Source organism: Lolium rigidum, chromosome 4, assembly GCF_022539505.1.
Source record: "Lolium rigidum isolate FL_2022 chromosome 4, APGP_CSIRO_Lrig_0.1, whole genome shotgun sequence".
NCBI classification, from domain to species: Eukaryota; Viridiplantae; Streptophyta; class Magnoliopsida; order Poales; family Poaceae; genus Lolium; species Lolium rigidum.
Genome location: NC_061511.1, coordinates 210983062 through 211126230, shown reverse-complemented (window position 1 = coordinate 211126230; position 143169 = coordinate 210983062). Strand labels below are relative to the sequence as shown.

The following is a 143169-nucleotide window of genomic DNA, read 5'->3' as shown; positions in this document are numbered from 1 at the left end:
GTGATGGAATAAAAATATAGTTTCACTAGAAGAAACCTGATAAGTTGTCGATGAAGAAGGGGATGCCTTGGGCATCCCCAAGCTTAGATGCTTGAGTCTTCTTAAAATATGCAGGGATGAACCACCGGGGCATCCCCAAGCTTAGACCTTTCACTCTTCTCGATCACATTATATCACCCTCTTCTATTGACCCTTGAAAACTTCCTTCACACCAAACTTCGAGCAAACTCATTAGAGGGTTAGTGCACAATCAAAAATTCACATGTTCAGAGGTGACACAATCATTCTTAACACTTCTGGACATTGCACAAAACTTCTGAAAGTTAATGGAACAAAGAAACTCATTCAACTTAACAAAAGCGGCAATGCGAAATAAAAGGCAGAATCTGTCAAAAACAGAACAGTCCGTAAAGACGAATTTTAAGATGGCACCAGACTTGCTCAAATGGAAAAACTCAAAACTAATGAAAGTTGCGTACATATCTGAGGATCACGCTCGTAAATTGGCAGATTTTTTCGAATTTTCTACAGAGAACTGTGCCCAGATTCGTGACAGACAGCAATGCTGTTTCTGCGCAGCGATCCCAAATATAACATCAACTTTGACATAGAAACTTTACTTGGCACAAAAACATGATAAGGAGAGGTTGCTACAGTAGTAAACAACTTCCAAGACTCAACAAAACAAAAATTGCTGTAGTAAAATAAACACATGGGTTATCTCCCAAGAAGTTCTTTCTTTATAGCCATTAAGATGGGCTCAGCAGTTTTAATGATGCACTCGCAAGAAATAGTATTTGAAGCAAAAGAGAGCATCAAGAGGCAAATTCAAAACACATTTAAGTCTAACATGCTTCCTATGCAAAGGAATCTTGTAAATAAACAAGTTCATGAAGAGCAAAGTAACAAGCATAGGAAGATAAAACAAGTGTAGCTTCAAAAATTTCAGCACATAGAGAGGTGTTTTAGTAACATGAAAATTTCTACAACCATATTTTCCTCTCTCATAATAACTTTCAGTAGCAACATGAGCAAACTCAACAATATAACTATCACATAAAGCATTCTTATCATGAGTCTCATGCATAAAATAATTACTACTCCCAACATAAGCATAGTCATTCTTATTAATTGTAGTGGGAGCAAATTCAACAAAGTAGCTATCAAATACAGGAGGTATATTGTAATCATAATCAAATTTATCCTCCATAACAGGTGGTAACAAAAGACTACTATCATTATAATCATCATAAATGGGAGGCAAAGTATCATCAAAGTAAATTTTCTCCTCAATGCTTGGGGGACTAAAAATATCATGCTCATCAAAGCCAGCTTCCCCAAGCTTAGAATTTTCCATAGCATTAGCAACAATGGTGTTCAAAGCATTCATAGTAACAACATTCCCATTAGCATGCATATAAAGTTCCATGGGTTTCTTAATTCTTTCTTCAAACACATCATGTCCTAATTCAAGATAAAGTTCATAAAGATCTCTCATATTTTTGTTGTTTTCCATTATGCCTAACTAGTGTAAACAAGAAACCAAATGTCGCAATTGCAGAGTCTAAAGGAAATAGCTTCGAGTACTTACAATGGCGCCGGGAAAATAGCTTAGTAGCCGAGATCCGGAGTGTGAGTACCTTTTACCTTTCCTCCCCGACAACGGCGCCGGAAAAGTGCTTGATGTCTACGTTCCCCCTCCTTTCCTGTAGACGGTGTTGGGCCTCCAAGTGCGAGAGGTTTGTAGAACAGCAGCAAGTTTCCCTTAAGTGGATCACCCAAGGTTTATCGAACTCGGGGAGGAAGAGGTCAAAGATATCCCTCTCATGCAACCCCGCAACCACAAAGCAAGAAGTCTCTTGTGTCCCCAACACACCAAATAGGTGCACTAGTTCGGCGAAGAGATAGTGAAATACGAGTGGTATGAATATATATGAGCGATAGCAACTGTGCCGGAAAATAGCTTGTCAGGCGTGTAGTTGATGGTGGTAGTATTGCAGCGAGTAGTAGCGCGATAGAAACGAGTAAACAAGCGAGTAGTAACTCAGCAGTATTTAGGAACAAGGCCTAGGGATTACACTTTCACTAGTGGACACTCTCAACATTGATCACATAACAGAATAGATAAATGCATACTCTACACTCTTGTTGGATGATGAACACATTGCGTAGGATTACACGAACCCTCAATGCCGGAGTTAACAAGCTCCACAATAATGCTCATGTTTAGGTAACCTTAAGTGTAAGATAGATCAAAAGACTAAACCAAGTACTAGCATAGCATGCACACTCTGTCACCTTCATGCATATGTAGGAGGAATAGATCACATCAATATTATCATAGCAATAGTTAACTTCGCAATCTACAAGAGATCATGATCATAGCATAAACCAAGTACTAACACGGTGCACGCACCGTCACCTTTGCACACATGCAGGAGGAATAAAACTACTTTAATAACACATCACTAGAGTAGCACATAGATGAATAGTGATACAAAACTCATATGAATCTCAATCATGTAAGGCAGCTCATGAGATCATTGTATTGAAGTACATAGTAGAGAGATTAACCACATAGCTACCGGTACAGCCCCGAGCCTCAATGGAGAACTACTCCCTCCTCATGGGAGCAGCAGCGGTGATGAAGATGGCGGTGGAGATGGCAGCGGTGTCGATGGAGAAGCCTTCCGGGGGCACTTCCCCGCTCCGGCAGGGTGCCGGAACAGAGACTCCTGTCCCCCAGATCTTGGCTTCGCGACGGCGGCGGCTCTGGAACTTTTCTCGTATCGTGGCTTCCTCTGTAAGGGTTTTTGATGCAGGGGCTTTATATAGGCGAAGAGGCGGCGCAGGAGGGTCAACGAGGCGACGACACCATAGGGTGGCGCGGCCAGGCCTCGGGCCGCGCCACCATGTCATCTCGGGCCCACCGGGGCCCCCTCCGGCGGCTCTCGGGTGTTCGGATGCTTCCGGGCAAAATAGGAACCCGGGCGTTGATTTCGTCCAATTCCGAGAATATTTCGTTACTAGGATTTCGAAACCAAAAACAGCAGAAAACAGGAACGGGCACTTCGGCATCTTGTTAATAGGTTAGTTCCATAAAATGCGTAAATACGACATAAAATGTGCATAAAACATGTAGGTATCATCAATAAAGTGGCATGGAACATAAGAAATTATCGATACGTTGGAGACGTATCAGTGATCATGTCGTAGAACTCCTGCATGGCGGGGACCTCCTGCATGGCCTTGGTGTCCTTGATCTGCGCCATGACACTCTTCTCGCTGAGGACGTCCTTGAGGCTGTGCGGGTACCCGGAGGGCGCGCGCGCGAGCACGATGCGCGCCTTGTTCTCGGTGACGGCGCACATGTCGCCCCGCCCACGCATGGCCTGCAGGAGCATGTAGTCGCGGAACTGGTCCTTGGTGAAGCCCGGGCTGGCGATGACGCCACACTGGACGAGGCCGAAGTCGACGTGGCTGAGGAAGGCGTCAAGGATGCGGGTGAAGAAGTCGCGGACCGCGTTTGTCGTAGGCGGCCATGGCGCAGCCGTGCTTCCTGGGGATGGGAACCTCGACGCGCGCCCTGGTGGTCGTGACGCTCCGCTGTCGAGGGTACTCCTCGGCAATGCCCTCTGATTGGGGCTTAGGGTTGACGGAATCCTGCAAGCTGACACGAGACATCGGTTCACAGACAAGCGGGGAGAGCGATTTACCCAGGTTCGGGGCCCTCGATGAGGTAAAACCCTTACGTCCTGCTTGTATGTTCTTGATTATGAAGATATTGGGTTACAATGGGGAGCCGAATAGTTCGGCTGAGATCTCGCCGAGATGCTAAGTGCTGCTGCGACCTAGCTCCGGACTTTTTGGTGGCTAAGATTGCTAAGATTGATTCTGTCCCTCGGCAGCCCCTCTCCTGGCCTTTATATAGGAGGCCAGGTATCAAGAGGTCTAACCGAGTACGACTAGGTTTACAGTAGTTTTAAATCTAATCGTTCCTTGTTCAGCCGCTTCTTTGTCTTGCCCGTCAAGGAATCTTCTGGTGCGCCATCCAAGTGGCCCGTCTTGCCTCCAAGTGCCTTCATGGGCCTCCAACTAAACAATACGGGATAGGGAAATGTCGGTTACCCAAAGGGTAATGCCCACGTCAGTAGCCCCCGAGTCTAGGTACGGATGCTTGCAATCCGTGCGTAGACTCAAGTTGTACCACTCGAACATTTTGCTCTGTCGAAGTTTTTCTGCAAGCGTTCATAGGTCATCCGATATATTTTCCGCATGCCAGGGATAATGAGTAACGTGCCCAACTTTTGTTGGTTAACTACCGATGGCAAAACAACGTTACTCTACACATAATCAAGTCCCCGGGCATGATCCTGGAGTGCAAAAAAGTTCTGTCGGGTGCGCGTCACGCGCTCCCGATGGGAGTATCCCCCGAGTCTGAGCGCGGGTGCTTGCAACCGAGTGCAGACTCGAGCTGATTAGCCAATTTTTCTTCAATCCTTTTTTCCTTCGACTCCTCATTCGGTCGGCTGCGCATCAGCGCTCCCGATGGGAGTAGCCCCCGAGTCTAAGTGCAGATGCTTCGCAATCTGTGCATAGACTCAAGTTCACCATCCGATACCTTTTTATTCCTTCGAATTCTTCGAGCATTCTTCACGACGTCATTGATGACGTTTTACTGACATCTTGATTTTGACTGATAAGACGCGACCCGCTGGGCCCATCCTTTCTCTGTCTGGCCCTATTTTTAAGCAATATCCGCCCTTCTTGTACGGTTACCAAGGCGCCCCCTCGATTCCCGCAGCCATCAATGGAAAAAGATCTCCTTAATGAACTGGTAGCAATGACACGTGCCTACACAGCCCTCGAGTTCTCCCTTTCCTAAAATCTCCAAAAGACGAAAATCTCTAATCTTCTCCACACTTGCCATAGCATCTCCTCGCCCTTCTTCTTCTTCCTTCCTTTGCAACTCGCTGCGCCGCCACCACCGCTTTTCCGATCTTCCCCAGATCTCGCAATGGTGAAGAAGAAGAGCCTCACTGCCGCCGCCAGTTCTACTAGCGGTGGCGCCGCCGCCAAATCCTCCTCGAATCTTCCGAAGAGGAGTGCTCCAGATGCTCCTCCTCCAGCTCCGGCGCTGCCAGCGCCGCTAGGCTCGATAGACAAACCTGGGGATTGGCTAGCATCCTCCATCACGAAGCGTGATGAGAAGAGGGCCCGAAGCCTTGGGTTAGTCTCCTCCGACGAGGGGAACGTGATTCTTCTAGGTGCGATTTCTCGGCCCAATCCCCCTGCTGGTTTTTCCGTGGTGTTCCTGTCATTCCTGTATCTGGGTCTCTCGCTTCATGCCCATGAATTTCTTCACCATCTTCTGCGGACTTAGGAAATCCAACTGTGGCAACTCACCCCTAACTCAATCCTTCACGTTGTTGTGTTCATCACCCTCTGTGAGGCGTTCTTGGGCATTGAGCCCCATTTTGGGTTGTGGAAAAAGATCATTTATGTTAAGAGGTACAACAGTAGTAATGGATCCTTTGTCATCGGAGGAGTGGGGTTTGTGGCTCATTCAGAGGTTAACTATTTCAGTTTCCCAATGAGAGAATCCGTGCAAGGATGGAGACTGAAATGGTTTTATGTCAAGGACTCTTCAACAACCGAGTCCCAGCTTCCTTGCTTTGTCGATGTCCTTGAAGCCAAGCCGAAGGATTCTTGGAAGAACATTCTCTCTCCCGACGAAAAGACAGCGGCCGACGAATTATTCGCCAAATTCCTTCGGATCAAAGAGGTCGATGGTCAAACTATGATCGGTACAGAGGTAGCAGCGGTGTTCTTGAAGCGTCGAGTCCAACCAGTCATGGCTAGAATCCGCCCGATGTGGTTGTATTCGGGTGCAAAGGATGAAACCAGGATAAATATCGCTGAATTGTCGGAAAAGGAGCTGCTTGACGAAGTCCGTCGCCTTACTCTCTTTAGTCAGGAAGACTCGATTCCGTTGATATCTTCTTATACTCCCCTTGATGCCGATCATCCACCATCAGAGGTATCTTTCCTTCTCATATCCTTATTACGCTGCTTCCGCTTAGTCAACATAATTACTATTATTCTTATTTGTTCTTCTCTTCGACAGATCCCCATAGTCTCTGGAAACTTGCATGATTCGCCGAATGATACTTCTGAGGGAAGAGGCTCCTCAGTCCCTGTTGATTTTCACACTGTCGAGCACACAGGCCCAGAGAGCGAACACGATGATCCGATAGATTCTGAAGCTGTTCACACCGATCTTCCTTCCTCAGCCGATGACGCTTGCGACACAGAGGGATCAGTACGTGATGATGACGCTGATCGTGATGCCTTTGTTAATGCAGCTGTGGAGGAGACCAGGGCTTCACCCGTGAAGAGATCAACCAGCGGCTTTGCCGATGAAGACGATCTCTTCGATATGTAAGCACCTTCTTCCCTGAAGCCATATTTTGTCCTTTTATTTCTCGCATTCTTTTCATAACTTCTGTCAATCATTTCCTTTTGCAGTGACGAAGGTTTCATTGAGCCTCCGTCTAAGAAAGCCAAATCTGGCGCTGCTCCACCGGACGTTGTGGCTTCCGAAGCTTCGTCTCCTAAGGCAGCCCCCGCGGCTCAGGTATCGACATCTTCCTCCCTTTGTAAGGGGAAAGATGTTTCTTCAACTGCCGCCGCCGTGACTCCTCCTTCTGTAAGTCCTTTTTTGATTACAACGCGAATTTTCCTGGTGCGTACCTTGTTTAATGATTCTTCATCAAATATCCTCTTTCCTTTAGAACCTGCGGGGTGTTATCTCCTCTTTGGAGGCCTTCGCCTCCCAATTCACTTCTCTGGAGGTAGACAAGGCTCGGCTGCAAAAGGAAGTTAAATCTTCCTCCTCGAAGTTGGATGGCGCGGTAAGGATAGCTGCCGAAGCTCGCCAAGAAGTCGACTCACTGAAGGAGGAACTGGGAAAGCTAAAGGAGAAGCTAAAAGAAGAGGAGGCATCCAGGCTGACTGCCGAGGCTCGGGCAGCTGAAAAGGACGAACTCCTTCGTCAGTCTTTCTTGGCTTTACTTGGTAATATCTTTTGTACACCTCTGTCGATTATTGCACTTATGGATTCGATCCTTTGTCAGCGACCTTTTCCATTTCATTCTCTTGCAGAAGCCGCCAACATCCCTGCCGATGCCTTGGACAAAGTTCCAAACAACTCTCCGGCAAATGGTGTGTCGATGACTCTCGCCTCCCACCAGCTTACGCGGGAGCTTCTTGAAAAGGGAAAAGGTGCCATGGCGCGGATGCACTCGATGATCTTCCCCAAGATCAATCAAGACAAAACTCTGGGGCAATTGATTGACGCCTTCGCGGTTGACACCAAGGAGGTTATCGAGGTATTCAAACGCACTTCGCGTACCTATGGTGCCCTCCTTGCCTTCCAACTTATGATGGGTTACGGCTTTAAGGCTGACATCGAAGAAATGTCTAAGGAGCTGCCGAAAGAGCAGGATGGGCGGTTTGTTGATTTAAGCATCTTCAAGACATCGGCTCTTAAGTGTGCACGCCAGCTCCTCGAGCTGGTGTCATCAAGGAAGACATCGGCCGACCCTAGTTTATCGACTCAGACCCAAGCCCTTTAATTTTTGTAGCAAACTTTTCTTTGAGCTGATGTGAAACAATGTTCTGTCGGATAACTTCTATTTGTAATAAACTTTGTGCTAGCAATGTTGCTAGCACACTCTTTGTTATGATATTTTCACTTGCATTCTCCCGATGGGAGTACCTTCTGACGTTGAGGTGAATCGATCTGTCATGCCTTTGACGCCTTTCCTTACAGGTGTTCCCAGTGCCTGCATTTGTTGACGATTCTTCGGGTGCTCTTTCTGAAGATGATCGAGTGCAATGTATGAAGGATCGGATCACACAGTTAGAAAAGGATCTGCGCAGCACCTACGCCTTGGCAGCCATTATCAAGAAGAAGGGCGAGATTGCAGCCGACGTAGAGCGCTATGCTCTTACTGAACTGCATAAGGCCACTGAAAGTTTAAACTGTAAGTTCCCTGGTCTTTGAGTTCATTACTCTTTTGTTGAAAACGCATTGCCTGATCTTCTATTGATTTCTCTGCCAGTCATAGCTTTGAACCGTGCGGAAGAGAACAAGCGGATTCACGAGCGTGTGCACGCATTGACCCAGCTGTCATCAGCCGAAGAAATGTTTTGGCGGGAACACTCGAAGGCTTCGGCTGTCGCACAATTTCAGGATCGGGTCCAACAAGTCCACCATTTCTTCGACAAGTGCTACAAAGCCCTGAGGGTAATTTGGAGGACTATGTTCCCTTTGAACGCGGTCCCTCCTACGTTGTTGACTCTGATGTCTGAGTTTGGGAATACCAAGAAGATTCGAGACTTGGTGCGAGCTAAGGTTTTTGCAGGGGCCAGGTTTACACTTGCCCTTGTCCTTGCACGTTACCCCTTAGCAAATCTGCTCTCTATCGCCAACGCGGTTGGTGACTTGGAGACTCTGTATCCGAAGGTATTGCTGCCCGCCAATATAATTATCGACAAGCTTGAGAAGGATTCAAAGGTACCCGAGGAAAGAGAAACTCCGCAAGGGCGATTTCAGGGATTAAGGTTGTTTTGTAAATAAGTTATTTTGGCTACTTCATCCAAGTGTTAGGATTGTTTAGCCGAGACTTTTTATTCGGTAGATACATGTATATGTACTTTTACCGTGTTAATGCCGTTGGCAAATTTTGAGGGAGCAAATCTTAATTGCCCGTTTAGATGTATGTGTACTCGTTGGTCAACAAATCATTTGAGTGATCAGCTCGTGTTGCAGGTTTTACTAAACCTGTTGTATGCGCAACTTTGCTTTCAACCGATGTATGTTTCGACGTACCACTCCCGAATATTTCGGGTGCAATGATTCTGCCGATGAGCCCGTTGTTCTTTGATATTTCCATAAGTAAAATATCGAACGTGGGTTGTGTTTATATGTATTTCCGAACTATTGCTATTTACGGCACTCGTAGATGCATCTATAGCAGAGGGAAGGATTAATGTCCTTGTTTATTTTGCATCCTGTAGCGCTCATAGAGGCTTTTTTCAGAGCAGATCTTTTGCCGCGCGCTCTGCTGCACCGTTGTTTGCCAGGGTGGCGTAAACAGTGTGTTCGGTGATGCGGTGTAGGTGCTCCGATTTACTGCAATGCTTTTCAAGGAATCGAAACTTAAGTTCTCATTAATAAAAAACACGGGACTAAAGGGCGAAAAAGGGAGAGCCCTGTTTAAAAAGAGAGGGAAAATTAAACACTAGTAGATTGCTTAGGCATGGAAAGGGTTCTTCTCATCTTCTGGCTTGTTCACCGTGTTGGTGTTTTTCGAAGCGTCGTTGATTTCACCAGAGGTCTGGGCGGTGATTGTCAGTGTTTTGCTATCTCCTATGTCTTCTGCACCATCAGCTGCCGAAACTTTTGCTGCCGAAGCTTGGGCTGCAGAAGTTTGTGCTGCCGAAGCTTCAAGGGCGAGGTCGGCTGGCTTCTTCTTTGCTCCTCTGACGCGTTCTTCTTCCTTATTATATCGTGACGATGACTTTGAAGGAAGGTGAGTAATTTCCTGCCGCAGTCCAAACTTTGCAGCAATCCTCTGAAAGTCTCGATCACAATTGTCCGAGCGTGAGAAACTTCCATAGACTGTAATGTTTGTCCCGTTGCTCCCAGGCATTTTCAGCTTGAGGTATGCATAGTGCGGTACAGCCATGAACTTGGCATAAGCTGGCCTCCCGAGTATAGCGTGATACTGCGACTCCCAGTTCACGACTTCGAACTCGATCTTTTCCTTCCCGAAGTTGTCGGGTTTGCCAAAGATGACGTTCGGTAAACTTTGCCAAGAGAGTACGCCGGTGAAGTGGGGAGAATCCCATGAAAGCGGGTGTCCGATTCTTCTAGCATTCTCATGGTGATCCCCATACTCTTGATCGTGTCGAGAAATATCAGGTTTAGTCCACTTCCACCATCCATGAAGACTTTGCTCATCTTGAATCCCCCGACCCGCGCCTCGACTACTAAGGCAGCGTTTCCCGGTTTCGGTATGGTCATCGGGTGATCTCGCTCGACTGAATGTAATATTCCGAGATGACCACTCGACATATTCGGGGATGTTCGCCATGATGCTTTCTCGCTGTGTTGATTTCTCGAGTGAGCTTCTTCATTTCTCTTCTTGAAACACCTGTCCTGTGGATCATGCTCATCTGCCCGCGTGGTGGTGGAAATGCCTCGTTGGGTTGATGAGGTTGAGCCTGCTGGACTTGATGCTGCGGTGGAGGTGGTGGTGGTGGTGGTGGTGGCGGTTGCTGGCCTCGCCCGCCGGATGAGTTTGTGCATGTCAATGAACTGCCGACAGTCCCTGAGCAAGTGGCTTGACTTCGTTTTGCCGTCCTTAGAATCGACATACGAGTGCAAGTAACAGGGAGCGTTGATCTGCTCAACGTAGGGCAGTTCGGGAGTCCTCTGCTGCTGTGGTTTATAATTGCCACGGTTCCCAGAGTTGTTCCGATTACCGTCCTGTCGATCGTCTCTTCTATTGTCATATCGATCGTCCTGCCGATCGGAGTACCCTGCGGCTACCAGGTTGTTGTCGTCATAGCTGCGGTTCTTCCTTCTCTTGTGACGATCCCTTCGACCACCCGAGTCGTGCTTCGGCTGGTCGTCGTCTTCGTCGTCACTGCGCTGTCGCGGCTTTCGCACGTTGTCCTCGCCATCAGCCCAGCTGTTGGCGATTTCCATTAACTTGGTTATGGTTTTTGGCTTTTTGCGCCCGAGTTCTTCTATGTAGCTTTCACGTCGGATGCCATCGCGGAAGGCGTCGATTGCTCTGTCGACAGATACGTCTTCGGCAGCGTTTAGGAGTTTGGTGAATCTCCCGATGTATGAGCGCATCGATTCCTTCTGCTTTTGCTGGCAATGCCGTAACTCTTCAATCCCGACGGGCCTTTTGTACGTTGCTTGGAAATTGGCAACGAAAGCATCTACTAGGTCGTCCCATGATTTGATGGAACCCTTCGGTAGACCCCTTAACCAGTGCTCGCGCTGAATCCTTTAGGTAAAGCCGCAAGCACCGCATTGCTGCTATCCGGTTCCCCTTATGCGGAATCACAGCCGCAGATAGTCGTCTATCCAGGACCTTGGCTCCCGCTGCCCATCGTATTTGGCAGCGCGGTAGGGGTGGGTTTGAACTTTCTGGGTGGCATCGCCTCACGGATTTTGTAGCTTAAACAATCGGCTCCCCTGAGCTCGCCGTCGTTCTCCTGACTCTCATCCGAAGAATCACTGTCATACTCCTCCCTAGCGGCGCGTCGTCGCCTTGCTTTGTCGATCCTGTTCTGAGTGATTTCATCCCGAGCATCTCTCGCATAATGCTTTGAGCCACTAGCCTGCAACGTGGTCTTTTCCTTTCGCGGAACTAGATGATCTCCCAATATCGCAAGACTTTCTAGGGCACCTCGGTGGGCTTGAGCCATGGAACCTTCAGGGCGCTGATTGATGAGGTATGCAGCGAGGTTGGCGGTTGCTCCCGCGACGGTTTTTGGCCGTGGCATACCCGCGGTGTCCGTGGTCATAAAGGATTTGGTCAGATTCGACGTTATTTCTCTAGCGTCATCTTCCGAAAGCCTGGATAGTCTTGATCGGTGCTTGCCTGCCCCCTGAGTACTTCGAGAGGCGCTTCCTTGCGAGCCTCTTCGTCGTTCGCCGGATCGGTCCGCCGCAGTATAGGCGTCTCTCGAGGGTGGCTTGTTCTTTGGATAGTCGTTCCCGGTTTTTCTCCAATATGGAGCGGTAAGCGTTGAGGGTGCCAACCGTGGTTCCTGCCGGGAGCGGCGTGTTGTTAAGCACGGCTGCCTTGGCTGCTGCCCGCTCCTCCTCTGCGATAGTGTGGTCGCTTTTGTTGTTGCTGGCGCTGTTCTCAAAACTAGCTCGCCTGCTGGAACGGGGGTGCGATCTCCGTCTCCCCGTTAGCAACATAAACTTGGTGGTGCGCCGCTCCTCGGTGACACCTTGGACGATGCTGTCGACACCTGTCCTCTCCCGATGAATACCGGGCATTGCGGATGAACGAGTGTGTCGCTCGATCCCAGCCCATGCCTCGGTGTTGCGGTTCAGCGATGAGTACAAGGTTAACTCCGAAGATGCGGGATTGTCGGATCCTACCGACATGGAAGACGCTGAACGGGGAGTCGAGGGCGCGGGCGAACTCGCCGAGCCTGTCAGACCAGCCGAAAGGTCGAGTGATGATGACGCGCTTGGACTCGTCGATCTGGAAGTGGGCGATTCCAGCAGCCGAAGGATTCCTTCTGAGTTGACGTTGCAGTGGACGCTCCCGAAGGTCACCTCCATGTTGCCTTGCAGATCGGAGAAGGTCGAGCGAGACGATTCGCTCTGCGGGGTGAATTCATAGGGGCCGAAGCGAATCGGGCTTCCCAGTTTTGGCGATGATGGTGTTGATGAAGTCGCTGATGACATGACGGGCTCTGCCGATGTCCGATCTTGTGCCGACAGGGTTCCCACAGACGGCGCCAATTGTCGAGGGTACTCTCGGCAATGCCCTCCGATTGGGGCTTAGGGTTGACGGAATCCCGCAAGCCGACACGAGACATCGGTTCACGCGACAAGCGGGGAGAGCGATTTACCCAGGTTCGGGGCCCTCGATGAGGTAAAACCCTTACGTCCTGCCTGTCTGTTCTTGATTATGAAGATATTGGGTTACAATGGGGAGCCGAATAGTTCGGCTGAGATCTCGTCGAGATGCTAAGTGCTGCTGCGACCTAGCTCTGGACTTTTTGGTGGCTAAGATTGCTAAGATTGATTCTGTCCCTCGGCAGCCCCTCTCCTCGCCTTTATATAGGAGGCCAGGTATCAAGAGGTCTAACCGAGTACGACTAGGTTTACAGTAGTTTTAAATCTAATCTTTCCTTGTTCAGCCGCTTCTTTGTCTTGCCCGTCAAGGAATCTTCTGGTGCGCCATCCAAGTGGCCCGTCTTGCCTCCAAGTGCCTTCATGGGCCTCCAACTAAACAATACGAGATAGGGCAATGTCGGTTACCCGAAGGGTAATGCCCACGTCATCCGCCCCACGAGGAAGAGGTGGGCGAGCCCCTCATGAATGAGGAGCACCGCCAGGTCGGCGTTGGCCGCCGTGTTGTCGCACGGCTGCTGGATCCTGTCGAGCACCGGCCAGTTCCAGACCTCCTTGCGGAGGATGAAGGACCGCTTGAGCTCCAACTCCAGGGTGTGGTACTGCCCGATCTGAACGTACTCGTTCTTGGTCTGGTTCTTGTCGCGCGCGCACGCGCATCAGCAAGTCCTCCACGCGTGGCGTACTCCACCGTCTGCACCGCGATCTCCAGCGCCAGCTTCACGCGCTCCGCCGTGTCGCGGCCCCCGATCTTCCGCACCGTCACTGCCTCCACCGTGTCTCCGGCGGCGATCAGGTTGTACGCGTCCCACAGGTCGTCGTCAACCTGCAGCATGAGCTTCACGGAGCCGGGCCCGTTGGGGACGAGGTTTCGTGTGACGAGCTTCATCGTCGTCCGGGATCAGAATGCGCCGCGGTCTCGTTCTCGAGATCGTCCGGAGACCTGTCTCCACTACGGCTGCAGCGGCGGCGAGGGTTGGATGCGATTCAGAAAATGGAAGCATATGCGAATCTATCCCGATGAAGATTCTTTTGGCAAGGGTATAATAAAAAGAAAAAATAGCGGTTAACTAAATGGAGTGTGGTTTGCCGTCCAAAAGATCAAGGTGGACTTGGAGTTCATGATCTTGAAGTTAAAAATAGGACCTTGCTAGGAAAATGGCTGGCCAGGTTGTTAACGGAGGATGGTCGATGGCAACAACTGTTACGAAAAAAGTATGTTGGCTCGAAAGCAATATCTCAGGTTATATGGAAACCCGGAGATTCTCACTTTTGGGCTGGCATTATGGAAACTAAAAAGCACTTTTTCCCATTCGGTTCCTTCTCCATTCGAAATGGGTCTGAGATAAGGTTCTGGGAAGACAAATGGTTGGGTACAACCTCTCTTCGAGAACAATATCCAGCTTTGTATAATATTGTTCAACATAAGGGAGATACCTTACAGAAGGTAATGGAAACCTCTCCACCCTCTGTGTCGTTCAGGCGTAATCTCATTGGTCCCAGGCTAGCTTCTTGGAATGATTTGCTAACGAGATTAGCTTCAGTTCAATTGGTTCAGGGGAGCGATAAATTTCGTTGGAATCTTACCAAGAATGGTAAATTCTCGGTCAATTCCATGTATCAAGCCTTATGCATACCTAGTTAACCGATTGTTAATAACAAATCCATCTGGAAGATGAAGATACCATTGAAAACAAAGGTCTTTGCATGGTATCTTCGCCGGGGTGTGATTCTCACTAAAGATAACCTTGCCAAACGCAATTGGCTTGGCCGTACGAAATGTGTTTTTTGTCATGAACAAGAGACAATAAAACGTCTTTTCTTCAGCTGTCGAGTTGCTAGGTCTATATGGTCAATCATTCAGATAGATTCTACCTTATATCCTCCCCGTAGCGTTGCAAACATTTTCGGCAATTAGCTAAATTGGGTTGACGCTAGGTATAAAACGCTTATCAAGATGGGTGCGATTGGTGTTGTATGGTCGCTTTGGCTATGCAGAAATGACAAGGTTTTTAATGACAATTTTTTTCTCTTTTACAGGTTGTTTACCGCGCTACAACTTTGCTCCGTTCATGGTCGCCACTCCAACATTTGGAGGATCGCGACCTCTCTACGAAGGTGTCTACACGCTTGGAGAACACGGTGAAGGAGTTTATTTTCCAACATGAGTGGCAGCATAATAGACGTCTTGAGGCTAATTAGGCTGTCTGGGGCTATTTAGTGATTTACTTTTTTCGACTTGAAACATTCTCGTTTTTATCCTTTTATTTCTTTGAACAGCTGTGTGTATCTTAGTTATGCATAAACTGGGTGTAATGCTTAAAATTCTTTGAGTAATGAAGCGCCTTTTATCGAAAAAAAATCTGGCCCTTGTGGTTGTTGTTGTGATGAGTTGCGAGCTGTATCGATGGACGGAGGGATGGTGCTATTTAAGATGGACCGCACGTCCGCACGTCAGGTTTTTGCTAGGAGATCGATCGGTGTTCGAGTCCGTACGGGTTACAAGTCGAAGAACTCCGACTCGATCGATGGGATCATCCCTGTGTACAAGAACTCATATATATGCCCGCGCTCCTGGATCGAAACGAAACCCAGACAACAACACAAGACTCGAACTCGATCGATTAGAAGAACCAAGAAGAAAATTAATCGATATCAACGTGAACGGCGCGCTATGGCGGCGGCAGTGCTGGGGCACACGGCGAGGAGGCTGGGCGGCGGCGTGCTGCGGCAGGAGTCGGCGGCGTCGCGTCTCGTCTCGTCGGCCGTGGAACGGCGGCTCGCCCACACGGAGGTCCAGCATCCTTGCAGCTGCGGGAAATTCGACAAGGACGCCGTCCTGAACGGGATCCAGAAGCAGAAGGAGGAGCTGTACGACGCCATGGCCGCGGCGAGCAAGAAGTACGGGAAGGATACGGACCGCGCCATCCTGGAGAACGATCGACTCGTTGCTCCGCGAACTCTCGAAGCAAGTCAAGCCTCGCTCCGGCGACCCCACATGGTACGATCCTCGCTCGGCCGATCAAATTAACAAACAATCTCAGAGTTTTCCTTCTTTCTTATCCGTATGTATTTTAAGCTCTCTACTACGATGGTGTCATCACGTGTAGGGAACGGGCTGCGAGACAAAAATCGAGTCACGACAGGCTAAAAGTGGCTGGTGCTCTTTCGCTGCTCACCGGCGGGTTTTATCTACAAGCTAAAGCCACTTTTTGGGTGTTAGATCGGCTCAATTAAGGGCCGAGAAGACAAGTGATCACTAGCTAGGAAACCCATGTCTCGTATCAATATCTCACGTTCTCAACATGGCTTTCCCTTTATAGCAACGTTTTGTAATTTATTCCACTTATTACTAGCAAAATTGCCCGTGCATGTGTTGCATCGGGAGAAACAAAATCTCTAAATTCCAGTGAATTATCCATGATGACACTGCTCCTCGGGTCCATCATCGACATCGATAATCACATTTTCTCCTATTTATAAATTGCATTATTAACTCCTATATAAACTTTGTGAGAAACTCAAACATCATCGACATACTATAATAAGTAACATTATTAGTCCATATAATATGAGATTGTGAGGCTATCACTGCACCGACTTATACGTAAACTTGTAATGATTGTTGTTGCCAACCTTATGTAACGAGGATAAAACAAAGGCTAACAAGGTGTGCAGCTATCCTGCACCACGGCGATAGAAAAAAAAACCTGTACCAACCTCTCTTTCTTTGCATGCTGTCACAAAGAAGTCATTCCACGGCGGCGAACTCATGTTTGTCTTCGTGCCACTTCCTCACGGTGTCGTCCAGCTTCGGAAATCGCCTTATTTACAGTGAAACAGATAGGCGCTCCAGGAGACTCGATCTATCACAAAGAAGTCATTCTATGGCGGCGAACTCATGTTTGTCTTCGTGTCACTTCCTCAAGGTGTCGTCCAACTCCGGAAATCGCCTTATTTACAGTGAAACAGATAGGCGCTCCAGGAGACTCGACCTGTCACAAAGAAGTCATTCTAGGGCGGCGAACTCATGTTTGTCTTCGTGCCACTTCCTCTCGATGTCGTCCAGCTCCGGAAATCATCTTATTTACAGTGAAACAGATATGCGCTCTAGGAGACTCGCGTCTGGTTTGCATTCATAGCCTCTGGGCACCGACAGCGCACTATACTATGCACTAGGACCGGGCTATAGTTTCAAAGAGTCAGCGTACAGAATTATGTCTGAACACATGGATGCATACATGAGGATACTTTGGGCCCATCAGCATAGACAACAAGCAAAGGCCCAACCAAAAGCATACCTAGCTAGCTGGAGATAATACATCGGTAGCCAGGAAGACCAACTCTTTAGTCCCACCCCGCTAAGCTGAAGAAGTTTTGAGCAATTTATAAGGGGAGCTGCAAAACGTGTTTTTCGTGACCTGCATTCGCGTATACGCAGCGGAGTAATGATGCTCTTATAAAAGTATATGTTGATGACACTTTACTCTTTGCGGATCATTATCTACAAAGGGCCGCAAATCTCAGACTAGTGATTTGCGCTTTTGAGCAATTGATCGGTTTGTTGAATCTTAACTTTAGTGGGTTGTTCTGCTTTGAGGAAGCCAGCAAACAGAAACACAATAGTGCTCAGCATGGCTAACGCTGGACCAAACACCAACGGCAGCCAATTTTTCATCTGCACTGTACGCGTCCGTGGCCACAGGGAAATACCAGTCGATGTCGGACGCCGAGTTCTTGGGCGACTCGATCGATCAAGTTGCCAGGCCACGCGCGCAAGAGGGTTATTGGACTCGTAACCCTTACGGACTCGAACACGATCTCCCAGCAAAAACCTGACGTGCGGTTCATGTTAAATAGTAGCACCCTCCGTCCAGTCGGTCCATCGATACAGCTCGCAACTCATCACAACGACAAACAACCACAAGCGCAGATTCGTAGATGCTTCTGTTTCCTGAATCGCATCCAGCCCTCGCCGCCGCTGCAGCCGCCGTCGGCACAGGTCTCCTCCGGCTGATCTCGAGAACGAGACCGCAGCGCACTGTGATCCCGGACGACGATGAAGCTCGTCACGCGAAACCTCGTCCCCAACGGGCCCGGCTCCGTCAAGCTGCTGCCGCAGATTGAGGACGACCTGTGGGACGCGTACAACCTCATCGCCGTCGGCGACACCGTGGAGGCCGTGACGGTGCGGAAGATCGGGGGCCGCGACACGGAGCGCGTTAAGCTGACGCTGGAGATCGCGGTGCAGTCGGTGGAGTACGCCACGGAGGACTCGCTGATGCGCGTGCGCGGCAAGAACCAGACCAAGAACGAGTACGTCCAGATCGGGCAGTACCACACGCTGGAGCTGGAGATCAAGCGTCCCTTCATCCTGCGCAAGGAGGTGTGGGACTGGCCGGCGCTCGACAGGATCCAGCAGTCGTGCGACGAGACGGCCGCCAACGCCGACCTGGCGGTGCTCCTCATGCAGGAGGGGCTCGCCCACCTCTTCCTCGTGGGGCGGAGCGTCACGGCCACCAGAGCCCGCATCGAGGTCCCCATCCCCAGGAAGCACGGCTGCGCCATGGCCGCCTACGACACGGCGCTCAACGACTTCTTCGGCCGCGTGCTCGACGCCTTCCTCAACCACGTCGACTTCGGGCTCGTCCAGTGCGTCGTCATCGCCAGCCCCGGATTCACCAAGGACCAGTTCCGCGACTACATGCTCCTGCAGGCCACGCGGCGGGGCGACATGCGCGCCGTCACCGAGAACAAGGCGCGCATCGTGCTCGCCAGGGCGCCCTCGGGGTACCCGCACAGCCTCAAGGACGTCCTGGGCGAGAAGAGCGTCATGGCGCAGATCAAGGACACCAAGGCCGCGCAGGAGGTCCCGGCCATGCAGGAGTTCTACGACATGATCACCAAGGACTCGGACCGGGCCTGCTACGGCCCCAAACACGTGGAGCTTGCGAATGAGCGGCTGGCCATCAAGACTCTGCTGCTCACGGATACTTGGTTCAGGAGCCCCGATGTTGCCGCCAGACGCAAGTATGTCGACCTCGCCGAGTCCGTCAAGAAGCTCGGCGGCACCGTGCGGGTCTTTTCGTCCATGAATGTCTCCGGCCATCAGCTCGAGCAGGTCACGGGAATAGCTGCCGTACTTCGTTTCCCCCTTCCCGATTTGGACCACATCGAGATGTGATGTAATTTTGTATTACCATTGTTGTGTACGGTAGGATTATCTATGTCGTCAGAGTGCTTATTTTTTTACACAAAGTTGGCTTACCCAATAAAGTTGGGGTCGCTGGGTCTGGGCTCGATGTGTCCGGGGAGGCGCTGGAACAGCTTCTTGTCCCGTACTTGTGGCGCGCCTCGGTCCTCCTTGGTCTTGTGGATCCGCTTCAGCAGGACGCCCTCGCTATCGGCGCGCGGTTTCTGATTCAGGAGCGTGTACGGTGCGTTGATGCATACACCTCCTTAATTAATTAATTATTTGGCTGCTGCCACGTACGCACGTACGGACTGAACAAGCCAACCAACCATGCATTCCTTCCTCGCGAGGGCAGAGCGACGCGAACGCGAGGCCATCTCCATCGATCGAGGCCACGTAGACTCCGGCCAGCTGGGAATTAGCTGGGACCCGACGAGCCTCCTCGCCGCGGACCGGTTCCTCGATCAGCAGCTGCAGGGACCCACGCGGGGCGGGCGCGAGACCCGCATGTATGTACACGTGTATGTATCTCAAGACCAAGACGCGTGCGCGCGTGACCAACACGGATCTACCTAGCTTCAGCCGGCCGGTCCGATCGATTGGAATTTAATTTGCCTTTCCGTTGTTTTGGCGTCTTACCTAGCTTTTTGACGCGAATCATATATGCTCCATCACCTCCAACTTTTTTTATCGGCAGCTAGCACTACGTACGTGTGACAGTCTCCTCAATATAATTACCTTAATTATTCAGTGCATCCGTAGTCTAGCTACTACCCTCGTACTGCTTCCCAAATCAAAACCACCTCCATGTATACGATCGAGTACGTACGTACGTACATACGCGGGTACGTGTCGCCGCCCGGCCGGGAAATCCAAACCTAGTACGTACTACTACTAGTACCTTGATGGATTACTACTAATTACCGATGATGAATCAATCCTGGTCCACTCGCGCGCCGGTTACTCACGCGCGCGTTTCTAATTCTCCCTACCTCCTACTGTACCTTTTTTCTTCTTCTTCTTCTTCTTCTTCTTCATGAATCCTAGCTACGTAGTACTCTACTAGTAATTCTCCCTCCTATCTACTAGTACTAGTAGGATATATGCATGATTAATTTCCAGCTAGCTAGCCGGCCAAGTTCTACAAAATTTAATTTATCCCACCCAGTACGTCCTTGCTTCTGCTCCAACTCAAATAACTCAAATCTAAGCTCCCTTTTACGTGCGCATGCTATAGCCCTATGCGGCGAGTCCAGTGAACTGGACCTAGGGTTTCCCCCGATACTCGGGGTTAGGTGGTACATGGGATCTACGATGCCCTACAATAAGGAATGGAAACACCCGCAGGCGCTGCCGCATCGGTGTCCGACGAGCCGGAAAGGATTTCTCCCAAACCCCACTACCACCAACGCCCCGAGATCCGTCGCCTAGGAGCCCCATGAGGTCCATACGCAAAGGAGGAAGGGTACGCCAGCTGCTGAACGCAGTACAAGACAGACGCAGAACGGCCTATAAAGCAATGGCCAGTTCTAGGCCCGCCTGGCCCGGATCTAGCCCGCAAGCTCGCTGCAACCTCCGCCTTCCCCTCGTCCGGCAACCCACACCATCCCACCCCAACGCAGGGAACTCTTCACCACTAGCCTCCCACCCACCAGCCCGCGTCGCCCCAGAATTGAGCCACCATCGCCGCCTCTCCGTGGCCAGCACCACCCGGAGGACACCATCGCGCCGCCGCCCGGTAGATGCAGGCTCGCCTAACCCACATCCAGCCCACCGCAAGAACAACACAGCAGCGCCTCGCGCTGCCGACCTCCCAGCGAACCAGCTCACCATCGACCCATCCACCCTTCCTCTATAGAGGTTAGCTGACCACCTACCACAACGGTGCAGTCTCGACCCGCTACTGCCGGAGCGCTAAAGGAGAAGCCACCTTCTCGAGACGGTTCTGACGGCTGGTCACTTGCCCGATTCGGAGATCGTATCTGACGGATACGGCATCGCCAAAGTGGTACGGACACATAAAATCTTGGGACAAAGAACAAGGGCGCCAAGACCCATCAAGTATGTAGGTGCTGGAATTTGGGTGGGAAAACACTGCCGGTACGGTAAACTAGGCGGGAGAAGCCGCCAGTACGTGCATTTGGGCGGGAAAATCACCGGAACCTAATGGAGGCGCCGTAAGGCCCGTGCCGCCCAGAGACACCGACGTCGTCGACATCCAGGATGATCCACCACCACGCCACTGCCCGCCGCGTCGAAGCAGCGGTACAAGCCCGCACTCCGGACCATGACCCGGAGGCTGCTCCCCGCGCCCACCCTCGCGAGCAGGGAACGAGAGTGACTTGCCGCCGCCGACCAGGCTTTGCCCGGCTACGTCCCTAGGCGGTGGCGAGGGAGTAGGGGGAGGAGAGGAGAAGGTCGGCGGCGGAGGGGACTAGGGTTTCCCCTGGTCGCCACGCGGGGGCGACACGTGCGTGAGGGAGGGTGCGCAGAAAACCAGCCTTCTCACACGATTTTCCGTAGGTCAATGGTTGCTTTATGTGAGAAGTGCATAGTATCTGCGATTGTTCTGCTACACTTAGATGGCTCTCATGGAGTTTGGTTTTCTATGACTTGTACTTTACTCGCAATCTAGCCGAATGATATAGCACACAAACTTTTTGAGTTCTTCCATTGTAGGTTTTTGACCGGTGATCACCTAGTTTGTGAACATGAAATATCAAGTTTTCCATCACGCATGAAACTTTTTAAGTTTCTCAACACACATGAAATATCGAGGCCTACATGAATGGCAATGACCAAAAATGCACATGAAATGACAGGAACACTACCAAAGGAACCGTGCCATATAATAATAGGGTTTCCACACTTATCATGTTCGTTGTAAAAGCCAACCTCCCTCCCTATCTTTAATTACACTATTCTCTTGGTTTTCTCATGCATCTTCCTATATAGTATTTTCTTGCGCTTTTCGATGATCTCTATCACGCCGCTGCCTCTAGCGCGGTGGTGTTGATGGGTTGTACATTTACACCAATTAAGTGCGCAACAGCCTTGACATGCATGGGTCACCATCTCCATCTCCCGCGCTCGACTGTTAGTGGGTTGGCAAGGCCATGGCATCTCATTTTCATTGGAGGAGTGTATACATGTACACCAATTAAGTGCGCAAGATCGAGTGTTGGGGAAGAACTCATGGCCGGCCTTATGTCATAAAACTACAATGGGATCAGACGCAATTAAGCATGCGGACGTGGCATTCAAGAGCTAGCTAGCTAGCTAGCATGCATACGCACATGCAAAAACAACAACTGAGCACTGCCATATATAGATAGAAGGAAAAGAAACGTACAAAACCGGGAAAACCATGTACAGTTTCATATGCGACTGCAATGTCGCGGTTGGTGCGGTCCCGTGAAATCAGATGTGCCAGGAGATTTGGAGCGGGTGGTCATCAGAGTCTTAACACTACGGCACAAACAGGCTTTGCCGTGCGGCCATTTTGCACGGCAAAGGGCATATCTTACACGGCAAAGTCTTTGCCGTGCACAGCCGCACGGCAAAGAGCGGACGGCAAAGTCTGCCTCGGCAAAGACCCGCCGCGTGCGACGACTACATTTTGCACGGCAAAGGCCTCGCTGCCGTGCAGTATTCTTTGCCGAGCGTCTTCTCTGGATGCCGTGCGTCCACGCATTGCCGAGCGCTTCATACCTCGCTGATGTGCATCTTCCTTTGCCGTGCACAAGTTACTAGCACACGGCAAACAAATCCTCTACAAATAAAAAAAATGCCGTCGTCACCGCCGCCGGTGAGTGCAGCTGGCCGGGAGGAGGTCGCGCTGCTGGCCGCGCCCACGTCGAGGAGGTTGCCCGCGGTCGCTGCTGTCGAGCCGTCGCTGCTGTGGAGCCGTCGCCGCATGCTCGCCGCCGCCCGTTCGTCGCCGTCTGCTCGCCGCCGCGTGCTCGTCGCTGCTGCCACGCACGCTCGCCAACACCCGCTCGCCGCCGCGACCATGCCTGCTCGCCGCCGCGGCAAGCTTGTTCGTAGCTGCACGCTCGCCAACACCCGCTCGCCGCCGCGACCACGCCTGCTCGCCGCCGCGGCAAGCCTGTTCGTAGCTGCACACTCGCCATGGCCACGCCGGCTCACCGCTGCGCGCTCGCCGCTGCGAGCGGCCGCGGCTCCGCCTGTGCCTTGCGCTCGCCGCTGCGAGGTCGCCCGCCGCGTCCAGGCCCGTGCCGCGCGCTTGCTTGGGCGCGAGCTTGCTTGGCCGCAAGCTTGCTCCCCCGACGTATGCTGCGAGCTTGATGTGGAGAGATGAAGGAGAGAGACAGGAGTGTGTGTGCTGTGTGTGGGGCTGAGAGAAATAAAGGAGAGATAGAGGAGTGGTGGTGGGGGGAGTCCGTGGTGGGGTTAGGTGGGTGGAGTATGCCATGTCATCAATCCATGTCTCAGTGAATCACAACCATCCAATATCTACGTGATCGAGCGGTTTGTATTCATTCTAGCCTTTCACGTGCGAGCTGCTAACGCGCACGGCAAAGAAATTTCTTTGCCGTGCGCTTTTCTTTGCCGTGCGTTTTTCCTTTTTTTTGCCGTGCGCATTTCTTTGCCGTGCGTTTTTTGTGATTTGCCGTGCGGTATTTTCTTTGCCGTGCGTTTTTTGTTATTTGCCGTGTGATATTTCTTTGCCGTGCGTTTTTTGTGAAGCATGCACGGCATATATTTCTTTGCCGTGTGTTGACGCACGGCAAAACTTCCGCGCACGGCAACGTCAATTTTTCCGGTAGTGTAAATGAGAATGCTGATTGGTCAACAAATTATAAAATAACTGTTGTTAGCCTGCTAGGCTCTTGGATTCAGATCATGGTGTAAGCAGAGACGTGGGAAGAAATGTATTCATCTAACTAAGAATTAACTTTGATATATCAGTAGGTAACCTTACACATGGGTGAATTGAGACGAAAACATCAAATGTAGCCCGGGCTACATGTGGTCTGGTTTTGTTTTTTCCTTTTTCAAATTTTAATTTTTAGATTTCGAATTTTCAAACAAATTTGGAAAACATATGTAGACGTAGAGAATGTTGAAATCTATTGGTGTGTAAATTTTCAGATTGAAATACATCATATATTGCCCTCAGTAAAAATAACAAAATCTCACAAAATGACGAAATCTAGATTTTTGTGTAATTTCCATTATTGTTCACCTATCCTGAAATCAAGATTAGTTATTTTTACTGAGCCAAAATGCAACATATTTCAATCTGAAAATTTACACACCAATAGATTTCAACAATCTCTATGTTAATATATTTTTTCAAATTTTTTAAACATGTTTAAAATGAAATTTTTTTAGGTTCAAAAAGTGGCCTTTTTGTTGGCCAGACCTACAAAAGTCCATTCTCTGAGCTGAGACTAATAATACTCATACTAGAAACGAACACATACTCTAAATGCCTGGAACTAGGCGATGCTTTATTATTTCTCTGCAGGCTGCTTTAGTTCATGTGGATCAGAATGAGCATGGTGGCAATCAGGTTCAGGTAGCACATTTTGTTCTCGATAAAGGAAGCTTTACTACTCAATAGTTTTAAGCATTACACAAGATCTCTGTATAACTCGGATGCACATAGCCGTCCAACGGTTCAACGATGAAAAACAAATAAAAGACTCGATACAATAAATCATGCTGATGTATTGACTCCTGTAAGTGATGGTGGAGGAGGATGCCACCGAGCTGACGGAGGAGGCCATCTCCTTAGCGGGGAGCGCGCCAAATGACCCCTCCTTGACGAGGTCATCTAGACCTCCCAGGAGAACATGGCGGCGATGATGCCACCGCCTGGACCGCATTACCTTCCGCCCCCTTCTCCGGCGGCCAATGTGTGACTGCAGCCGCAGGTCTTCATTGACCTCGACGATGAGGATTAGGTGGCGGCCAGCTAGCATCCTCGTAGTGGGACTGTTTTATTATTTTTTTTCTTTTTTGATGGTGATAAATTGGGGGCTTTTGGGCCCCAAATATACGTTAATTATGTTACATGGATTTAGCACCCTATCTTTTTTTTTTTTTGAGGTTTTGACCCGTTGTAGCCAACTCCGGCCACAAAACCGAGACCAATTTAGTATCCGTGGGTTGCCATATTCGGATCCAAACAAATCAAAAAACAAACTATTATATGCAGCAGATAGCCTAAAAGCTAGCAGGAAGAAAACGAAGTGGGCAGGGGCCGGTCTAGAGTCGCCACGACGCGTGGTGCGATGATGTATTCCTTGCTCGGTTTACTGTGCTATATATGCAACGACATACCTACCCCTTCTGACGCTACAGGGTACGTTTTAAAATTGAAGACACGTTACCTGGGCACAATTCTTGTCCATGTGCTACCACATTAAATGCACCATTGCAGGAAGTACATCAATGTTGGTCATATAGTGCATTTTTACACTAATGAATCTGTCTTTGTGCTTCAAGTATACGGACAAATGGATGACTTGATTGAGAGAAGGAATGGCTTAGAATAGCTCGAGCTGGCAGGACCACTTGTGCTCATGTGCCATTACCACTTTTCGCAAAACTTGCATTTTTGTTAAGAGGGGAAAGCAAGGATAAACCTCACATGCACACATGTATGTATGTAGCATCTGAATTGATTTCCCGATTGACTACCCTCCATGTGTTTTCCTTGGTTTCCTTCCTAGCCATGTGTATTAATTAGAACGAGGCGCAAAATGTGTCGGTCCAAATAAATGTATATTTTTCCTTGCATAAAAGAAATAAGAATGCTTATCAATCGAACAAAAAGAAAACTCCCAACATCGTGGGGTGTGCCGCCGATGTCGGAGAAGAAACATAATTCTCACGCCTAGGGGGCGGCTAACCAGTTGTGGTTACTGGTAATCATGTGGTTAGGTCGGTGGAGGTATATATTCAGGAAAAAATCTAAGATTTCTATGGATTGTCCAATTCAATTATTTTTCTGACGTTAGATATGACCATTGAGCACCAAAGATTTTATGTTGATTTATTTCCAAGATGGATGCACAAGCTAGCTAGTAGTACTCAGGGTAAAAATCATCGAAATTTCTACCAAAATTCACAAAACTAGTTGACGGATAGCGACTAGGGGCTAGAATATGTAATCTCGATCAAAAATATCGTTCGAATTTGAATTCATCCGTGAGATTATAGACCAATAAGAAAGAGGGCATGTTTCTAGCATGTAATTCATTTCTCTAAGCTACTTGGTTGAAGGCATATGTACTTTTTTATTAGGTTATGATGAGTTCGATTCTTCGCCACATCATTTTAGTTTTAGAAAATATTTTGAATGGCATATATACTTTAAATCTTCCCATAATATTTTAAAAATGTCTACAAATTTCATTAATTTTTTGAAATTCACGAATCTCCGTGAGGTGCGAAAAAGATAGAAAATCGAAATTTTAAACCCTGGTAGTACTTGCATGAATTGAGACACTATTTTATGTCTGCTTCCTGGACGAATACAACTACTAATCAACGATATGAGGGCAACTCCAATGGTCCGACGCGCGTCCATTTGTGACCACCCGGTCGAAAAATGCGCCTGTACACTAACCCAGCGGCCCGACGCATAGTGTCCGACCCGTTTGCCTCAACGCAAACGCGCCAAAAATGATCCACGAATACGTCTGGGCGGACGCTACGCGGTCGTCCATGTGCTCCTCGCACGAGCCCACCTGGCAGTGGCACATGTGTCGCACACCCTCCAACTCTTAGTGCGATCCACCGAAGAAGATACAGATCCACCGAAGAAGATACCGTCGCGGCGGCGACCAACCTTTCAAACAACAGGGACAACATGGTGCCCAACGGAGGTGAGCCTTAAATTAATTGGTGTCCGCTGGGACACCCTTATTTCCCTGCCACATACGGTATGGACTGGAAAGAGTCGCACCTTGTCATATTTCTGAACCAACGATTCCAATCTGGTTTCTGCAGCACGATTCCATCGCCCGGGAGAAACATAGAAGATGGTGCACATTCGCTCGCCGGGGCTAAAGGCGACGGCCGGCAGCGACCAAGAATCACCAGAGAGTTTCCTGAACCAGGGCGCACTCCTGCACAAAAAAACAGAGATGAAGGAGGAGTTGGAATGAGACAACGGTGGAAAGCATCGTAGCGCTTCTCCTGGCCAGCCTCCTTTCTTTTCCTCGCCGGAGCCACGCGAATCGGGGCGGCAACCGACGTACGGCACATCGAGACGAGGCGAACCGAAGCTCGATCGGTTTCTCTCCTCTCGCCTCAGCACGCGCACGAGGTCGACTCCTCGCGACAGACCCGGGGGCGACTTGGGCCTCGACCTTTTTGTAAGTTGAAGACATACACGTGAGGAATAAGATGTACATGGAGCTCCACTGCCGACCTCGCCGAAGACGGGGACGACGCGGCCATGATGTTGACGGCGAAGGCACGGAAAGGACCTCACCAAAGACGGGGACGACACGGCTGGCCGCGGCGTCGCCGGCGTAGGCGAGGAATGGACCTCGCCGTAGACGGGAACAACGCAGCTGGCCACGGTGTCGCCAACGGAGGCGAGGAATGGTACTTAGGGTTTCTAGTGCGGGGGTCTTAGGGTTCAGGTGCAGGACTCGTCGGAGTTGGGGTAGGTGGGCTAGTTTACAGGAAGGTCCGGGTGGTGGCAGACTGGCGGTGGGCGACAGATGGAGGAGGGCGGTGCGGCCGTGGGTGGAAGGAGTGGGGCCGGTCGTGGGTGACGGCAGCAGGCGATCTGGCCGGCGATGGTGGCGGGGGCTGAATAAATTGCGGTCAAGGTGAGAGGTCGGAGGAGGAAAAAGCAATCACATGAGGAAGAAGAACTTGTTAGGCCAGGGCCCATCTTGACCTCTATGCGGGTGTCGGTACCCATAGAAATGCTGAATAATCCCCCCCCCCCCCTCCCGTATTTAGCCAGCTCCTAACACATCAACAACGGCAATCGAAATGGATTTCAAAATGGCGTCCATGCTTTCCAAAAAAACACATTGTACTTCCAAGTGAGTTTCAGTGACGCCCTGCTTATTTATTTTCTCATGTAGAGTTTACCTCGTACTCTTACACATAATGAAGAACACTTCCATTAATACGTCATGTAATTTTTGGTCTCCACTCCTCCGTTCTCTCTGACCGACAACGGGACAAAAAATATGGGAGATGATCAGCATCGATGCAATAACAAAAGGCACATGTGTACGCAAAACAATTAATTCTCAATCTAGAAGCCCATATATATGCATAGTGTGTCGAACAAGGGGACACATGAAATCACACAGGGAAGGGCCAGAAAAGCTCCCCTTTTGCATGGGGTTCTAATACATGAATATAATTGTAGTGTAAAGAGGTTCACATGCACTGCATTTATTTTGACATGATATGCATGATATTTTACTTTATTTGTTATTATATTATGCAAAAAGAATCTATTATTTTATGTCATTTTCGTTTCTGAATTTTTACTATTTTGGTTTTAAACCCATAGCATACCATTGTTGGTCAGGATTATTTTATGTGCATAATAACAAGTTTACTTCCATCATGTGCTTCCTCCTAGTCACCACCGATAAGCAGTGATCTGGTGCATATGTCCTGCTATCTGCAAAATTTACCAACTCCAACCCGTATCTTTCCTATTCAACCTTCCACTCCTCTCTCTCCTATCTACTCGAGAACTCTCTCGTTGTCGATGTGACCTCACATCACCTCACACACGCCCTCACAATTCTCACCATCTCATAGCATGAAATAAAGACCCCGGATACGTGCTCTAGCATGACAGAGTTATACCACCGGCATTGGTCATCACCCAACTCAATCGTCCCTCGTGAGTGTGAAATATACTCCAATATTTTTAGTTTTAAATGCTACCATTGTACCGAAAAACATAAAATTTGAGCCGCATATCACCTATATGTTGGTCCCACCTTGCCTAGCCCGTTGATCTACAAACTCTACATCACATGATGAACATGATTCCATGTATGTTGTGATGCAAGGCTTCCTGGTTGTCCAAATATTTCATTTTTATTTGTCGGCCGAAGGTTTGAGAGTTTTCCCGCCTTTTTCCATCATTAGGTGTTTTCGGAGTTTTCCTAATTGTTTTTGTAAATCAACTTTCAGGTTTTGCCCCTCCACACCACTGCTCATCTTCCTAGTAACTCCCAAATCGCCGCTCCGGCATTTTCCCGCCCAAACTTTTGCATTGGCGTAATCGTTGTGTGCTCACGACCAACTTTCTTGTCTGGAGATTTCATGGCTCAATAGGGTTCTGGGAAAAGTGTAGCTATTTCATACAGGGTCCAACGGAGGTGAATAAGATGTCGTTGGAAAGCTCATGAATAGTTGGGGTTTCCACCACTTCCACACATGCATCATGTAGAAAACCAGCGTGCCCTTTCCTCTACCAATTCGAAGACTTCTTTCACTATTGGTTTAGCATTTGGGTAGCCACACATGCGATAACAGACATACTTGGAGACTGGAGGCAATGATGGTGTTGGTCGCAGCCCTGTGCTCTTGCTTCAGGGGCGTAATCAATGGCATGTCGACACATCTTCATCAGCATCTTCCCCGAGTCTGTCGAGACCATATGCCTCCTTCTCGTCGCTTCCTCTAGGCACATGAGGGGAAGTATGTTGGTCTGGTCATCTAATTTGTAGAGGGTACGTTGTTTACAACTTGGCATTGTACGGTGACGCAGAGTTGTAGTCTTCTTAGAATTGTAACCATCTTACCCTTTCTTCTACATGTGCATGTGCACAGTTCACCAGTGCATCAGCGGTACAGCCGGCCGGCGCCATGTCCATTTGGAGCAATGAGTATACTGTATTCCAGTAGCTAATAGTAAAATAAGTTGACTCTACATGATCAATCGATCCACTTCAGTAGTTAGTAAGAGCATGTCTAACAGGCCCCGTATATTTTCGCCCCTTAAAACGCCAATAGAGGGCCCTGTATTCACTTTTCTCCGGCCGAAAACTCAGACGAGCTAGCAGACCCCGTATGCCTAAACTGTAAAAGAGAATATTCCCAAAATATGCCAAATTAGATATTTTTTTCCTCTTCTTCCTCCTCTCCTTCTTCCTCCTCTAGCTCCAGCCACTGCCCAGCCCCTGCCCCGCCCCTGCCCCGGCCGCCCGCCGCCGCCGCGCCTGCCCGCCCGCCGCCGCCCGCCGCCGCCGGCCCACGGCCGCCCGCCCCCGCCCGCACCCGCCCGCTCGCCAAGGCCGCCCGGCCCCGCCCCCCACGCGCGAGCCACGGCCGGCCGCCGCCCGCCACGGCCGCGCGCGAGCCAAGGCCGGTCGCGCCCGCTCCGGCCGCCGCCGGACCTGGCCGCGTCCGCTCCGGCCGTCCCCACGCCGGCCTCGCCCGCTCCCGCTCCGAACGCCCGCCATGGCCACACCTGGCCGCCCGCTCCGGCCCACGCGCTGCCCTGCCGCGCTGCCGCTGCCCTAGTCTCGGGCGCCGCCATCCCTAGCCCTCGTGCCGCCACCCTCGACCGCAGCTCGCTGGAATTTGGCCGGATTCCGGCGAGGTCATGCGCAGGAGCAGTTGCTATCTGCTGAAATTTCAGCCCGCCACGGGTGAGGGGTTGGCCCTGTATTCCCCCTCCCACCCCTCACAAGTAAGGGGCGAAAAGCGACCCCGTAGCCAAAACTGTAAAAATTCGAGACGGGGGCCTATTTTACGGGGTCTGCTAGACGGCCGGGTAGAGCTCTACCCCGTATATCGACAGTTATTTTACGGGGTTGAGCCTTTTAAGGGGTCTGTTAGACATGCTCTAATAGTGGTACTAGTGGATGACGAGATGCGCATGCTACTAGAGAAGACACAATAAGCCACTAAGGTCATGATTTATTGTCTGGAACATTTCTAAATCATATGCAAATATGCACACCGATAGATGCCACTGGCGTGGTGTTGGGAACGGAGGTTCCATAGCATTCAGTCGGCATCTAGCTTGCTATATTTTGATTCAATTGCGGGGGTTGCTTCCCATGCTTATCTAATCGATCCTACACACGTATCCGACGAAGAAAAAAAAATCGAGGCTAGGTAGCTAGTACTCCCTCTATTCACAAATAAGTGTACTTCTAGCTTTTGTACTAAGTCAAACATTTTAAGTTTTGACCAACCGTGGAAAAAAAAAGTAGCAACATATATGATGAGATTTTGGTATAATTTGAAACTACATTTCAAAACGAATATTGGGATACTAAATTAGTGTCATAAATGCTGCTACTTTTCCCTATATATTTGGTCAAAGTTTAAAGAGTTTGACTAAACACAAAACCTAGATGTACACTTATTCGCCGACGGAGGGAGTATGTGCGTCTAGGCTCAACTAGAAAATTTGGATTTGCCGCTATAATTTCAAAAACATGAAAAATACCATTTTACTCTGATTTATTTCAAGAAATATCTTTCTATAATTTTTTACATCTGGAAACATCTAAAAATATGTAGATGTGATACTTTGAAGGGAAGCATGTCGGTAGCGTATTTCTGTCATGCGTCGGGTAAACAAAACGACATGCAGGGGGTGCCAGTTTGCTATATATAGTATAAAAGAAAAAAGTGTGTATTTTATTAATCTATTTTGGAAAAAAATATAAATTTCCAAATACAAAGCGTTCCATAGCGTATTAGCGCGGCTAACCTACCTGTGGTGATTGCCATCTCCTAAAGACACCAGGTTAATCAGCACTACACACTTCTTTCCGAACGATAGTCAGTTGCATTTCCAAATGAGATGCATGCAGTTGGAGACGCCTGTCAGGCGAGCTGCGATTGTCTATGCAGTGGAGATGAAACTATACACCGGACTGAGTCGCACCTGCCGCCATCCTACTCCGGCCGGCGTTGAAAAGCCAGGGCCGAGCTCATGGCCATGGTATGCCGGCCGAGGCCGGTGACCGACTTGCCCCGCTAGTCCCCCTGCCCCGGTGAGTCGAGCTTGACAAGCCCCCACCGTCTGCGGCTTGAGATGCGCGCTCTGGTCCAGCCTGTACAGCAGCCCGGACGCGAGCTGCTCCTTTTAGACGTAGTTGGCGATGTCGGCGATGAGGCCGGGAGCAGCGCCTCGCAGGAGAGAAGAACGGCCACGGAGTGGCGATGCTAACGAATACGGTTTCGCGGAGGAACGCAGAGCTCGAGGTTCTTATTGGCGAAGTCGTCGGTCTTCTGCAGGCAGTGCGCGGCGCACAGGAGCATGGCGACGTTGGCGACCGTGACATCAACATGGACGCCGTAGCAGAACTTGGCGGCAAGATCCAACGCCGGGGTGCCCCGGAACACGAACACGCCGTCGAACAATCTGACATGCTCGGGCTCGTTTTCGCTGCCTCTCCTGTCGTGGCTCGCCTTGCCATAGGACGAAGGAGTACTGCGCCCGACTCCAGCGCTGCATGGCCGCGTCCAGTGTCCTTGTGCCACGGCGACACCTGCAGCCGCACGGACACCCGCTTCGGTGATCTGGACGCCTTCCTCGGTGCCGCTAAGGTGCGCTGTCCCTACAGGGAGTTCGGGTGCGAGCGCTACATCGTCTACCACGGCGCCGTGGAGCACCAGCACGTGCGCCCTGCTGCTGCCCGGATGCTAGCTGCGCCTTCGTTGGCTTCCGATCTAGCGCTCCTCGACCACTTCTGCCCAATGCCCACTCGCGCCTCACCGCCACGGTCCGCTACGGCCGGTCGTGGAACCTCAGCCTGCCCCTGTAGCAGCGCTGGCACGCCGTCATTGGTGATGGAGTTCGGGAGCTGGTATTGCCAGGGCCGATCTGGTGGGACATGGAGCTGGCGGCACCGGCGTCGATGCGGCGCGACATGGAGCCGGCGGCGTCGAGGTGCTGGTGGATGGACATGGCGAGTGCCTGGTGATGCAGCATCTCCTCCTCCGCTGGCGTCAGCTTGGCCGCCCCGCCTCGGGGAGCCCGCGCACTCCCCATCCGCTTGCTACGTGACGTCATGGTCGCGCCCCGGTGATGCTTGCCCGGCATGCACGATGCGAACGCGTTGCCCATCGGAGAGGAATGACGAGAGAAAAGACGCTACTATTAAATCGGCAGAGAAAAAGGGTGGGTCGGAAGCAATCGGCAGAGATGAGAAACAACCGACATGAGCTGATTAAATCGATTTCTACTCCACCGGTGTGGGATTCCCTTGGGTTGGGAGTGGACTCACATGGAATGAAGTCAAGACGAACAACAAACTACCAACCAAAAATTCAGCCTTCTCCAGGGGCAATGAACTGAATAAGGAGAACGGTTTTTACTCTCGGAACTCAAGCTCGGTGAGCGGGAGCAGCTACCTTGTCCTCGAGGGGAGAAGTTGCATCTCCTGGAGACAGAGAAATTTCAGAGAAGAGAGAGAGAGAGAGAGAGAGAGAGAAAGAGAGAGAGAGAGAGAGAGAGAGAGAGAGAGAGAGAGAGAGAGGAGAAGGATGAACCGTGGCCCGCCGACTTCGAAATTTCCCCGCCGCCGGTGCCATTTCTGAGGTCTTAATCTGCCGCTGTCACTCGCTTGCCATGGATCAGGCCGCGAGTAAGCTGCTGGCTCAGATCGATAAAATCCAGTTCACATTCATGTTCCACATGGAGACTATCGGCCCACCCATGGTTGAAAAACAAGACATAGTTTGGGCCCAACCAAAAAAAAATACATACCTGCCAGAAAGTAGCACGCCGGTGGCCGTGAAACCTCGAGACCAACTTTTTAGTCCCACACGGGTAAGGTGAAGAGGTTTGGATCAACTTATAAGGAAGGCTGTTGTAGACATGTAAAATGCTAGAAACACACATAGGATTGCATAGCGCGTGCGCTCGCGTGAACTTAAGACTTGGCGACGGCGCAGATAGCGGACTAAATAATATATTTTTATTTACCTTTTCACATAATATATTTTTATTTCGTGAATACATTTTAGGCGGTGCATTTTTCTACGCTGCCTATTATCAGTTCACGGACAAAATCTGCACGATGTGCAGCTTCTAATCGTTGTTCTTCAGTCAGATAGTTTGTCTTCCCATCATTCTGGGTACCAGGAGAAGGTTCAGCTGGTTTTCTGCTAGGATGCTTTGTCATGAAAATTCCATCTGGCCAGAGTATCTGCAGAGTTAAAACAGGGAAGAATACAGCCTAATTAGGGGCAGAATCAAGACTCGATGAGAAATTTGTCTAATTGGCTAACTGAATTAAACAACTCCTACATTGTTGGCTGTTGACACCTGCTTTTCTAGGTCTGCAACCATAGACTTACCTGTTCAACACGCTTGACTGCAAAAGCAATTATCCTCCCCTTTCTCAAGGCACATGGTGGCAGCAGGGGTACGGCCTGCAGACTGGCCGTGAGCTCGGAGCTGGCTGTTCAACGGCGCCTCGACCTTCAGGGCTTGCTGCGAGGTCGCGCCCCACGGCTTGCTCGCCGGCCTTGGCTCGGTCGATCGACGTCGTATATGACGACTAGCTGTTCACAAGGCCGCGGAGGAGTGGTATCAAAGCGTCATCTCGTGGGAGAAGCGTGCTACCCCAGTCGGCCGGCGCCTGTTGATCACCGTATATGGCACTGATGATGGTGCAGGATCACCGTATATGGTCGACCACATACTTTGCCCATGCATGTTCATGTGGGCTTGAGAAAGAATGAACATCGTACACACGTATATATAGCCCATGCATGTACATCCTTTGCTTGCTGCTATTCGTGTGGCCACATTCTGAAATCTACCAGCCGAGCTGCGATCGTCCGTGGACGCGGAATGGAGCTGAAACTATACGTCAGCCTGAGTCGCACCTGTCCGCTGGGCTGTATGTGCATGTGGGTTGGTGCTAAGCATATATGCCGAGTTGGTGTCTCTGCGGCATCGACTCCAGCCTCCAGGCACGGAATGACCGAGTTGCCCCACTAGTCCCACCGGCCCCGGCGAGTCGAGCTCAATCGACAAGCCCCACCGTCTGCGGCTTGAGAGGTTTGAGATGCGCGCTCTGGTCCAGCCTGTACAGCAGCCCGGACGCGAGCTGCTCCTTTCAGACGTAGTTGGCAATGTCGGCGAGGAGGTTGACATCCTAGGAGGCCGGGAGCAGCGCCTCGCAGGTGAGAAGAACGGCCCCGGATCTGGCGATGCTAACGAATATGGTTTCACGGAGGAACACACAGAGTTCGAGGTTCTTATCGGCGAAGTCGTCGGTCTTCTGCAGGTAGCACGTGGCGCACTGGAGCATGGCGACGTTGGCGACCGTGACATCAACGTGGAGGCTGTAGCAGAACTTGGCGGCAAGCTCGAACACCGGGGCGCTCCGGAACACGAACACGCCGTCGAACAGTCTGACATGCTCAGGCTCGTCTTCGCTGCCTCGCTGCCTCTCCTGTAGTGGCTCACCTGGCCATGCATAGGACCAAGGAGTACTGCGCCCGACTCCAGCGATGCTTGAGTCACCGACGAACAGGGGCATGGCCGTGTCCAGTGTCCTTGTGCCACGGCGACACCTGCGTCCATGTGAGAAGAATGAGGATGCGAACTCGGTGTTGCTTATCTCGTGTTCACAAGACGGAGTCAGCTTCGCTTGCTGCGCGACGTCGTGGCCGCGCCCCGGTGCTTCTTGCCCGGCATGCACGACGCGAACGCGTTGCCCATCGGAGAGGAATGTCGAGAGCAAAGAGGCTACTACTGGCCTAGTGGAGAAAAAGGGTGGGTCGGAACAAATCGGCATAGATGAGAAACAACTGACATGAGCTGATTAAATCGATTTTTGCTCCACCGGTGTGGGATTCCCTTGGGTTGGGAGTGGACTCAGACGGAACAAAGTCAAGACGAACAACAAACTCCCAACCAAAATTTCAGCCTTTTCCAGGGGCAATGAACTGAATAAGAAGAACAGTTTTTTTCTCTTGGAACTCGAGCAGCTGCCCTGTCCTGGAGGGGAGAACTTGCTTATCCTGGAGTTCCTTCCAGTTGCTAAAGCGAGAACAGCACAGAGAAATTTCAGAAAAGAGAGAGAGAGAGAGAGGAGAAGGATGAACCGTGGCCCGCCGACTTCGAAATTTCCCCGCCGTCGTTGCCATTTCTGCGGTCTTAATCTGCCGCCATCCCTCGCTTGCCGTAGACTGTAGCTTAGGCTGCGCGTAAGATGATGGCTCAGATCGATAAAATCCAGTTCACATTCATGTGGTGTGAGTAGATTCTTTAATTCACTGACGGAAATGACTGGAGACAGGTGCCGTAGCAAATGTCCAACATGGAGACTATCGGCCCACCCCATGGTTGGAAAGCAAGACATAGCTAAGGCCCAACCAAGAGCATATGCATGCCTACCAGAAAGTAGCACGCCCGGTGGCAGGGAACCCACGAGACCAATTGTTTAGTCCCACACGGCTAAGGTGGAAAGGTTTGGAGCAACTTATAAGGGATGTTGTTGTAGACATGTAAAATGCTAAAAACACACATAGGGATGCATAGCGCGTGCGCTCGCGTGAATATTCGCGACTTAAGACTTTGGACGCTTGGCGACGGCGCGGATAGCGGACTAACAAATAAAATCCATTTTTTTTTAATTTCCACATAAAAATCTTATGCTAAGGTGGAAGAAATTTATTTACAATTTGAAGTTAAGGTGGCGGCACATGGTTAGCGAAGTGAGGTCCTGCAGCAGCAGCAGTGTAGGGAGACGCCTTGATTTAACCTTACTTAAATATGCCTTTTCATTTATTTTAAATATAAATAATATATCAAAATGCTCAAAAAAAACTCTATTCAATAAAAATGTGTTTGTAGTCGTCGCTAGGTGGTACGAGTACCAATTTGTAATTTCTTTACTTTTTGGACTATTTGTACTACCGTTGATGATTATTAATAGATCGGTGGATTTCTCGCAAAAATAAAAATACGTGTGCACACATGGGTCCTAGCGCTGCATACCATTGCTTCATAAAAAGGGCACACGATACGGAATACGCGGAATGCTAGATTTAGAAGAGTTCTAAAATATTGTGACGGATTCTACAAAAGAAGGCAGAATATGTCATTGTTTTGACAATGATTGAGGATGTTAAGTCAAGAAGTTCTTTGTGAACTTGGTGTAGTTCCGATAGTGTCAGATTTTTGAAGCTATATTGTGTATGACAATATTAGTGACATATTTCAGACCGCGGAATTAAGGTTCCACCAGAAGACCAAACATATTTAATGCCGACTCATTTGAAAAATGAGTGATGCATGAAGACGCTAATGAATTGCAAAATACATACGTTTCTGAGTGTGTCAGAATCGTTGACTAAAACCTCTCCCGTGAGCAAAACATGATAAAGCACCAGAAGGCCAAGGTGTTATATCTTTACAAATGTAAACTAGATTATTGACTCTAGTGCAAGTGGGAGACTGTTGGAGATATGCCCAAGAGGCAATAATAAAATGGTTATTATAATATATCTTTGTGTTACTGCAAATGTGGATTTCACTGTAGTGTGACTGGTATGCCGCTTTTGTGGTTACACCCATCGTACGTTTACCTTGTCATGGTGTTGATCCAGTTATTTCATGTGTTGCAGGCAGCCGACCTTCAGTCCAAAGTTACAAACAAGGTGTACTTCGACATAAGCATCGGGAACCCCGTGGGGTCGAACGTTGGGAGGATTGTCATCGGGCTGTATGGGGACGATGTTCCACAGACCGTCGAGAACTTCCGCGCTCTTTGCACTGGTACGAGGGGCACACCGGAGCCCTCTTCTGTTATGCGTTCTGTTTCGTCGGGCGCTTGACATGGTTCTCCTTTTTTGGCAGGGGAGAAAGGGTTTGGCTACAAGGGGTCGAGTTTCCACCGTGTCATCAAGGACTTCATGATTCAGGGTGGAGACTTTGACAAGGGCAACGTATGTTCCAACTGCAGTTTATTTTAGTTTGTTACACAAGCATCTTTATGCTGTGCAGATTACCATGCGAATACCTTTGCTCAAAAGATTAACATGCAAATACCCTAGAAAGCACGGATATGGCGATACGCGGATACGGATACGGGGACACGGGATATAGCAATTTTTAGAAACAGCAATACGACGATACAGCCAGTATACATATAAAAATTAATAAAATGGCTTGTGATAAAGATAAAGAATATGGAATGCTGATCAAAATACTGCCGTATTTGTTGCCCCCATGCTGATAAAAATTAATAAAATGGCTTGGGATAAAGATAAAGAATATTTTTCAAGTCCTCAATGGCCAAATGGTCATCTCATCAAATTTCTCTATCATTATACTGCCCCATTCAGCGATACTTGCAAAATAAATTGATGACATCCCTGGCTGCTAGGGTTAGTAGTCGGCTTCGACTGGGCTTCCCATGTCCCTGCCGTGTCGATGACATCCCAGACGGCGTATTGGCATTTTTTCGTTCTTTTTATTTTTAAAAGGGAAAAGATGATACTCCTGGGATACGTGTATTGCCCACGTATCGGGGTATCGGAGTATCGGTGGAGAGTGGCATACGGGGACATGCCGGAGTTTGAAGTATTGGTGCTTTGTAGCAAATACCTCTGTGTCATCCGAGAGAATTAATGACTGTATCACTTGCTACCATGCAAATACCTTTGCTCACAAAATTGAACATATTTTTTTATTATTATTATGCACAATCTGTTTCAGCTCATTCTTTATTGTGCTAAGTGTTTCACTTTTTTTGTTGCATTGTAGTTTACTTTCTGCTGTACAGAGAGAGAAGCTGTCTTGTACAACTGTACAAGTGTTTTAGATCGTTGTACTAGCTTTGCTCACGTACCAACATTTGAAAAAAATTCAATAGTGCATTTTGGCCTTGGATTTGCATCCTTTTTTGTTTGTCATCCTTGTACACACACATTTCATTCTTATTTAATTTGCGATCAGTAGCTTCCTGGTTAGATTACAAGGACATTGGCTTTGAGCACTCCTTTTCCGTGTTGACACATACATGATTCTGTGCTCGATCTGCATTTTTACTGACATATAGGTTGCATAGTCCACCTTTTGATGCCCACTTCAACACTTTCAACAATTGCGTCTAAATGAACGGAAACTAATAATTTCAGGGTACTTGCATATTAGACTAAGAGGAGTTTGGGACCATATCACTTGCTACTATGCAAATACCTTTGCTCACAAGAGTGAATTGATTCATTTATCACAACTTTACCTGTTTCAGTTCGTTCATTATTGGGGCAAAAAAAATTGAATCGTAGTATAGCAATTTGATTAGTTTGTGGTTTGTGATGCATTTATTTTATGGATAGAGAAAAAAGTAGCATGCACAGATATTTAGATCAGTGTCCTAGTACTTAACATTTCACATTCTTGTCATAGTGCATTTGGCCTTGGAACATTGCTTTTTGTTTGTCATTAATCACTTGCAGGAGTGCATTTACATCCTTATATTTGTTTTGTGGTCTGTGGCTTCGCAGTTAGATTACCATGAGATTGACATTGAGTCTTTGTTCTCCATATTGATGCATACATAATTTTTGTGTTTGATCTGCATTTTCACTGAAATAGATAGAAGTTGCACTGTCCACCTTTTGATGCTCACTAGCTTATTCATGGGCAAAGTACTTCTGCAGTTGACCCTTGAGATAGTTTAGAAACGTGCAGATTTCAACAGTCGCATGTGAATTAATTGAAAATAAATTATTTCAGGGTACTGGAGGGAAAAGCATCTACGGCCGCACCTTCAAGGATGAGAACTTCAAATGTACGTGTTACACTAAACAAGCCTGTATCATGTTATTTGTGCTTCAAGCTCTATGCTGACTGATGATTGCATATGAATTACTGTTGGTAGTGGTTCATACTGGACCTGGAGTGCTTAGCATGGCTAACGCTGGACCAAACACCAACGGCAGCCAATTCTTCATCTGCACTGTCAAGGTTGTGTAGTCATACCCTTTTTCTTACTGCTGCTTCAGTTTTTATGGATTGTGAAGTTTATGTTTGTTGACTATTCCCAAACTGGCGTGGCTGCTATGCTACTTTGGTTGCAGACATCATGGCTGGACGGGAGACACGTTGTCTTTGGCCAGGTTCTCGAAGGCATGGACATCGTGAGACTGGTAGAGTCGTCGGAGACTGACAGAGGTGACCGTCCGAAGAAGAAGGTGACCATCAGCGAGTGCGGGGAGCTTCCAGTGGTCTAAGCTTTAGACAGATCTCTGTATCGTCTCCCATCCCGGCCTCTAAATTTTGCCATGAACTCGTCTCGTTGGGCTTTATCCAAATAGTTATGGATCATGCTGAGTTGGAATTAATATCTCTAAGCAGCGAGTAATTATTGGCGTAACTAGTGTTACAGCTATCAAGTTCTCATGCCTATGAGTGGATCAGGTTTGGATGCAGTTTTGATCAGGGAGAGTCGCAGTGAATAATTTGTAACGCTGATGGACAGTTTGTTCAGACTATGTTACTTTTTTATTAGATTACAAGATCTGGAGCAAATAATACATATGTATGCGACTTCAGATATACGTCTAGTAACTCTCTTTTGCAAGCAGCAATCGATTTCAGAGCTCCGCACAGTTCGCATGGGATACTGCTAATTTGTATTCCTGCCTAAACTTTCTGCTTACTGAAACATACGTAATTAGTGGATGGACACTCCTTAGATAAGTTTTGCTAACTTCAAGCTCTGAATTACAGTTAAATTATCACTCTGAGTAATTGGTGTGTGACATGATCGCTGCAACCTGCATAATTCACCTGTGGATTGATACGCCAAAACTCTGCTCCCCACCTCGGGTCAGAACAAATTGTTCCCATACCAGCGGCTAACGTTGACCACTTGAGCTAAAACCTGAAACAAACACTGCTAATTACTACTACTGTTAATTAGCTGACCAGCCATGTGCTCCTCTGTTTTCTTGTCTCAGTTACCAACAATCAGAATTCCAAGAAATATTACAGATCTACCTCCAGAACGGGTAGATAAGTACCATCGAGAGCATCAGTGTGCTGAGAACGCATCCTTGAGACTTGAGAGCGATTTCATTGGACAGAACTGCAACTGAGAGTCAGAGTCAATTTAAGAAGCAGCATCGCGTTTGCACACACAAGAGATAAAGATCCAGGGGAAGGATCAACGGCAACATTTGGTATCCAAGCGATTCAGACGACTGATTGAGACAATGCCGAGCTAAATCAATAGAAAATTAGGCAAAAGGACTGCACCTAAAGCATCGCATAGACACACACGTCAAAGATCCATTAAAGGACCAACAGCAATATGGACATCCAAGCGATTCAGACGAATGATTGAACACACAAAGTGCAGACTGAAAGGATAAATCGATTCAGTTATCAGCTTCAATGAACTAAAGAACAAAAACAAACAGGTATTGTATAGTGACCCCGAAATACATAACAGACCTTCAGATCTAACTGCAAAGCATCGCATAGGCAACCAGATCCAGAGACAAGATTTGGCACAAGGAATTCGATTCAATTTTCAGATTTTCATTGGGAAGAACACACACGGGCGCTGTCCTGTGACCCAGCAATACATTACACAAGAACTTCAGATCTAACAACTAAACAACATGAGTAAGGCAACACGACACGTTGGCTTCCTCCATCACTACGCGGTGCAGGCTAGGCCTTCTTGGGGGCAGCCTTCTTCTTGGGCGACTTGGGCGACTTCTCGGCGGAGGCGGCCTTCTCGGCGGCCTTCTTGGGGAGCAGGACGGAGTTGATGTTGGGTAGCACGCCGCCGTGTGCGATGGTGACGCCGGCGAGCAGCTTGCCGAGCTCCTGGTCGTTGCGGACGGCGAGCAGCAGGTGGCGCGGCACGATGCGGGACTTCTTGTTGTCCTTGGCCGCGTTGCCGGCCAGCTCCAGGACCTGGGAATCAGGGGAGAAGAATGAACAAACCGTCAGAACACCACCAAATCCGAGAATCGAGGTAGAGGAACAAGAACCACAGCGGGAGGGAGGGAGGGCTGGGTTGCTGGTTACCTCGGCGGCGAGGTACTCGAGGACGGCGGCGAGGTAGACGGGTGCGCCGGAGCCGACGCGCTGCGCGTAGCGGCCCTTCTTGAGGAACCGGCCGATGCGGCCGACGGGGAACTGGAGCCCGGCCTTGACGGACCGCGTCACCGCCTTCTTCCTGTCGCCGCCCTTCCTTCCGGCCATCTCCGGCGGACTGCTTGCTGCTCTGGATGTGGAGATTTGCCGAAATGGAGCGCGCGCTGCCTGATGATGCTTTGAATTGTGAATTTGATCTGCGGCGAGGGCGCGGGTTTTATGGGTCCGGAGAGCTTCGCCGGAGAGGGGCTCGATCCGTGGGAGGGCCGCTTGGACCAATCAGGACGCTTGATTTTCGTTCGAGGGGGGCTCGATCCGTGGGAGCGTCGGATCGACCAATCACGGCGCAGGAGCTGCAGGCGCGTGAAACGAAATTCTAAAATTGGGAGGCGCCGGGAGAGGCATTTTATCATGCTCCCTCCATCTCAAAAAAATATGCCCCCCCCTCCTAAAATATGTTGGGTATAAAATTTAGCCGAACTTAAACTTTATGAAGTTAGGGCATCTTTGGCGGGTCTTTGCATCCGTTTGAGACCACGCGGGTAAAAAATGGGTCTGCACACCACCTCAGCGGTCCGACGCATATTGATCGGGTTGTTCGCGAGAACGCAAACAAGACCCAAATTTGCGCCGCTAATGCGTCTGCGCAGACGTGGGACGGTTAGCTTGCGTGTCCACCTAGCTGGTATTCGGGCCCATCGAGCAGTGACTCGGTTAAGCAAAGAGTTTTTCATTGATATTGGTTGGACAAAAATACCATCTTTATAGAGATGGTCAGGATTACTCACAATCGCGTGGTCTGCTAGACCTTTCTGACGGCTCGATGCCATCGGAGAGGGCCATGTAGGGGCGAATGGCGGCGAACGCATCCTCCTGCCGACAGCGTGCATGCCCCTCTGCCAGACCGTCGTCCCAGCGGCCTCTACACGGCGTTGCCTCCGCCATTCTCACCATGTCGATGTGGGCCTGGTAGAGGGCCATGTCCATCGCCACCATGGACTCCGCCTCGAATGCAGCCAAGGCGGGATCCTCCAGCTCCCGGTTCACCTAGTCCACCCGCGACTGCTCCTGTCGCCTTGCCGCCGCCACCTCCTCTCGGACTACGCGGTGGACCGCCGCCAGGACCGACATCTCGTATGCCCGCCTCATGGTGATCTCTTCGGAGCGTGCTTGCTCCTCCGTCGCTAGGGCCTGATGATGATCGGTGTCCCGCGGGACGTCCTCGAACGATGCAAGTAGCGCTCGCTGCTCGTCTGTCGCGCTGATGGCCTCGTCGTCGCCGAAGTCCTCAAGGTTTTCATCGTCACGGAGTCCAATTGTTTAGTCCCATACCGCTAAGGTGAAGAGATTTGTAGCAATTTATAAGGGAAGCTGTTGTAGACATTTAAAATGCTAGAAACACACATAGGGATGTACTACACGTATCGCGTGCGCTCACGTGAATATTCACGGATAACGGACTACCAAATAAAATCCATCTTTTTTTATATTTCGAGGCTTTAGTCTATCCGCACATCATCAGACTATATTGAAGTAACTATTGTAACTATTGTAAATTATCTAGCATCTTACGAGACAGATAAAAACTCTAGGCGACCATCGTTGCAAAAACCGTCGCCTGTATCAACTTGTGCTGTTTGAGCCGAATTCCTACGCGAACGTGATGAGATGGGAATAAGGAGATCATCACTACAAGAAAAGTTGCCATCTCTGTTGAGATGAGAACACCTGGATCAGCCATTGACTGTCAGCCAACTGTTGCATTTCATATTGCTGTACCTCAAAGTTGAGGCCGCGCCGCCGGCAGCCATTGACTGTTAGCCGGAATTGCCCCGCGGCCGAGTTGTACGCGCGCGCCGCCAGCTCCGGCGGCGTCGTCCGTACTGAGAATGAGGCGGAAGCCGTCGGCGCGAAGCTTCACGTAGAACCTGCTGTTAGGCCGCGCTTGAACGCCGCGAAAACCGGATGACCCGCGCTGGCGCGGTAGCATCCCGGCGATGAAGGTATCCCACAAACGTTCAAAAAATCAATTTCAAATACTTAATATTTTGAGCTACACAAAAATGATAAAATTGTAGATCTGAGTAGTCATTTTCAAATCTTCAAAACATATGAGATTTTGTCATTTTTATCTAGCCCAAAATAAAAAAGAACTTCGGATTGGGATTTTGCATAATTGTGGAATGTATCAATGACAGTCTTCAGAATTATTTTCATGATTTTTATAACTTGTAAAAATATTTTTAAATTTTTCTTAACATAGCGAGCGCACTGGAGATCGGGAGCTAAAAACACTTTTCGAAGGATGATAGCATTTTCTTTAGTGGAAGGATGATAGCAGAGTATTTAGCTAGGCTTGAATATTACAAGAGGAAAGGCAGAGCCGAACCATTACCCGCGTGAAGCAAGGTCGCTGTTACAAAGGATCGTACGGGTATTAGACTTTTGGCACGGCGAGCGTGACGGGGAACTTGTTCCTTCATTAATTCCTTGCTGAAAAAGAAAAGGGGAGAAAAAGGGTGCACGTACGATATCCTAAAGACACAACATTACACCCGCACTACCAGGAGTAGCTAGGCGACGTACGTACCATCCAAGGAAATTAGAGCTAGATCGGCAAATGGCGGCGGCGTTCCGACACGCGGCGAGGAGGCTGTATGGTAGCGGCGCGCCGCGGCAGACGCAGGAGGCCGTCTCTCGGCTCTCTCCGGCGGCCGAGCAGCTCGCGCATCGCCGGCTCTCGCCGCCTTACATTAGCTGCGGGAAGCCGGACAAGGACGGCACGCTGAAGCTGATCGAGAAGAAGAAGGATGAGCTGTACGATCTGATGGCCGAGGCGCACAAGACGTACGGGACGGACCAGAGCTCCAGGGCATCCCTCATGAACCAGCAGCTGTTGCAGTATCTCTCTGGACACGTCGAGCCCAGACCCTACGACCGCACTTGGTAATCTCGTATGCATATGCACTTGTTTTTTTTCTCCCTAGCTCCCTTTTTACATGATGCTGACGGACGGAACCCTACGACCGCTCTTCCTGGCAGGAGGTGGTATCGAGAGTCGAAAGCAATAGGCGACTACGTAGAGAAGATTGGTGTGATGACATTATGCGCTGTGTGGATGGATATCATGTGGATGGCGTTGGTCCGGCCTCTAGTGTAGCTACAAAGTGATCCAAGTTTCATAATTATTTGGCTGCTGCCACGTACGTAGGCACGCACGTACGGACTGAACCAAGCAACCAGCCAATGGTGCGACGCGCGCGTGACCAAGACGGATCTAGCTCTTGTTCAAAAAAAAAAAGACGGATCTAGCTTGCTGCAGCCCCTTCCGGTCCGATCGTTTGGAAATTAATTTGCGTTTCATTTGTTGATGCTCACGATCCGGCCTCTCTACCCTTTTTGACGCGAATTCTTTTTTTTTTCTTGCGACTGATGCGCATTCATTCATGCTCGATCAGCTCCAACTTTATTATCGGCAGCACTACGTGTCAGAGTCTCCATAATTACCTTAACGAAGTAGTGCATCCGTATATATAGTCGACTAGACTAAATCAAATCAAAATCCTGCTAACTGCTTCCCAAATCAAATCAAAAATAGCACACCTCCATGGATCCTACTTGCTATGCTGCCTACGTGTCGCCGGCCTGCCGGAAAATCCAACGAACCTACGCGTACGTACTATAGCTACTACCTCTTGATGAACTATTAATCTTTACTGATGATGAATCAATCTTGGTCCACTCGCGCTGATTACTCACGCGTTTTTCTTTTCACACCACCACTAATTCTCCCTCCTACTGTAGCCTTTTCTTCTTCTTCTTCTTCATGAATCCTAGCTAGCTACGTAGTAATTCTCCCTCTTAGCTAGTACAACTACTAAGATGCATGGTTAATTTCCACCTAGCTAAATGGCCTAGTTGTACAAAATTTAATTTAGCCCACCCAGTCCTTGCTTCTCCTCCAAATCAAGTCACTCAAAATAACACGTGCGCCTGCTAAAGCTAGCCCCTGCGGCGAGACCAGCTCCGGCTTAATATCCAGCGCCCTCGAAAGTCTAGCCGTCACAGGCCATGGACACGTGTTTGGCCTGCCTGGTTGACGCGCCTAGATGACCGGTCATTTAATACGCTCACCGCTGACTTCCAAGCGAGCCCGAGGGATCCCATCCGACATGGCGCGGGCACGCCTGTCCGGCCCCATCTGCAAAGGGGCCGGTGTGAGCCCAAAAGGTGACCGACATCCCAATAAGGCAATTGGCGCTGCCGGTGGAGATACTCTAACCCTCGGCATCATTTTGGTAGATTTTCCCGTTGTTCCTGTCCTTCTCGACATGCACATGGTAACCAAGACTTCCTTTTGGCATTTTCCAGCCGAAATGATCGGGGCTACAACATAGTCCTTCCTACCGGAATAAAGCAGCCACACCATACAAGAGTTGAAACAAATAAAAGTGTTGGGGCAACAACATAAACATGCCCAACTGAAAAGAAAGATACAAGCGAAGCTAATGGCAGATCGACTAAACAATGGCAGTACGCAACTGTCGACGCCCTCCGAAGTTGTCCCACCACGCTACAAGCACCACATATCACCAAGTACCAAGGAAGCACTTTCAAGCAGGGATGTGACATCAACACGATGCTGCTGCCCAGACCGGCGAACTGGACCTAGGGTTTCCCCCGATACTCGGGGTTAGGTGGTACAAGGGATCTACGATGCCCTCCAAGAAGGACGGCGAAACCCGCAGGCGCTGTCGCATCGATGTCGGACGAGTCGGCAAGGATTTCTCCCGAACCCCACTACCACCAACGCCCCGAGATCCGTGGCCTAGGAGCCCCAAGAGGTCCATACGCAAAGGCGGAAGGATACACCAGCCGCTGGACGCAGTACAAGATAGACGTAGAAAGGCCTGTAAAGCAATGGCCAGTTCTAGGCCCGCCTAGCCTGGATCCAGCCCGCAAGCTCGCTGTATCCACCACTCCGCCTTCCCCTCGTCCGGCAACCCACACCATCCCCCCCCGACGCAGGGAACTCTTCACCACCAACCTGCCACCTACCAGCACGCGTCCCACCAGAATTGAGCCACCATCGCCGCCTCTCTGTGGCCAGCACCACCCGGAGGACACCGTCACTCCGCCACCGGCAGATCCAGGCTCGCATGGCCCAGATCCGGCCCGCAACGACCACAACACAGCAACGCCTCGCGTCGCCGGCCTCCCAGCGAACCAGCCCGCCATCAAGCCCCCCTCCTTCCTCTGCAGAGGTTAGCCGACCACCTACCACCACGGCACCGCCTCCACCCGCTACTGCAAAGTCCGGTGCGCTCGAGGAGAAGCCACCTTCTCGAGACGGTTCTGACGGCTGGTCACACGCCCGATTCGGAGCTCGTATGCGACGGATACGGCATCGCCAAAGTGGTACAGGCACATAAAATCTTGGGACAAAGAACTAGGGCGCCAAGACCCATCGAGTACGTAGGTGCTGGAATTTGGGCGGGAAAACACTGCCGGTACGTAAAATGGGCGGGCAAAGCCGCCAGTACGTGCATTTGGGCGGGAAAATCACCGGAACCTAATGGTAGCGTCGTAGCCTCCCAAAGCGGAGATCTGTGGCCTAGGAGCCCCAGGAGGTCCATACGCAAAGGAGGAAGGGTACGCCAGCCGCTGGACGCAGTACACGACAGATGCAGAACGGCCCGTAAAGCAATGGCCAGTTCTAGGCCTGCCTGGCCCGGATCTAGCCCGCAAGCTCTCCGTAGCCTCCACCTCCGCCTTCCCCTTGTCCGGCAAACCGCATGCCCCACCCCGATGCAGGGAACTCGTCACCACCTGCCTGCCGCCCACCAGCCCGCGTTGTCCCAGAACTGAGCCACCATCGCCGCCTCTCTATGGCCAGCACCACCCGGAGGACACCATCGCTCCGCCGCCGATAGATCCAAGCCTTCCTGGCCCAGATCCGGCCTGCAGAAAGCACAACACAGCAGCGCCTCGCGCCGCCGGCCTCCCAGCGAACCACTTCTCCTTAGCGACTTAGCATAGGGGAGGCATCTCCATCAATACCATCATCATCATCATCTCCATCTCTAACATCCACAAATTCGACATGATTAACCATCGGATAGGGTTGTAGGGAGACAACCCGCCTAAGGCTTCAAAAGTAAAAAAATAAAAAATTACAACAAAACAAATTTGCTAAACAAAATGACAACTAACTTAACAATTTTTGCCTAGGAAACGGGCCGGATCAGGTGCCGCTAGCTCAGAAGCCCTAATCAGCATACACGCACGCTACATGCCACCTAGAAAAATAAGTTAATTACAAAACACAGCTAAAGAAGAAGTAGGTATCGTCTCCTTGACAAAAGTACTAGATATTATTATTGTCTCCAGATCCCCTCGAAAAAAAAACATTGTCTCCACAACAACGAGACCCCAGCGCACTCTGATCCCGGGCGACAATGAAATCCCCGTAATAGTCTACTCCCCAAAAAGCTTCAAGCCACTTTGATGTGCGAAAATGCATGTCTACATATATGTGGGCGTCACCTTCTTATCACATGCCATTCACTTAGTCTTGTTTGCATCAAGATGCGTGCCTTTGTTTTGTAGAAAGCACCTCCCACAAAAACATCATATCATGGCATAATCCCTGCTAGTTATGCATACCAAACCTCTAATTTCTGAACTCATTCTTTTCCAAACCCCCGACTTCTTTTGTTCCAGAATTTAGTACAATATTGATTTAATCAGTATGGTATTAGGGACAATTTAGTTTGCAACCAGGAAGTATTAGGAATCTAGTCCTCAAATCCATCATGTTTCATCAATGGAACGTGGAACCAAATAAGATCTTCAAACATGGAAGGAAATCTAATCTTCGAACATGTAAGGAGATCAAAACGTACGAACGGTTTTCAGATCGGGAAAAATCCATATATTTCCATCGGAAAAATCAACATGGAAGGAAATATGATCTTAAAAATTATATATTTCCAACAGAAAAAATCAACATACAGATCTAAAAATATTCCATACGTAATCCTAGCAAATGGTTTTCAGATATGGGAACATGCACCAAAGAGTAGGATATGGGATTCACAAATATTCAAAGAAAAATCCAGAAGGAACATCATCCAACATGAATAAACTGATCAAACTAGCATCCATGCCAGTGGAGAAAATCTGATCGGGAACAAAACACATCACATAAAAAATTATGGAATTGCATTCTAAGTCGTTGCGTCAGTTCCTGCCGCTGGCCTCCATCTCTCTTCTGGATGCCGACGCCGACAAGCCGCAGCCCTCCTTCCTCGCCTGCGGCACCGGAGAGAGGGCACAGAGGAGCAGGACTCCGACCTCACGTCCGGCTCGAGGAATGCCTGGACGGGGTCGTACGTGCACGCGGAGAAGGAGGGGCCTCTAGCCAGAAGCTCATCAAGCGGCGGCCGGATCTGGTCGGCTCGAGCTGGGGACGGCCACGGGGAGGACGCTGGCACCATATCTGACCATGTGTCCGGGCCGGGCCAAGGAAAGCCCGACGCAAGAAAATCAGGCCCAAGCCCGGCCCGGCCCGACCAAATACCCATGAAGCCCGTCGGGCCACGGGCCATAGTGTTAAATACGTTTTTCGGGCTACCCAGGCCCAGGCCCGAGTTTTTCGGGCCGAGCTTCGGGCCGAGCCTCGGGCCGGGCTGCCCATGGCCAGGTCTAGGTGGCACCATGAGAGGATAAGGTAGGGAGAGAGGTTGAGAGAGAATATTTTGTTTTGACATGGGTTGAGAGAGAATGGGGGGAAGCAGGCGAGTTGTACATGTCCACCTTCTCATCTATATTGTGTAAGGTATAGGTTGAAAATGCAAAATAGCTAGCACCACGAATCTTAACAAACTGTTGGCCGTTGGATAAGCCTGGGACACCCACACCTACGTAGAATCACCGCGTTGATGCTTTGATGTGGGATTAACCGAACACGGCCTCTAGCATCTTACGATAGAGATAACAACCCCCAGCGACCATCGTTACAAAACCCGTAGCTTTGAGCAACTTCTGCTTGATCTGTGCTGTTTGAGCCGATTCCCTACACGAACGCGATGAGAATATATAATGAGATCATCGTCCAAATACGTACACACTTGCAAAAAAAAAAGCTTAATTTGGGCTAGCTAATAAAATCTTACCAGGTGGGGTCGGAGGTGCGGTTGACGTGGTCGGAGAGCTCTCGGAGCAGCGCCCCGTTCTTCACGGACGGGTACGTCTTGTTCGCCGCGGTGACGGCGTCGTACAGATCCTCCTTGTGCTTCTGGAGCTGGTTCATGACGGCGTCCCTCTCGAATTTCCCGCAGGTGCAAGGATGCTGAACCTCCGTGTGGGCGAACCGCCGTTTGACGGCCGACGAGACGGCCGACTCCTGCGTCTGCCGCAGTACGAGGGTCCCAGCGACGCGAACGCGAACGCGAGGCCATCTGGATCGATCGGTTCCTCAGCACGTACGCGCGCGCGACCACGTAGACTCCGGCCAGCTGGGAATTAGCTGGGACCCAACGCGCGCGGATCGGTTCCTCAGCAGCTGGGACCCACGCGCGCGGCCGATAGCTAGGTTTAATTTCGTGCCCGGCCCGCATGTACACGTGTATCTCAAGACGCGTGCGTGACCAAGACGGATCTAGCTACCTAGCTGCAGCCGGCCGGTCCGATCGATTGGAATTTAATTTGCCCTTCTTCCCTTCCCTTTTTGACGCGAATCATGCTCCATCACCTCCAACTTTTTTTATCGGCAGCTAGCACTACGTGTGAGAGTCTCCTCCATTATACCTTAATTATTGAGTGCATCCGTAGTCCACTAGACTAGCTTGTACGTACTGCTTCCCAAATCAAAAGCACGTACCTCCATGTATACGAGTACGTACGCGTGTACGTGTCGCCGCCCTGCCGGGAAATCCAAACCTACGTACGCGTACGTACTACTACTAGTACCTTGATGGATTACTACTAATTACCGATGATGAATCAATCCTGGTCCACTCGCGCGCCGGTTACTCACACGCGCGCGTTTCTAATTCTCCCTACCTCCTACTGTACCTTTCTTCTTCTTCTTCTTCATGAATCCTAGCTACGTCGTTGTACTAGTAGTAATTCTCCCTCCTATCTACTACTACTAGTAGTATAGGATGCATGATTAATTTCCAGCTAGCTAGCCGGCCGGCCAAGTTCTACAAAATTTGTTACTACTACTAGTTTTTAGATCGTTGTACTAGCTTTGCTCACGTACCAACATTTATAAAATTTCTAATACTGCATTTTGGCCTTGGATTTGCATCTTTTTTTGTTTGTCATTAGTCACTTGTACACACACATTTACATTCTTATTTAATTTGCGATCAGTAGCTTCTTGGTTAGATTATAAGGACATTAGCTTTGAGCACTCCTTTTCCGTGTTGACACATACATATGATTCTGTGTTTGATCGGGATTTCTACTGAAATACAAGTTGCATAGTCCACCTTTTGACACCCACTAAACTTATGCATGGGCAAAGTACTTCTGCAGTGGAACCTTACAATAGCCTAAGTTGAAACTTGAAACATGCAGCTTTCGATTAAACTTAATGCGATAGCCAACGCAACCAAAAATTTCGAACTGATGGAAAGGGTTGGGCCACATATACACTTCAACACCCCCTCTCACATCTGACGTGGAAAGTCAACATGTGAATAGACTCGAAGGTATGGCTCAAGAGGCCTATACGTGGACACCGTGGGGGTAACCTAAATTTTTCGATAAATTTCGAAAGCCATGGCTCCAACTCGAGACCTTAGGCTCGATACCATATTAAGGCTGCATGCACTAGCCAACACAACCAAAAGTCCAAACTGATTGAAATGGCTAGGTAATTCAGATATACACTTCAACACCCTGGTCCACATATACACTTCAACACTTTCAACAAATGGGTCTGAATGAACGAAAACTTATAATTTCAGGGTACTTGCATATTAGACTAAGAGAAGTTTGGGACCATATCACTTGCTACTATGCAAATACCTTTGCTCAAAAGATTGAATTGATTCATTTAGCACAACTCTACCTGTTTCAGTTCGTTCATTATTGGGGCAAAAAAAAAAGAATTGTATTATAGCAATTTGATTAGTTTGTGGTTTGTGATGCATTTATGGATAGAGAAAAAAGTAGCATGTACAGATGTTTAGGTCCCTGTCACTTGCAGGAGTGCATTTACATCCTTATATTTGTTTTGTGGTCTGTGGCTTTCACAGTTAGATTATAATGAGATTAGCATCAAGTCTTTTTTCTCCATATTGATGCATATATAATTTTGTGTTTGATCTGCATTTTCACTAGAATGGATAGAAGTTGCACTGTCCACCTTTTGATGCTCACTAGCCTATTCATGGGCAAAGTACTTCTGCAGTTGACCCTTGTGATAGCTTAGAAATGTGCAGATTTCAACAGTCGCATGTGAATTAATTGAAAATCAATTATTTCAGGGTACTGGAGGGAAAAGCATCTACGGCCGCACCTTCAAGGATGAGAACTTCAAATGTACGTGTTACACTAAACAAGCCTGTATCATGTTATTTGTGCTTCAAGCTCTATGCTGACTGATGATTGCATATGAATTACTGTTGGTAGTGGTTCATACTGGACCTGGAGTGCTCAGCATGGCTAACGCTGGACCAAACACCAACGGCAGCCAATTCTTCATCTGCACTGTCAAGGTTGTGTAGTCATACCCTTTTTCTTACTGCTGCTTCAGTTTTTATGGATTGTGAAGTTCATGTTTGTTGACTATTCTCAAACTGGCGTGGCTGCTATGCTACTTTGGTTGCAGACATCATGGCTGGACGGGAGACACGTTGTCTTTGGCCAGGTTCTCGAAGGCATGGACATCGTTCGTCTGGTAGAGTCGTCGGAGACTGACAGAGGTGACCGTCCGAAGAAGAAGGTGACCATCAGCGAGTGCGGGGAGCTTCCAGTGGTCTAAGCTTTAGACAGATCTCTGTATCGTCTCCCATTCCGGCCTCTAAATTTTGCCATGAACTCGTCTCGTTGGGCTACCCTTATCCAAATAGTTATGGATCATGCTGAGTTGGAATTAATATCTCTAAGCAGCGAGTAATTATTGGCGTAACTAGTGTTACAGCTATCAAGTTCTCATGCCTATGAGTGGATCAGGTTTGGATGCAGTTTTGATCAGGGAGAGTCGCAGTGAATAATTTGCAACGCTGATGGACAGTTTGTTAAGACTATGTGACTTTTTTTTATTAGATTACAAGATCTGGATCAAATAATACATATGTATGCGACTTCGCATATATGTCTAGTAACTCTCTTTTGCATGCAGCAATCGATTTCAGAGCTCTGCACAGTTCGAATTGGGATACTGCTAATTTGTATTCCTGCCTAAACTTTCTGCTTACTGAAACATACGTAATTCGTGGATGGACACTCCTTAGATAAGTTTCGCTAACTTCAAGCTCTGAATTACAGTTCCATTATCACTCTAGTTGGTGTGTGAGTGTGTGACATGATCGCTGCAACATGCATAATTCACCTGTGGATTGATACGCCAAAACTCTGTTCCCCACCTCGGGTCAGAACAAATTGTTCCCATACCAGCGGCTAACGTTGACCACTTGAGCTAAACCTGAAACAAACACTGCTAATTACTACTACTGTTACTTAGCTGACCAGCCATGTGCTCCTCTGTTTTCTTGTCTCAGTTACCAACAATCAGAATTCCAATAAATATTACAGATCTACCTCCAGAATGGGTAGATAAGAGCATCTCCACGCGTCCCCCAAACCGCGCCGGATTGAGCGTTTGGGGGACGTGTTTCGTTCGTGCCGTGTTTGGGGGACGTCGCTCCAAGAGCGACGTCCAAACCAAATTTCGCAAATTTTAAACTTAAGCGAGATTCATCCAAACTTGCCATATATTACATAGATTCGAACGAAATTTGACTCAATTTAAACTAAACCTAATCTAGAAGTACTTGCGGCGGTCGGAGGCGTCGTAGTACTGGTGGAAGTTGTACATGTCGTCGGTGACGACCTCCTGCTTGACGCGCTCGTCGACGGGCTCGTCCTTCACCAAGCCGCTTGGTCCTGCCTCGCCGTCGTCGGTGAGGTCCACCGGCCGGCTTGCCGGAGTCGCGGATGGACATGGCGATCGCCGCGTCGAGGTCGCCCCTCCGGGCGTCCTTGTCGTTCATGGACGCCAAGAACGCCGCCCGCAGCCCCAGGCGGTCCTCGGGGTCGTCGGCTGCCGGCGATGAGCCGGCTGCTGCCGCTCGTACTCCGCCGGCCAGCCGCCGCTGCGACGATTCCTCCTTCACCTCCGGCTCGGGATGAGGAGGGCGCCGCCGCGCCTCCCTTGCTGCCGCCGGCTGCCGCTGCCGCCACGCCTCGTGTTGACGGGCGTCGCCGGCTCCTCCTTGACCTCCCGTTTGGGGACGGTGTAGGGCGCCGACCGGTACGACGAAGACGACATCGATCGCGCCGGTCCTAAGGAAGAAGAGTGCGAGGAGGACGAGTACGTCGTCCTCCTCGGATGCCATTGAGGAGACGGCGGCGGTGACGACGGCATCTCCAACCTTGGAGCGCCGTTGCGGATGCCGCGGATGACGTTCTCGAGGGTGCGCCCCGGAACGCCCCGCAACGGGCGCGGCCGTCCTTGTTCCAGCTATTGGGGCCGCCGACGAGGTTGTCGGTGCTGTACATCTCGATGTCGTACTTCGCCTTGAAGTACGTCGTCCACCAGGCATCGTTGTTGTTGACCGCCCACGTCGGCGGTGAGTTGAGCCCGCCGGGCCTTGATGGCGTCACTCCATTGCTCCGTGCCCGGCTTCGGCGGCGGCGGGACGCCAATGCCGTTCACGGCCATCTTCCGGCCCGCCGCCGCTGGCGGCCGCATGTCCGGCGGGACCGGATACGGGCGTGGTACAGCGCCCACGCCCCCGGCACGGTGAGGCTGCCGCGGCCGAAGCCGTTCGCCGCGGCGATCTTGCGGGAGGACGAGCTCGACATTTTTGGAGCGGCGAGGAGAAGATCTGGGAGGGGGGAGGCGGCGACGACGAGAAGGTTTGTGAGCGGTAAGAACTGCAGGACGTCTTAAAACAGCGGTGGCAGCGGGTGGTTGCACGCAATAACGCCGGCGCGGACGGCCACGCGGCCATGCACGACGAGACGCGTCCCTGCGTCGCCTGGGAAAACAGGGACGCCATTAACGTCGCTTGACCAAAGGTAGGCGACGGGGTTTTAGCCTTCCGAGCCGCTGACGGGTCGGCCCCGCCACTCCCCGCCTCGCTTTTCGTTGTGTCCGGCGTGCCCGGAGCGTCCCCTGTCGGACGGGGACGGGCTCGGGGCGCCGGACACCGTATCGGGGCGCGCCGGACAAAAATGGGCTTTGGGGAACGCGGCTGAAACGCATTTTTGGTCCGGCGCGCCCCAAATCCCTTTGGGGGACGCTTTGGGGGACGCGGCTGGAGATGCTCTACCTTGGGGGATGTCTGACACTCAACCTCTCTAGTCTCACGCTCCAAAGGCCGCTTCGGTCCGGACATGCCCTAAATATTGTTCGGCGTCCCTAGTCCATCCCATGTGTATAGAGGCTTTGTCAGGGATGCCGGACACGATTTTTACACTTGCTTTTTGTTTAGAGGTCACGTTTGGGAGACATGGCTAGGAAAGAGACCTTCTCCAAACACGAATTTGGTCCGGACGTCCCCCGAACGATTAATCCGGCGCTTTTGCCAACATCGTTTGGGGATGCGACTGGAGATGCTCTAAGTACCATCGAGAGCATCACTGTGCTGAGAACGCATTCTTGAGACTTGAGAGCGATTTCAGTGGACAGAACTGCAACTCAGAGAGTCAGAGTCCATTTAAGAAGCAGCATCGCGTTTGCACACACAAGAGATAAAGATCCAGGGGAAGGATCAACGGCAACATTTGGTATCCAAGCGATTCAGACGACTGATTGAATGTGTTGCGACCCAGCAAAACAAATTGAACCCAAGCCAGCCCTAAAGCTGATCTAAAAACCAAAACAAACACTGCTAATAATATCATGTCGCGATGGAAGAAAAATAGCTGACCCTGTCATCTGCTCCTCAGTTTTTGAGGCAATGCCGAGCTAAATCAATAGAAAATTAGGCAAAAGGGCTGCACCTAAAGCATCGCATAGGCACACACGTCAAAGATCCATTAAAGGACCAACAGCAATATGGACATCGAAGCGATTCAGACGAATGATTGAACACACAAAGTGCAGACTGAAAGGATAAATCGATTCAGTTATCAGCTTCAATGAACTAAAGAACAAAAACAAACAGGTATTGTATAGTGACCCCGAAATACATAACAGACCTTCAGATCTAACCGCTAAGCATCGCATAGGCAACCAGATCCAGAGACAAGATTTGGCACAAGGAATTCGATTCAATTTTCAGATTTCCATTGGGAAGAACACACACGGGCGCTGTCTTGTGACCCAGCAATACATCACACAAGAACTTCAGATCTAACAACTAAACAACATGAGTAAGGCAACACGACACGTTGGCTTCCTCCATCACTACGCGGTGCAGGCTAGGCCTTCTTGGGGGCGGCCTTCTTCTTGGGTGACTTGGGCGACTTCTCGGCGGAGGCGGCCTTCTCGGCGGCCTTCTTGGGGAGCAGGACGGAGTTGATGTTGGGTAGCACGCCGCCGTGTGCGATGGTGACGCCGGCGAGCAGCTTGCCGAGCTCCTGGTCGTTGCGGACGGCGAGCAGCAGGTGGCGGGGCACGATGCGGGACTTCTTGTTGTCCTTGGCCGCGTTGCCGGCCAGCTCCAGGACCTGGGAATCAGGGGAGAAGAATGAACAAACCGTCAGAACACCACCAAATCCGAGAATCGAGGTAGAGGAACAAGAACCACAGCGGGAGGGAGGGAGGGCTGGGTTGCTGGTTACCTCGGCGGCGAGGTACTCGAGGACGGCGGCGAGGTAGACGGGGGCGCCGGAGCCGACGCGCTGCGCGTAGCGGCCCTTCTTGAGGAAGCGGCCGATGCGGCCGACGGGGAACTGGAGCCCGGCCTTGACGGACCGCGTCACCGCCTTCTTCCTGTCGCCGCCCTTCCTTCCGGCCATCTCCGGCGAACTGCTTGCTGCTCGATCTGGATGTGGAGTTTGCCGAAATGGAGCGAGCGCGCGCTGCCTGATGATGATTTGAATTGTGAATTTGATCTGCGGCGAGGGCGCGGGTTTTATGGGGACCGGGAAGCTTCGCCGGAGAGGGGCTCGATCCGTGGGAGGGCCGCTTGGACCAATCAGGACGGTTGGTTTTCGTTCGAGGGGGGCTCGATCCGTGGGAGCGTCGGATCGACCAATCACGGCGCAGGAGCTGCAGGCGCATGAAACGAAATTCCAAAATTTGCGTCGCTAATGCGTCTGCGCAGACGCGCGCGGTTAGCTCGTGTGTCCACCTAGCTGGTATTCCGCGCATCGAGAAGTGACTCGGTTAAGCAAAGAGTTTTTCATTGATATTGGTTGGACAAAAATACCATCTTTACAGAGATGGTCAGGATTACTCACAATCGCGTGGCCTGCTGGACCTCTCTGACGGCTCGATGCCATCGGAGAGGGCCATGTAGGGGCGAATGGCGGCGAACGCATCCTCCTGCCGACAGCGTGCATGCCCCTCTGCCAGACCGTCGTCCCAGTGGCCTCTACACGACGTTGCCTCCGCCATTCTCACCACGTCGATGTCGGCCTGGTAGAGGGCCATGTCCATCGCCACCATGGACTCCGCCTCGAATGCAGCCAAGGCGGGATCCTCCAGCTCCCGGTTCACCTAGTCCACCCGCGACTGCTCCTGTCGCCTTGCCGCCACCACCTCCTCTCGGGCTACGCGGTGGACCGCCGCCAGGACCGACATCTCGTATGCCTGCCTCATGGCGATCTCTTCGGAGCGTGCTTGCTCCTCCGTCGCTAGGGCCTGATGATGATCGGTGTCCCGCGGGAGGGCCTCAAACGATGCGAGTAGCGCTCGCTGCTCGTCTGTCACGCTGATGGCCTCGTCGTCGCCGAAGTCATCAAGGTTTTCATCGTCATGGATTCCAATTGTTTAGTCCCATACCGCTAAGGTGAAGAGATTTGTAGCAATTTATAAGGGAAGCTGTTGTAGACATATAAAATGCTAGAAAAACACATAGGAATGTACTACACGTATCGCGTGCGCTCACGTGAATATTCACGGATCCATGTATTTTTATATTTCGAGGCTTTAGTCTATCCGCACGTCGTAAGACTATATTGACGTTTTTATTAGATTAAAAGATCTGGAGCAAAATAACACATATGTATGCGACTTCGGATATACGTCTAGTAACTAGTGTAAGTTATCTAGCATCTTACGAGACATATAAAAACTCCAGGCGACCATCGTTGCAAAACCCGTCGCCTGTATCAACTTGTGTGCTTGACTTGTGCTGTTTGAGCCGAATTCCTACACGAACGTGATGAGATGAGAATAAGGAGATCATCACTACAATAAAAGTTGCCATCTCTGTTGAGATGAGAACACCTGGATCAGCCATTGACTGTCAGCCAACTGTTGCATTTCATATTGCTGTACAGGCAGAGTCCAACCATTACCCGCGTGAAGCAAGGTCGCTGCTACAAAGGATCGTACATTCGTACGGGTATCAGTCTTTTGGCACGGCGAGCGTGACGGGGAACTTGTTCCTTCATTAATTCCTTGCTGAAAAAGAAAAGGGGAGAAAAAGGGTGCACGCGCGATATCCTAAAGACACAACATTACACCCGCACTACCAGGAGTAGCTAGGCGACGTACCATCCAAGGAAATTAGAGCTAGATCGGCAAATGGCGGCGGCGTTCCGACACGCGGCGAGGAGGCTGTATGGTAGCGTCGCGCCGCGGCAGACGCAGGAGGCCGTCTCTCGGCTCTCTCCGGCGGCCGAGCAGCTCGCGCATCGCCGGCTCTCGCCGCCTTACATTAGCTGCGGGAAGCCGGAGCAGGACGGCACGCTGAAGCTGATCGAGAAGAAGAAGGATGAGCTGTACAATCTGATGGCCGAGGCGCACAAGACGTACGGGACGGACCAGAACTCCAGGGCATCCCTGATGAACCAGCAGCTGCTGCAGTATCTCTCCGGACACGTCGAGCCCAGACCCTACGACCGCACTTGGTAATTTTCATATGCATATGCACTCCCTAGCTCCCTTTTTACGTGATGCTGACGGCCGGAACCCCTTAATTTCCTCTTCCTGCCAGGAGGTGGTATCGAGAGTCGAAAGCAATAGGCGACTACGTAGAGAAGATTGGTGTGGTGACATTATGCGCTGTGTGGATGGATATCATGTGGATGGCGTTGGTCCGGCCTCTAGTGTAGCTACAAAGATCCAAGTTTCTTAATTATTTGGCTGCTGCCACGTACGCACGCACGCACGTACGGACTGAACCAAGCAACCAAGAATTGGTGCGACGCGCGCATTCCTTGCTGGCGAATCGATTGGCGCGCGCGCGAGGGATGGAAACGTGCCCCTCCTCTGTTTTCCTCGCAGACGCAGAGCGACGCGTCGACCGCGGCCCCTCCTTTGTTTTGGTCGCAGAAACTGAGAGCGACGCGAGGCCATCTCCACGTACACGCGCGATCCTCCGCGGCCATCTCCAGCTGGACCCGACGAGCCTCCTCGCCGCGGACCCGCGGATCGGTTCCTCAGCAGCTGGGACCCACGCGCGCGGCCCGCCCGCATGTATCTGAAGACGCGTGCGTGACCAAGACGGATCTAGCTCTTGTTCAAAAAAAAAAAAGACGGATCTAGCTTGCTGCAGCCCCTTCCGGTCCGATCGTTTGGAAATTAATTTGCGTTTCATTTGTTGATGCTCACGATCCGGCCTCTCTACCCTTTTTTACGCGAATTCATTTTTCCTTTTTTTTTCTTGCGACTGATGCGCATTCATTCATGCTCGATCAGCTCCAACTTTATTATCGGCAGCACTACGTGTCAGAGTCTCCATAATTACCTTAACGAAGTAGTGCATCCGTATATATAGTCGACTAGACTAAATCAAATCAAAATCCTGCTAACTGCTTCCCAAATCTCTACTACTTAAAAAGACTCAATTGGTTCCTTATTCTGCCAATACGTTTGGTCGACCAAGATCGTCGTCGTCCTTCGATGCCCACCCGCCTGGGCCAGGCGTTAACATGGGCCGACCACATCCCATCGCCTCGCCAGGTATGTAATCTCGCATGGAATCTCGCATGGAATCAGGAAATAAATCAAGAACGAATCAGGAAATAAATCACGCATGAATCAGGAACGACCCATGTAATCTCGCCATGAATCAGGAAATAAATCACGCATGTAATCTCGCCATGAATCAGGAACGACCCATGAATCAGGTATGTAATCTCGCCAGGTATGTAATCTCAAGAACGACCCATGAATCACGCATGGATGGAATCTAATCAAGAACGACCCATGAATCAGGAAATCTCGCATGGAAATAAATCAAGAACGACCCATGAATTATGGTATGTAATCTCCCCAGTAATCCTTCCCAGTAATCACGCATGAATCCTTCCCAGTAATCGTGCGCCTGTAATGACGAAATCTCATTAAAGGACGCAGGTTAAAAGCAGGACCTGCCTGGGCAACTTAGCCTCGACCAGAATCCTGGGCAACTTAGCCTCGACCAATTACATTAAAATCTGGACCGACAAAGGAATGAACCATCTTACCATAGCTCCAGGCTAAGGTCATCTTCATCTCAGTCGAGTTCATCCATCTTCATCTCGGTCCGGCTGATCCATCTTCGGTCGCCATGCTGAGTCAATACCTTCTCGGTCGCCACGCCTCCAAGAGGGTAATGGCACCAAGGTAAGTTCCAGCATCACGTTTTACTCATGTTCTTAGCATCACGTTTTACTCATGTTTCTCCGTTTATAATGCAATCATGTTACATTCTGCAATGTGGAACAATTGCATACCTACAACAGATCCTGGGAGGCAACTGCGAAACTTATTTCTGGTCGAATAAAAAACAATAGAGGAGGTGATCTAATCTACCATGCTATCCTCGTCGACGAAAATGTAAGTATTCCAACAATTATGATATGTGTAAGAGGTGAATAATGAGTTGGCACCAAATTTAGGGAACTACCCGTCAACTCCAAATACCTAGCCCTTTATTTCCATTGAATTATTTCAACAGAGGGCACTCGGTTCACCTATAACTCCATGGATACCTTAATGTCTCATGTCTCCGGTAGCTTTAGGTGAACTTGAGCATCACAGTGAATTAATTAATCTAGAGCAGCTCAAGTCCATCTCTCGATTCAGGGGCAGCTTAGCTTAGCATGTGATATATAATTCGATTAAAGTGTTATAGTGCAAAACAAAATTCAGTTAAGCTTCTGTGTTATGACTACTTCCAAGTGTTATGACTACAAATAGCTAATCCTTGCCACGACAAAACTTTTCTAGGCAAGCACACATCAGATGTGAGAAACATCAGAAAGTGCAAGCATGCCAAATGTAAAAAACAATAGAGGAGGTGATCTAATCTACCATGCTATCCTCGTCGACGAAAATGTAAGTATTCCAACAATTATGATATGTGTAAGAGGTGAATAATGAGTTGGCACCAAATTTAGGGAACTACCCATCAACTCCAAATACCTAGCCCTTTATTTCCATTGAATTATTTCAACAGAGGGCACTCAGTTCACCTATAACTCCATGGATACCTTAATGTCTCATGTCTCCAGTAGCTTTAGGTGAACTTGAGCATCACAGTGAATTAATTAATCTAGAGCAGCTCAAGTCCATCTCTGATTCAGGGGCAGCTTAGCTTAGCATGTGATATATAATTCAGTTAAAGTGTTATAGTGCAAAACAAAATTTAGTTAAGCTTCTGTGTTATGACTACTTCCAAGTGTTATGACTACAAATAGCTAATCCTTGCCACGACAAAACTTTTCTAGGCAAGCACACATCAGATGTGAGAAACATCAGAAAGTGCAAGCATGCCAAATGCAACCTGCTCAACATACTTAAACTGAAATTTCTACACAGCACCATGCTATTTGTCTTAGAGAACCCTTGAGCTGGTTATTAGTGCATATTCAGGAATTTTAAAAAATCTGCAAGCATGCCAAATGCAACCTGTTCAACATAATTAACCTGAAATTTCTACACAACACCATGCTATTTGTCTTAGAGAACCTGAAATTAAATACACCATTTGATGTTTCATGGTCCTGAACAAATAAATAGTTTGATGCAGACCATGGATTAACACACACATGAGAACTCAACACTACAGGATAGATAAATGCATACCTTAAAAAATGTGGTTCATACTAACCCTTCTACAGTGGAAGGTGAGGAAGACATCCTGCACACAAAGAGCCAATGTTTCAGATAGTCTCCTATAGCGGAGTGTATAGTTAAGTCACGATTTGGAGTGGTAAAATCAGAAACAATAGTAATCCGTAAACACACAATAACCCTCAAATATTTCAGAGATCTCTTAAAGGTAAGCCGATGTTCTCGGATGCCGATGCGAGTTCTCCTTAGCCTGACATAGAGTGCGGAAAAGTTCTAAAAAAACAGAAAATAAGATCAAGAAAATCCCACCCGAGTCTCTAACTCTGTATTACATGGGCATGCACATGTGCACACACACAGACTAGCATACAAAGGCTCAGAAGATTACCTTGTGAGCTTTCTGAAGTGCATTGCCACCTTTGATAAGAACACCTAGAGAAGCACCTTTTCCGGTGGCAACCATAATAGCAGTAGAATCCATTGCTGAGGGTAGAGGTGAAGTTGCCCATTTATGAACCAGCCAAGCCATGTAACAAATGCAGCCACCACAACCTTGAAATAAGATGAAACAATGTGAGGTGGAAAAGGTTTTTCCAAAGAGCTACCCTGACAGCAAGAACACACTGGAATATTTGCAGGTATCAGTAAGGAACAGTTTTACTGCTGGAAAACTAATAAGATCAGTAAGGAACAGTGTTAAATTTGATTCTCACAAGTTCATCAAACAGGAGTATACAGTAGAAGCTAGGTTAGACGGTAGTTCCGTACAAAGTTCCCAGCTGAATCCTGAATGCTGGCTGAGTCTGCGCTGACTACTCTTATTTCAAAAACACCTAGAGAAGCACCTTTTCCGGTGGCAACCATAACAATTAGAAACCCCTTGGGTAGGTAGGATCTAACAAAGTTCTGATTCTGATTATGCAAAGGCTGGTGCAGATATAAAATAGCAGGGGGAATTTGAATTATAAAGTAACAGATACTTACAGTTGGAACAGAAAAACCGTGAAATTTTGTCTGCCAACCTTTGCACTGGAGCTCTTGCAAGTTGAGCGGCTTCAACTAGCTGTACTATCTGTGACAGAGCTGTTTCTGATCCAACATGAGTGGCCTTAACAATTATGAAACCATTATCGTTTACAGTACCACCAATAACCTTTAAAACAGAGCAACTGAAGTGTCAGAACACTGGGTAAAAATAAAGACAATCATCACCATGGACTCCTCCTCGAATGCAGCCAAGGCGGGATCCTCCAGCTCCCGGTTCACCTAGTCCACCCGCGACTGCTCCTGTCGTCTTGCTGATGACCCACAAGTATAGGGGATCGCAGCAGTCTTCGCGGGTAGTAAAACCCAATTTATTGATTCGACACAAGGGGAGACAAAGAATACTTTAAAGCCTTAACAGCGGAGTTGTTAATTCAGCTGCACCTGGAAACAGACTTGCTCGCAAGAGTTTATCGATAGTAACAATTTTATAGCAGATAGCGGTAGTGAAATAACAACGAGCGAGTAACGAGACGAGCGGTAGTGATTATAGTAAACAGCGGGATTAAAATACCGTAGGCACGGGGACGGATAACGGGCGTTGCATGGATGAGAGAAACTCATGTAACAATCAAGCGAGGCATTTGCGGATAATAATAAAACGGTGTCTAAGTACAAAGCAATCAATAGGCATGTGTTCCAATTATAGTCGTACGTGCTCGCAATGAGAAACTTGCACAACATCTTTTGTCCTACCAGCCGGTGGCAGCCGGGCCTCAAGGGAATCTCTTGGATATTAAGGCACTCCTTTTAATAGAGTACCGGAGCAAAGCATTAACACTCCGTGAACACATGTGATCCTCACATCACTACCATCCCCTCCGGTTGTCCCGATTTCGTCACTTCGGGGTCATTGGTTCCGGACGGCGACATGTGTATACAACTTGCGGGTAAGACCATAAACAATGAAAATCATGATGAAATAATAACATGTTCGGATCTGAGATCATGGCACTCGGGCCCTAGTGACAAGCATTAAGCATAACAAGTTGCAACAATACCATCAAAGTACCAATTACGGACACTAGGCACTATGCCCTAACAATCTTACACTATTACATGACCAATCTCATCCAATCCCTACCATCCCCTTCGGCCTACGGCGGGGAATTACTCACACATGGATGGGGGAAACATGGCTGGTCGATGGAGAGGCGTCGGTGGTGATGATGGCGATGATCTCCTCCAATTCCCGTCCGGTGGAGTGCCAGAACGGAGACTTCTGGCTCCCGAGACGGAGTTTCGCGATGTGGCGGCGTTCTGGAGGGTTTCTGGCGACTTCGTCAATTGGTACTGCGTTTTTAGGTCGAAAGGGCTTAAATAGGCGAAGAGGCGGCGCAGGAGGGGCGACAGGGTGGCCCCACACCAGGCCGGCGCGGCCAGGGTGTGGCCCGCGCGGCCCACCTGTGTGGTGGCCCCCGGCTCTCCTCCGACTCTCCTTCGGTGTTCCGGATGCTTCCGGGAAAAATAGGATGTTTGGCGTTGATTTCGTCCAATTCCGAGAATATTGCCCGAACGACCTTTCCGGAACCAAAAACAGCGAGAAAACGAGAACTGCACTTGTGGTATCTTGTTAATAGGTTAGTTCCGGAAAACGCATAAAAACATTATAAAGTGAAATCAAAACATGTAAGTATTGTCATAAAACAAGCATGGAATATTAGAAATTATGGATACGTTGGAGACGTATCACTTGCCGCCGCCACCTCCTCTCGGGCTACGCGGTGGACCGCCGCCAGGACCGACATCTCGTATGCCCGCCTCATGGCGATCTCTTCAGAGCGTACTTGCTCCTCCGTCGCTAGGGCCTGATGATGATCCGTGTCCCGCGGGACGGCCTCGAACGATGCGACTGCCGAGCTTATCAAGCAGCGGTTGGAAGCCGATGCGCCGCGGATGGCGGAAACTGAGCGGCAGGCCCAGGTACCGACAAGGGACATCACCAAGTGCCTCCCCCAATGGAGAAGACTAAAAATAATGTATTGTACATCATGTTTTATTAACATATGTAGATTACGAAGAACCTTGACGATAAAGAACTTTGTTTTGGATAAGTGCACCGGAAATGTTATACTACTGGGTAAATCAATATTGTAGACAATATTGATAGAAGGATAAAATCATATCTCGGGGAGAGGAAAACGAAGCACGGCAGCTATTCCCGTCACCTGGTCGAGCTGATGGCCAGAGACATTCATGGAGGAAAAGACACGCACGGTGCCACCGAGCTTCTTGACGGATTCGGCGAGGTCGACATACTTGCGTCTAGCAGCAACGTCGGGGCTCCTGAACCAAGTATCCGTGAGCAGGAGAGTCTTGATGGCCAGCCGCTCATTTAAAACACAAGGCTATTCAAAAATCTATTTGGGCCAGCTATTGATGCTGGTGTCAGACTGAGAGATAATATATGGGACAGAGAGGAAAAATTAGAAGATGAAGACAGGACAAATCTTGATAGGAACTTTACTGAGGAAGAAATTCATGATATTATCTATCAGATGGAGAAAAATAAGGCTGCTCGCCCTGATGGAATCCCTGTGGAATTCTACCAACATAGTTGGGATATTATCAAACTAGATATGTTGCAAATGTTTAATGATTTCCATGAACACAAGTTTAATTTGGAGATAATAAATTATGGGATCATTACTCTCATTCCCAAGGGAGAAGATGCAAATATCATCCAGAAGTATAGGCCGATCTGCTTATTACAAGTCTTGTTCAAGATTTTCAATAAAACTATGACTGCTAGAGCTGAGCCAGTGATGGGAAAACTTATTCATCCTTTCCAAAATGCTCTTATCATAGGAATATATATTACAGATGGAGTGATGTTGCTACATGAAATCTTCAGAGAGTCCAAAGTCAAGAAATAACAAGGAGTTGTGCTGAAAATTGACTTTGAGAAAGCATATGACAAAGTGAATTGGAATTTTTTGTTTGATTGTTGCAAACAGAAAGGATTTAGTGACAAGTGGATAATATGGATTAAAGAAGCAGTTACAAAAGGGACCCTTAGTGTCAAAATTAATGACATGATGGGCCCATATTTTGGCAGTTTCAAAGGGGTAAGGCAAGGTGACCCTTTTGCTCCCTTTTTGTTCAATATGGCAGCTAATAGTTTGTCCAAAATGATTGAAAATGCACAAATGAATGGTCTGCTTAAAGGTTTGGCTGATAACTTGGTGGAAAATGGTGTTGCTATTCTACAGTATGCAGATGACACTATACTCCTGATTCAAGATGATTTTGAAGGAGCCAGAAATTTAAAGCTGCTGCTGCTGTATATATTTGAAGTGATGTATGGCTTGAAAATTAACTTTGAAAAAAGTGAAATCATGCTTGTACTTGATGAACCTGACAAATTGCAGGATTATGTAGACTTGTTCAATTGTCAGAAAGGTAAGTGGCCCATTAAATACTTGGGGACCCCAGTGTGTGCCAGAAGACTGTCAGTAGCTGACTTGCAGTTCATAGAAGACAAGGTGAAGAAAAGTATGGGTGGTTGGATGGGTAGTACTCTATCCATTGGAGGTAGATTGATCAAAATTGATGTTTGCCTCTCTAATATTGTTGTGTATCAGATGTCAATGAGACTTCTCCACAAAACTAACATAGAAAATATTTCAAGACCCATCAGGAGTTTCTTTTGGGCTGGAGCTGCTGACAAAAGAAATATCATTTTGTTAAATGGAGATGGATTTTTAAACCTAGAAGTAAAGGTGGCCTTGGTGTGAAAGATTTGCACAAATTCAATATTGCCCTGATGTGTAAGTGGTGGTGGAAACTGGAAAAGGATGAAGGGCCTTGGCAGAATTTTATGAGGAAAAAATACATGGGGAATGCTGGTATTTATTTTACCAGACACAAAAGTGGAGATTCTCCTCTTTGGTCAGATATGCTCCATATAAGGGATATATATCTGTGTGGGAGAAGGATGATTGTTGTAAATAGTTGCAGGACTAGTTTCTGGGGAGATGCTTGGTGTGGCCATTCCCCTCTGAAGGACAAATTTCCTGAGATTTTTGCCATTTGTAATGAACAGAACATCACAGTTGCTGCGGCAGCAAATATAGGCTGGAGGCTCTCCTTTAGAAGATGGTTGCCTGCTGGTTTAATGGAGTTGTGGTGTGGACTTGTTAATATCCTGGTTTAATGGAGTTGTGGTGTGGACTTGTTAATATCGTTCAGCAGATAACTTTGACTGATGCTACTGACATGCCAAGGTGGAAATGGACACAAAATGGACAGTTTTCTGTAAAGAGCCTGTATAAGCAATTATGCAGTAATGGCATTGACAAGTCTTTTAAGAATCTTTGGAAGAGCAAAATCCCTTTAAAAATCAAAGTCTGGATGTGGCTCATCTGGCATAATACCATAGCAACAAAAGACAACTTGCTGAAAAGAAACTGGGCAGGCAGCCCTACTTGCCTTTTTTGCTTTGCCCATGAATCTATTCTACACCTCTTCTTTTCTTGTACTACAGCAAAATTCCTGTGGAGCATGGTGGGTGTGACTGTGGGGGCCCATAATCGGCCTGGGTCCTTTGCACAATACTTTTGGTGGATACCAAATCACTCCACTACCAGTCGCAATGTCCAAATTGCTGGACTGACAACAATTTGCTGGGCCATTTGGAAAGCGCGTAATAAAGCTTGCTTTAAAAAAATCCCAAAAAATCATGTTGAACTAATATTTCATGTTGTGGTTTTTGTAAGGGTACATTGCCCCTATGTGTGGTTTTGGTAATTAATGACAACCCCTATGGACTAATTGAAGGAGATATGCCCTAGAGGCAATAATAAAGTGGTTATTATTTATATCTTTATGTTTATGATAAATGTTTATATATCATGCTAGAATTGTATTAACCGAAACATTAGTACATGTGTGATATGTAGACAACAAGAAGTCCCTAGTATGCCTCTTAAACTAGCTTGTTGATTAATGGATGATTAGTTTCATAATCATGAACATTGGATGTTATTAATAACAAGGTTATATCATTATATGAATGATGTAATGGACACACCCAATTAAGCGTAGCATAAGATCTCGTCATTAAGTTATTTGCTATAAGCTTTCGATACATAGTTACCTAGTCCTTATGACCATGAGATCATGTAAATCACTTATACCGGAAAGGTACTTTGATTACACCAAACACCACTTGCGTAAATGGGTGGCTATAAAGGTGGGATTAAGTATCCGGAAAGTATGAGTTGAGGCATATGGATCAATAGTGGGATTTGTCCATCCCGATGACGGATAGATATACTCTGGGCCCTCTCGGTGGAATGTCGTCTAATGTCTTGCAAGCATATGAATGAGTTCATAAGAGACCACATACCACGGTACGAGTAAAAGAGTACTTGTCGGGAGACGAGGTTGAACAAGGTATAGAGTGATACCGAAGATCAAACCTCGGACAAGTAAAATATCGCGAGACAAAGGGAATTGGTAATGTATGTGAATGGTTCATTCGATCACTAAAGTCATCGTTGAATATGTGGGAGCCATTATGGATCTCCGGATCCCGCTATTGGTTATTGGTCGGAGTGAGTACTCAACCATGTCCGCATAGTTCTCGAACCAGTAGGGTGACACACTTAAAGTTGGATGTTGAAATGGTAGTTCTTGTATATGGAATGAAGTTGGAATATTTGTTCGGAGTCCCGGATGTGATCCCGGACATCACGAGGAGTCCCGGAATGGTCCGGAGAATAAGATTCATATATAGGATGTCATTTTATGTGAATAAAATGTCGCGGAAGGTTCTATGGAAGGTTCTAGAAGGTTCTAGAAAAGTCCGGAAGAAACCACCAAGGAAGGTGGAGTCCACAAGGGACTCCACCCCCATGGCCGGCCAACCCTAGTGGGGGAGGAGTCCCAAGTGGACTCCACCTAGGGGCCGGCCACCCCCACATGGGAGGTGGGAATCCCACCTTTGGGTGGGAGTCCTAGTTGGGCTAGGATTGCCCCCTCCTATGGAAGGATTTGGTTCGGGTCTTATTCGAAGACTTGGACACCACCTCTTGGGGTTCCACCTATATAATGAGGGACAAGGGGAGGGGGCCGGCCACCTCAAACACCACCAAGGTGGCCGCACCCCTATAGTGGCCGGCGCCCCCTCTCCCCAAACCCTAGCCGCCTCGCTCCTCCACTTCCCGCACGCTTAGCGAAGCTCCGCCGGACTTCTCCACCACCACCGACACCACGCCGTCGTGTCTGTCGGATTCAAGAGGAGCTACTACTTCCGCTGCCCGCTGGAACGGGGAGGTGGACGTCGTCTTCATCAACAACCGAACGTGTGACCGAGTACGGAGGTGCTGCCCGTTCGTGGCGCCGGAACCGATCGTGATCAAGATCTTCTACGCGCTTTTGCAAGCGGCAAGTGAACGTCTACCGCAGCAACAAGAGCCTCATCTTGTAGGCTTTGGAATCTCTTCAAGGGTGAGACTCGATACCCCCTCGTTGCTACCGTCTTCTAGATTGCATCTTGGCTTGGATTGCGTGTTCGCGGTAGGAAAATTTTTGTTTTCTATGCTACGTTTTCCTACAGTGGTATCAGAGCCGTGTCTATGCATAGATGGTTGCACGAGTAGAACACAATGGTTTGTGGGCGTTGATGCTCTTGTTATCTTTAGTTGAGTACTTTGCATCTTTATGGCATAGTGGGATGAAGCGGCTCGGACTAACTTTACATGACCGCGTTCATGAGACTTGTTCCTCGTTCGACATGCAACTTGTATTGCATAAGAGGCTTTGCGGGTGTCTCGTCTCTCCTACTATAGTAAAGATTCAATTTACTCTTCTATTGACAACATTAGTATCAACGTTGTGGTTCATGTTCGTAGGTAGATTAGATCTATATCGAAAAACCCTAAACCACGTAAAATATGCAAACCAAATTAGAGAGCGTCTAACTTGTTTTTGCGGGGTTTGGTGATGTGATATGGCCATAATGTGATGATGAATATGTATGAGATGATCATTATTGTATTGTGGCAACCGGCGAGAGCCTTATGGTTGTCTTTAAATTTCATGTTGAGTAGTATTTCAAAGTAGTTGTAATAGTTGCTACATGGAGGACAATCATGAAGACGGCGCCATTGACCTTGGTGCTTCGCCGACGATGATGGAGATCATGCCCGAAGATGATGGAGATCATGTCCGGTGCTTTGGAGATGAAGATCAAAGGCGCAAAGACAAAAGGGCCATATCATATCACATATGAACTGCATGTGATGTTAATCCTTTTATGCATCTTATTTTGCTTAGATCGCGACGGTAGCATTATAAGATGATCCCTCACTAAAATCTCAAGATAATAAAGTGTTCATCCTTAGTAGCACCGTTATCAAGTCTTGTCGTTTCGAAGCATCTCGTGATGATCGGGTGTGATAGATTCAATAAGTACATACAAACGGGTGCAAGACAGGTTTTGCACATGCGGATACTAAGGTGGCCTTGACGAGCCTAGCATGTACGGACATGGTCTCGGAACACATGATACCGAAAGGTAGAGCATGAATCATATGGTTGATATGATGAACACTTTGAGTGTTCGCCAAAGAAATCACACCTTTTCTCGTGATGATCGGGTTTTGGTGCGGTGGATTTGGTTCGTGTGATCACTAAGACAATGCGAGGGATATTGTTTTGAGTGGGAGTTCATCTAGATTTTTAATTATGTAGAATTAAAATTTGAACTCAATTTGTCATAAACTTAGTCTAAACTATTGCAAATATATGTTGTAGAGATGGCGTCCCCAATCAATTTTAACCGGTTCCTAGAGAAAGAAAAGCTTAAGAGCAACGGTAGCAACTTCACCGGCTGGTTCCGTCATGTGAGGATCTTCCTCTCCGGCGGAAATACTGCAATATGTGCTTGATGCACCGCTAGGTGACCCTCCTGCGAAACTGAAACCGATGAAGTAAAAGCTGTTTACGCGACTCGGAAAACTCGGTACTCTCAAGTTCGAGTGTGCCATCTTATGCGATCTGGAATCCGATCTTCAAAAACGTTTTGAGCACCACGATCCTCATGAGTTGATGAAAGAGTTGAAGACTATTTTTGAGACTCATGCGGCCGTGGAATGCTATGAAGCATCGGAACAATTTTTCAGGTTGTATGATGGAAGAAGGCAGCTCCGTTAGTGAGCACATGCTCGCCATGACCGGGCATGCGAAGAAACTCGGTGACTTGGGAATAGTGATTCCTAACGGATCGGGGATTAATCGTGTCCTTCAATCACCGCCACCAAGTTACAAGAACTTTGTGATGAACTACAATATGCGAGAACATGAACAAGGAGTTACCTGAACTCTTTGGCATGCTAAAAGCTGCTTGAGATTGAGATCAAGAAAGAGCACCAAGTGTTGATGGTCAACAAGACCACCGGTTTCAAGAAACAGGGGCAAGTCTAAGGGAAAATTCAAGAAGGGTGGCAAGAAAGCTGCCACGCCTCTGTGAAACCTAAGAACGGCCCTAAGCACGATGCTTGAGTGCTATTACTGCAAGGAGAAGGGACACTGGAAGCGTAATTGCTCCAAGTATCTGGCTGATATGAAGAGCGGCCTTGTCAAGAAGAAGAAAGAAGGTATATATGATATACATGTTATAGATGTTCATTTCACTGGTTCTCGTTCTAGTACACGGGTATTTGATACTGGTTCGGTTGCTCATATTTGTAACTCGAAACAGGAACTAAAGAATAAACGACAAGCTGTCGAAGGATGAAGTGACGATGCGCGTTGGAAACGGATCCAAGGTCAATGTGATCGCAGTCGGCACATTTCCTCTACATCTACCTTCGGGATTAGTTTTAAGCCTAAATAATTGTTATTATGTACTGCGTTGAGCATGAACATTATATCTGGATCTTGTTTAATGCAAGACGGTTATTCATTCAAGTCTGAGAATAATGGTTGTTCTATTTTTATGAATAATATCTTTTATGGTCGAGCACCACAAAAGAATGGCTTATTTCTGTTAGATCTCGATAGTAGTGATACGCATATACATAACATTGATGCTAAGCGAATTAAATTGAATGATAATTCTACTTATATGTGGCACTTGTCGTCTTGGTCATATTGGAGTGAAACGCATGAAGAAACTCCATACCGATGGATTACTAGAATCACTTGACTTTGAGTCACTTGATAGATGCGAAGCATGTCCGATGGGAAAAATGACTAAGACTCCATTTTACGGTATGATGGAGCGAGCTACTGACTTATTGGAAATCATACATACCGATGTGTGCGGACCAATGAGCGTAGCATCGCGCGGTGGTTATCGTTATGTTCTAACCTTCACGAGATGATCCGAGTAGATATGGGTATATCTATTTCATGAAACATAAATCCGAAACTTTCGAGAAGTTTAAGGAGTTCCAAAGTGAAGTAGAAAATCAACGTAACAAGAAGATTAAATTTCTACGATCTGATCGTGGAGGTGAATATCTGAGTTATGAGTTTGGCATGCATTTAAAGAAATGCGGAATACTTTCACAATTGACACCGCCGGGAACACCACAACGAAACGGTGTGTCCGAACGTCGTAATCGAACTCTCTTAGATATGGTTCGTTCTATGATGTCTCTTACCGATTTGCCGTTATCTTTTTGGAGTTATGCATTAGAGACAGCCGCATTCACTTTAAATAGAGCACCATCAAAATCCGTAGAAACGACACCGTATGAATTATGGTTTAATAAGAAACCTAAGTCAGTCGTTCCTGAAAGTTTGGGGTTGCGAAGCCTATGTAAAAAGGTTACAACCGGACAAGCTAGAACCCAAAGCGGAGAAATGCGTCTTCATAGGATACCCTAAGGAAACTATAGGGTACACTTTCTATCACGAGATCCGAAGGCAAAATCTTTGTTGCTAAGAACGGAACCTTTCTTGAGAAAGAATTTCTCACTAAAGAAGTGATCTGGAAGAAAAGTAGAACTCGATGAGATTGATGAATCTATACTCGTTGATCGGAGTAGCGCGATGCCGGAAGTTGTACCTGTACCGCCTACACCGGCAACGAGAGGAAGCAAATGATAATGATCATGAAACTTCGAACGAGGAAACTGCGAACCTCGCGGATCGACAAGGGAACGTACCACTCCTGATTGGTTTGATCCTTGTCTAAATGTCATGATTGTGGATAACAATGATGAGGACCCTGCGACGTATGAAGAAGCGATGATGAGCCCAGATTCCAACAAATGGCAAGAAGCCATGAAATCCGAAATGGGATCCATGTATGATAACAAAGTATGGACTTTGGTAGACTTACCGAGAGCCGAAAGGCTGTCGAGAATAAATGGATCTTCAAGAGAAAAACGGATGCTGATGGTAATATTACTGTCTATAAAGCTCGACTTGTCGCAAAGGGTTTCCGACAAATTCAAGGAGTTGACTACGATGAGACTTTCTCACCGGTAGCGAAGCTAAAATCTGTGAGGATTTTGTTAGCAATAGCTGCATTTTTCGATTATGAGATTTGGCGAGATGGATGTCAAAACGGCGTTCCTTAATGGAGACATTGAGGAAGAGTTGTATATGGTACAACCCAAAGGTTTTGTCGATCCTAAAAATGCTGACAAAGTATGCAAACTTCGGCGTTCAATCTATGGACTGAAGCAAGCATCAAGAAGTTGGAACCGACGCTTTGATAAGGTGATCAAAGACTTCGGGTTTATACAGTGCCATGGATAGGCCTGTATTTACAAGAAAGTGAGTGGGAGCTACTGTAGCATTCCTGATATTATATGTAGATGACATATTATTGATCGGGAATGATATAGAACTATTAGCGAGTGTTAAGGGTTATTTGAATAATAGTTTTTCAATGAAAGACCTTGGTGAAGCATCATATATATTAGGCATCAAGATTTATAGAGATAGATCAAGACGCCTAATAGGGCTATCACAGAGTACATATCTGGACAAGATTCTAAAGAAATTTAGAATGGACGAAAGTAAGAAAGGGTTCTTACCTATGTTACCGAGGCAAGGTATTGAGTAAGACTCAAGGACCGGCTACGGCGAGAAGAAGAGAAAGGATGAATAATATCCCCTATGCCTCGGCGATAGGATCTATCATGTATGCCATGCTATGTACTAGACCGGATATAGCACATGCTGTTAGTTTGACTAGCGGATATCAAAGTGATCCAGGAATGGAACAACTGGACAGCGGTCAAGAATATCCTGAAGTACTTGAAAAGAACTAAGGATATGTTTCTTTGTTATGGAGGTGACCAAGAGCTCGTTGTAAACGGTTACACCGATGCAAGTTGGAACAATGATCCTGATGACTCTAAGTCACAGTCCGGGTACGTGTTTATATTGAATGGTGCTGCAGTAAGCTGGGCAAGCTCGAAGTAGTGCACGGTGGCGAAGTCTTCAACAGAATCAGAGTACATAGCGGCTTCAGAGGCTTCATCAGAAGCGGTATGGATGAAGAGGTTCATTGTAGAGCTCGGTGTGGTTCCTAGTGCATTGGACCCATTAATCATTTACTGTGATAACATGGGTGCCATCGCCAATGCACAAGAACCAAGGTCACACAAGAGGCTGAAGCATATCAAGGCTGCGTTACCACTCGATTCGCGAGTACATCGAAGATGGAGAAGTAAAGATTTGCAAAGTACACAACGATCTGAATGTAGCAGATCCGTTGACTAAAGCTCTCCCTAGGGCAAAGCATGACCAACACCGAATGCCATGGGTGTTAGGTATATTACTATGTAATCTAGATTATTGACTCTAGTGCAAGTGGGAGGCTGAAGGAGATATGCCCTAGAGGCAATAATAAAGTGGTTATTATTTATATCTTTATGTTTATGATAAATGTTTATATATCATGCTAGAATTGTATTAACCGAAACATTAGTACATGTGTGATATGTAGACAACAAGAAGTCCCTAGTATGCCTCTTAAACTAGCTTGTTGATTAATGGATGATTAGTTTCATAATCATGAACATTGGATGTTATTAATAACAAGGTTATATCATTATATGAATGATGTAATGGACACACCCAATTAAGCGTAGCATAAGATCTCGTCATTAAGTTATTTGCTATAAGCTTTCGATACATAGTTACCTAGTCCTTATGACCATGAGATCATGTAAATCACTTATACCGGAAAGGTACTTTGATTACACCAAACACCACTTGCGTAAATGGGTGGCTATAAAGGTGGGATTAAGTATCCGGAAAGTATGAGTTGAGGCATATGGATCAATAGTGGGATTTGTCCATCCCGATGACGGATAGATATACTCGGGCCCTCTCGGTGGAATGTCGTCTAATGTCTTGCAAGCATATGAATGAGTTCATAAGAGACCACATACCACGGTACGAGTAAAAGAGTACTTGTCAGGAGACGAGGTTGAACAAGGTATAGAGTGATACCGAAGATCAAACCTCGGACAAGTAAAATATCGCGAGACAAAGGGAATTGGTAATGTATGTGAATGGTTCATTCGATCACTAAAGTCATCGTTGAATATGTGGGAGCCATTATGGATCTCCGGATCCCGCTATTGGTTATTGGTCGGAGTGAGTACTCAACCATGTCCGCATAGTTCTCGAGCCAGTAGGGTGACACACTTAAAGTTGGATGTTGAAATGGTAGTTCTTGTATATGGAATGAAGTTGGAATATTTGTTCGGAGTCCCGGATGTGATCCCGGACATCACGAGGAGGTCCGGAATGGTCCGGAGAATAAGATTCATATATAGGATGTCATTTTATGTGAATAAAATGTCGCGGAAGGTTCTATGGAAGGTTCTAGAAGGTTCTAGAAAAGTCCGGAAGAAACCACCAAGGAAGGTGGAGTCCACAAGGGACTCCACCCCCCATGGCCGGCCAACCCTAGTGGGGGAGGAGTCCCAAGTGGACTCCCCCTAGGGGCCGGCCACCCCCACATGGGAGGTGGGAATCCCACCTTTGGGTGGGAGTCCTAGTTGGGCTAGGATTGCCCCCTCCTATGGAAGGATTTGGTTCGGGTCTTATTCGAAGACTTGGACACCACCTCTTGGGGTTCCACCTATATAATGAGGGACAAGGGGGAGGGGGCCGGCCACCTCAAACACCACCAAGGTGGCCGCACCCCTATAGTGGCCGGCGCCCCCTCTCCCCAAACCCTAGCCGCCTCGCTCCTCCACTTCCCGCACGCTTAGCGAAGCTCCGCCGGACTTCTCCACCACCACCGACACCACGCCGTCGTGCTGTCGGATTCAAGAAGGAGCTACTACTTCCGCTGCCCGCTGGAACGGGGAGGTGGACGTCGTCTTCATCAACAACCGAACGTGTGACAGAGTACGGAGGTGCTGCCCGTTCGTGGCGCCGGAACCGATCGTGATCAAGATCTTCTACGCGCTTTTGCAAGCGGCAAGTGAACGTCTACCGCAGCAACAAGAGCCTCATCTTGTAGGCTTTGGAATCTCTTCAAGGGTGAGACTCGATACCCCCTCGTTGCTACCGTCTTCTAGATTGCATCTTGGCTTGGATTGCGTGTTCGCGGTAGGAAAATTTTTGTTTTCTATGCTACGTTTTCCTACACTAATGTTTTCATTAAGTTTATATGAAGGAATATTCCATAGGTTCTACTTGTATTCCATGTGTTGGATTCAAGTATGGATGCCATGTAAATAAAGATACATCTTGTGTATTGGCATCAAGATCATTGGCTTGAAGATATATATGTGATATGATCAAGAAGAAGAAATGAAGATGGAGTTCTTATGTGGAACTCAATATTGGCCATGCTCTATCCTATGAGATAAGCAATGAATGATCAAGATCTTGAGAGCTTGATTCCAAGTGAAGAATTCTTTATACACCTCAAGATAGTATGATAGAGTATGAGAAGATACAAGGTTGAGTTGGGCAAGTTCAAGTTGAGCATCTTGAGTGGATCACATACTTGAAGCTTGCCGTCCATTTGGTGATGATGGACATGTGAAGATGTGCATCAATAGAGCTTTTCCATCATGGTGTATGGGGGAGCATTTGTGAGTCTTCACGAAGCGACGATGATCAAGTGAGGCATTCCGGCTTGAGTGGAGCTTGAAGAGCTATCATCAAGATCAAGCGGGATGCGCAAGGCAAAGGTATGGCCTTGCTAGGTTTTCCTTTTACCGGTCTCAAGGTGGTTGTTGGGAGACCGGATTATAGGATAGATAGCCGCACTATCAAGAGGGGCTTTCGGTTGGGTAACTTGATCGCATCGTCTTAGAGAGCTCAATCCTTTGCATACTTTGCATATCCCTATTGCTTCTTGGTGTTTCTCTGTGTGAGGTTCTTGAGCTTGTTGCTAGCTTTACAACAAGCCCAAGTTCATCGAAAACGGAATCCGCATGCATCTTCTATTGCGTTTTCGAGTTTGGACGTCTTCACCGTTTCTTAACGGTGGGAGACTCCCTCTCTAAAATCATCTAAAATGTTCTGTGAGGAGTCTCCATATTTCCAGTTCTTGTTGGGGTTCTATTCGTCGTTATCTTTCCAACAAAATTGGTTTCATGTCAATCGGGGTCCGGACACAAAAGTTATCACAGTTTTTGAATAACATGATTTCCTGCTGGCCTCGGTTTCTAGCCCGGCGTGACCGGCCGTTCGACCTGGATGGCCCGGTTCAAACCGGCCCCTGGACCGGTGCCATCCGGGCACTATCCAGTAAGCTTTTAATCTTGATCCGGTTTCGAGCCCGGCGTGACCGGCCGTCTGACCGGATGGCCCGGTTCAAACCGGCCCCTGGACCGGTGCCATCCGGGCACTATCCAGTAAGCTTTTCAGCTTGGTCCGGTCACTAGCCCGGTCGACCGGTCTGTGGACCGGATGGCCCGGTCAGTGGCCCGGTCCGACCGGGTCCTGAACCGGACGACCCGGTCCCAGGCCCGGTTGACCGGCCTCCTCGACGGCTGACTCAGCCCAACTTTTCCCCAACGGTTATATTTGCTCTTGGGCTATAAATAGCCCTTCTTCCACCTTGGGCTGAGTAGTTCTTCCCATTCTCTCTCCTCCATTGCTACTATTTGAAGAACTTGCTCTTCCCCTTGAATCCTCCAACCATACTTGCTCATATTTGAGGATTTGAGAGAGGGGATCTAGATCTACACTTCCACCAAACCGTTTCTTCTCTAAGTGAGGGAATCTCTTGGGATCTAGATCTTAGAGTCTTTGGTTGACTTTTCCCCTTGTTCTTCCTCTCCAATCTCATCCTAGCATTCGTTGCTTTGGTGGGATTTGAGTGTGAAGGACTTGAACACCTCCGGTGTTCTTGCTTTGCATCATTGCATAGTGTTGAGCTCTCCACCACGATTTGTTCGAGTGAGAGACCGTGAGCTTGTTACTCTTGGAGGGTGACCTCCTAGTTGGCTTGGTGATTGGTGCTCCGGTGATCTCTTCAAGAAGATTGTGAAGAGGCCCGGGCTTCTCCTTCGTGGAGCTTGTGAAGTGGTTGTGGAGCTTGCCATCTCCGGAGCGGAGGAAAAGCTAACCATAAGGAAAGGGCCATAATCCTTCGTGGGTGTGGTTCGGAGAATAGGGTGAGCCTTCGTGGCGCGGGAATCCTTCGTGGGACCTCCACTCCTCCAAACGTGACGTACCTTGTTGCAAAGCAAGGGAACACGGGAATACATCCTCGTCTCCGCGTGCCTCGGTTATTTCTATACCCGAGCTCTCTTTCCTTGTGATAGCCATCGTGCTTGAAGTACATATATCTTGCTATCACTTGTGCTACATATATCTTGTGCCTATCTTGCTTAGCTCTAGTTGCTATTGTTACACTTAGTTGAGCTTAGCATATTTAGGGTTTGTGCTTGTAAGCTAAACGATAGTTTAATTCCGCATTCTTACAAGACAAATCCGCAAGAGTTTGTAATTGCCTATTCACCCCCCCCTCTAGGCGACATCTCGATCTTTCAATTGGTATCGAGCAAGGTCTCTCCTTGTTTTAGGCTTCACCGCCTTGAGAGTAAAGATGTCGGCTAGTAATTTAGTGCACAATGACACAATTATCTTTGTTGGCACAAATTATCATTTGTGGCGAAATTGCTTGCTTTGTAAGCTTCGGACCTTGTGTCCACATATAGAGCAATTTCTAGATGTCGGTTTTCTCCTCCGATGGATTCTCAAAATCTATCTTTAGAGGATGAGAAAAACTTACATCTTGAAGCTCAAGTATCTAATGAGCTTTTATTCTCTTTGAGACCCGATTTTCGTAGGTTCTTGATATATATAAAGCGAAAATCGTCTCATGAGATGTGGATCAAGCTTAAGGAAATGTTTGGTGGATCCACTTCTCAATTGGTCGGTGGTGACTCCGAGGAGCTCTCTTCCCCTTCACATCATGAAGAGCTCCAAGTTGCTTCCACCTCCGGTCGTGATGAGTTATCATCTTCTTTCACTTCACCAACGTGTAGCAAGACACGAGGTAATGATATGGTGAGTGGTGAGGAAAATTGCAATGTTGATATTGTGCTCAATAGTGATGATTATTCATCTCTATCCCATTGTAATGCTTCCTCTTTGGACTTAAACACATCTAGCATTGAAAATGACCTACATGCTTGTGTTGATAGTCCTTGCATATCATGTGTAAATTGCTTACATAGATCTCATGAAGATATGCTTACCTTGTCTTGCCCCCATAATCAAAATGCTTATATTTCCTCTAGTTGTTTGTTGACTAACAATGTAGAGGAAACCGAACACTATATGGATCAAGACATGTTTTCAAATGAGGATTCAAGAATATCTTCATCTTCATTCTCCGGTATGCACATGTGCCTTATGGCAAATGGATCAAAGGTATCTCCTACTTTGACTCCTAACACTCCCTCTAATGATGAGAGTGATGATGATGATAATGATGAAGAATATAATACCTTGGTGCATAATATGGCAATGATATATGCTTCTCTTCATGGTAATAAAGAAGCTCGTGCTAATCTCGAACACTCTATGGATATCTTGAATAAATATAAGGAAACCATAGTGAAGTTGGAGTCCCATGTTGAAAATGAGGAAATGAGATTCACTCTCCTCAAGCATGAGCTAAAAGATGAGAAGCATGCTAATTTTATGCTTACACAAAAAATTGAATCCTATATGCATGAAAATGAGAAAACTATTGTTGATGCTTGTGCTACTAACTCTAATTCTTGTGAAGCATCTACCTTAGAGGAGAATGTTGAGCTAAGGGCTCAACTTGAGTTGCTAACTAGCAATTATAGGGAATTGGAAGAAAGTCATAAAAAGCTCTCAAGCTCTCATGATGATCTTCTAATTTCCTATGATGGGCTAAAGTTAGCTCATGAGGCAAGTATCACTAAGGTAACATCTTGTGAGCCTCATATGGATGTTAGCACAATCTCTACTACAAATGTTATATTGCCATGTGCTAGTCCTTGTAATCCACCTAGTCAAACTAGTGATACACCTTGTGTTGGATTACTCACTTTGCCTTGTTGCTCTAACAATGAAGCTTCTACTTCCTCTAGTACTTGCATTTCTACTAACCATGTAGAGGAAATCAAAGAGCTCGAGGCCCAAGTCCTTTCTTTAAAGAAAGACTTGGAAAAGCGTCATGAAGGGAAATCCGCACTTGACAAGATGCTAAGTGTGCAACAATCCCCCAATGACAAGAGTGGACTTGGATTCAACTCCAATAACAAGAACAAGTCCAAGAGCAAGAGCAACAAGAAGAAGGGCCAAGACAAAGTCAAGGATCCGGCCAAGTTGGTTTGTTTCAAGTGCAAGGTTGAAGGGCATCATGTTAGATCATGCCCATTGAAGAAGAAGAAGAAGCACTTGAGTGAGAAACAACAAGGGAAACGGCCACAAGGTAAAGGTCAAGCTCATGCTCGACCTCAAGTTGAAGATAGGCCACTTCCCAAGAAGAATCAAGATATTGTTCCCCAAGAGAAGAAATCAATAAAGAAGAGAAAGGGGAACACTTGCTACTTATGCCGTGAGAAGGGGCACTTTGCTTCTTCTTGCTTAGGTGGTACCTTATCTAACCCTATAATTGTTGATAATGATTATTCTCTAGGGAAGGATAAGGATGGCAATGTATTTGCCAAGTTCGTTGGAACTCAAAGTGGTTTCAAGAAAAGAACCATTTGGGTTGCCAAGCCTATTGTGACTAATCTCTTAGGACCCAACTTGTTTGGGGACCAACAATCTCAAACTTGATCAATAGGTGCATTTGGAGGTCTATGGAGACTTGGCTACTTCATGAAGAATTAAGGGATCTTCATATATTATATTGTTACCAAGCCAAGTCATATGGATTATCATCTATATCTTATATCCAATGTTCCTCTTTGCGGTAACTTATACTTCAACTCTTCATGTTTATTGTAAGTTACTTGCCCCTTTGCATGTTTGGTTTTGTACCAAATATTTGTATGTATGTGTTGTGTCTTACTTGCCTATATTGTGTATTCAAGTATGTTTGTTTGACTCATCATATACTTGTGTATTGCTTTGAGCCTAATGCATCTTGATGATATCTTATTTGGCTCTCTTTTAAGTGATTAATGGAACATCCCATTTTGGGGGAGTGATATGCTTTGTGCATCTCTCTTTCTTTAAAATGTGTGTATATGAGTACCACCACTTAGTATTGATATTGCAAGATTATCTAGTCACTATGTGGTGTGTCATACTCATGAGAAATTCAAATTCTAAATATCCATTAATCATCTCTAGTTGAATTTTAGTTGCCTCTTATTTAGAAGATATGTTTTATCACATTATGGGGGAGTAATATGTTTTGTACATATCACAAGCCTAGAAAATGTGAACATATGAGGTTATGCCACTTAGAGTTGATGCTCTTAATTATCTTGTTCCTAGGTGGCATGTTTGCTCAAACAAGCTCCATTCCTAATAAAAATATTTTATTACTCACCTTGTGGGCTTTTGTTTGAATATGAAATTCTTGGTGCGGTTTTTCCTCAAATACATATCTCTATATCTTATTTGGGACACCGTTTGCTTCAAGTTATTCTAATCATTGCCGTGCGTGATTGTGTGACTAGTTGAAGCTATCAAGAATCTTCATCCGTGCATAGTGCTCAATTCTATATACTTATCCTATGCCTTTTATTGTGAAGTTGATCCTTTCTAACATTGTCAATACTCCACCGGAAATTATTTCCAATATACTCATTGTCTTTGACAATTGATAACCTTGTATGTGGTTGAATTTTTGGATCATCTTCACCTTGGATTGTTTCTTATTGCCTTATTTTACTTCCAACAAATCTTTGTTGCTCCCATGTGTCTTCCTTGTCCCTTTGAAAAATGTTTTGATAAATTCTCTTGATTCATATCAAGTGTTTGTTTTGGAAGACAAACCTTTTCCTTACGGTACATTGTGCCATTGTGAAAAGTGTATAGGGTTTGGTTTATTTTGTTTGAACCTTGCTCTTTTGGGGAGTTTGCTATCTCATTCTTTCTTACATGACTTATTTGCTTGAATGAGATAGATCTTTGAGCATGTTTGCTTTATTTCATCATTTATGCTCAATGGTCTCTTCTTAGTTCATTTGTTGAACTTTGTTGAACAAATCTTTTGTGATTTGCTTCTTAGATATAACTTGGACAACAAATTTGTTTTGTGGCACCTCTATGCCTTATCTAATTCTTTTGGTGTTTTGTCCAAAGTATATCTTTCTTGGATCTTTAAAGGTTTTGGTGCATGCTTATATGTAATTTGTTTATACTTGTAGCATGCTTGCTTTCTTTCGATCCATTATGTAGGATATACTCCATCAAATCCTAAATGGCTAAGATGTGCATGAAATTCAAACTTCATCTAAATATGCACATGTTTATATGGAGTGTGTCCTATGTATTGTGGTTAGTCTAACCATTTTGGACCCAATAAGTTTGGGGACCAAGATGTACTTGAATGTTGTTTTAGGTACATTGGAGATGCAATGGATGCTTGTCTCATCTATAAGGAAGGTGTTTTCACCATATGAAAATTGGAGTCAAGCTAGGATGATCGATGAACTCTTATCTACTACATCATGCCATTGCTATCACGGTAACAAGTATCTTATTCATGCATACTCATATAGCATCCAACCTCTTGTAGGTTGCATCTTGGCATGAAATTCTTTATTTCGAAAATATTGCGATTCTTGAAAAATCCTTTTAAAGAAAACTTCTTATTGTACATTTGAGTAATTTGAGAAGATGCATATGATAGGAATATATATATATCATGTTTATGATTCACCTATCTCAAATATGCCCTCTAGCAATTTATTGCATATCAATTCCTCAAAGAGCTCTTATGTGCAATATTGATGAAATTGCGAAATAAATCCATATTTATGATACTTGTTGCCTTTCTCAAAACATTCCAACTAGCTTTACTTCCCTTATTGTTGGTTGTGATGTTTTTGAGATTTTCTTAGTTGAAGCTCATTCATATACCACTAGTGAAAATTGGAGCCATAGGCTATATATGCTTTTTAAGCAAATATCCTTTGGTATATTTTATGACTTCATCTTGGATATCGTATCTTATTTATTTTGTTAACCTCTTGTGTGTGCATGTTTCTTTATGGATCACTATGTCCACTTTAGAAACTTATATACATGAGAGCGTTAATCCATCACCTTGATATCTTTGCTCTTTGCCAACCATCTTTTACCCTCTTGTTTTTAGTGATGTTGGTAAAGAAGATTTATGAGTGCTTGGTTTATTTGTTTTTCTTCATGCACTCATATCTCGTAATTGTTGGACTCAAGTTGTTCTTGATAAGCATATTCTCTTTATCTTAGTTGTGTTCTAAATGATATATATAGGGAGTGAGGATTCCATGTTTGTGCATATTGTATTCAAATACCTTGGGGAGCTTTCTTATTTTTATTTAGAGCACTATCTCTCTTATCATGATATCCTTGTTTGTCCAATTGGATCTTTGATTGCTTGCTTTATTTGTTGAAGCTCACTTCACCATGTTATCTTTATGCAATCTTTGATCCTCAATATAGTTTGACTTCCTTCAAGTATTCATCATTGGATATGTGCACTTGATTCCACTCAAATTATGAGAAGTGCACACTTTGGGGAGGAACTCACTTTATATTGGCCTTCTAAATTTTTCACCCATTTTGACAATCGATGCCAATGGGGGAGAAGTTTAGAGGGTTTAAGGGAATGGTTTTATACTTAAGTTTGGTTTGTGCTTAAGTATTTTGCCTCTCATGCATTCCATATTTATATGTCTTGCATGGTTGTATATATATAGTGGAAACTATCCCAAAGGTTAATCTTGACAATGTATGCAATGAATTCATGTTCATCACACGTGCATACATTGTGGGGGAGTTTTCTCTATATATATTGGTTCTACTCACATCTCTTGCATTTGTTGTAGTTGTGTGAGTAAAGCCGGTTTTGATATGGGCTAGTAGCTTTGTGATACTTGACCATATCAAATACAACCTCTTGTATACAACTTATTCTAGGATAAGTTGCGTACTTGTTTCTAATATTCATTATATAAACCCTCTTATTGTGATTGTCATTAATTACCAAAATGGGGGAGATTGTAAGGGTACATTGCCCCTATGTGTGGTTTTGGTAATTAATGACAACCCCTATGGACTAATGTTTTCATTAAGTTTATATGAAGGAATATTCCATAGGTTCTACTTGTATTCCATGTGTTGGATTCAAGTATGGATGCCATGTAAATAAAGATACATCTTGTGTATTGGCATCAAGATCATTGGCTTGAAGATATATATGTGATATGATCAAGAAGAAGAAATGAAGATGGAGTTCTTATGTGGAACTCAATATTGGCCATGCTCTATCCTATGAGATAAGCAATGAATGATCAAGATCTTGAGAGCTTGATTCCAAGTGAAGAATTCTTTATACACCTCAAGATAGTATGATAGAGTATGAGAAGATACAAGGTTGAGTTGGGCAAGTTCAAGTTGAGCATCTTGAGTGGATCACATACTTGAAGCTTGCCGTCCATTTGGTGATGATGGACATGTGAAGATGTGCATCAATAGAGCTTTTCCATCATGGTGTATGGGGGAGCATTTGTGAGTCTTCACGAAGCGACGATGATCAAGTGAGGCATTCCGGCTTGAGTGGAGCTTGAAGAGCTATCATCAAGATCAAGCGGGATGCGCAAGGCAAAGGTATGGCCTTGCTAGGTTTTCCCTTTACCGGTCTCAAGGTGGTTGTTGGGAGACCGGATTATAGGATAGATAGCCGCACTATCAAGAGGGGCTTTCGGTTGGGTAACTTGATCGCATCGTCTTAGAGAGCTCAATCCTTTGCATACTTTGCATATCCCTATTGCTTCTTGGTGTTTCTCTCGTGTGAGGTTCTTGAGCTTGTTGCTAGCTTTACAACAAGCCCAAGTTCATCGAAAACGGAATCCGCATGCATCTTCTATTGCGTTTTCGAGTTTGGACGTCTTCACCGTTTCTTAACGGTGGGAGACTCCCTCTCTAAAATCATCTAAAATGTTCTGTGAGGAGTCTCCATATTTCCAGTTCTTGTTGGGGTTCTATTCGTCGTTATCTTTCCAACAAAATTGGTTTCATGTCAATCGGGGTCCGGACACAAAAGTTATCACAGTTTTTGAATAACATGATTTCCTGCTGGCCTGGTTTCTAGCCCGGCGTGACCGGCCGTCTGACCGGATGGCCCGGTTCAAACCGGCCCCTGGACCGGTGCCATCCGGGCACTATCCAGTAAGCTTTTAATCTTGATCCGGTTTCGAGCCCGGCGTGACCGGCCGTCTGACCGGATGGCCCGGTTCAAACCGGCCCCTGGACCGGTGCCATCCGGGCACTATCCAGTAAGCTTTTCAGCTTGGTCCGGTCACTAGCCCGGTCGACCGGTCTGTGGACCGGATGGCCCGGTCTGTGGCCCGGTCTGACCGGGTCCTGAACCGGACGGCCCGGTCCCAGGCCCGGTTGACCGGCCTCCTCGACGGCTGACTCAGCCCAACTTTTCCCCAACGGTTATATTTGCTCTTGGGCTATAAATAGCCCTTCTTCCACCTTGGGCTGAGTAGTTCTTCCCATTCTCTCTCCTCCATTGCTACTATTTGAAGAACTTGCTCTTCCCCTTGAATCCTCCAACCATACTTGCTCATATTTGAGGATTTAATGATACGGCGACCATCGAGATCTACACTTCCACCAAACCGTTTCTTCTCTAAGTGAGGGAATCTCTTGGGATCTAGATCTTAGAGTCTTTGGTTGACTTTTCCCCTTGTTCTTCCTCTCCAATCTCATCCTAGCATTCGTTGCTTTGGTGGGATTTGAGTGTGAAGGACTTGAACACCTCCGGTGTTCTTGCTTTGCATCATTGCATAGTGTTGAGCTCTCCACCACGATTTGTTCGAGTGAGAGACCGTGAGCTTGTTACTCTTGGAGGGTGACCTCCTAGTTGGCTTGGTGATTGGTGCTCCGGTGATCTCTTCAAGAAGATTGTGAAGAGGCCCGGGCTTCTCCTTCGTGGAGCTTGTGAAGTGGTTGTGGAGCTTGCCATCTCCGGAGCGGAGGAAAAGCTAACCATAAGGAAAGGGCCATAATCCTTCGTGGGTGTGGTTCGGAGAATAGGGTGAGCCTTCGTGGCGCGGGGAATCCTTCGTGGGACCTCCACTCCTCCAAACGTGACGTACCTTGTTGCAAAGCAAGGGAACACGGGAATACATCCTCGTCTCCGCGTGCCTCGGTTATTTCTATACCCGAGCTCTCTTTCCTTGTGATAGCCATCGTGCTTGAAGTACATATATCTTGCTATCACTTGTGCTACATATATCTTGTGCCTATCTTGCTTAGCTCTAGTTGCTATTGTTACACTTAGTTGAGCTTAGCATATTTAGGGTTTGTGCTTGTAAGCTAAACGATAGTTTAATTCCGCATTCTTACAAGACAAATCCGCAAGAGTTTGTAATTGCCTATTCACCCCCCCCCCCTCTAGGCGACATCTCGATCTTTCAGTTTTCATGAAATATTGGGCAGGATCTCATATTGCAGCTGAAGCCTCTCAATTGAACCAAGGTGCTGATGCACTCCTTGAGTTGGCCGCTGGAGCCTGTAAGAGAAGGATAGATCTACGGGCACAAGCAATGCTCCCCGCCTGATGAATCGACCGGATGACGGTATGGAGGTTGATGGAGAAGATGAGGAAGACGCTGATAATCTAGCTGAATGACGCTGAGAAGAAGCTGTTGCCTTCGTCGAAAACTGCAAAAATCTTGCGTTCTGCTGTTCTGCTGTCAGCTGTCGGCTTAAAGTCCTCCCCGGTGATACCGGAAGCTGCTACTTTCACTTCCTTTAAAAACTTCCCTTTTGGTAGCTGGTATGAAACTCCTAGTCTTGTTTGTTGTTTCCACCGAACACTAGCGAAGTAGTTCCTATGCGGTGATCCTCCCCCTTTTGTTGTTCTTTGCTACTTTGTGCCTTGTTGCCCTCCTGTGGCTGCGGTGGTGGTGTACATAGTTGGTAGGAGTGAAACTTTGATCTGTAAAACAGACTTGGCGGCTGTTTTCGTTATCCCCCATGATAATAAAAATCGATCCCCACTGGTGGGTCGCTTCGAAAAAAGCCGCTCATTCGCAAGTTCCACGTGCTTGGGCCCATAGCAAGCCCGGTGCGAGTCCTTCGTGATCATGTCGTAGAACTCCTGCATGGCGGGGACCTCCTGCACGACCTTGGTGTCCTTGATCTGTGCCATGACGCTCTTCTCGCCGAGGACGTCCTTGAGGCTGTGCGGGTACCCGGAGGGCGCGCGAGCACGATGCACGCCTTGTTCTCGGTGACGGCGCGCATGTCGCCCCGCCCACGCGTGGCCTGCAGGAGCATGTAGTCGCGGAAATGGTCCTTGGTGAAGCCCGGGCTGGCGATGACGCCGCACTGGACGAGGCCGAAGTCGACGTGGCTGAGGAAGGCGTCGAGGACGCGGGCGAAGAAGTCGCGGACCGCGTTGTCGTAGGCGGCCATGGCGCAGCCGTGCTTCCTGGGGATGGGAACCTCGACGCGCGCCCTGGTGGTCGTGACGCTCCGCCCCACGAGGAAGAGGTGGGCGAGCCCCTCCTGCATGAGGAGCACCGCCAGGTCAGCGTTGGCCGCCGTGTCGTCACACGACTTCTGGATCCTGTCGAGCGCCGGCCAGTCCCAGACCTCCGCGCGGAGGATGAAGGGCCGCTTGAGCTCCAGCTCCAGGGTGTGGTACTGCCCGATCTGAACATACTCGTTCTTGGTCTGGTTCTTATCGCGTGCGCACGCGCATCAGCAAGTCCTCCACATGTGGCGTACTCCACCGTCTACACCGCGATCTCCAGCGCCAGCTTCACGCGCTCCGCCGTGTCGCGGCCCCCGATCTTCCGCACCGTCACTGCCTCCACCGTGTCTCTGGTGGCGATCAGGTTGTACGCGTCCCACAGGTCGTCGTCAACCTGCAGCACGAGCTTCATGGAGCCGGGCCCGTTGGGGACGAGGATTCGTGTGACGAGCTTCATCGTCGTCCGGGATCAGAGTGCGCGCGGTCTCGTTCTCGAGATCGGCCGGAGACCTGTCTCCACTGCGGCTGCAGCGGCGGCGAGGGTTGGATGCGATTCAGAAAACGGAAGCATATACGAATCTATCCCAATCAAGATTCTTTTGACAAGGGTATAATAAAAAGAAAAAATATCGGTTAACTAAATGGAGTGTCGTTTGCCGTCCAAAAGATCAAGGTGGACTTGGAGTTCATGATCTTGAAGTTAAAAATAGGACCTTGCTAGGAAAATGGCTGGCCAGGTTGTTAACGGAGGATGGTCGATGGCAACAACTGTTACGAAAAAAGTATGTTGGCTCGAAAGCAATATCTCAGGTTATATGGAAACCCGGAGATTCTCACTTTTGGGCTGATATTATGGAAACTAAAAAGCACTTTTTCCCATTCGGTTCCTTCTCCATTCGAAATGGGTCTGAGATAAGGTTCTGGGAAGACAAATGGTTGGGTACAACCTCTCTTCGAGAATAATATCCAGCTTTGTATAATATTGTTCGACATAAGGGAGATACCTTACAGAAGGTAATGGAAACCTCTCCACCCTCTGTGTCGTTCAGGCGTAATCTCATTGGTCCCAGGCTAGCTTCTTGGAATGATTTGCTAACGAGATTATCTTCAGTCCAATTAGTTCAGGGGAGCGATAAATTTCGTTGGAATCTTACCAAGAATAGTAAATTCTCGGTCAATTCCATGTATAAAGCCTTATGCATACCTAGTCAACCGATTGTTAATAACAAATCCATCTGGAAGATGAAGATACCATTGAAAATAAAGATCTTTGCATGGTATCTTCGCCGGGGTGTGATTCTCACTAAAGATAACCTTGCCAAACGCAATTGGCTTGGCTGTACGAAATGTGTTTTTTATCATGAACAAGAGACAATAAAACGTCTTTTCTTCAGCTGTCGAGTTGCTAGGTCTATATGGTCAATCATTCAGATAGATTCTACCTTATATCCTCCCCGTAGCGTTGCAAACATTTTCGGCAATTAGCTAAATTGGGTAGACGCTAGGTATAAAACGCTTATCAGGATGGGCGCGATTGGTGTTGTATGGTCGCTTTAGCTATGCAGAAATGACAAGATTTTTAATGACAATTTTTTTTTCTCTTTTACAGGTTGTTAACCGCGCTACAGCTTTGTTCCGTTCATGGTCGCCACTCCAACATTTGGAGGATCGCGACCTCTCTACGGAGGTGTCTACACGATTGGAGAACACGGCGAAGGAGTTTATTTCCCAACATGAGTGGCAGCATAATAGGCGTCTTGAGGCTAATTAGGCTGTCCGGGGCTATTTAGTGATTTACTTTTTTCGACTTGAAACATTCTTTTATTTCTTTGAACAGCTGTGTGCATCTTAGTTATGCAGAGACTGGGTGTAATGCTTAAAATTCTTTGAGTAATAAAGCACCCTTTATCGAAAAAAATCTGGCCCTTGTGGTTGTTGTTGTGATGAGTTGCGAGCTGTATCGATGGACGGAGGGAGGGTGCTATTTAAGATGGACCGCACGTGAGGTTTTTGCTGGGAGATCGATCGGTGTTCGAGTCCGTACGGGTTACAAGTCGAAGAACTCCGACTCGATCGATGGGATCATCCCTGTGGACAAGAACTCATATATATGCCCGCGCTCCTGGATCGAAACGAAACCCAGACAACAACACAAGACTCGAACTCGATCGATTAGAAGAACCAAGAAGAAAATTAATCGATATCAACGTGAACGGCGCGCTATGGCGGCGGCAGTGCTGGGGCACGCGGCGAGGAGGCTGGGCGGCGGCGTGCTGCGGCAGGAGTCGGCGGCGTCGCGTCTCGTCTCGTCGGCCGTGGAACGGCGGCTCGCCCACACGGAGGTCCAGCATCCTTGCAGCTGCGGGAAATTCGACAAGGACGCCGTCCTGAACGGGATCCAGAAGCAGAAGGAGGAGCTGTACGACGCCATGGCCGCGGCGAGCAAGAAGTACGGCAAGGATACGGACCGCGCCATCCTGCAGAACGACTCGTTGCTCCGCGAACTCTCGAAGCAAGTCAAGCCTCGGTCCGGCGACCCCCAATGGTACGATCCTCGCTCGGCCGATCAAATTAACAAACAATCTCAGAGTTTTCCTTCTTTCTTATCCGTATTTATTTTTTAAGCTCTCTCACTCTCTACGATGTAGGGAACGGGCTGTCAAAGAAAAAACCAATCACGACGTGCTAAAACTGACTGGTGCTCTTTCGCTGTTCACCGGCGGGATTTATCTACAAGTTAAAGCGGGTTTATGGGTGTTAGATCGGCTCAATTAAGGAAGCCAATATCACTATAGCTAGGAAACCCATGTGATCTCGTATCAATGTCTCACATTCTCAAATGGCTGCTGGAGAAACCACGGATATACTACAGATTATGGTCTGTGGACAATGGGTAAAGTACAAGTCAACATGGCTTTCCCTTTATATATAGCAACGTTTTGTAATTTATTCTACTTATTATACTAGCAAAACTGCCCCTGCATCGGGAGAAACAAAATCTCGAAATTCCGGTGAATTATACGTGATGACACTGCTCCTCGGGTCCATCATCGACATCGATAATCACATTTTCTCCTATTTATAAATTGCATTATTAACTCCTAATATAAACTTTGTGGGCAACTCAAACATCGTCGACATACTATGATAAGTAACATTATTAGGGACAGGGTGTTTCTGCACCCAGGTGCATCTGCACCCTTTATTTAAAATGCATATTAAACATATTTACAAATGTTAAGAAAATACAAATAAAAATTCTTTGTGTATACCTTGACATGTTACATGCTCATAAAGTTGTTTCAGCAAAAACCGATATATTTTGTGCCTTGTGCAAAAAAAACAAATTTTTTGTGCTAAAATAGTCTATTTCTCAAATCATTGTTTGTCTTTTTTACACAGGATACAAAAATTGTCAGTTTCATGTGAAACTTTACGCGCAGACATAGAACATATCTCTCTACATGGTAATTTTTTTCCTAAACTTTTTTGGTTTTTGAAATATGTTTTATACATATAGGGTGCATATGCACCCAAGATCAGTTTTGGTTTTCCGCATTATTAGTCCATATAATATGAGATTGTGAGGCTATCACTGCACCGACTTATACGGTAGACTTGTAATGATTGTTGTTGCCAACCTTATGTAACGATGACAAAACAAAGGCTAACAAGGTGTGCAGCTATCCTGCACCACATCGATAGAAAAAAAAACCTGTACCAACCTCTCTTTCTTTGCATGCTGCATTACGTATACAAAATTAACCCCCATTGTAGAAAAAAGAACACAAAAAAGGACGCACACCATTCCGTCAAACACGAAACCGGCGCGGGTAAGGTTCAAGGGGGGAAGGGACCAATACTCGCAACACGAGTTGTTAGCTAGCTACTTTTTAAACTGAAGGCACGAAGCCCTGCTTTAAATTAATAAAGCCGTGCGGCCGATAGATACAAGAATGCTGAGACAGCTTACAACACAACACCCAACTCAAACACACAAAGATGAACTAGAAACGCAGCTTGAGCCGGCGATGACCTCCTCGCATGAGCGCCGAGGACAGCAGCGAAGCAGCACCAGGTAGGCAATGGCATTGAGGGTAGCACACGGTGATCACCACCGTTGTCAACGAAGGAGCAACTTCCTCCTCCATCACCGAAGAGAGTCCCTACCCTCTCGTCCTGGATCGCAGGACGCCGTACCGTCGGCAGATGGAGATGTTCACCCTAGAAACAAGGAGAGTTACCTTCCAGGAGACCAACCGGAGACAACACAGACCACCTCGCGTCCAGGCACACCGGTGCGACGACGAACTTCCGCGAGGACACCCAGGAGAAGGGAAAGCTTGGTAAACAGCCAACGAACTCGAAGACACAACGGAGCCAAGCTACAGCCCCGCCGCCAACAGGACCACACCAACCATAGCAGCGCTCGCCACTACACCACCGGTCCCCAGACGGCACCTCCAAGGAGGGAACGACGCCAATGCGCCGCCGCCGACCAATCCAACGGATTTTGGGCTTTCACCCGGAGCGGGGGTAGGAGGTGTGGGGGGGGGGGGAATGGGACCTCAGTGGCGCCTCACCAGGTCACGGCGCCCCAAAGGCGTCGCCGCCACTGCGTTCAAAGACCGAGGATTTCTCCTGGCCCCAGCCCGCCACACCTACTCCCCAGCCATCAGACACCGACATGAAGCCGACATCGCAGATCTGCGGGGAGGGAGAGAGGCCAGGGGGAAGGAGCAGATCTGACCTTCGGGCTCCGGCGAGCAGACAGCGTCGCCCACCCTTGAGCTGCACCCGTCGTCGCCCCGCCGTCCACACGGACCAGGGCGCCGGTCACCAGCATCCACGAACGCCGCCGGCCGCGCGGACAGCGCCGTCTCACCAACCGAGGCCGCCGCCACGATTCCGGAGCCCCCACCGAGGAAGCCGCCGGGAGGACACCCTCGCCTACGGCCCAGCCGGGGGCGGGCCATCGGAGGAAGGGGCCCGTCGAGCAGCCGCCAAGATCAAGGCGATCCCGGCGCGGAGATCCTCCATCTAGAACCGCGCGGGGGCCAAGGGCTCGGATCCCCGCCGCCCCTTCACCGGCGTCGCGGGCTTAGCCCGCCGGCGTCTCTGGGGGCGACGAGGAGGGCAGGAGGGGGAGGAGGAGACGGAGGCGGCGCGGCTAGGGTTTCGCCCCCTCGGTCGCCTGGAGGGGGCGACCCGAGGAGAGCGAAGCGGTTCCAGGATCCTAGCTGTTAGCTAGCTACTCATATTCACACTGCACAAAATTAAGCTGTTGAAAACAGCAGCGCCATTGAAATCGCCTTATTTACAGTGAAACAGATAGGCGCTCCGGGAGACTCGATCTGTCACAAAGAAGTCATTCCAAGGCGGACAGGGTGTTTCTGCACCCGGGTGCATATGCACCCTTTATTTGAAATACATATTAAATATATTTACAAATGTCAAAAAAATATTAAAAAAAATGCCGCATGTATACCTTGACATGTTACATGCTCACAAAGTTGTCTCAGCAAAAATCAAGATGTTTTGTACCCTGTGCAAAAAAGACAAATTTTTGGTGCTAAAATAGTCTATTTCTCGAGGCATTATTTGTCTTTTTTACACAGGGTATAAAAATTGTCGGTTTTATGTGAAACTTTACGTGCACACATAGAACATGTCCCTCTACATGCTAAATTTTTTTCCTAAATTTTTTATGTTTTTAAAATATGTTTTATACATACCGGGTGCATATGCACCCGGGATCAGTTTTGGTTTTCTGTTCCAAGGCGGCAAACTCATGTTTGTCTTCGTGCCACTTCCTCACGGTGTCGTCCAGCTCCGGAAATCGCTTTATTTATAGTGAAACAGATAGACGCTCTAGGAGACTCACATCTGGTTTGCATTCATAGCCCCTAGGCACTGACATGCGCACTATACTATGCACTAGGACCGGGCTATAGTTTCAAAGAGTCAGCGTACAGAATTATGTTTGAACACATAGATGCATGCATGAGGAGACTTTGGGCCCATCAGCACAGACAACAAGCTAAGGCCCAACCAAAAGCATACCTAGCTAGCTGGAGATAATACTAGTACATCGGTAGCCAGGAAGACCAACTCTTTAGTCCCACCCCCCTAAGTTGAAGAAGTTTTGAGCAATTTATAAGGGGAGCTGTTGTACACATGTAAAATGTTAGTACAATATTCATGACCTAAGACTTAATTTGGCGACGACGCTGATAGCATACTAGCAAATAAAATGCATAATTTTTTATTTATTTTGACAGTTGTGGTCCGTTCGCCTCAGTCTATCCGCGCATCATCAGACTATATTGACGTTTTTATTAGATCTGGAGCAAATAACACATATGTATGCGACTTCAGATATACGTCTAGCAAATAAGTTTACAACCACAAACACTATAGTACCAAACAAGGCCTTACGGGGTGCGATCTGCGAGCCCGTTTTTTGAGCTGCAAAACGTGTTTTTCGTGACCTGCATTCGCGTATACGCAGCGGAGTAGTGATGCTCTTATACAAGTATGTATTGATGACACTTTACTCTTTGCGGATCATTATCTACAAAGGGCCGCAAATCTCAGACTAGTGATTTGCGCTTTTGAGCAATTGATCGGTTTGTTGAATCTTAACCACAAACACTATAGTACCAAACAAGGCTTTATTGTAAAATATAGAACCAAGTCCCTAACCTAGCCGCCGCCTCCTCCTCTCCCGCCTCCCTCCCGGGCGGCGGCGGAGGATCTACCCCGCTCCGAGCAGCCTCCCCCGGACCGCCGCACCTCAGCCGCCGCTGCTGCCGGCCTCGGCCTCGGCCTCGGCCCCGGCCCTGGCCATGGCCCCGGCTCCGGCCCCGGACCGGCCACAGCCCCGACCCCCGCCTCGGCCACGGCGGCGGTGGCGGCGCCCCTTCCGTCGAACGGCGAGGGGGAGGAGAGGGTTTCCACGGTGGCGTCCCATGGGAGGCGATGAGGCGCCGGTGGAGGAAGCCGGGCGGCACGGCTACTTGGCTGGGGCCTGATGCTCTCCGTCGGTAGCCATGGAGAATTCGGTGGAGCGGTGGCGGCCTCCGCCCCCGGTGACGGTTCAACGGTGGTACGCATGATCCACGTCGTCGTCTTCTTCCCTGGTGATCCGGCAGGAGGGACTTGCGTCGTGGGGGCTGCTGGTCTTGCTTTGTTTTTGGTGGCGGTCCTCGGATTTCTCGCAAGCGAAGATGAAGATCTACCGGAGGTCAGTTTGCTTTGATCTGGCTGGAGAGATGAGTTCCGGAAAGCTCTGCTGGCGAATGGAACAGTGCATATTTTGCCTGCAGTTTGCTGGATCGGGTGGTATTCGGTCGCGCGCACCCATGTTTTTATTCCGACCGTTTGGTTCTGGAGGGAGCGCCGCGAAGCTATATTCTGTGTTGACACCAGGTGACTTTTTGGTCCATGGTGAAGTCAGAAGAAGGAATATCATGAATGCCAGATTGGTGGACTGGCTAAAGGAGGTTTGAGTCAACGTGATACTGAGGGATCTGCTTGGCGTTCCGGGCTTGCAGCAGTGGTATGCATGTGGGGGCGGCAGCACAGGAGAAGTTCAGAGTCTTACCTCTCAGGGTGAAAACCCAAGGTCTGGCCTTAACTGGCCTGGCAATGTTCTTGTTGGAGGCATTGTTTTGAGAGTGGGGACTATCTTCAGGGGGAAATCTTAAGACCTATGGTCGGGCAACGACGGCGCTGGTGCACTGTTTCCTTCTTGGAGGCGTCGCTTTTGGAGAGTCTGTACTTCAGGTGTTGTCACGGTGGTGGTTGTATTGCTGTTGCTAGGTCTAGAAGGCTGTAGCGGGACTTTTATTTCTTAGTTTTCTTTACTCTTTTTTGGCTGTGTGCATCCGTATTGCTATTAGGGTGGGGCACTGTTGCAGAGGCTGGATGTAATTGGTATGTTTGTTTTTGTGAGTTGTTGTGCTTTGAGGAAGCTAGCAAACAGAAGCACAATAGTGCTCAGCATGGCTAACGCTGAACCAAACACCAACGGCAGCCAATCTTTCATCTGCACTGTACGCGTCCGTGGCCACAGGGAAATACCAGTCGATGTCGGACGCAGAGTTCTTGGGCGACTCCGTCGATCAAGTTGCCAGGCCAGGGGTACATGGAGATACGGAAAGGGGTTCTTGGACTCGTAACCCATACGGACTCGAACACGATCTCCCAGCAAAAAACTGACGTGCGCGCGGTTCATGTTAAATAGTAGCACCCTCCGTGCAGTCCGTCCATCGATACAGCTCGCAACCCATCACAACGACAACAACCACAAGCGCAGATTCGTATATGCTTCTGTTTCCTGAATCGCAGCCAACCCTCGCCGCCGCTGCAGCCGCCGTCCAGACAGGTCTCCTCCGGCCGATCTCGAGAACGAGACCGCGGCGCACTCTGATCCCGGACGACGATGAAGCTCGTCACGCGAAACCTCGTCCCCAACGGGCCCGGCTCCGTCAAGCTGCTGCCGCAGATTGAGGACGACCTGTGGGACGCGTACAACCTGATCGCCGTCGGCGACACCGTGGAGGCCGTCACGGTTCGGAAGATCGGGGGCCGCGACACGGAGCGCGTGAAGCTAACGCTGGAGATCGCGGTGCAGTCGGTGGAGTACGCCACGGAGGACTCGCTGATGCGCGTGCGCGGCAAGAACCAGACCAAGAACGAGTACGTCCAGATCGGGCAGTACCACACGCTGGAGCTGGAGATCAAGCGGCCCTTCATCCTGCGCAAGGAGGTCTGGGACTGGCCGGCGCTCGACAGGATCCAGCAGTCGTGCGACGAGACGGCCACCAACGCCGACCTGGCGGTGCTCCTCATGCAGGAGGGGCTCGCCCACCTCTTCCTCGTGGGGCGGAGCGTGACGGCCACCAGAGCCCGCATCGAGGTGCCCATCCCCAGGAAGCACGGCTGCGCCATGGCCGCCTACGCCACGGCGCTCAACGACTTCTTCGGCCGCGTCCTCGACGCCTTCCTCAACCACGTCGACTTCGGCCTCGTCCAGTGTGTCGTCATCGCCAGCCCCGGATTCACCAGGGACCAGTTCCGCGACTACATGCTCCTGCAGGCCACACGGCGGGGCGACATGCGCGCCGTCACCGAGAACAAGGCGCGCATCGTGCTCGCCAGGGCGCCCTCCGGGTACCCGCACAGCCTCAAGGACGTTCTCGGCGAGAAGAGCGTCATGGCGCAGATCAAGGACACCAAGGCCGCGCAGGAGGTCCCGGCCATGCAGGAGTTCTACGACATGATCACCAAGGACTCGGACCGGGCCTGCTACGGCCCCAAGCACGTGGAGCTTGCGAATGAGCGCCTCGCCATCAAGACTCTGCTGCTCACGGATACTTGGTTCAGGAGCCCCGACGTTGCCGCCAGACGCAAGTATGTGGACCTCGCCGAGTCCGTCAAGAAGCTCGGCGGCACCGTGCGGGTCTTTTCATCCATGAATGTCTCCGGCCATCAGCTCGAGCAGGTCACGGGAATAGCTGCCGTACTTCGTTTTCCCCTTCCCGATTTGGACCACATCGAGATGTGATGTATTTTCTATTACCATTGTTGTAGGATTATCTATGTCGTCAGAGTGCTTACTTTTTTACACAAAGTTCGCTTACCCAATAAAGTTCTACATTGTCAGGATGCTTATTTTTCACATATCTATGCACATGTGTTCCAAGTATATCGAATCCAGATTTTATGTCTTGTATTATACTATGGGTGCGTCTATGTCTAAGTTGACTGAGATTTTCTTAAGTCTCAGTCACCTACAAAAAAGTGCTTGAGTTGTGTGGATCACTCCGCTTTTATAATCTAGACAATCGTGCACTCTAGAAGTCTCTATTATGGTATTTGTTTCGCAATCATGACAAAACCTCTTTACCAAGATACTCGAGGAAGGAGAAATGAACACCAGCACATAGAAATACACGAAGGCATTTGGTAGCATGCATATGTATGGATCGAAGATTGTGACCATATATTTGTGGATTTCCCTAGATTAAAGAATGATTCAATTGGATGAGATGTTTTCTTAGCAGTTTCTTCAACCAAATTTAAGATTATAAATTTATTATAAAATGTGGTTTTAATAATGCGATGTAAATAAATGTGTGAATTATAAATTTAAATTGCATCTCAGTATATCGCATAGAAAGTTTTATGTGGCTAGTTATGTAAATATAGTAGCCACATAATAGTAAGTTGAAGTAAGTAAAAAAATTTAGTATAAATGGGAACACATGGTTATGTTTACATTGGACAAGACCCAATAATATCCACCGAAGACTAGAGAGCTTTTCATAGAGAACAAGGGGCACATCGTGGTTGCGATCGTGCCTAAAGGTACCCGCATATAGCCGTAACACTACCTTGCGCGAGAAGAATGTGGTGGCAACATAAGGGCCATGCTGAAGACTCGGACCAACCTTGCTACGAAAGTGGTTAATGAGCGTCTTATCCATCAATACTTTGTTGCCGACAAATACTTGGTTCTGGTGCACCGACGTCGCTGCCAACCGAAGTGCATCAACTTGTCTGTATTAGTGAAGAAATGTGGCGGCACGGTGCGCATCTTCTCATCGATGAATGTTTGTGGCAGCCAGCAACTATCGTACTTCGTTTTCCCTACCTGTTTGGATGAAATTGAGTTGTGATCTCACTTTGCTCTTTTTGTTCCCTTTTCCCATTATATGTACTCTCGCAATTTTACTTCTGCTAGCCTTGATCGCTTTAGATTATAAACGATTCTTATCACATACTACAATTCCATCGCGTGATTTTGGCACATATATATGCACACTTACGGTTCACCTTTAATAGCACCTTGTCTGGCTTTGCATTCTTTATCGTATGTACTCTCTCTATTTTACTACTACCAATATAGATTAAGAAGCCTCGAGTACACAATTTGATCACCTATGTCTGTTGTGAAACCGTGTGTAGGAGGAACTACAATTCGTCACTGACAGGAATCGAACTCCGATTGTTAGGGTGCGCCACTGCGACCCCAACCACTGGGCTAAGCCCACGTCACCTATGTCTGTTATAACATGTTTCTTTATCCCAGCAAAGTGCTAGGAACGAGAGGCGTCCATTATAAAACCAATCTAGGGTTCTGTCTCCGTCGCCGGTGACACCATTGGTCCGCTCCTTTTCCGGTGGCGAAATTGTGTAAATTAAAACATGTTTGTTTAGCCAAAATTTTCAGGCTAGCGCGAAGACTTTGTCTTCATGTGATAGATGTGGGTGTGTCTTAACTCTTAATCGGTTTGAAGTTGGGTTGTAAATTAAAACAGGACAAAATTTTGGGAAATTACATATATGCAAATCGTCTCTAAATTGTAATCCCTCATGTGTTTTGCGCTAAATAATTCGGGCACAGCAAACACCATCTCTTGGCCACCCACAAACAAAATTATTCCAGACAAAACATGTCAACTATAGAATCCTAACTAAAAAGAACCTTAAGAAGAAAGGGTGGAAGAAAGTGGAACTGTGTGAGTTTTGTGATGATCACGAAACTGTGGAACACCTGTTCTTCTTGTGCCCTCTAGCGAAATATATTTGGAACGTGGTTAGTGTTTCTTTGGGGATTAGTAAGATACCTGAATGCTTTGTTGATCTATATAGAGATTGGTTCAACATGTATTCGGGCCGAGATAGGAAGGCTGTAATTGTAGGTTCCGTGGCGGTTGTATGGACTATTTGGACAACAAGAAGCAAATCTTGTTTTCAAAAAATTCGACCTAGAGACCCCACAAGTGTTATTACTCTTGTTTGTCATTTCATTAACACTTGGTCGAAATTGCGGAAAAACGGGCTGCAAAAGTTACTGCTACAGGGGGCTAGAAAGATGGCGCATGTGGCACAGGAAGTATTCAGGCAGAATCACGGATGGAATCCTGTGAGGAGGAGGATTACCACCTAGTCTTGGTTTACTTCCTGAAGCTGCAACATCATCGTCGTCTTTTTGTCTTAGCTATCTTTCTCTGTAGTGGTGTGTATCCTGAAAACCTGTAATTTGGTTCAAGTACCTAGCCTCTGGTTTTGTTGCTTGGATGGATAGGCTTCCATTCTAGCCTCTTTTTCGTTTCAGTTTGTTTGAATAGATAGCAGTTTTTTGTCCTAGTTTTTCTTTTTGAAGTTAGTTCCTTGAACCATGTAAAATGTTCTGAGTGACTCTCAGTTTCTATTGAAACTGGGGATCCCATGTGGGGTTCCTTTTCTCGAAAAAATAACATGTCAACAAAGAAAAAAGAGGCTAGTATATAACCGGGGCAAAACATTGCCATCATAATGTAGTAAGTAAAACAAGGGGAAAATCTATCTATGGCTACCATTACCACCGATGATCCTTGACTAATCTCGGGACCGCAGACTCACTCCCATGACGATCCACCCACCGGCGCAAAACACGACACCAAAAGCCTTGAGGACCTCGTCGAGTCGTTTTAAGTTTTGATTGGACTTCCAGGTGGGGTCGCCGGGCCTGGGCTCGATGTGTCCGGCGAGGCGCTGGAACAGCTTCTTGTCCCGGACCGTCCCGTACTTGCCGCGCGCCTCGGTCATCAGATCGTAGAGCTCCTCCTTGCTCTTGTCGATCCGCTTCATCAGGACGCTCTCGCTATCGGCGGTGGTGGTGGTGGGAGGGTGGTGAGCCTCGGTGTGGGCGAACCGTGGAAGGCCCCGGCGTTGCCCCAGCTGCTCGACCGCCGGCGAGTGCACCGCCTGCCGCAGCGCGCCGCCGCAGCCCAGCCTTCTCGCCGCGTGTCCGAGCGCCGCCGCAGCCATTGCTGACTCTGATTGTCGCCTCTCGTCTGCGCACTGCCTTGTGTTCTTTGTTGCTACGGTTTTGGAACGCGGGCTCGTACTTGCATATATGAGAGGCCACCGTGTTCTCCGAGTCGATCACGACGAGCCACTACCTACTTCGTTTCCGGCTCCAACTCTTTCGTCCTTTCACGCGAGTTAGAGCATCCCCACTTGTTTGGGCTCCCCACGTCCGAAATCCGGCGAAATTTTCGTCCGGATTGGAGGAAGATTTGGCGTGGGGAGGCCCATTTTCCCAGCCGCGAGCCCAGGATGGATGCAACGTAATCATGGAAAAAAATAGCGCGCTATTTCGACGCTAATAGCACGCTATAGCGTTTCTGGACATGCCATGCTACATCATTTCGGCGCTATAGCGTGCTATAACGCGCTATTAGCGCGCTATAGCACGCTAATAGCGTATTTTTCGGGCGACGCTATTTTGTTATAGCGCGCTATTTTTTTCCTTGTACGTAATACGACGAATTCAGACAAAATAGGCGAATTCGTTCAAACATAAGCGAAATTTAATGATATTTAACATATAGAGGCGAGTACGTACATAAATAGCCCGAATTCGTACATATATTTGAATTCGGCGATTGGCAAACTAATACTAAAACTAAAAGAGGCCTCCTACATGCCGAAATGGCGGTAGAAGGTCGTGTAGTCGCCGCCGTCGTCGTCGTCGCTGGAGCCGGCGTCGTCCTCGGGCGGCGGCGCCTCGTACCAGCGGCTCGTGCCCTGGCCAGCATCGCCGGCGCGTGGAGGCGACGGCCGGTAGATGTCGTCGTCCGCGAGGACGGCGGTGCGGCGGCGTTCCGCGATGTTGATCACCTCCCTGGGCGCGGCGTTCCGCGAGGACGGCGGTGCGGCGGCGCGGGCGGCGAGTTGTCGCGCGGCGGCCAGATCCAACATCCGCCGCTGTTGCTCCGCCTCCTGCGCTCCCGGGCCGCGCCCGGACCACTCCGAGCGCGGCGTCGATGGGGAGGTTGTTGTCGGCGGGCACCAGGTCCTTCAGCGACATGGCGATCGCCTCCGCCACCGCGGCGTCCTCCGCGCGCTTCGCCTCCTCCTCGGCGAGCTGGTTGGCGGCGGCCGCGGCGGCCTCATTCTTCGCCGTCTTCCTCTTCCGCCGCGTTGCGGCGAGGAGGGCTGGTCGCGGATGACGAGCGCGCCGCTGCTGCGCCCTCTGGTCGGCGGTGGAGACGTCGGCTCCTTCTTCACGGTGGCCGGAGACGGCCACTCCTTCTTGACGGTGGCCGGCGTCGACCCGCCGGACCTAGACGCCGATCTCGAGCCCGACGACAAAGAGGACGGCGCCATCCTCCTCGGTATCCAGGAACTACCGTGCCGGCGCGACACGGTAGCCGCCACCGGCGGCGGCATCCCTGGGACAGGGAGTTCCTGTCCTCGATGTGCGCGAGCACATTCTCGAGGTGCGGTTGGGCGCGCTCCACCATCGGCGGCGGCCGGCGGCGTTGTTCCTTGCCGGAGGAGGAGGAGGGCCGTCGTAAGCGGCGAGTTCGCGTTCGTACCTTCGCCGGAAGAACGCGATCCACGCTTCGTGGTTGTCGGGGAAGAAGCGCGGATCCGCGCGCTGCTCGTCACTGAGAGTGACGAGCACCTCCTCGATCGCCGCTTCGAGTGCGCCGCCACCCGTTGGCGGCGGCGGGATCGGCACGCCGCCTGCGCTCAGCCTCCAGCCTCCCGGCGCGCGGAAGTCCGGCGGCGCAGGGTAGCCCGCCGCGTGCAGGAGTCGCCCCTCCCATTGGTGGAGAGAGCGGCGGCCGAAGCCATTGTTGGCCGCACCGTCGTTCGCCATTGCTGGTTCCTTCGAGTTCGGGGATGATTTGGGGGAAGACGAGCGAGGAGGTGAATGCGGGGCAGCCGGGGTAGTTCAGCGATAAATAGCGGTAGGCGCGCATGAAACCGAGGCGACGGCATTAACTCGCCGCGTGGAAGCTACGCGCCCGGCGAATGCTGACCGGCGGCAGGCTTTTACAGCGCGCGGAAGACGATGCGATGAGGACGACGATCGGTGTCTCTCGCCGACAAGTTGGGGCCACCGGACGCGCGGTAACGTTTCGCGCGCTTGCGTTTCGTCCGGAGTCCCCGAGCGCCCCGGGGGGCCGGGGGTGGCGTGGGCTCGCCGGATGGATGAAGGGCCAAATCCGGACGAAAACGAGGAACTGGGGGCGCGACTGGGACGAATTACGCCGTCCGGATGGAAAAAACGCTCGCCGGGAGCCTCGACGGGGGCACGAGTGGAGATGCTCTTAGGCAACAAGCGCCAAGCAAGCAAGCCAGGAGTATTCAGTTCAGCAGCGACGAACGCAACGATTTTACCGGCAACGGTACCTACCGGTGCTGCCGCCAACTCCCTGCTTTAAGATTGGTGAGTCTTTTAATATTTATCTAATATAAAACTAATAATTGAAACACAAGTGAAACTTTTACGAAACTAAAGTGATACATAAAAACATTGTTACAAAAAGTGAAACTAATGTCATCACTGCTGATGTTACTTTGGTTTGTTTCTAAAAAAAGTATTCGTGTTTCAGTTTTATTTCAATTATGTTTCAGATTTATTTCATAATTTTGTGAAAGAATTGGTCGCCACACAGGTGATATCACTAATGTCACTTCCGTAGGCTAGGTGAAGTTCCCTTAAAAATGAAATTTTCGCGACATATACGCAGTTGTTGCCCTCAGTTAGAGGCTGTTTGGTTTGTGTCCTGCTCGCCACGCCAAATCAGGGCACGGCAAATATTGACAAAGGATTCACCCGCCCCAGTTTCGCCGAATCGGGGCACGCCAAAAAATTAGGGAAGGATTTGCCGGCCTCAGTTTCACCCGCGTGGGCGCACAAACAAGAGTAGGGACCAGAATTTTTGACGTGGCTGAGATAGGATGACTTCAAACCAAATACTAGCTCATGATACTAATCAACTCCGAAATTTTGGTATGGCAACCGATAGCCACAATCCAAATAGCCCCTTACTACTCTAGCAACCAGGAACTCCAAAAGTGCCTTTGGCTCCCGAGCTGAGTGACCCCTTCATTCTAAAGAATACAAAAGATCATACTCCTATATAGAAGTTCCAAAAAATCTTTAAAAAATGGACATAGTCAGTGGTGTATTCTACAAGCATGCAAAGTACCAATACGAAACTCTTTATATGGGCACAGATCAACAGTTTTATCATTTTTATGTAGCTCAAAATATGGAGTATTTGAAATTGATATTTTGCACCCGTTGGCTAATCCAGATTTTTTTCATTTTTTTTTTGAAACTCGTAAATATTATATTTGATATTGTTTTAACCGGATCAGTAGAGCTGGGGAGCCAAAAATCTCCACTCCGAGGAACTGATGAACTCCTCCATGCATGAAGTGACAACTCTTATCTTCATTCATCATCGTAGATGTGTATAAGTTGGATGTAACCAAAATGGAATATTACAAAGGCTAACGAAGTGTGCAGCTATCCTGCGCCACAGCGACAGAAAAACCTGTACCAACCTCTCTTTCTTTGCATGCTGCATTACGTATACAAAAACCCCATTCCAGGAAAAAGAACACGAAAAAGGACGCACACCATTCCGTCAAACACGAAACCGGCGTGGGTAAGGTCCAAGGGGGGAAGGGACCAATCCTCGCAACGCGAGTTGTTAGCTAGCTACTCGTATTCACACTGCACAAAACTAAGCTATCGATAACAGCAGCGCTATTGATATCGCCTTATTTACAGTGAAACATATCGGCGCTCCAGGAGACTCGATCTGTCGCAAAGAAATCATTCCAGGGTGGCGAACTCATGTTTGTCTTCGTGCCACTTCCTCACGGTGTCGTCCAGCTCCGGAAATGCAGCGAGGACAAGGAGCTCTAGGAGTTCAAATGTTAGCTGCTTCAGACAAACTTGGGACTGCAGGGAAAAACCAAATTGTATATATCAGTTAACGATCATACAGTTGCTCATTCTAATGTTTCATCTATCTTCATGTTTCTTTCCTACAGTAGAATTTACAGCATATAAGCATATGACTATGAACATGGATGTTTTAGGACTGTATGACTACAAACTTAAATCTACTGGTCTTAAACAGGTCAACACTGGTTAAGTTGATTGATCAAGGGCCGTATGAGTTTGTGTCAAACATGCTGATATGCTGACTTCATAAAATAACAATACTGAGAATTATGAGGACGATGAATGGGAAAATGAGATGGCTTATACGTCAGCTGCATACGCAATGACTGATAAAAGGGGAAACGCTAGGAACTTTCATGCTAATAGAACTGACAATGTGCAGTGTTGAATAAAATGGTAAATCTGCATTCTGTATGCACTGAATCCCCAAAGATTTTTTTACCTGAAGAAAGAAGTAGATATCCTGAGCACATCTTTCGTACTCCTTTCGACCAACCAGACTCACTAGCGCAGATGGTGCTTTATCTGTGCAGATAAAAACAGTGAACAATCAGTGCTAACAGAAGAACTCTAAAGAACATAGCAACTACAAATCACAGAGGTGACGAGTCTGATAGCCAAGGTTCGGGAATGCGAAAAAAAGCGGTCGCTTAAGCGCGATGAAGCATGAAGCGGAGGGGTACCGCATCGATTAGGGCCAAAGCGGCTAATTAAGCGCTAGGCGCGATTAATCATTACGCTTTTTTAAAAATCATGATTAGGCACGCAAGAGCATTGAAAAAGCAATCCCAAAGCGTTATGTGCGGTAACTTTTGGGCCCATGGGAAATTGTCGGGACACGGTAACTTTTGGCGCGAGCGCGGAGTTTAGCGCGCCCAATCTTGTGATATTCCTTTTTCCTAGTATGATTTCTGAATTCTGATCGGTGATACACCTACTTCTGAATTTATGTTGTGAACTTGTTGTGTATTGATCTGATTTCCGAATTCTGAATTCTTTGATATACCTAATATGATATGATTCCTGAATTCTGAATTGTTATGCTGGACTAAAAGTCTAAAACTGAAAGTACGAACAATTGATCTCTGATTGTATGATACGATCTACTGTGTACTGATCTGATTCGGTAAGCTATCTTTATTCCACTGTTCTGTTCAAATAATACTTGTTCTTTGGCCTGAAGTTCCTGATTTTCGCTAGTTTTTGGTCCTGCCGTTGACTAAGTCAAGAACGCTTTAGCACCGCTTAAGCACGCACTAAATGCATAAGCTCTAAGTGGAAGGCCACCGCACCGATTACGCTTTCCGCTTTCCTGAACCTTGCTGATAGCATTATATCATTATGTCTCTAGAGACATTGAGAAATATAAGAGGATAGCAGGTAGCAAAAAGAGCCAGGGGCGCGCCCCTGTTTCTCTAATTAGCAACGATAGCATGTACCAAGTTTACCTATTATCAGTTCACGGACAAAATCTGCACGATGTGCAGCTTCTAATCGTTGTTCTTCAGTCAGATAGTTTGTTTTCCCATCATTCTGGGCACCAGGAGAAGGTTCAGCTGGTTTTCTGCTGGGATGCTTTGTCATGAAAATTCCATCTGGCCAGAGTATCTGCAGAGTTAAAACAGGGAAGCATACAGCCTAAATTAGGGGCAGAATCAAGAGACGATGAGAAGAATTTGTCTAATTGGCTAACTGAATTAAACAACTCCTTCTACATTGTTGGATGTTGACACCTGCTTTTTCTAGGTCTGCAACCATAGACTTACCTGTTCAACACGCTTGACTGCAAAAGCAATTATCCTCCCCTTTCTCAGTAATTGAATTTTCTCAACAAGCCAGTCATCAAATGTGTCTCCCATTCCTAATTGCAGTATTTGCTTTGCTACCCAAAATGCTTGTCGTCTACAAAAACAAAAACAAATAGGTTACTGGAGATCATTCATACCTGGGTTCATTATACAGAAGTGCAAAAACCAAGGTTACAGATACAGATGCTAAATATTAGTCGTAATCAAGGGTCTAGAATTAACTCACCTGATCCAGCCTCCATCTTGGAGCTGAAAAATCACATCAACCAGGTGAAATATGGGGGCACTAACATTTGGAGCCATCCACTGCATTAAAGTACGAACAAAATTGTCAGCCATGCAGCTGCTGCACAACATACAATTAAAGTAAAAGAAGACCAAATCGAAAAAATGGTTTCAAAAACACGAAATATAGATTGAGCAGTGATGAATTGATGGTAAGAGTTGTAGAAACAATCAGAACGTACTTCATTAGGAGTCACTGAGTATCCATCAGATTCCAAAGTTTGAGATGTATAATCAGTTTGACTTGCCAGCATTTTCTTATGATCTCCTGAATTTATCGAAAACGAGTAATCGTTTTGTTCAGGATCACTTCCAGAGTGGTCTTGATACATATCTGCACTTGCGTTGCTAACACTAGTTTCTAAATTCTGATCTGTACTTCCTTTCCTCAGTCTCAAACCATCAAAAGCAGCAAAATCCTTATCCTTTTGCAAGTTATCATTTTGATATCCACTTACAGATTGTCTTGTAGAGGACAAATTTCCATTCAAAGCTTTGGGAGAATTCAATGGTTTTGCACCCTTCTCATTAGATCTTACATCTAAATTGACTGCATGAAATCAGGATGTGGGTATTAACCTGTGCACAAAGAATTTAGAAAGAGAAACTAGCTAAATCAATGAAAGGAGATTGCTCACCTGACAGTGCCTGGATAACAGAGAGAGAATCTGAGAATATGTATGTCTGCAACATGGATATTTTTTTCTCTGTTATACACAGCACTTTGAAAAAGGTTGGTCATGGTATGGTTTAGAAGACACTAACCTGTGAATCAACACTTAGAAAATCCCAGACTTCAATACAGCTTGAAACAGTGGGGATCTGAAGAAGATTCTGTAGAATTAACAGGCAGAGTTACTATATATTCAGAATTTAACAGAACTTCAGGAGCAGATAACAGAGCACTATGTAAATCTAACATGACAAAAGATAAGATGTCGATTTCAAGGTTACAGACCACATAGAAATTACAGAGAAAAAAAAAAAGCTGACTGATGTTATAAGACCAGAAAGGAGCATAGCTCAATGTATCAATGAGGCAGTGCATGTATTCAACATTCATGCTTGCAGACATGATTTGCACTGTTTTAGTCTGATACTTAACTAAGACTCAAACTAAGTACATTCCAAGAGATTGTTTCTTGATTAGACATCTCAATGCCAATACTCAAACTTACGGGAAAGTGATAACTAAAGAAAGTATCTTCAAATAGCACAAAGAAATAAACCTTTAGATATATGTCAAGCAACTTGCATCTCTCTCGAACAACAGGAACCTCTAACCCTGATGAGAGGAAATGCTTCGGAGGCAAGTGAAGACTGTACTGAGGATATTCTTTCAGACGCCGATGCAGCTCTTCAAAATGACGAAACCTGATTAAAGTACACAGCAAACCAGAGGAAGAATTAGAAAGCAATAACACAGTTGAATAATCATTCATATGCATATCATCTGTTTTTCTTTTCTTTCGAGGTATAGGCATCATAGCTGCTTTGAGCTTGTGGCTGAAATAATCAAGTGAAGAAATATAGCATAATCACCTCCTCTTGATGGACCAACTATTACCGTTGGCATCAGTTACTGAAACAGAATATACAGCAAACATGCCAGACCCACTTTTGACAATGCTGGCTCCTACCACCTGAATAAGGAAATCTAATAAAGATATGTACCACCAGTAGTTACAAGGATCAAAGAATGTTTAACAGATAATGTGTTACCTCACATCTTAACTTTAAATATGAGTCTTCCAACACGTTGGTGCTAGAATAATTAGATGAAAAAGAAGAGCCACTTGATGGCAATGACAAAGATGAAGCATTGGCACCACTAAGCATCCTAGTGATACTTTCCACCTCAGTATCATCATACGGTCCATCCACCCTTGAATCATTTGCTGATGTATTTAGTATGCCAAAATCACCAGCAGCCAAGAAAGATCTATCAGCCTCTTGCCATAAGGGAGTCTTTTGAGCAACTGTCCTCGACCTTTTCCTTCCTGATGAAGTTCTCGCCATTTTCAACTTTCCCACATGACTTCGATTTGTTCTTGCTTTATGGAAATTAGACAATTCAAGTGGATGATGTATATGAGACGAGGTCCCATTTCCTTTACTCTTGCTATCCCAAACTCTGGTTACAGGAGAGTCTAAGCCAGTCACATTGTTATTTTCGTCCTCCTCGGTGCCATATGAACTCTCACTGTCCACAGCAAAATCTTCTTGGCTGGCATGCTCTGCCATTTCTGCTGATAAACTTTTTGGCAGGTGATTTGTGCCATTTGAATATGCAGGAGTAGCTGAGGTTTTTATGGGATGATGCTCCTCAGAAGACGATGTTGTTTGCCTTTGTGGAACGGTAGGATGATGACGAATAGACGACCCCTGCATTGAAGAAGTGCTCACCAAAGAAGATCTAACAGGTGCTCTGGTAACATGGTTTGCATTTTCTAATTTGTAATTCTTCCCTTTAGTCCACATATTCTCAAGGTGCTCAGGTGCTACAGCTCGATTTTTTCGGTGGGAGCTGAAATCCAATGTTTGCGCTGACTGTCCTTCGTAACTCTCTGCAGTTATCCTGCCACGAGTTTGGGGATGTACAGAAATGCCAGTATCTGGATAGATGTGGGAACTGGAAGGTAAACTGCCTGACTCAAGCGGATGTGAATCATTGATTATACAAGAATTAGGGGATTTTGGTTTGACACTCGATGTACTTTTAGTTTTACTGAGTTGCATATCTGAAGCTGTCTTGGACTGACCCTGACTAAATCTCACAAGTTCTACCCCAGGACTCGAGTGATCTGCCAGTGCAGACAGTTCATCCACAGATGGCATAGGAGGTTCCCTTTGCTTTAGCGTCCCAACATTCTCCAATCCAGCAACTCCTTTATCAGCCTTATTAGCACGAGAAAGAACCAAAGCCTCAATCCTTTCATTTATAAACCTGCAAATTTTACATCTCAATATGATGGCACTAGAAAATACTAATGCGCTAGTCCAGGTGTATGTTACTACCTTGGATTTGCTAAGTTAATGACAGGCCTCAAAACTGCGCATGCAAGAAGTTCTCGTGCAGTACAGTGGAAGAACGAGCACTGTAGATTCTCAGGATTTACTGTGATTGAGATCAAACCATCAGCAAGACTTTGTAAGACCTGGGAATGAAAATAAACATATTGTATGCATCAGATGATCAGATAAACTTTGATGCTTAAGCAGATACAAAGTCATGAAATCAACATGATTACCAAGATGCTCAACTCACGAACAATCATACGAAATGTTAAATTGACACATGAAGTATGAGGCAGTGTGTGTTGTCAAACTTATGGATAGGAACAAAAGGTAAGTGATATGCCATGTCTCACAGACAGTTTATGCAGGAAAACATTACAACTTATTGCGCTAGAAAACAAAAGGTATCGTTCGAATATGCATGCTTAAATATGTGTTGACCTAACACTACAACTAGAAGCACCCAATTCATCCCAAGGATAGATCCAACATGGTACAAATACAATACAGGTGCATATGTAGCACATGAACCTTATGATGCACTGAAAAGTAAGAAGAGGAGGAGAGAGGGAGGGAATAATCCTAATTCCAGACACAACTTTTCATCAAGGGATTGACCTAATTTTGGATGTTTGGCGACTGAACATCTTACTATAAGCAATAAACGAAAACCCCGACATCAATAAAGTCTTACCTTGTATTCAGCACTGGCTGAAAATAAAGCCGGATGCAACTTGCTTTGAGCTATAAGGGCAAGTTTCAGTTCAGCGTCACGACGCTCTGTCGGGAGGTTAACAAACTTCTCTTTTCCAATCTTAGCTTCACAGGATTGATAAAGCTCCAAATTATGGCATATGAGATCGACCAGATCCCTGCATAAGGTACAGAAGGTCTTGCTAAGGCACCCAATGTTCTAAGAAGATACATTGTTCAGTTATTTCATCAGATAGAAAAAGCTTTCTAACCTGGTTAGCAGAGTGATAAGGTTAATGTTTCTTGCCCGACTAGAAATCTCTCCGAGGACAGAATTAACTATACTGATGAGTTCCTCCGGTCCGTTCTTATCAGGTGTTACACGGGAGTACCAAAGATCTGTTACCCACTCTGTGATAAGATGCCTTGTGAACTGATCAAATGCTGCTTCAACTGGAGGCGAATTCACCTTGCTCCTCCAAACTGAATTTCCACTCTTCTGAGCAAGGGAAGGTTTGCTTAACTCGGTACTTTTCGTTTTGGCAAGCGGTCGACTGGCATCATGATCTGTAGTAGCCGTGCTCTTTCTACGGAAGTCGTAGTCAAGTGACATGTAGCGAAATAAAACTATCAAAGCTATGGAAAATGGGAAGTTGATCCAGACTGAAGAGCTTGTCACTGCAATGGAGAAAACCAGTCATTTAGCACAACCATAAGCAAGCAACAGTGTTTTAATAGAATTCAAACAAGTACGGATGTTGCCTGCGATTACAATCTAAATATGACTCGGCGTATAGCCATTTTCGGCAATTTTAACCAAAGCAATATGAAATTGCTGGCCATACGTACGCGAATTCACCATCGAACTTACACGTGTAGCTCGTACAGTCCTTCTCTTTAGACACTCTACCGTAAGATTCAGCTATAGCAGTTCGACCAACAACTGATATGACCCGTGTCTACAATTTCGCTACGAATCCCATTCACCATGAGATAGCAGTAAAATTTCAGATGCCCTGAGGAATTCACCAATCGTCTAAACTGGAAACAACCTGCCTGCCCAGAGCTAAGTCGAGTCTACAACTGCCCAATGCAAAAAAAATTACAGCACCAACGTAACAAACTAGCATCGCTACTCTACAGATGCGCATAAAACGATGCCCAGATCAGCGTCCCGTATCAGGATTCAGCAGTAACCACCAGCTAGCATAAAACCTAGTCACGGCACTAACGACGACCAAAACCGACGCGTGGACCGAAATTAGCTGCAATTACCGGCCCGGAGATCGAGCCTGCGGGCGGGCGGGCGGGCGAGTATCATCCTAGGGTTTGGGAGAGCGACTCACGGGACATGAGGAAGGCGAGGCCGAAGGCGAAGACGAGGAGCAGCACGGCCCGCTTCTTCCCCTCCTCCACGAGGTCGCGGGCCGTGAGCGCCCTCCTGGGCGGAGCGGCGGCCGGCGTCGGCATCCTCCTCCGCCGAGGCGCGGGCGAGGGAGACGGGGGCGGTGGCGCGCCGGCGGCCGGAGTTTCTGTGTTTGGGAAGGGGGGACGGCCGGTCTAGTGGGTGGTGGCCTTTTCTGGGCGACTGAATTTGTTTTTTTTGTGTTTTGTTTTTTTGTTGAGGTGTTTTTGTTTGAGCCAGGTCACTGCACGGTGGGACCCGTTTGGGGTGAGCTGGGCCAGCTGGCTATTTTCTGCCTTGTGTAAATTGACCAGGCTGTACCAGTTATTAAAAAATCTAAAATTAAGGAAAAATTGGTAATGCTATGCAGAAATCTGAATAAATTCGCCACGGGTTTATTTCTCATATTCATGCATAGTTTAAGGCTTGTTTGAGTATATTTTGATCGGACTCGAATAAATCTCTTTCGAATCTCTGAATTTGAATCGGAACCTCTCGTGATCTCGAACACAGCTAACGGCGCGGGCATGTCTCCCCGCATGCTTAGTGTGGTGGTACGCATTTTTTTAAATTCTAAAAAGCAATGCACAGCATAGATAATTTCCTTTTGCCATTCGTCTTAAAAATACAATATATGTATCATTGACAATTAGTGAATTTCATTCCTATGGATGCTATATGCCTATCATTGGTAGTTGTCGCCTATTAGCACCATAAATTCTTGCATCCGCCACCGACGAGAACCGCTCCGAAAGCGAGGGTGGAAGTGAACAGGTCTTGAAAAAAGACGTTTGGAGGGGTTTTGTCAGTGGAAGACAACAGAATGCAATATGTTCACGGGTTGTTGTTATGTGGAATTTCTCTATTGAATTTGTTTTTCTTTTAAACTATCGGAAACAATGTTGGAGCAAACATCCATGTGCACCATACAGTCCGGCTTTGGTCCATCTTTGTTTGTGAAAGCGACACGTGTAGGGTAGATTCGGCCCCAACTAGATTAAATGGCTCTTGAATGGGTCAGAAAGAGACTAGGAACGAACACAGACATGAGAGCAACGGGTGACATCGGAACCGCTAGTAACAAACTTTTTGTGTATGAAACGATCGACAGAGAAAACTGAACATTTTTGTTTCAGGTAGAGCAGAAGCTAAACCCTGTCTTCGGCGGCCGACGGTGGTGCCGACCCCGGCACGATCGAACCCCTGCACACCGGGCAGGTGCCGCTGCTCTTCATCCACGGCGCAATGCACTCTTGGTGGAACAGGTGCCGGCACGCCGGAACCTCGCCGCACGACGCGCCGTGCGCGAACGCCTCCAGGCATATCGGGCACTCCAGCTGCCTCTCCCCCGGCGACACGGCGCCGGAGTACGGGAAGTACCCAAGCTCCTTCCCCGCGACCGGCAGCGGCGCCGCCGTGTTCCGTTCTTCCTCTTGGCGCGACCAGCATAACCAGCACAAGTATACGAGGGGTAGCAGAGAAACCACCCCTACGGCCACCAAGCAAACGGCGAGTAGGTATACGAGTACTTCCGTCGGGTCCATCGTCGTCCCCCGGAGCTCTCTGCTTCCGTCTCGATCGGCTGTAGCTCGTGCGTTCAATGGGATTGCAGTACGTAGATTCAGCCGGGAGGACATATATGGAGATGCGAGTACGTACGCGTCGTCTCAAGTCTGATTGAACAAAAATGGAAGGCATATATGTGCTTGCCAAAGGCGACACAGACAGCTCGTCTATTTCAGGAATCTCACACGATACAGCCAGCCCGTGTACTTCTTGGGGTTCTCGGTCGACCGGGAAACCATCGCATCAACGGCGCACTCGGCCAAAACACAAAAATAAATCTTAGCTGAACTGATTAGGGAAGCAACAAAAATACCACCACCAATGATCACGTCCAAACTTGTAAAAAATATTCTCCAAGAACGACACCTTCAAAAAATTGAGTAGTGCATATCTAAGCATGGGTTTTTACCTAGAATTAGGTCGGAATGAACTTCAAACAATGCCAACGAGAAGGAAACGAATAGAGATCCATCATTGCCATGTACAACCAGTGAGGTTAAACCAGGGTTTTCCACCACGGGAATCGAGACTTAGCGTCCCAAGAACACCATCGTGAACGAATTCCCCCGTGTGGCCGCCCCCGCTTGCCAAGCCTGTAGCAAAACACCGATCATCCGAATTACAGTCTCCCCCACATCCAAAACCTCATCTCCCTCGTCACTTGAAATCTCAAACTCGAGAGGAGCCATCAAGATCTACTGGGCGCATCCATCTAGCTGCCCCATCAATGTAAGCAATCAGCACCATAGTAAACGCAGCTAAAAATGCACGATTATCAAATGTTCGTGCCAGGTACAACTAAGAAAGATGAACATAAATATATATTTCTGTTTAATAAAACTATAACATTATCAAGTTGACGTGTAATGTTTGTACATGCACATATATAATACTTCTATGTTAAAGTAATTATTTGCGGTTTTGTTAGTTCTCGGTCGAGAATTAGCTTAGTTCTTAGTCAATTTCTAAATCATAGGATTGCATGTGCCACCATGAGTTGCAACTGAGAGTTTTTCTAATTGGATAGTTCGTTTTAGTCATGACATGCAACATGGGTTGCAACTACACTTAACCTTTGGATTACTGCGTGATTCATACTACTATCGAGTTGCAATTGAGATTCCACTAATAGATTTGGAGTTGTATATCACGACCTACATGAGCCACTGCAGATCCAAAACTAAACCATGTCTTCCGCAGCTGACAGTGCTTCTTCCGACCCCGACGAGATATGAGATCTGCACAGCGGGCAGCTGACGGTGTTCTTGCTCCTCAACCACGTCTCGATGCACTCTTGATGGAACAAGTGCCGGCACGCCGGAACCTCGCTGCACGTCGCGCCGCGCACGAACGCCTCCAGGCAGATCGCGCACTCCGGCTGCCTCTCCCCCGCCGCCCTCGTGCCACCCTCCACGGCGGCGTAGTAGGGGAAGTGCCCCAGCTTCTTCTTCTTCACGACCGGCGCCACCGCCGCCGCTGTCAGCACCAAAACCTGCTCCCCCGGCATCCACTGTGCCGCGGCCGCAGCCGCCCAGATCCGAGCCCGCCGCAGCGCAACCCGCTCCCGTTGCGCGAATTCAGCCGTGTTCCGTTCTTCTGTTTTTCGGAGTAATTCTATGCAGCAGGATAGCATGCAGCAGGCGATGGACAGACCAAATACGAACAACGGAAGAAAACAAACGTATAGGAAAGCTTCCCACTCTTCCATCGTCGTCGCCGTCGTTCGTTAAGACGCAGCGGGATCGATCAGGGGAGATTTGGTTCTCGCGAGAAGATATCAGCTCCAACACAGCCGGCCGGTGCTCTGCTTCTGTATTCGGCTATAGCGCGTACGTACTGTATTATGAAACACAACAATGGTAGCAGACTCCGCATATTACCCCAATCCATATCTTAAGTAGCAGTCTTAACAATAATGATGCTATGCAACTTTGATGTCTTATAATTTTATAAAGACAAAATATTTTTTCAGTGGGAGGCAATATTTACATCGATAGCGAGACACATGTGATGACTTTCTAATCTAAGACCCATTGGATCATCAGTTTCTTGCACTTGGTATCTTGGAAGTGTTCATAAAGTTATGTGTGTATACGTAAATGTCTACCTCTATATTGTCTTTCGCAAAAAAAAAAAACCCTACTCATTCATATCCAATACAACACCTTATAGCTAGTATGCCCAAATAAAATTGAAGACAATGTGATTATAAAAAGGATATTAGAGTGGATCCATTTCAAAATAAGTGTCGCAACTTTGCCTAGTGGATGCATCTAGACGACTTTTAATATGTTGATATGACATTTATTTTTAGAAAGAGCAAATAATTTTTTTTTAAGGGATTTGCTAGAAATCAGGCGTCTGGTACTTAATAAGTTTAAGTTGAGCATTTGGAGATTCGCATTTTGTGCTTGTAGATTCGTGCTCTGACTTTTGGGCTGTTTATGTGTGTTTGTGTTGTTGTTGACCCGACGCATAAGCGGGGTGACTTGTTTTTTGCGGGCCTCGCGGAGTGGGATTGTGGAGTGGGCTGGTGGTGACGTTTCCTATCAAAGGTGTGTTTCTCTCTTCCATGAAACCGCTTACATCGCGCATTCTAATTGCGCGTGTGTTGCAAACGACATATTTTCAGTGGCATATGGGTTGCAACTGAGATTTTTTCGGTTACATGTGGGTTGCTGATATTTTTTTCCAATTGCATGAGCGTTGCAACTGAGATTTTTCCAGTTGGGCATATGTTGTAACTAAGAATTTTCACATACATGTGGGTTGCACCTGAGATTTTTCCAGTTACGTCTGCGTCGCAACTAAGAATTTACACTTACATGTGGGTTGCAGCTGATTTTTTTTTCCAATTGCATGAGCGTTGCAACTAAGATTTTCCAGTTGGGCATATGTTGCAACTAAGAATTTCCACATACATGTGGGTTGCAACTGAGATTTTATCCAGTTACGCATACATCGCAACTAAGAATTTCCACTTACATGTAGGTTGCAACTGAGTCTTTTCTAGTTACACGTAAATTGCTACTAAGATTTTTCTTATGTCTTAAATGGTTGCACAGATTATTTTTCTAGTAAAAAATGTGAACGCACAAAACTGAACGCCAAAACTAAAGTAGTACACGGCTTAATAAGCTACTTATGTCAAGTCTCAGGCGAATGATCTTTAGGCTCTCCCTTTTTAAAAGAGGCGTGCTTCGGTATCCCACTTCCCTGCCACTACTACCAAAGTTGAAAGGATAAGTTAGTCTACGAAAGGGTATTGAAAGATCCTAGCTATGCACATAGGACCAAAGTTTGCAAAGGAAAAGACACTAAAGCAAGAGTCTTTTAGAAATTCTTTTTAGGAGTACTTTTGGACACATTTTTGAAAGCCCACGTCTAAGGCCTTCGAAACAAGAACTAAATATTATGTGTGTTTGCCTGTCATGGTCGGCACGGCTTACACCCATTGTAGCAAACAAATAAGTAGGTCAACTAGAACAATAATGTAATACGCTTGTTACGATGAAGCTAAGAGCATCTCCAACAGATGTTGGAAAACAAATCAATAACAACTTCTTATATGGGACACACGAGGAAATAAGAAGTGGCTCCACCAGATACCTAAATAAGAAAAGAGAAAATTTGCATCAAAGAGGTGCGGTATCGCATAAAACCGCGCTGCCGCAGATGCCCGCCGTCCTAGCCACCGCCGCGCCGATTCGTGTCTTCGGCAGCTGAGAGTGGTACCGACCCCCGCATAATATAAACCCTGCACACAGGGCAGGTGCTGTTGGTATTCATCCACGGGTCAATGCACTCTCGATGGAACAGGTGCCGGCACGCCGGAACCTCGCCGCACGCCGCCCCGTGCACGAACGGCTCCAGACATATCGGGCACTCCAGCTGCCTCTCCCCCGACGCCTCCACGGCGCCGGAGTACGCGAAGTACCCCAGCTCCCCCTTCATTAGCCTCATCATGAGCTCCTCCAAATTCATGATCACCCGTTCCAGCAAGGCCGCGCTCCATTCTTCTCTTTCTCGGGCCTCTCGGCGTGCTTCTGTGCCGCAGCAGGATATGCACTGGGATATGAAATTGTACATCGTCCTCGTCGTCCTCCGTTGAGACACGCGCGGTCGAGCGGGATCGAGGGAGGGGGGGTTCCTTCTCCCGACAAGATATCAGCTCTTCTTCTAGCCCGTACGTTCGTTATGAAACCATGGGATCGATGAAGCAGGTTATATATGCATGCGTATCTTTAAAAAATGGAAGGTATAATATCCTTGCCAAAGGGACGCGCACAGTTCTTCTATTTTTGGAATCTCATACCATACTGCGGAACTGTACTACTTCTCGGTTTCTATAGGCCAACCTGTAAATTAATAACCTTCCGAACAAGGCTCAAGTTTCCATGGCACCGATCGACGTCGTGGTTGACTGGTTATGCTTATGCATTTTCCTTCAGCGGTTTCTAAATATAGCACCAAACCCCTTATTCATGTTTTCTCTCTCTTTTGTTATGGATGGATCAGTCGTGCGATTTTGAAAACTGAGTGTACAGATTCCACATAAATTCTGGAGGATTCTATTCCTTAAGAAAAAAAATCCCTAGAACTTGTTTTTTTAGGGAATGCATGATGGTGCTTTAATTTATTGAATAGAGAGTATACTTACGTCATTCAACACAAACGGTTTGATGAATCCCGGAGGATCACCGTCCCAAACGAAATGTTGTTGTGACATATAAGCATTCCTAGCTAATTGATGCGCTACTTGATTTGCATTCCTCTTTTTTTTTGAAACACTTGATTTGCATTCCTCAGACAATGTCGACTAACTTTGGTAAAACACTCTTCCATGATTGCGGAATATGGTTCGAACCTCGGCATACTGTTGCATGCTTGGATCAAATCCAAAGAATCAGACTCGATACACATGTTTGTCCTTCCCAGTTGCTCAAGGAACTCTACACCTCGTAGAAGAGCTAGAGCTTTAGTAGTCGTAGCACTAAGAATATTATCAAGGACACATGCCATGCCAGCGATTGCTTCTCCTCTATGGTTCCGCAGGAGTGCTCCTCTTGTATGATCTCAGTGTTGGTTTTGCCCATGTAACTTCTTTCTATTTAGACTTGGACTTCGCCATATTAAAATTTGTTGCAAGTGCATGGATTACGAAGGTTACACGGAGATGCCACATTTTCTCCTTTAACTAGTGAGTTGCAATGTGGAGCTGCAATTGAGATTCGATGACATCACCTAACTGATAACTCGGTTATCAGTCAACTGAGAACTAGTTAAACCCATTAATTTGTGTGTCTCTATTTATTTAGTTTTTAGTTAACTAGCTAATAGATTTGGAATGATATATTTGTTGTGATCAAACACTAATATCATATAAAGGTTTTGTACTAAATGCCGGTTTTAAAGAATCTACACTACTTAAAAAGGAGGAATATGTTCCTTATTCTGCCAATACGTCTCAAACCGTTCGTTGTCGCGCTTCGTCGCACGTTGTTGCGGACGAATGGGCCAAGCCCAAGGAATCCATTTCCTTGACTACATCGCCGGTTGCAGCGGTGCCAGACCCAGAGCTTCGCATCGTCGGGTGCAGTGACGTGGTTGAGGCCCGCGCAACAACGGCATCGATCCCCTCCACCGCGACCACAACAAATCCGGCATGGCGGAGGCCTGCGCAACCACGGTCTCGATCCCCTCAACCGCGACCGCAACAAATCCGGCATGGGGAGGAAGGGGTGCGCGCTGTAGTCGCTGGATTTGGGAAACCTCTCGACAACGCAACCCCGGCCTTCCCCCACACCCCTGAACCGATCCCTCGACTTGGCGTTGACTCGCATTTCGTCCGCCGCCGTCAGTCATCGCTCGCTCGCCCCAGCGGCCGGAGCTGGAGGTCCGCTACGTGTGCAAATCCACAACTTGGAGTGGCGCCGCTGGTCTTCCTGGCTCCGCTGCTCTCCCACCAACGGCTGCCCTCCCGGCAACTCTCCCATCCTGGCATGGCTCGACTTTCCCAGGTGCTAGCACTTACCTCATATCTCTAATCCCGTGGATGGCAGCAGCGGCGATGAACGAACAGGGGGCCTGCGAACTGATTGATTTCTGTAAGGCTGTTTTGTGTCCTTCATCTAGGAAAGATGCCAAAGAAATCATTTTTTGGCACCTTACAGTATGGAATTTTTCATGTTTGATTTGGTTGTGGTTGCACTTTTCCTTCCTGAATCACATGTCCTGGTTCAGATTATATGCAAACGGATTATACAGAGAGGTGTCGGGGAGTAGTTCCTGGTAATGTCCTACCCCAAATGATATATATAGTTTCTTGTTCAATTCAGACCATATTTTATTGCAAACCCTAATGCTATTGAAACTTTTGTCGATGTAGTCAGGACATGTTGCTTGATTGCTTAGAGCAATAATGACATTTATCAGTTAGGCTTGCACCTTGCTTACCTATGATACAATCCGTTCAACCAAAGTGCTATGTGACCCTGTTCTCAAATTTGGCATATTCTTTCCTCTGTTTCTTGGCAAAACTAATGGTGTCATGTGGCCATTGAAATGCAGGAAGCGCTGGTGATGTGCTGGACGATGACCCTGTTGGGGAGCTCAAGGTGTTTATCTACGATCTCCCCGGAAAGTACAACAAGAAGCTGCTGAAGAAAGACCCTAGGTGCCTGAACCACATGTTCGCCACGGAGATCTTCATGCACCGGTTCCTGCTGTCGAGCGCGGTGCGAACTTCCATCCTAGAGGAGGCTGATAGGTTCTACACGCCTGTGTACCCGACCTGTGATCTGACACCATCGGGTCTCCCGTTGCCATTCAAGTCTCTGTGAATGATGCGCAGCGCCAGCGAGCTGATCGCGATGAAATGGCGGGAGGGGCAGATCATTTCTTTGTCACACCACATGACTTTGGCGCTTGCTTCCATTATCAGGTACAGACACACACTGCAAATCCCTGTTGTTGCACACATTCTCTTATTCATTTAACTTAATAGTACTAGATGTAAAGCAATTGTTTAGTACTGAGCTTGAATAACTGGGGCATATCTGATTGCAGCAAAGAACATGGGGACAATGGGGCAGGAAGATGCTTCTCTCATTATTTATGCTTATGAATGGGCACCTCTGACTTAAGTACTTCAGTTTGCACATTTCCATCCTTCTGAATATTTGTTCCATGCTTATGAATGAACAAAAAATGACTGCCTCAAGTGTTCATGCACCTTTAGCTGTTATAAAAAAATGTTTCACCTTCATTGCGATGAGGGATAAATATTTTTTGTTACTTTAAAGTGCATTGAGAAGATAGAAGTACACTCTTATATACTCTCTCCATTCCTTTCTATAATGCCTATAGATTTTTGGCATTTATTTCAGAATATAAGGTTATAGTTTGACTCTTTTTCAATTACCTTCTCTACCGGTCAGCTCCCACACGACATGCGTGAAAAAAATCCATACAAAAAGGAAACAATTAATTGAGATTCCTAATGCATTATCCCAACGATTCCTTAGATTTAGGAAGCAATATTTTTATTTCCTTACACTAGTGGAAAAGAGGCCTTTCGTCCCAAGCAAATGTCCCCGTTTGAACCAAACCGGGACCAATGGGGGGCAGTGGTCCCGGTTCATCATGAAACCCCTTTAGTCCCGGTTCGTTTGGACCCTTTAGTCTCCCTTCGTATTACGAACCGGGACTAAAGGGTGGTCTATGGGGCAACCTTTAGTCCCGGTTCGTAATACGAAGGGGGACTAAAGGGTTTTTTTTGCCTCCCCATGCACCTCCACACACACACACACACACACACACACACACACACCCCCCCCGTGGATCGCCTTTTTTAACACTGTAAAATATAAAAGAAATTGATAGAAAATTCAAAAAATAAAAAAATTTCAGATTCTTGTATGTTATGCAACCTACTATTAGGGAAAATTAACAAATTTGAGTTTTCATTTTTTTGCAAAAAAGGTTTCAAAAATGGTAAAACCGCATTAACTTTTGCATACGACGTCGAAAAAAACGTATAATATATCAAAATCATAGTGGGAAAAAGTTTTGCATACGACGTCGAAAAAAACGTGTAATATATCAAAGTCATGAAACACAGCCATAATATCATCTTTGATGATATCCCAACAGGATTGATAAAATTCAATGGGGAAACCATCAGGACCTGCTGCCTTGTTCTTCTCCATCTGATCTATTACATCTTTAACTTCTTTTTCAGTAAATCTTCTGGATAAGTTCTCTCTATCAGTGTCATCAAGCTTTTCTGCATTATCCCAAATGTCGAGATTCAGTCCGACCCCTCTGTCTTCACGAGGACCAAAGAGATTTTTATAAAATTGAGTGGCATGATTCAACAAATCTTCATCACCTTGAATAACAGAATCTCCATTTTTCAAAGAAAAAATCTTAGATTTTCTTTTACAGCCATTAGCCATTCTATGAAAGAAGGCTGTGTTACTATCCCCTTTTAGCAGCCAGTTATCTCTAGCCCTTTGTCTCCAGAAGCATTCCTCCTTATCTAAAATGTTAAGCATTTCCTGTTGTAGAGCAGCCTTCTGTTGAACTTCAGTAGCAGACAAAGGAGCTATTTCTTCTCTCAGTTCCAGCTCAGCAAGCAGGAGGGAAATGTCATTTTTCCTTTTTTTATAACTCCCCTTTAAATTGTGACCCCATCCCTTCAAACTTTTCTTAACAGCTTTCAATTTTTTCTGGACTTTATCCAAACTGTTCCTTGCTCTGATGTTTTGCTGCCAAATCCTATCAACTCTGGCCAGAAAATCATCCTCCTGTAACCAGTTTTTTTCAAACCTGAAAGGGAATTTCTTCTTTGGTTTATCCTCCATGGTATCCAGAATTAGGGGATTGTGATCAGAGACATCTCTATTCAACTTATGAACTGTTGTCAGAGGAAATAAATCTTCCCAATCACTGCTCATCAAGAATCTATCCAATTTTTCCAAAGTGGGATCCTTCTGATTATTGGACCAAGTATATTGACCTCCAGACAAGTGAATTTCTCTCAAAGAATATGTGTTGATAATGGAATTGAACATATCTGTCCATTTATTGGTCCTCATACATTTATTTTTCTCAGAAGAGAATCTGATGATATTAAAATCTCCTCCAATGAGGACAGGATGTCTTTGATCACTGCACACCATGCCAAGCTCAGTCAGGAAATCTTCTTTGTCATTTATCTGAGCAGCACCATAGACAATAACCAAGCACCATGTCACCTTGAGTTTAAGATCCATAAAAGTAACTTTGATGAAGAATCTACCAACCATAGTAACAGTGATAGAGAATCTGGATAGCCTAAAACCACCCAGAATTCCACCACTTCTACCAGTTGAGCCAATCCACTTCCAGTCAAACAAATTCTGTGGATCTATAGTCCTGAAAAAAGCAGGAGAGTAATCCTTCTTGATTGTTTCTTGCAGACCAATGAAGTCCACCTCTTGATCTCTGATGAAATCAACCAAAAAACGGCTCATACCTTTTTTCCCCACACCCCTGCAATTGAGAGTTGCACCTATCATAAATACTTAGGGTTTCTTTTTCTGTATCTGGTTCCAGTGACAATGCCACTCAAAGGGTGATCATTGTTCACCTTCCCCAAGGCAGCACTTGATTTTGACTATGCCCCTTCAAGAGAATCACCTGATTTTGATGGTGACTCTCTCCTTCTCCCAGAATTGATCAGACTTCTCCTTTTCTTTCTTTTCTTCCTGGATAGGACAGGTGTAAAACCATCTTCATCTTCACAGCCCTGATCTCTATCAAAACCCAGAAGCAAAATTCTTTCTGTATCTGTTATCACCGGAATTTGACCGGATCAGAGGTGGGCCGCGATTGAAGAATATACATAGAAGAAATACATGAATCGGCCTTCTATACTAAGTTGGGCTAGTTTGCCCATGTATCTGTAATATAGTAGATCGCATCTTAGATTAACAGATAGAGTTTAGCCCGTGCACGGTTAGGTGCACGCCGCAATTAGAAAGTCCCTTGGACTATAAATATGTATCTAGGGTTTATGGAATAAACAACAACCAACGTTCAACACAACCAAATCTCGGCGCATCGCCAACTCCTTCGTCTCGAGGGTTTCTTCGGTAAGCACCATGCTGCCTAGATCGCATCTTGCGATCTAGGCAGCACAAGCCTACCTACGTTGTTCATGCGTTGCTCGTGCTTGAAGCCTTTTTGATGGCGAGCAACGTAGTTATCTTAGATGTGTTAGGGTTAGCATTGTTCTTAATATCATATGCTGTCGTAGTGCAACCCCTATGCATCTAGCCGCCCTTACACCTATCTTAGGTGTAGGGGCGCACCCGCTTGATCCTTATTCAGTAGATCCGATCCGTTACGGTTGCTCCTTGTTCTTCAAGGATTAGTTTAATATCCGCAATAGTTAGGCCTTACAAAGGGTTGGAGGATCCGGCGGCGTGTAGGGTGTAGTTCGCTGGCCCTAGACAGGATGTTCCGAGGATCAACCTCGTGTTGGTTTTTAGGCCTCGTCTAGGATCGGCTTACGATCACCGTGCGCGAGCGCGAGGCCCAATCGTGAGTAGGATGATCCGATTATGCGGTGAAAACCCTAAATCGTCGTAGATCGCTTTAGCTTTATCTTGATCAAGCGGGACCACCATATATTCGGACACCTTGTACGAATCATGGGTGGATCGGCTCTTTGAGCCGATTCACGGGATAACTCGAGAGCCGATCGAGGCTCGTATTTAATGTTTACGTGTATGTCACGCAGGAAACTAAGCGAGGCATCATCCAACACCTTCCCGACCAGGTATAGGTCGGGTGGCACGCCCTGCATCGGCATCGGACGTGCGTGCCCGGAGAGGCTTTGCGGGCCGTCGCTTCAGAGGGACCAGGGCCAGCCGCAACCCTGAGTTGTTCCCGGCTCTACGGTATTTCCCGTCGCTGCCCGCCGGTGGGTTTTTGACCGCAACACATTCTGGCACGCCCGGTGGGACAATCTTCGACATCAACCGCATCGCCATCTACATCTGAGATGGCGGAAGGCACTCCGGTCAAGTACGAGGATCCGGCCGACGAGCTCAAGAAGAAGCATGACGAGATCAAGGCGGTCCTCGAAGCCGACCTCGTCGGCTCTTTCCACAGAACCCGCTCCCATGGCATCGGGTGGAAGGGGTTCTCACCGAAGGCGCGCTCGATGGAGTGGACCTGTCCGCCCCGTCGGAAGAACGCACCAGGTCGCTGCGACGAGGAGATCAACTTCATGGTGGCTCATTCGCTGCACCGCCACTCTGAGAGCCTGGTGAACACTTTGGAGCGTGTCGCTCTGCGCGTGATCCAGGAAATCATGAGCCACCAGTACTCTCCGTCAGGACCAGCTCTGGGGACGTACCAAGGAGGGATGCCACTCCAGTCCCGTCCGCCGCTGCCATTCGCGTTGGCAGCACCAGGAGTGCCGAACTCATCGGCATCCGCCGTTAACATGGTGGAGCGCACTTTCCCTGGAGGGTGCCAGCCAAGATTCTCGTTCAACATCAACATGATAGGGCTCGGGCACCACCCTGGTAAGGGCAGAGACGAGGGCAGCTGCTCTCACAGCGAAGACACGGAGGAAGCTGTTCCACACGATCGGCCCCGACACCTCCAAAAAGTCCTGGTTACAATCAAGGTGAAGGCCGATTCTAGCGATCGGCCCACAGTAGCCGTACCACACGCTCCCCCTGTGTTTGGTGTCGACCTCACAGGTGACGGAAAGCTAGGATATGGGTTTACATCGGCTGATGAGCTAGAAGAAGTCGACATCGGTCCCGGGGATAAGCCGCGACCAACTTTTATCAGCAAGAAGTTAGATCCACATCTTAGGGGTCAGATGATAGCTCTGCTAAAAGAATACCCGGATCGCTTTGCATGGGATTACACAGAGATGCTCGGGTTGGACAGGAGCATCATTGAACATCGGCTTCCCCTTAAGAAAGGATTTCGGCCGTTCCAACAACGAGCACGTCGGATGAAGGCCGAAATCTCGGAAGAAGTCAAGAAAGAGATCGAGAAGATGTTGGCCGCCGGGTTCATCGGGCCATGCGGGTATGCTTGAATGGATCTCCGGTATCGTTCCTGTAGAAAAGAAAGACGGCCGGTGGCGTGTGGCCATCGATTTCCGAGACCTCAACGAGCCACCCCAAAAGATGAGTACCCGATGCCCGTGGCGAAACATTGATCAATGCGACTGCTGGCCACAAGGTGTTAAGCTTCATGGATGGCAACGCCGGCTATAACCAGATCTTCATGGCTCCAGGAAGATATACACAAGACCGCATTCGAGTGCCGAGGGCGTGAGGCTTGTTTGAATATGTGGTCATGACCTTTGGGTTGAAGAATGCGGGTGCAACGTATCAAAGAGCCATGAATTATATATATCACGATCTGATCGGCAAGTTGGTGGAAATCTACATCGATGACGTGGTAGTCAAGTCTGCCTCCATGGAGGGACACTTGGATGATTTGCGACGCATCCTAGACCGAACTCGGAAGTTCGGACTGAGAATGAATCCAAAGAAGTGCGCCTTTGGTGTGACGGCCGGTCAGTTCCTAGGATTCCTGGTTCATGAACGGGGGATTGAGATCGGCCTGAAAAGTCAGGAGGCAGTGCGCACCATGTAGCCGCCCACCACGAAGAAAGAGCTCCAGCGTCTTATTGGCAAGATCAACTTCGTCCGACGATTCATCTCTAACCTGTCAGGACGAATCGAGCCATTCATGGCGTTGGTGAAGATTAAATCTGATGACGAGTTTCACTGGGGGGCAGAACAGCAGCAGGCGTTTGACGAGATTAAGCGGTACCTGACAACGCCACCTGTGCTAGTCCCACCCCAACAAGACAGGCCGTTCTATATCTACCTGTCAGTAGCTGACACGTCCATCGCGTCGGTAGTGGTGCAGCTTTATGAGGGTGTTGAAAAGGTCGTCTTCTACCTCAGCAGAAGGATGTTAGACGCGGAGACAAGGTATCCTGAGGTCGAGAAGCTTTGCCTTTGCCTGTTCTTCACCTGCACCAAGCTCCACCACATCCTGTTGACGACCGAGATCATCGTCATCTGCAAGTCGGACGTTGTCAAGCACATGCTGTCGGCCCCTGTTTTGAAGGGCCGGCTTGGTAAGTGGATGTTCGCGCTGACGGAGTTCGACCTTCGGTATCAGCCTGCGAAAGCAGTCAAGGGACAAGCGTTGGCCGATCTTATAGCTGAGCGGATTAATACTAATATAGCGGCACTATCCGTACGTGCGTGGGCTATGTTCTTCGATGGATCGGCTTGTGACGATGGATGTGGCATCGGCATTCTGCTCGTGTCGCCTCGGGGGGCAACATATTCTTTCGCCATCAGGCTAGCTGCACCTTGCACCAACAATGTTGCTGAGTATGAGGCAGTGCGCAAAGGGATGGAGTTGCTGTTGGAAGCCGGGGCTGAGGCAGTGGAGCTTTTTGGAGACTCAAAGTTGGTGATCTCCCAGCTCACGGAAGAATACAAGTGCGAGAGTGAATCACTTTTTCCATATTGGATGGAGTGTCGTGAGCTGATGACACATTTTCGGTACATCAATTTCAATTGGGTCCCAAGGTCTCAGAATACCGACGCCAATGATCTCGCACAGATGGCGTCAGGGTACAAGGACATACCAGACGGGTCAGAAGTTCAGGTGCAGTTCCTGGAACAAGATGATTGGAGAACCGATATCTTCAATTACTTGAAGGATTCGGCTCGGGGGGCACCCAAGAGGATAAGATACAAGGCCATGAAATATGTCCTCATAGGAGATGACATGTTCTACAGGACGTTGGAAGGGTTACTACTTAAGTGCCTAGGACCAACCGAGTCTAATCGGCTCTTACATGAGGTGCATGAAGGCGCCTGTGGAACTCACCAATCGGCCCATAAGATGAAGTGGTTAATTAGACGATCAGGGTTTTATTGGCCCACCATGCTGGAAGACTGCTTCAACTACTACAAGGGATGCCAAGCGTGTCAGATGTTCGGGAAAATCCAGATGGTACCCGCTTCAGCGATGAACCCCATCATCAAACCTTGGCCATTTCGAGGTTGGGGCATGGATATGATCGGCAAGATACATCCTCCGTCAAGCAAAAACCACGAGTGGATTCTGGCCATTACAGATTATTTCACCAAATGGGTGGAGGCCGTACCCATGAAGAAAGTAAAATCGGAAGATGTTATCCAATTTGTCAAAGAGCATGTCATTCATAGGTTCGGGATTCCCCAAACCATCACGACCGATGGAGGTTCGGTCTTTGTCTCTAAAGAATTCAGAGAGTTCTGCGATGACATGGGGATTAAGCTGATCCGGTCATCTCCATACTACGCTCAAGCCAACGGGCAAGCTGAGGCATCCAATCAAAGCCTGATCAAGCTGATTAAGAGAAAGATCGAGGAGAACCCCAGGGTGTGGCACGAGACGTTATCAGAAGCTTTGTGGGCTTACCGCATGTCATGCCATGGAGCTATAAAGACTTCGCCGTACCAGCTTGTTTATGGGCAGGAGGCCGTATTACCTTGGGAGATTACGGCTGGGTCAAGACGTGTCACGTTCCAGAATGACCTGACACCTGAGGAATATGCAACCCTGATGAGTGACACTATTGAAGATGCAACAGAACTTAGACTTTGGTCGTTAGAGAAGATTAAAGAGAACAAAGCCAGAGTAGCTCGAGCATACAATAAGAAGGTAAGACCAAAGGAGTTCCAGGTTGGTGATCTAGTATGGGAAGCCGTATTGCCACTAGGAACCAGGGATAAAGCGTACGACAAATGGTCTCCTAATTGGCACGGTCCTTACAACCCCAATCGTGAGTAGGATTAAAGATGCAACAGAACTTAGACTTTGGTCGTTAGAGAAGATTAAAGAGAACAAAGCCAGAGTAGCTCGAGCATACAATAAGAAGGTAAGACCAAAGGAGTTCCAGGTTGGTGATCTAGTATGGGAAGCCGTATTGCCACTAGGAACCAGGGATAAAGCGTACGGCAAATGGTCTCCTAATTGGCACGGTCCTTACAAAGTCATCCAGGTTCTGAAGGGCAATGCCTACATGCTTGAACAGCTGGATGGTGTGAAGTTCCCGGTGGCCGTCAACGGCCAACATCTCAAGAAGTATTTCCCAAGCATGTGGGAGGATGGGCAGTGAGATATGGAGGCCGATTTTTAGATCGGCCAGTAAAAAAAAAATCACAGCCGATGTACAGACATCGACTTGAGAAAACATGTGGAGACAACAGTATGCTAACAGCCGATGCACGGGCATCGACTTCAGAATAATAAAAGCCGATGCATGGCCATCGACTCTAGCGGAACAAGCTCAATTCAGATCATAATATTTGGGATAAATCTCCTAGTGGTTTGTTGAGAGTTCAATCTACACGTTTATGATGGTTTGGACGGGAGCTAGACCTACTGGACTGTGTGAATAGGCAACGGTTTTGCCTCAAATTGCTTTTGTAGTGCAAGCCGATGCCTTGTTATCGGCTCTTGGTATAACGACTTCGTTCGACGATCGGCAAAGTTGACAAGAAAGCGAGACTCATTGGGGAGTATTCTCTTCATTAATAATGGGGATTTCTTACAAGGAAAGAGCCGATTGCTTGGGGAAGGAAGAACAAAAGCCGACTGCTACTACTGATCCCTAATCTAGGGGCCATTGCTGCCCTCGTCGTCGCTGCCTCCGGCGCAGCTGCTGATAGGCTCCTCATCGGAGCTTCCGTAGCCTTCTACGGGAGCCTCATCTTCTTCATCATCGTCATCGCTGTCGTCATCCCACCAGGTGCGGAGGCGCTTCGCTGGTGGGTAACCTTCAAGGGAGTCGTCGTCATCCTCCTCCGCTGATTCCTCGGAGGAGGTGAAATCGTCCCAGGAGAAGCGGTCGTCCTCACTCTCCGCCTCCTCTTCCCCTTCGACGAGGAATTGAAGGTCGCCCTCTCCATCGGTCAGGGATTTGTCATCCTCAGACCAGATGGAGGAATCATGTTCCTCTTTGTCCCACGTCGTCGGGGCGAGAATGTCGTGCGCCGCCAACGAGCCCCACTCCGGCGTCGGCTCGCGAGAGGAGGAAGAGTCGGAGAAGACCGACGAGGTGGAGGAGGAAGAAGAGGAAGACATGGCTATGGGAGATTGGGGGTTTTTGGGGTGCCGATGGCCGGAACAGAGCAAAGGGATGAAGTGGCAAACTGCTCAGGGCGGTTAAATAAAGGGGCTATAGTAGAAATTCAATGCCACAGCAGTTTCCGAGGAGGCGGTGCCCAAAGACAGCGGTCAAATCACGCGGAATAGTTGAGAAGGCAAGACGTCATGATGAAGAATACTGCGACGGTTCCGCTCTGCCACGACATGACCCCTCGAGGAAAAACAGAATGGTTTTGAAATTATCATTTCCAAAACCAGGGGGGCATGTGTTATCACCGGAATTTGACCGGATCAGAGGTGGGCCGCGATTGAAGAATATACATGGAAGAAATACATGAATCGGCCTTCTATACTAAGTTGGACTAGTTTGCCCATGTATCTGTAATATAGTAGATCGCATCTTAGATTAACAGATAGAGTTTAGCCCGTGCACGGTTAGGTGCACGCCGCAATTAGAAAGTCCCTTGGACTATAAATATGTATCTAGGGTTTATGGAATAAACAACAACCAACGTTCAACACAACCAAATCTCGGCGCATCGCCAACTCCTTCGTCTCGAGGGTTTCTCCGGTAAGCACCATGCTGCCTAGATCGCATCTTGCGATCTAGGCAGCACAAGCCTACCTACGTTGTTCATGCGTTGCTCGTGCTGAAGCCTTTTTGATGGCGAGCAACGTAGTTATCTTAGATGTGTTAGGGTTAGCATTGTTCTTAGTATCATATGCTGTCGTAGTGCAACCCCTATGCATCTAGCCGCCCTTACACCTATCTTAGGTGTAGGGGCGGCACCCCACTTGATCCTTATTCAGTAGATCCGATCCGTTACGGTTGCTCCTTGTTCTTCAAGGATTAGTTTAATATCTGCAATAGTTAGGCCTTACAAAGGGTTGGAGGATCCAGCGGCGTGTAGGGTGTAGTTCGCTGGCCCTAGACAGGATGTTCCGAGGATCAACCTCGTGTTGGTTTTTAGGCCCTGTCTAGGATCGGCTTACGATCACCGTCGCGCGAGCGCGAGGCCCAATCGTGAGTAGGATGATCCGATTATGCGGTGAAAACCCTAAATCGTCGTAGATCGCTTTAGCTTTATCTTGATCAAGCAGGACCACCATATATTCGGACACCTTGTACGAATCATGGGTGGATCGGCTCTTTGAGCCGATTCACGGGATAACCTGAGAGCCGATCGAGGCTCGTATTTAATGTTTACGTGTATGTCACGCAGGAAACTAAGCGAGGCATCATCCAACACCTTCCTGACCAGGTATAGGTCAGGTGGCACGCCCTTGCATCAGCATCGGACGTGCGTGCCCAGAAGGCTTTGCGGGCCGTCGCTTCAGAGGGACCAGGGCCAGCCGCAACCCTGAGTTGTTCCCGGCTCTACGGTGTTGCCCGTCGCTGCCCGCCGGTGGGTTTTTGACCGCAACAGTATCTGACTCCTCTTCTGGCTCATTACCTGAATGAGCTATAGCAATGGCATGTCTAGCCTGTTCTAGATCTTTCAGATAATTTATATTTTCCAAAGTAAAAGTTTCAGGATTGATCCCCATTTCCAAGGCCCTTTCATGTATAGCATCATCATCAAGTAAAGCAAATGAATTATGAGAAGTTAAATTTGTACCTGATACATCTCTTGCAGCAGCATGTTTGATTGCCTTATCAGGAATCTTAGTGGAGTGTGAGTCCTGAGCCATAATCCTGGAGCTCATGCGCAAAGGTTGAGTACCACCACCTGCTTGAGATAAAGAAGCATCAAATCTTGGTTCATTAGTTCCCCCACCTACAGGATTATCTACTTGAGATAAAGGATCCTCTTGAGTGCCATCTACTTCAGACTGATCACCCTCATCAGGCACCATTGCAGCATTTCCAGCCTGCTGAAGAGTGGGAACAGCTAAAGCAAGAATCCCCTAGCCAGGATTGATGTATTGAATAGAGGTGGCAGCATCCTCAGAGTCAGAGCCTTCATAGTCCACTTTTTCCTCAGAAACATCACCTTCATTAGTTGTCTCAATGATGGGGCCCAGTTCCTTCCTGTACTGTGTCTGAAACATGTAGGTTTTATCACTGCCAGAATTCACCAAGGAATGAAGAAAACGAGCATAAGAAGGTGAAACAGATGCACTGGATGAGGCCTGTCCAGGAGATACAGATCTTGGGGCAGTAGAGTTATAGAGATGTGCATAATCCTTATTTTTCTCACTGAGTGGCATGGAACCAGCAGCACCAGTGTTTGTGTCATCCTCATCACAGTCCATAGGATCCTTCTCAGTATACTCCTGGGTGATTGTTTCAAAGAGCTTCCTCTTGCCAGCACTCTTCTCAGAAGTCACCACAACGGATGCAGCAGTTTGCCTATGAGAGGTATTTTTTCTATCATTATTCCCATGGACTTTAGGAGGATCAGATTGAGATCCAGCTTCAGAGTCCAACCTGCCAGTCCTTTGCCTTTTTGAAGACCCATTACCAGTACCATCTCCCTGATTTGCATCAGCAACCACAATCCTAGTGCCAGGGACAGGAGTGGGATCACACAACTCTCAGGTGTATTGTAATTCATAAAAGCCACCCTTGATCTCAGCAATTCTGGTATTAGGAACCAGGGAAAAATCCTGGCTTCCAATCTTCACTCTCACATAGGAAAAGTTTCTCAGAATTTTTTTATCCATAGTCAATGGTTTTCCAACAAGACTAGCAGCATAGAACACTGTAGATCTCTTTCTGTAATCCATTGGAATCCCTTTCACCCTGAACCAAGCTTCCTGCATCACAGCTATTGGTTGAATGTCACCAACCCATTTCTCCAAAGAAATGATAGCTCCTGGAACAGTCTTCATGAACAGCTTCCCAAAGTGAGCCAATTCATCTATGGCCTTAGCAGAGGGGAATCTAGTTCTAAACTCTGTGGGAGAAACCTCTTTGGCAAAGAATCGCCAGTTTATCTTCATAGACTCAGCCCAGACATTGAATTCATGTTCAATGTTCCTGCAATTAACATCACCTTTTTCCACAGTAATGTGAGCATAATTTAATTGCTCAACTGGATGAGAATCTGCTTCAGGAACAGGAATGGAGTAAAATCTAGATCCAAATTCCTCACTGCCATAAAAAGGAGCCTTGTAATCCCCTGGTTCTCTGGTTTGGCAGACATCAAAGTGGTGCTCGCCGCAACAGTGCATACAAGATCCATTGAATTTAGAGAACCTAGTGTCAGTGGTTTTGGCAGCAGATTGATTCAAACCTAGACCAGATGGAGGTACAGAGGACCCCATCGGATCTGGCACAACATTTGCTAAGGGAGCAACATTGAGGCTGGACTCAGACTGAGGTTGATTCATACTGGCGTCCCCCTATCAGATCCTATCGCAACAATCGTAGGCAGAATAGAAGGAGAGTTGTTCAAACTTACTTCATTCGATCTGTTCAGATCCTCCAGATGAGACGAGGCACCAGGCAGCATCTCAGATCGGTGCGCCCAGCGGTCACGCGTGCGGAGTTCTTCCTCTTTGCGCTGCTTGTCTTCCAGGGCCCGTTCACGAGCCACCCTCTCAGAAATGCGTGAGGCTACACGGCGGCGGTCTTCATCCAGTCGACGGTGTTCCTCAAACCGACGGCGCTCCTCTTGACGGAGGCACTCTTGATCTGCTTGGCGTCTATCATCTTCACGGCGCCGCTCTTCATCAGCTCTCCAATTAGCATCACGGCGCCTCTCATCTTCCCACCGCCGTTGCTCATCACGGCGGTCAGCTTCAGATCCAGGACGAGGGCGATTACCAAAATAGTTTCGCGGAGGCGATCTCCTCGGAGGGGAGCGCCTCGGCCCTCCGTATCTTCGATCCATCGGAGGTGGCGATTGGAGAACTTGAGGAACGATCTCTGATCGCTGGCGAGGATTCTAGGGCAGTACGGCGGTGGATTCGTGGATGTGATCTGGGGGCGTGGTGCGGCAAGAGACGGGACGAACACAACTGCCCCAGTGCGACTGGATCTAGGGTTGAAACACGGCGACGTGGACGAGGATATGGGCGATAGTTGCACAGTATTGGGTTGCAGCCCAGCTCCAGGTTGTAAGCAGGCCGCCATGGATCGAGCCGCACCGAGCCGGATCACCTCGCAAGCACGCGCAGAGGGCGGCTCACGAAGCAAATCGCGACGAGAACAGGCCTCCGTAGGAATTATCGGGCCAATTTTCACCCAGGCGCCATTAATCCACCTGCAAGCTCCGTTGGATATCGAAACCGAGTCCACCTCCGGCCCAATCTGCAGAAAATCAAAACGATGAATCGTGGCGCGAAAACCCACCGATCTGATGAATCCCTGAACTCGTTGGAGAATCCCGTTGGCAGGGATACTGATGGTGGCCTTCCATGTCTTAATCGGAGGTGAAGGGTGGGAGGGGGCGGCGCCGGGAGCGGAGCCGGTGGTGGCGGCGGCGGGATCGCCAGGATCGGTGTCAGAGGCGGTCGCGGTCGCCATCATCGTCCTCCAGTTGTTGATCCGGGTTTGGTGCTTGTTGATTTAAACCGCAAAAGGTTAACCATATATAAGGACCGGATGGAAGTGGAAAAGGCCAGAATCCAACAAAAACGACGCCACACTGAATAAGGAAAATCCCATGTAGGCCCTCTCCTCTCCCTAGCCAGCACAGCCACGACGTTTTGCCATGGAAACTTGACCCATGAACGGAAGGTTTACAGGTTGACCATGAAAACCAACAAGTAATACAATTTCGCTCTATGGCATGAGCTAAAATGCACGAGCTGCGTGCGTCTCCTTTGGTAAGCATGTTGCACCTTCCAGTTAATTACAAGGTCTTTTTCTTCTTCTTCTATGACACCACGCGGCATCTCCATATATGTTCGACTGAATCCACTCCAATACTCCAATCCCGTTGTTGAATTGTTGTGCTTCATCAAGTACGTACGCGCTATAGCCGATACAGACAGGGTTCCGTCGCTCAGATACGCGACCACGAACGATCGCCCAGCCGATGGAAGTAGTCCTAGACTTTCTTCTTCCGTCGCTCGTAATGGGTCCGCTCATCGTCATTGCCGTATGCGTCTGCATAGTCGGGTGCATATCCTGCTGCTGCCGAGAACCACGCTCAGAAACGGAAGATTGGGACGCGGCCGTGGTACTGGCGGCGCAGCAGGCTAGGAGGGCGTTGGCAGCGGCGCCTGTCGTGGCGGTGGAGCAGCTCGGGTACTTCCCGTATGCAGGCGGCGTGGAGGCGGCGGGGCAGAGGCTGGTGTGCGGGATATGCCTGGAGGAGTTGGTGCGCGGGGCGGCGTGCAGCGAGGTGCCGGCGTGCCGGCACGTTTTCCACCGGGACTGCATTGGGGCCTGGATGAAGAACGTCAAGAGCACCTGCCCGCTGTGTAGAGCTCTCATCGTGCCGGGATCGGAACGGTTGTCGGCTGCGGAAGACATGGTTTAGCTTTATCAGCGGTGAAGTAGCTTCTGTCGTGACCTGTGAGTCAACTAAGAAAATGTCTGTGGTTTAGCTTTATTTAGTGGCTCTACTTAACTTTTGGTTGTTTCGTCCCTATTTGGTTGTGTTCTTGACCCTATCAAGCAATACGAAGGTCCATCCTCGTTCTAAACCGGACATGGCAGTGCCTCCAGTGCTTGCAAGTTGCAACACTTCTAGCACACTTTCATAGCCCAAACCATAAACCTTTGGCCTAAAGGGCATCTCCAGCAACCCTGCGCGAATGGATTATGGCCGTCCGTTTCTGTTCACATGAACAAAATAATTTAGACCAGCGATCCAACTCAAATGGACCGCGGTTTCGGCGACAACCCATTTACAAACCAATTTGGTCTTAGAACGGGTCTAAGCGAACACGGTCTGTCCATATATTCTCCTCATGTTCAGCCTGGCCTAGTTGATAGCCAAACCAAGCCCCTTGACGCTCACCGTGGCCGTGGCCGTCAGTCACATGAACGGATGGAAGAGCATGCCAGCAGTTGGGTGCTCTCCATGAAATTTACTACATTTTTATTTTACTAGATTTTTATGTGTTTTACTACATATTCCATACAACTTCCTTCATGCTTTAGTAGTTTTACTACATTTTTCATGACCTTTGTTACATTATGCATAACATTTACTACATTCTCCATTAGTTTTATTACATGTTCCATGGTATTTACTTCATTTTCCGTTACATTTACCACATTTTCTATTAATTTTACTATATATGACATTTACTACATTTTCCATTAATTTTACTATAATTTATGTGATATTACTAGTTTTTCATGAACTTTACTAGATTTCCCTTAGTTTTTTACTTGATATATTGATTTAAAGGATGATAATTTTTAGAGCCTATGAAATGTGGGTCAAATTTATCATTGACTACCAAAAATGCTTCGGGCCGCTGGGTTGCCACCGACCCAAACAAAAAATGCTGCAACACAGCTAAATTTGTGGGCCCGATCCCAACAAATTAAAAACACACACAATTTATGTTCGAAATAGGCCGGACCACTGAAGTTGGAGACAATTATTAAAAGAGCTTCCGAAGACAAAGAAACCGACATGAATACTTTCATGTACATCTGGGCAAAGTTCAGGCCGGGCCGGGTTTCGGGCCGGGCTTTAAAAGCCCGCGGGTAAAAAGTCAAGCCCGAGCCCGGCCCGGCCCGACCATCGGGCCTGTAAATTAAGCCCGAACCCGGCCCGAACGAGCAAAAAGCCCGGCCGGACCAGGCTAAAATGCACAAAAATGAAGGCCCGAACCCGGCCCGGCCCGACGTTCGGGCTCAGATTTCAGTCCCGAACCCGGCCCGAAGTGCAAGCCCGAACCCGGCCCGGATCCAACGTTCGGGCTCAGATTACAAAGTTTAGATGTTATATTTTCTAATGACATAATTTTTGCATTATATAATTTAAATTACATAGGTTAAATTGACGACCTAGCGATACGGGAAAGACTAGTAAACTGAGACGGAGGGAGTACCATACTTGTGAAGGCAGTACTGCTTTTAAAGGGCTGCCCTAGCTAGGGCTCACCCGTCAGGGAGAGAAGGAGATGTCAGTTTCCGACCAATTTTTCTTTTCATTTTAGGCAAATTTTGGACTATAGTGCAGGCTATTGAGGGTAAGTTCTGCATGCATGCAGAAACAGACGAATTTGCTGATGTCACCGAGAATCTTTCCCTATTTCGTATATTCAAAATGATTTATCTTCTAAATGATAATTTAAATTTAAGATCCGTTTTCACCAATAAATCGGTTTCGACGAGATCTACAAAACTAGCACACATGTTTATATGTTTCGAGAAACTTTTTTTCGGGCTAAAAGTTATCAACCCTCTCTATTTGAATAATCAACCCTCCGTAGTTGAGCGATCAACGATAAATGTATAAAATTATCAACCCCAAAGTTAATTTTATTTGAAACATTTTGACGGATTTTTTATCTCACATGTTATTAGCCGATATTTCCTTGTCTAGCAATTGTTTGACGAAAATTTGCTATTTATGAAAAATGTTGCATGCATTCGCTACGAGACGAAAAAGAATGATGTCAGCGAGAATCTATCTTAATTATAAAATTCAAAATATTTTATATTTCAAATGATAACTTCAATTTAGGATACGTTTTCACTAATGAACTCGTCTCGACGAGATCTTCAAAACTAGCACTCATGTTAATATGTTTTGACAACTTTTTTTCAGACTAAAACTTATCAACCCTGAAATACATCATTTATCAACCGTAAATTTAAAATATTACCAACCCCAAAAAACTAATTTCATTTCGAATATTTCAGCGACTATTTTTTTTGTTTACAAGCTATCAACCGGATGCCTCGTTATTTATCAACGGTAAATATAAATAACTACCAACCCTAAAAAGCTTATTTCATTTAGAATATTTTAGCGAATATTTTTTAGTTTACAAGCTATCAACCGGGTTACTCATTATTTATGTAAAATATAAATAACTGTCAACTCTAAAAAACTAATTTCATTTACAATATTTTTTATCGACTCTTTTTAGTTTACAAGCTATCAACCCACTGCCCCGTTATTTATCAACAGTTGAAATAAATACCTAGCAAACCTAAAAAATCTAATTTCATTTTGAATAATTTAGGAAATCTTTTTTAGTTTACAAATTATCAACCTGACGCCTCATTATTTATCAACGGTAATTATAAATAACTATCAATCCTAAAATTTATTTTGACTTAGAATATTTTATCTACCATTTTCTTAGTTTACAAAGCTATCAACCCGGTGTCCCGTTATTTATCAACGGTAAAAATAGACTAGCAATCCTAAAAATTATTTCATTTAGAATATTTTAGCGACCCCTTTTTAGTTTACAAGCTATCAACCCGGTGACCTATTATTTATCAGTGGTAAATATAAATAACCATCAACTCTAAAAAGTTAATTTCATTTAAAATATTTTAGCGACTTTGTTTTCTTTACAAGTTATCAACCCGGTGCTCCGGTATTTATCAACAGTAAATACAAATACTAGCAACTTTAAAAATTTAATTTCATTTAGAATATTTTAGCAACTTTTTTATCTTACAACTTAAAATGGTACTTAATTTGACTAGCAAGTGGTAGTTTATTTGAGTTGCAAGTGTATCTTCCACCCGTTATTTCCCCCCTAAAAGGCACTAGCCCGAAAAAGGGAATTATAAAAGTAATTTACAAAACATGAATTAGCATAATAAATAACAACCAAAAGGGAGTTGTTAAAAGAGAATTGTAAAAATGGAATTGAGAAAAGGGAATTGATAAAAAAAACGAAAATAATGCAAATGCCATTCTAGGCTGTGTTGCACACAAGAGAGAAAAAAACAGCCAACGGTGAAAAAGAAGTTGTGCGTGAGAAGCAAACAGTGGAGCAGCGCATGTCGCGAGTGAAAAAGAAAGCCAAGCCAGCCTGCCTGGAGCTCATGTCGCGACAAAAAAGGGAAAGGCTCAGCTAGATGGATTAGTGGAAATGTGCTGCGTGGACGTCGCGCCGAAAATCAGACAACTCGCGCGGTCGATCGCGTATAAGGGAATCTGGGTTTTAAAGATCTTGAGGGAAAAAAAGCTACTCGTTCCGTTCTTAAATAAGTGGACATCTAGCCTAAATTTTTTTTCCATGAAAGAGTGTAATTCTAAGTTTCCAATGCACTTTAAACTAGCAAAAGTTGTTTCTTTTTCATTGCACAGAAATCAAACCCAATAATATTCAGCACATGTTGTACATGCACTTAGCCTATTGGAGGTGAAATAATTAAAGAGCAGAGAGATGTTGGTTGCATCTTCTTAATGTAATTTTTCACTCCTTTTACTAATTTACCTTGAAAATTTCGCACGTCCATTTATTTGTGGACGGAGGGAGTAGCTCTAATAGGTCCTCTAAGACAAATACAATAAGGTACAGTCAGCAAGCTATAAGACTTAAAGTATAGTTTACTGAGTTGGATGTGAGAGAAGAGGAGAGAGAAGGAAGCAGACTAGTACAAGATAAACGCGTGCTCCTAGGCACTTTGTGACATTACTAGATGGGTCATATGCATTAAAGTAGTCCATACTTATATCTAACTATTGTATGGGCTGACTAAAGTAGACTATAGATGAAATAGGAACGACCCTAAATTCCACCAGTGAGCCCCTTCTCCCGCCGGTGGAGCGGGGGGGCATTTTGCACCGTTGGCTAACGTGGCGATTGCTATTCCATTCCGTGGCGAATATATTCAGTTAGCATTTACTTAACTCAAATTCAGCTAACATCAAACTATATACAAATTCAGCTTGAATTCAGTTGACAGACAACAACACCAATCTACAAATTCAGCTACCTCTCTGTATTGTCCGCCTTCTCCGCACGCACGAGCAGCGCAGCCTCGCCTCAGATGAGGCCTCAACGCGATCAGTCAGTGACGGCTGAAGAGAGTACAAATTTGTGAAACGATAGCAGCAGGGTGTTTCCAAGGCCAATCATGGGCAACGACACAAGCTAGCTAATAAAGCTAAACCATGTCTTCCGCAGCTAGGGATGACAGCCGTTCTGATCCCGGCACGATGAGAGCCCTACACAGCGGGCAGGTGCGCCTGCCCTTCTTCATCCACGCCCCAATGCAGTTCAGGTGGAACAAGTGCCGGCATGCCGGAACCTCGCTGCACGCCGCCCCGCGCACGAACGCCTCCAGGCATATCGCGCACGCGAGCCTCTGCCCCGACGCCTCCACGGCGCCTGCGTACGGGAAGTTCCCCAGCTCCTTCTTCACGACCGGCGCCGCTGCCAACGCGGCCGCGTTCGGTTCTTCTGTTTCTCGGCGTAATTCTCCGCAGCGGGATATGCACTGTATGCAGCAGCATACTATGGAGCAGGCGATGGACATACCAAATACGAACAACGGAAGAAAACAAACGTACAGGAAAACTTCCCACTCTTCCATCCACAACGTCGTCGTCGTCGTCGTCGTTCGTTAAGAGACGCGCGCGGTCGAGCGGGATCGATGAGGGGAGATTTGATTCTCGCGAGAAGATATGTTACTTTTTGAAACACAACAATGGGATTGGAGTAGATTCAGTCGGATGCTCGGATATATATGGAGACGCGAGTACGTGGTGTCATAGACGAAGAAGGCCCTTGTAAATGGAAGGCGTTAATATGCTTGCCAAGGCGACGCAGACAGCCGGTGTATTTTAGGAATCTCATACCATACTGACAAACTGTAGTACTGCTGGGGTTTGTCGGTCAACCTGCAACCCTTCCGAAAGGTCAAGCTTCCATGGCAACGATGCCGCGGACTCGTGAGCTAGCACCCACGTGGTCAACCTGATGAACTTTCTAAAGTTGTTTTGTTGCCTGACTTTTAGATATGATTGCTTCAGAGCGAACAAATCGACATCTGCCTGGGTCTTGAGGCTCGTGTTCCATTCCTTACAAAAACTTCATCAATGCAGCAATGAACATGGATCCTGAATGTAAGATGGTACATAGTTTCTCTGTGTCAAAACTGTTGCAGTTGATAATGCAGTAAGATTGATGGACCTAAGGACATTGCTAATGAACATCTATACCATCTTCTCTGTGTCAAAACTCTTCATAAGTTCACAGTTGTTTATTTATTTCATGACTCATAATGGTATTGTATCACTTTACCCAGCGACGGAGCTAAAACTCGATTTGGGTTGTAATTTCGAATCTGAGATGTCAAATGCATGTCTTTACTTATTTCAATTTTTTTTGCATAATTTATACCGACATATAGAGGATTTGCCAAATGCCTATGTGGTCAACTGACCACACATGTCTCAATGTGGCTTCGCCACTTACATTGTCCCCATCAAAATTGACAATTCTGTTCATTTTCAGGTATCAAGCAGATTCCATGATGATGAATGCTTGCTTTGTTTACGCTGAAAACACACCCACAACAGAAGAGCCTACTATTACAGGACAATATTCGATAAGTTCTATCTGTAGGACGGGAAGCTACGACGCGCATTTACTCTCATCTTCAATATTCTGAGCTATTTTATTTACTCCTAGTTCAATTCTAGTTTTCCGTGCATGTGCGGAAATGGCTTTGTTTCATTCGTGCTTGGCGCCATGTTTTGATTCCATGTGTGCTAAAATTTGTTTGTCTATGTACTGAGCTGAGCATCCCATTGTAAAGATGTAAAATTTGCCTAGTTGCAGATGAAAATTTGATGCATGCACTGGTGAAGTGCTCGCATGCAAAGAAGTTATAGGAGGAGGCCAAAGTATGGCTCAAACTCACACTTGACTTGGTCGAAGGATATTCTATGTGACCCTATATGTTCCCGGAGTCTGGTCGCGCCAAACTCATCACCGTAATGTGGGTGATCTCGTCATCGAGAAACAGCTGGACCCATGATCACGGGCCATGGGATCCAGGCCAAGCTCTGAAGATGGCAAAGGAAGCTCTTGCGGTGCTAGAAATACCAAAGAAGGTCACAACAATTCTTCCAGGCCATGGGTGGCGAACCACCAGAAGGAGATCTGATCAAGATTAACACTGATGTTGGCCTATCCTTGGAGGGTCGCAAGGGTGGAGCTGGTGGTGTTTCTCGCACGACAACTGCTTTCTTGGGAGCATGGAGTAAACGCCCTATGAGGGTGTCACTGATCCTCTTACTGCTGAAGCGCTAACTTTGCGAGATGGAGTTATCTTCGCTCGTCTTCAAGGCTTCACGAGAGTGATCATGGAGGTTGACTGCCTAGAGATTGTAAATCTCTGGAATACTGGTCATGGTGCTCGTTCGGCCGTGGCACCGATCCTTTCAGAAATTGGAGACCTAGCTAGTTATTTTATTTCTTTCGTTGTTCAACCTGTCCCTAGAACTGCCACTCTATCGGCTCATCTGTGTATGAAGCATGCTTGCACTCTGATGGTGACAAGTAGGTGTCATCAGTCTTATGGCTGATCATGTAGGATCTTGTGTGTTAAGGAATAAAAGCTCTCTATTTTCCCGCAAAAAAAAATCCTTGAGTTGCTCGATGTTCGGTTTGCAAGCTGCGGAGGTTCATTTTTTTTTATTCCAATATATGTTGCTTTCGGGATTAGGTGATATGTTCCAGATTACACATACATGTTACTAGAAAATTAGTGCATCTATATTTATACATCACACATAACTCAATAAATTGTGTTATCTTAGGACAACAAGATCGTGCGAGTTTGCGTTGTGTGCCACTACCCAAGGCTTCTTGTACAGTAACATATAGGGTCTACTAATTTTATGTACACAGTTTGTTGTAGCTATCTTCACTATCCATTAGTCGAACAACACAGGTGCCTTGTCTTCTCTTCGAACATTGTTTCAATCCTTGCAACATGTTGTTTCCCACATGGACCCAGAAACCATTCGGCAGCCGCTCCCCCAAGAAAGCCTCCCAACTGTGAATCCAGGGGATGGAGTAAGCAAAACATTTTATGTACTTTTTGGCTGAATGAGCTAAGTCAAAGTTTAG

The 143169-nt window shown here is 47.5% G+C and overlaps 8 protein-coding genes, 1 long non-coding RNA gene and 2 pseudogenes across 11 annotated transcripts in view; 5 read left to right on the top strand and 6 right to left on the bottom strand.

Moving 5' to 3' along the window:
- The window catches only part of LOC124706986, a 20003-nt pseudogene extending 6429 nt beyond the window's left edge, over nucleotides 1–13574 (bottom strand).
- Nucleotides 1–40400, top strand: part of LOC124706987 (photosynthetic NDH subunit of lumenal location 5, chloroplastic-like) — a 100572-nt gene extending 60172 nt beyond the window's left edge. Inside the window, exons 3-8 of one of the 2 annotated variants that reach the window (XM_047238650.1) lie at nucleotides 37461–37611; nucleotides 37693–37781; nucleotides 39577–39631; nucleotides 39722–39807; nucleotides 39921–40068; nucleotides 40112–40400. In XM_047238650.1, the coding sequence (XP_047094606.1) occupies nucleotides 37461–37611; nucleotides 37693–37781; nucleotides 39577–39631; nucleotides 39722–39807; nucleotides 39921–40068; nucleotides 40112–40116 (534 nt within the window). In that variant the 3' untranslated portion in view covers nucleotides 40117–40400. Of the gene's footprint in view, nucleotides 1–37460; nucleotides 37612–37692; nucleotides 37782–39576; nucleotides 39632–39721; nucleotides 39808–39920 lie in introns of both variants that reach the window. The other variant, XM_047238649.1, reaches the window with a different exon arrangement.
- Nucleotides 17745–18869, top strand: LOC124706984 (protein PELOTA 1-like). Its single transcript, XM_047238648.1, has one exon. The coding sequence runs from the start codon at nucleotides 17745–17747 to the stop codon at nucleotides 18867–18869; it is 1125 nt and encodes a 374-aa protein (XP_047094604.1).
- A 1120-nt stretch (nucleotides 40401–41520) lies between the features above and the next one.
- LOC124648173 (protein H2A.5) lies at nucleotides 41521–42060 on the bottom strand. Its single transcript, XM_047187973.1, has 2 exons — nucleotides 41884–42060; nucleotides 41521–41769 (listed from the first exon to the last, which is right to left on the bottom strand). The coding sequence occupies exons 1-2, from the start codon at nucleotides 42058–42060 to the stop codon at nucleotides 41521–41523; spliced, it is 426 nt and encodes a 141-aa protein (XP_047043929.1).
- Nucleotides 42061–52357: 10297 nt separating this feature from the next.
- Nucleotides 52358–53290, top strand: LOC124648172 (photosynthetic NDH subunit of lumenal location 5, chloroplastic-like). The gene is made up of 4 exons (XM_047187972.1): nucleotides 52358–52366; nucleotides 52410–52509; nucleotides 52600–52685; nucleotides 52799–53290. The coding sequence occupies exons 1-4, from the start codon at nucleotides 52358–52360 to the stop codon at nucleotides 52949–52951; spliced, it is 348 nt and encodes a 115-aa protein (XP_047043928.1). The 3' UTR covers nucleotides 52952–53290.
- A 3269-nt stretch (nucleotides 53291–56559) lies between these two features.
- On the bottom strand, nucleotides 56560–57099 carry LOC124648170 (protein H2A.5). The gene is made up of 2 exons (XM_047187970.1): nucleotides 56923–57099; nucleotides 56560–56808 (listed from the first exon to the last, which is right to left on the bottom strand). Exons 1-2 carry the CDS (start codon nucleotides 57097–57099, stop codon nucleotides 56560–56562), a joined length of 426 nt encoding a protein of 141 aa, XP_047043926.1.
- A 4792-nt stretch (nucleotides 57100–61891) lies between these two features.
- On the bottom strand, nucleotides 61892–63492 carry LOC124649314. Of its 2 annotated transcripts, none has more exons than XR_006986605.1 (3): nucleotides 63296–63492; nucleotides 62700–62863; nucleotides 61892–62378 (listed from the first exon to the last, which is right to left on the bottom strand). It is a non-coding gene; the product is annotated as an uncharacterized LOC124649314 (long non-coding RNA). The 2 variants fall into 2 exon arrangements; XR_006986606.1 differs by having other exon boundaries at nucleotides 63334–63492.
- A 1983-nt stretch (nucleotides 63493–65475) lies between these two features.
- On the bottom strand, nucleotides 65476–88899 carry LOC124706249 (annotated as a pseudogene).
- Nucleotides 88900–96888: 7989 nt separating this feature from the next.
- LOC124706414 (protein PELOTA 1-like) lies at nucleotides 96889–98013 on the top strand. Its single transcript, XM_047238077.1, has one exon. It carries the CDS (start codon nucleotides 96889–96891, stop codon nucleotides 98011–98013), a length of 1125 nt encoding a protein of 374 aa, XP_047094033.1.
- Nucleotides 98014–104794: 6781 nt separating this feature from the next.
- LOC124706983 lies at nucleotides 104795–112490 on the bottom strand. Its single transcript, XM_047238647.1, has 15 exons — nucleotides 112367–112490; nucleotides 111293–111698; nucleotides 111022–111199; nucleotides 110328–110467; nucleotides 109032–110256; nucleotides 108852–108952; nucleotides 108539–108683; nucleotides 108075–108143; nucleotides 107948–107993; nucleotides 107492–107859; nucleotides 107251–107330; nucleotides 106983–107118; nucleotides 106665–106824; nucleotides 105659–105741; nucleotides 104795–105210 (listed from the first exon to the last, which is right to left on the bottom strand). The coding sequence occupies exons 1-15, from the start codon at nucleotides 112488–112490 to the stop codon at nucleotides 105082–105084; spliced, it is 3390 nt and encodes a 1129-aa protein (XP_047094603.1). The 3' UTR covers nucleotides 104795–105081.
- A 7135-nt stretch (nucleotides 112491–119625) lies between these two features.
- Nucleotides 119626–120867, top strand: LOC124649450 (probable glucuronosyltransferase Os01g0926700). The gene is made up of 3 exons (XM_047189082.1): nucleotides 119626–120098; nucleotides 120235–120282; nucleotides 120562–120867. Exons 1-3 carry the CDS (start codon nucleotides 120047–120049, stop codon nucleotides 120831–120833), a joined length of 372 nt encoding a protein of 123 aa, XP_047045038.1. The 5' UTR covers nucleotides 119626–120046; the 3' UTR covers nucleotides 120834–120867.
- Nucleotides 120868–143169: the final 22302 nt, after the last annotated feature.

Bases quoted from the DNA above. Each gene is read 5' to 3' on its own strand.
- LOC124706984 (XM_047238648.1), top strand. From the start codon at position 17,745: ATGAAGCTCGTCACGCGAAACCTCGTCCCCAACGGGCCCGGCTCCGTC.
- LOC124648173 (XM_047187973.1), bottom strand. From the start codon at position 42,060: ATGGCCGGAAGGAAGGGCGGCGACAGGAAGAAGGCGGTGACGCGGTCC. The intron at 41,770-41,883 runs GTAACCAGCAAC...CCTGATTCCCAG, and splicing joins TCGAGTACCTCGCCGCCGAG to GTCCTGGAGCTGGCCGGCAA.
- LOC124648172 (XM_047187972.1), top strand. The intron at 52,510-52,599 runs GTACGTGTTACA...TACTGTTGGTAG, and splicing joins CAAGGATGAGAACTTCAAAT to TGGTTCATACTGGACCTGGA. The intron at 52,686-52,798 runs GTTGTGTAGTCA...CTTTGGTTGCAG, and splicing joins TCTTCATCTGCACTGTCAAG to ACATCATGGCTGGACGGGAG.
- LOC124648170 (XM_047187970.1), bottom strand. From the start codon at position 57,099: ATGGCCGGAAGGAAGGGCGGCGACAGGAAGAAGGCGGTGACGCGGTCC. The intron at 56,809-56,922 runs GTAACCAGCAAC...CCTGATTCCCAG, and splicing joins TCGAGTACCTCGCCGCCGAG to GTCCTGGAGCTGGCCGGCAA.
- LOC124706414 (XM_047238077.1), top strand. From the start codon at position 96,889: ATGAAGCTCGTCACGCGAAACCTCGTCCCCAACGGGCCCGGCTCCGTC.
- LOC124706983 (XM_047238647.1), bottom strand. From the start codon at position 112,490: ATGCCGACGCCGGCCGCCGCTCCGCCCAGGAGGGCGCTCACGGCCCGC. The intron at 108,953-109,031 runs GTAACACATTAT...TTCCTTATTCAG, and splicing joins ATTTAAAGTTAAGATGTGAG to GTGGTAGGAGCCAGCATTGT. The intron at 108,684-108,851 runs GTGATTATGCTA...TACTTTAATCAG, and splicing joins AGTTGGTCCATCAAGAGGAG to GTTTCGTCATTTTGAAGAGC.
- LOC124649450 (XM_047189082.1), top strand. From the start codon at position 120,047: ATGGCAGCAGCGGCGATGAACGAACAGGGGGCCTGCGAACTGATTGAT. The intron at 120,099-120,234 runs GTAAGGCTGTTT...GTCCTGGTTCAG, and splicing joins CTGCGAACTGATTGATTTCT to ATTATATGCAAACGGATTAT. The intron at 120,283-120,561 runs GTAATGTCCTAC...ATTGAAATGCAG, and splicing joins GTGTCGGGGAGTAGTTCCTG to GAAGCGCTGGTGATGTGCTG.